This window comes from Parasteatoda tepidariorum, chromosome 11, assembly GCF_982258835.1.
Source record: "Parasteatoda tepidariorum strain Cologne lab strain chromosome 11, Ptep-v5.0, whole genome shotgun sequence".
Taxonomy (NCBI): Eukaryota; Metazoa; Arthropoda; class Arachnida; order Araneae; family Theridiidae; genus Parasteatoda; species Parasteatoda tepidariorum.
Genome location: NC_141765.1, coordinates 77,677,804 through 77,779,846, shown reverse-complemented (window position 1 = coordinate 77,779,846; position 102,043 = coordinate 77,677,804). Strand labels below are relative to the sequence as shown.

General features: G+C 30.0%; 2 protein-coding genes across 2 annotated transcripts in view; both read right to left on the bottom strand.

Moving 5' to 3' along the window:
• Positions 1-13,680: 13,680 nt before the first annotated feature.
• On the bottom strand, positions 13,681-74,627 carry LOC107452016 (E3 ubiquitin-protein ligase RNF217). The gene is made up of 4 exons (XM_016068292.4): positions 73,782-74,627; positions 61,386-61,551; positions 27,827-28,028; positions 13,681-14,127 (listed from the first exon to the last, which is right to left on the bottom strand). Exons 1-4 carry the CDS (start codon positions 74,393-74,395, stop codon positions 13,943-13,945), a joined length of 1,167 nt encoding a protein of 388 aa, XP_015923778.1. The 5' UTR covers positions 74,396-74,627; the 3' UTR covers positions 13,681-13,942.
• An 8,235-nt stretch (positions 74,628-82,862) lies between these two features.
• LOC107452026 (teneurin-a-like) overlaps positions 82,863-102,043 on the bottom strand; it is a 301,547-nt gene continuing 282,366 nt past the window's right edge. Inside the window, exons 24-30 of the mRNA XM_087155352.1 lie at positions 101,882-102,039; positions 100,352-100,611; positions 94,668-95,449; positions 92,825-93,093; positions 92,452-92,754; positions 87,290-88,889; positions 82,863-84,696 (exon numbers count right to left, since the gene is read on the bottom strand). Coding sequence (XP_087011478.1) covers positions 83,834-84,696; positions 87,290-88,889; positions 92,452-92,754; positions 92,825-93,093; positions 94,668-95,449; positions 100,352-100,611; positions 101,882-102,039 — 4,235 coding nt within the window. The 3' untranslated portion in view covers positions 82,863-83,833. The remainder of the gene's footprint in view (positions 84,697-87,289; positions 88,890-92,451; positions 92,755-92,824; positions 93,094-94,667; positions 95,450-100,351; positions 100,612-101,881; positions 102,040-102,043) is intronic.

Below are 102,043 nucleotides of genomic sequence, written 5' to 3'. Positions count from 1 at the left end.
CCCATATCCCGAATTGTCGATTTCCTGGACACTTTACAAATCTTCATCACTTTATCTTCTCTTTGAAAAAAGAAGAGGTCTTTTGACACGTTTTCTCCTTTTCTAGTGATTTATGCATTGAAACCATATGCCACCAAAAAGGGGAGGAGAGGATCTACCAAGACTATTAGTGAGGCTTCTCCACTGGAATGCAGGAAGAGAGGGAGATTTGTTTTCAAAAGCGCGCAACTAAGTCCCCTCCGCCTTCTTTCCTACGCTGCTGGCTAGTAAAAGAGGTATTCCTGGAACATTTTTATGAGGGTGTTAGGGAAAGAAGAAATACTGTGGAAAAGGGTGTGAGTGACTAATCCCCTCACTGTCTAGCGGCAGCTAAACATTATCAATGAGTCCATACACTCTCAAGAAATCCAGGGCAAGCAAAGGGTCCGTCGCAAAAGTCTCCTTAGAAATTTGAAAACAAGCCAGAATGTGCTCCGGGGACGCACTTTCCACTTTGCACAAACCGGGAAAACCCTGTTGCCATTGCAAAAAGAGCCACTCCTCAAGTGGCCGCTGGCAAATCTGGACAGCGCCGTCTGGTCGGCTTTATCGCAGGAAAGGCCAATACCAATCATGGGATGGAGGGACCCTCCAAGATTTTAAGTCATTGTTTTTCCTGATGGAGTATAGCTCGTCAAAGGTCAATGAGGCAACTGAATACAATGGCTCAACCGAGCCCTGCTTCGCCAAGTCGTCAGTGACCTCATTTCTGTAAATCCCCACATGCGAGGAAATCCATTGGAGGTGCACTTCGTGAACCACAGCAATCTAAGTAATTTCAAAATAGCGATGCTAGTGTGGTCACCAACATTTAACCAGTCCTTCAAGTGCTGCAATGAACTCTTGCTATCAGACAAAATTCATACCGCTCTATAATTAGTTTAATTCAAAATGGCCTCAATAGCCAACAATTCGCTTCGAAACACCGAGCAATTGTCCGGGTTTCTAATTTTAATTTTTTTGACTTCGCTATTAGGAGTCTTAATATATACTCCACTCCCGGATTGATGTTCTTCATTTTTGCTCCCATCTGTGTAAATTTGGATATCTACTTCAGGGATTTCATTGATTATCTCAAGTGCCAACTGCCTCATAAGATCCGGGACTGTACTTGCTTTATTCACAGCCTGTTGTAGTTTGGTGTGGAAGAATACTCCCCTTAACCTTTTCCAAGGGGCTGTGACAGCAGTTGTCACATCTGATGTTGGGTTCCTTTGGTGGGCATGTGACACTTTCAGAGTAAGAATAAGGCAAGGAATCTAAGAGAGGATCAAGTTACAGGGGGATGTGTTTCATTGTTTTAATATCACCTTTTTAAGCAAAGGGGAGGGAAGTTTCTTTACATTTCCCACCTACCTTCAAACATCTACGTTTTCTTACTTTTTTAGTTAGTTTTAATGTTGCTATTTTTTTGTACAAATTCTTTTGTTCAAGTTGTTAACTATTTTTTGAACAAATTCATTTATCACAAATTTAATTTAACGAATATTTTCAATTGTATATAAAAAATATGGAATAATAAAAATCGAAAAGCGATCTTTTAAGTGAATTAAATCAAATTAAAATAAAATATCAAAGCAGTATATTTTACATAAACTGAAATAAAGTTTTTTCTTTTTTTAGTCCTGTTTTAAATGCGTGCTATAAATAGAGTTATTGGAATTTTAAAATTTTGATTACATTTGCTACATTTAAAAAAATGTTCTTACATAATTTTAAATAAATATCTACATTTCCGATGAAAAATATATACATTTACTTCGCAAGAATATTTATTCATACTTTAGGATACATAAATATTTTAAGTATCACATTTATAAATATATAATTTATAATACTAAATATATTTTCTATGTTTTAGAAATTGAAATCATAAACGCTATTTTTAATTATCTTTACAAAACCGTTTCTTTTTTTATATGAAAATTTTCATTTTTCTTTCTCTGATTCTACACGCAGTTCATTTTTTAGTTATAGTTTCTATAAATTCGTTTAATATCTCAGTTTTGAATCTTTTTATAAGATTGAAGGTAAATGTTTGAACAATAAAATTCTATAAATCTATTATGTGAGTAAGAAGTCATTTGTGAATGACTATATTTAAAAAAAAAGTGAAGAAGAAAAAAATTATATATGCTACGCAGTTTCAATAAAATGCTTACTTTTCATGAAATTTGCTGCAAAATAAAAGAAATGAACCCGATTGCTACATGCAAATCATTTGCAACTGAAGTACATTAACAGAAATATTCATGAGTTTTCGCGTTTTAGGAACTATTTTAAAAAAGACATAAGGGAAGTTGAAGAAAAATATTTGAAATTTAGAGCGCAGATCAGATTTAAAATAAGAGTTCATTGTAAGAAGATGCTAAGAAACGTGTACTCGTATAAATTTAGAGTTCGGTTAACGCATAAAATATTTTCTGCTATATTCTATCATATACTATTTAGAAAATAAATTTAAAAATTCTATATGATTACTTTTAAATAATTAACATAGTTATTATAGTTAATAATTTCTTAAGAAATCTTAAAAATTTATAAAATAAAAGGAATTTATTTGATAACCTAGTTTTCAATAGAAATTATCTTGCTTTCTTAGGATCTTTTAAATTACCCGGGAGTTAGGGCGGAATTATCTTCATTTACCTCGCTTTTTAATTCTATAATTATTATCAATAATAATAAAAATAATAAATCAGTATGCTCCTTTTTAAGTGAGACCTGTCTACAAAAATATTACATTTCAACTATTTATGTTCTTTCCCAATATTTATAATCTTTCGATAAGATGTTAAATTTTCAGCAATGTTACAAATATTTATAAAGTAAAATATTTATAATGCATAATATAGATATTTATAATTATCTAAATTAAGACCACGAAATAAAAATTCTTTTCTCATATAAAAATTGATTCAAAGAAAAATCGATTTTTCTCGTGAACAAAAGGGTTTTTCCGCATTATGACCCAATTTCCCTGCATAATAACTCTCAGGAATAACTGATTTCACACTTGAAGCATAGTAATCCACAAAATGCAAGAGATGACGATCTATCCGTTATTTATGTGAAAATGGATATAAACAGATCTTTCCCCTTTGGTCTTGGAAATTTCCGAAATTTTTTAACTCAATAAAAGAGTGTTTATGATCACTACACCTCATTAGCTTTTTTATTTTTTGCGAAAACATAAATAATCCAATCGTTTTAATATGGTATCAAAGAGCTTATAAAAATAGATATAACTTTAATAACTGATATAAATTTTGCCAGCGAAATCAAATTGAGATTTTCAAAAGCTGAATTACCTGTTGAAACAATATCCCCAAAGAACAAAGAATTTTTCTTTTTTAACTATTCTGCAAATGCGTAATAATATTTTTGCATTTTAAAAAGTAAAAAGTTGAAATGTTTCATGATATTACATTGAAAGAATTAATGTAAACTAGTGAGTACAATGACATTCCACAATTACAATAATTTTAAAATTAATATATGATGAAAAATGTGTGATAGAACGAAAAAAACATTTTAAATAACCTTTGATAGAAATCAAATGTGAGCAGGATAAAAAATTTAATGAAATTACTCACATGATAGAGATTTTAATTTTTCAAATAGTTTAGAATGGATATTTACATTGCAATATATATATATATATACACAAAGGCATATTTTTTTATAGCTAGTGAAATAAATAGTTTTTCGGAACTATGGTTAGGATTATGTGTTGTTTATAGAATTTAAAAAAGTAAAATGAGGAAATTGTGACACACCACACTAATTCTGAATGTTTGTAAAACACTATAAATAGTCAACATGTGACATTCGGAATGTAGTTTTTTACACTGAATCGTATAAAACCACCAAAGAAGTTTTCCCGCTCTTTTTCAGTTAAAAAAAAGAAATTGGGAATTCTCCACCAGTGGTATTTCTATTATCCCGAACTGCGGTGGTGTAAAAGATAGCAAATGGTGTTTAGAATAACAGAGGGAGAATAAAACTCTCGGGGATGCTTAACACTCATCACTTGTCTTGTCTAGTTTAAGGGATTAGCGGTTCCCTTTCTTGAATTCATCCCCCAGTCTCAGAAAGAGCCCCTCAGAGGATCTAGATTTCTTATTTTTGAGCCCACGTGAAAAGGTTAATCCATCCGATGGATCAATATAATATTTCAGGGAGTGGCGTTCGACTTCCCGGCTTAATAAATTCAACTCCGTGGCCAGGCTCATTGGACTGTTTTTCTTTAATCTTTTGTTACTTTTCCACCCTCCTAGATAATCCGAGGAGCGATTATGAGAGCCATAACTTATGAGTTTGTTAAAATATTTCTGTAAGCCAGCCTCTGTTCCACCTCTGTATCTCAAAAGCTGTAAGTCTGCCTCATACAAAACGATTTCATTAGGGCAACTGTTTCTCAAACCAGTGATTATGCGAGCTGCGCTCAACTGAACTCTTTTTAGTTTCTGTAAGTTGGTATTTGAAGCGCAAAAATATACAAGTAATCCATATTCTAAAATAGGTCTAATAAGGGAAATGTACGTACATCTAAGCGTTTCATCATTAGCGTCCCAATCTCTTACTGAGATGAATTTGAGCATATTTAGTCTTCTCCTGCCGTTATAGATTAAGTTCTCAATTGCTTATTGCAGTTGAATTCGGGGTCCAATATAAACCCTAAGTATTTAGGGTATTTTACGCCATTTATATTTTGTCCATCGAACCTAACTCCAGGTTCATAATTATATAGTTTTTTGTTAGTTGTGAGGAAAGTGGCATAAGACTTATTGACATTAAAGTTCAGTTTATGCTGAACAGCAAACTCACTCAGTTCATCCATAGTCACATTCACTTCTGACTCAATCGCGTCCACTTGGACCCCTGATTTCCATAAAACTATGTCAGCCGCGAAATTCCAGCCTTACACCTCCTGGTGAGTAACTCCTCAATGCCCATCAGATAAATAGCAAAGAGAAAAGGGCTCAACACTGAACCCCGAGGTACTCCCTGGCTTAAGTAAAATTTGTCAGAGATAGTATTATTATATTTGACCCTGATGCCTCTTTGCCTCAGGAAATCATAGATCCAAACCAAGGCCCTGCCTTTGATCTTGCCTTGTTCATGCAGTTTGATAATTAACTTGTGTTTCCACACTCTGTCAAATGCCTTTGACAGATCAAGGAAGACTGCAACAGAGTGATTTGTAGGCCAGTTGTTTTGTGCATCCCTGATCTTCTGGCCCTTGTAGAGAACCTGATCGGTAGTACAATATCCTCTCCTAAATTCGTACTGCGCCCCTTCCATTATGTCGTTCGAGTCAAGAAAGTATTTTAGTCTGGTCAGGATCATTCTTTCCATTATTTTACAAATAATACTCGTAAGGGATATAGCTCTCTGGGGAACAAGCCTCCTTACCAGGCTTTTTAATTGGAATTATAAAGGCACTTTTCCAATCTCTTGGAAGCCTCCCGTTCCTCCAAGATAGGTTAAAGATATCCAATAAACACTTCCTGCCCTCAGTTCCCCAGTGTTCAACCATCCTTCCATGTATCCCATCCGGGCCTGGAGATTTAGTCCAATCCATTTGGGAGAAGGCCTGTTCAAGTTCAAGTAACGAGAATTCTTTGGTGAAGATGATCTCCTTAGAGTCTGTGGTACGGCAACCGTGAACCACTGCTCTAGCTCTCCTCTCAGTGTGCCTATCCGCCTCTGAGAAATTCAGTGAGCTTATCTTTTGGTAGTGAGTCCCTAACGCGTTGGCTGCGTCTTTATCGTTGTGGGTCATATTTCCTGCAGGGTCAATGATAGAATTTGTTCTTTCTGATTTAGTATCTTCTCTGTTTAAAGCCTTAGCTATTTTCCAGAGCTTGGAGTCAGGCGTTTTAGGATCTAAGTTCCCACATAATTCTTTCCATTTTTCCTTCGACTTAACGCATAAGCCTGTTTAATCTCTGCATTGACTTTATTTAATTGAATTCGCTGCTCATCTGCAAAAAATCCAGTGCTGTTCCTGGTTGTTTCCAGAGTCTTCCTCTTCTCCAGCAGTGGTCTAAGCGTTAGTGAATTGTGCTCATAGAATGGTACGTAACGCTTGACAAGTCCTCTGGGGATAGCCATATTGGCACTCCTAATGATAGTGTTTTTGAATGCCAGCCATTTTTTCTCAAGATTGTAACATTTCTTCTCTCTAGCAAATATGCTATCGCTGTGTAGTCTATAAACTTCCCAGTTTGCCTTCTTGAAGTTCCAAAATTTTGCTTACTTAACTGCAGATTTCTGCTTCCTATTAATCTCTATAAGTACAGGTCTGTGGTCACTGCCAATGTTGTTTAAAACTGTCCAATTACAAATAGGTTGTAAGTCAGGGCTGATAATCGAAACGTCTAAAGCCTCCGATGAATTGTAACTATGTGAGAAAAACGTGGGAGATCCATCATTCAAAACAATAAAACCTCCATCGTCGACAAAGTTTATCAACTCATTACCTCTTGTATTCTGCGTCTCACATCCCCACATGGGATGCTTAGCGTTGAATCCCCTAAGATGATGTTATTTTCGCCTGAAATATTCGTAAGGTAAGCATTAAATTGCTTGTTGTTCGGGGGGTGGTACACGTTGAAAATATTTAACGGGTGATCTCTCCATACAATTGAAATGCCCTGTATTTCTGTGTCCGAAATTTGATCCCTCTGTATATTGATGGCCTGATAATAGACATCGCTGATGAGCATTGCCAAGTTAGCGTCTCTTCTGTCAGTTCTGTACACACTGTATCCCCTTGCCTTAAGTAAGGTAGGTTCTTTTAACTTCGTTTCCTGTATGGCCACTATCTGGGCAGAATGTTTATCTGCACAATCCAATAATTGATCAAGCTTGACTCTAGAAGTTCTAGTCGATATTCCGTTGATGCTGTATTGCAAAATCTTTAAGATCTTGGAAACAATTGGAGACTGTGATATATTTTTTTCGAACTAGGCCCTCTGCCTAAACCTGGAGCGCGTCCCTGTTTAATCTGCGCGACGGACGATGCAGCATTAAGATTTCTATTTAAAGCAGAATTCAGGGTAGGGGGGGTTGTGCAGCTTCTTTTTAAGGAGCACCCAAAGGGTAGCAGTCTGACTTGGCTCCCATGCCTACTGACTTTAGCTGGGCAAATTGGTCTGGCCTTCACACCTAGGGTGGCCCTGCCAGGAGAAAATCTCCTAATGTACTTCACCCAGACCACCCAGTGTCACCCCCTCGCCACGCTGAGGCAGTCAGTAGGACGTGAGGGGGGTGGAAAAGGGTAAACAGGGTGAATGTTAACGTGAAGAGGGAGTCAAAATGGAAAATTTGAATAGGTCTAAAAGGATACACGTCCTTGAGAAACATTCGTTCTTCCCCTGACCATGTAATATGTAGGAATAGGGGGTAACATTCTTTCTTTAGCATTAACATAAAAAAGATTTCAAGACTCCCTTCTACTGAAATGTAAATTTGACTAACGGAAGTCCCTTTCTTCCAAACCACACAAACACAAGAAAAAATAAAGAGAACCCAATCAGCATGCTGCTCCTTTACGCTTAATTGATAGAATTTGTAATAGACGAATTTGTCCAAAAAATAAGAATTTCTCTTTCCCGCCCTCAACTTAAATGATCTCCTCTTTACACTTTTTTTCTCTATACAAATAAGGAGGAAATAAATTTTTCTACTCCACCTACCCACCTTAATGAATGACAGGCATTTCCGCTTCTTGCTTGAATCGTTCTAGTTCAAAATGGTTGAGAGAGCAATTAATATTTTCTTAAATGTCAATTTTTTTTAGTTTTCTATATTTTAAGCAATAATTATTTTTTCTAATATTCTGTTTTTTATTGATTAGATATCATTCTAATACTAAAACATTATTGTCCGAAAAATAATGTTTATTTATTTTTTGCTTCTTAAATTCAGATCATTTTAAGCTTTGTTTACCTTGGGGATCTATTATACGGAAAAATCTATTTTCCGGAAGTCCCACCGATTCCGGGTACGCGCTTTTCCACTGTATCTTTCTGCTAGATACTTTTAATAATAACAAATATACATGTTTCTAATTTAAAGAAACAGAAACATTGCGTTCACAAAAAAAAGAAAACAAATTATATACGATTTTATTTAATCCGGATAGGATTTTTTATTTGAATATGTCATATTTTTTAATTCTAATATTATGGCCATATTCTCGCATCTTGTGTGGGAAAAACATACTAATTATTTTTTTTTTTGCATTTTTTAAATCATCACATTTAAAAATCATGAAATCCGTAACAATAACTTCCAAAAAAAAAAAGATCGATGCCGAATACAGGTGAATCAGATTTTTCAAAAAAGGGATACTAATATCTATTTAATTTCCAGATTCGGTTTTTGTTACAAATAATATATTAAAAATATATTTTAAAAACTAAGTTTAAATCGATAGCAACTGCCAAAATAATGGAATCATTGCGTTTAAAAATAAATATTCAATTACGCGATTCAAATTTCCCATATTGTCAGAAATATAGTATATTTAAAAACCACGTGGAAATCAATGACTGCCAAAAATACAATCCAAACACTACAGGAATTTGCGATACAATCGGCATAAATTTAGCATCTCAAAAAGTTTTTTAAATGTGCTATTCGAATTTTTCCATTCTCCATATTGTCTATATATAAACTGAGAAATATTCAGAAAATTTTAAAATCAGTGTGGAATTCGCGGTTGCACTAGTGACAAAAAGTCTGAAGGAAAAAAAAAATGCCTAGCAGTCGAAAAAACAATAAAATCATTCTATTAAAAGTAAGTGATTAAATAAGTGATTTAAGTGTCCTGTGTAATAAAATTGTGTAAAAGTCACCAGGATTTTTTTCAAAAAAGGTGAAAATTCATAATAATTTCTTGAAGATCCAATGAAACACTGCAAGGATATCAGTTCACACCAAACACGTTAAAGAGGGATTTCTTGACTGTGCAATTTAAAATAATAATATAGGTATTTTTTTAAAAATCACGAGAAATCAATAACTGAGCAATCAAAAATGTCGAAATTTTAAAGAAATCAAGTAAAAATTCGTAGCAATAATTTCTGAATAAATGATCAAAGCACAACGCATATTTAAGACTGAATCGGCACGAGGTGTGAGTGACGAAGCTTAGACACAAATGAGTAAATGAAACTTTTCATGTGCATAATATATTAAAATTACTGGGGGGGGGGGGGGAAACGTTAAAATAATATAAAAAAATGCGGAAAAGAATTCTTAAAATTATTTATTTTATTTTTCATTATTCTCAAATGAGAATAAAAAAATCAGGAGCATCTCTTTCCTCTCCAATATGAGAGTAAGGGATCTTCTGAAAATAATTCTGGAGAAAAAAATCTTTTGAAACTTTCTAAAAAAAAAAAGAAAATTATGTGCTTCATTATTCTTTATTTTTCATTATTCTCACATTAGAATATAAAAATCAGGAGCATCTCTTTCCCCTCCAATATGGTAGTAAGATAATTATGGAGAAAAAAATTGTTTAAAAAATTTCTACCGAAATGAAAACGGAAATTATATATTTCCCAAAGGAAAAATCTTTGTGCAAGAACTCTAACGTTCTTCGACAATGTCTCTGCAATGATGGTAATTTTAATAGGCATAATATTCTATGTTATATTCATTGAATATCCTAAATAGGTTTTTATACTTTTTAATTTGCTAATAGAACGTTCTGTTCACCACTTGCTATAGATAGTGGGATTGTTAAGAAAATTCTTTAACTTATCAGTTAGGAAAAATATCTTTTAAGTTTTCTTATAAATGAACACAAAGAGATCAATGAAGAGATATTATTTTAATATTTCTTTCTTAAAATTTATTATTAAAAAGGGATATTTTCCACTTAATTAGATATATTTCACTCATGATATAACATATTTTATGCTCATTCATAAAGATATTTTACACTGAATATACGTTATATTACAAATTATTTTAAAAAATAAAAAATGGTCATTGACTGCTGTGACACAATTTCTTGGGTTTATTAACATTTTTATTCATTTATAAAGTCATTCTTTGATTCAACCATTCTCTAAATTGCTTTTCAATCTCTTGCCAATAAACAAATTAGCTGTTATTTATTGCTACGCATTCATGTATGTGTGGAAATACCATGTTAAGCAGATAGAGAGCGCTGTTGCTTTCAGATGTTTCTTGCTAGTTTAATTTAGACTTAGAATCAAAAATGAGATCAAAACCAATTTATTAATAGTTTTCGGAATATTTAATACCTTATTTGAATATATTAACTGCTTTGAAATGACAATTTTATTTACTAGCCTCAAACTAGAGTTAATAGTAGGCAGAAAATAAAAATCAGTTAATAGTCATAGTTATGCTTATCATACTGATACAGAAAGAAAGCAATGATCGCCAAAACATAGATAAAAGCGAGCCTAAGAGTGTATTTGGCGAAGATCCCTCTTACAGTGGGGGTTACCCTTTATTTTAGGAATCAGTTGAACTGCAGCCTTGATGATCGAAAGACGTTGGGCTACAGCCGGGGAGTGCATTTAGTTTCTCCCTCATTTTTATACTTATCTTCTAATTGTAATCAAGAGAAATTATTAATTAAAATAAATTTAAAGTTAACTAAGTGTTATCAATCTTTACTAATCTTTAACATAGATTTATTTAATACGTATTTTTCATCTTTCTTTGGGTGTTATGGGGAAGTTAGATTTACAACTTCTCTTGGTTCTTTTATCATTTTTCTCTTGTTGACATTCAACTAACGGATGCTGAACTTAATGCTCAAGGGTTGTGACGTATTGTTTCTGATGTTTCTTTTTATGTTGAATCAAATAAAACCTCCAAAAAGTCGATAGAACAAAAGTTATAAAAAATTTTATGGATAAAAGGTACTGTTTTGTACTTATGCACATGAATGCATTTGATATTACTGTAGAGATAAGCAGCATTTAGTTACTTTTTACTTTTAATCGAATAAGAGCGAATCCAAATTAATAATTTTGAAGTTATCAGAATTAAAATGATCTAATGCATAAATAGTACAGTTTTTGATTTAAACCTATTTACACATCTACATTTCTATCTAGGAAGCAAAACAGTACTCAATATTCAATACTTTAGGTGCTTATGCCAAAATTGTAAACATCAAAATTTATGCTTATTACATAGTTGCCAACTCTACTGGATTTTTCCAGTTTCTCTTGGTCTACTGGTTTAATAAAAATTCTCCTGGTTTTTGTACATTTTAGAAAACTCCCTAAAATTTAGTAATTTTCCTAAGAAATCCCTATTGAAATAGAATTTTTGCACAGATTATTGCTTGAATATTTAAATAAGTACTACTAATATATAAGGATGCACCCCTCATTTATAGAAATTAAATTAGAACTTTTTTTTTGTTCTGAAATGTTCAGTTTATTTTTATTCAGAACTTCCTTTTTAAATTAATTAAAAGAGATCTTAATTATTTCTTATGAATTATATGCCTATTCAAAATTACCAGTAAACATAATTCAAAACATTTCAAGCATATTTAATACCAATCATGACTGAAAAATATTGCAGTTTTTCTATTTTGATGTCCATAAAAATTCCCTATGTGTAAAATATTTAGCACATATTGCAACAGTTATCATAAAATTTATATTATTTTGCAAAATCTACTGGATTTTTGCCTACCCATGTTGACAGCTATGTTATTAAGAAAAAATTAAAGTACTTCTAAACTGTTCGGCCTATTGGTTTAAATTTTCATTCGATTCAGCGCTAAATAAAAGTTTTTTTTGTTGGAAAGTTAATATGTTCAAAATAAGGTAATAAATATTTCTGAAACTGTTTAGAATAAATTTGTTTTACTCTCATTTGATTTGGTTTTATCTCATTTTACTAATCATAAGAAATTGGCACGATTTATCTATAATTTTTTTATTTATTATTTTTGATCTATTAGTTGTAACGATTTGGATGAGGTCGATTCAGTGTAAAAAATACATCATAATGGTCTATATAGACCCTTTGCTACAACCCAATAAGTTCTTCAGTGAGACTTACTGTGGGAAGTATCTGACACCTCAGGAGAAGGTTTCACATACTCTGCCATGCAAATGATTTTTATATATTTGCCATCTTTGTATGGTAAACTACTTATTGCACAAAACTTTTCTCATTTTTTATTTTTATTTTATTAGTCTTTTGAAATTCTATTTTAGTGTTCATAGCATTTGCAATAGAAAGAAAATAGTTGTCAAGCCACTTTTTTCGGAATCAATCATGAAGCAATTACTTTTTTTTTAATTACACGGCATTTCTTATAAGTGGCTTGAATAACATTTTTAAAACAATTTACAGCTTTCCCTTAACTATTTCTAAATTCGATTACTCAGGCATGGGCATCAAATTGTAATGCCACATTATAAGATAGTTGAATCAGTAACCATAGGTCTGTGAATTGATTTTGTTTCTGCTATAATTAGGGCTTCCTTTCCAGCAAATTTTATACTTTAATAGTTTTTACCAAGAGATTTAAGGATCTTGATTGATGTTGAAAATTTTAGTTTCTTGTTAATTTAGGGTCAATTTTAAGGTCACGCCAAAAATATATCACATATATATTTTTTTTGGTACTACTCATTGGTATGTATTTGCAGAAATGTGATTGGTACTAGTAGATTTTGACGGTCTAGGAGTTCCTTTTGACATTTGATTTTCGATGCAGAGTATTTTTGTCAGATGAGTCGGTGTGAACATAATAGTAGAACAAACAGTGCGGTGATTCACTTATAAATCGTTTTCTCAAAGTTCAAAAGGACGTTAAATTTTTACCACTCAACCTTCGAGAAAAAACTTTTTTCAAACAAACAGCGTGTGTTTTATAGTTTTACGTAAAGAACATGTCAGGAAAGTTTTAAGAAAATAAAAGAAGTATCAAAACGAGTGAGATTTGCCCAGAATTCTTTTTTAAACTTTTACTTTTTTTGTTTGTTTGATTTAGACCACCGTGAAGCGGCTAGTAAAATGTTAATGAAATTAAATTGTGTTTGTAAATAAATTGTGGATGTATGACTTAAAACTAAAAAGAGTTGAACTTTCTACAGAAATCCTGACTTAACTTGCTCTAAAATTAGAACTCCCCTTTTTCTAGATTGCAGTTATTTCACTACAATGTTATGATGATTATAAATTTGTATTGGTAAAGTCTGTGAAAAACACCTGCTGTGTAGTTTTCTAACTGGCAAAAGTGATGGAAGATGGCCTCTTTTGAATTCTTGCCATCTGATGAGTAACAGGAAATAAATTATTATCAGAACAAATTTCTATATTAATATTCAGGTTGTCACTTGTAATCACATTAGCGTATCTTCCACAAAAGATGAGGATTGAACTGTACAAATTATATGTATTAGGATCTGAAAATTCAATGTTAATAAGAATATTTATCAAACTTCTGTTTGTTGAGAGAGTGTTGTTCCTTTCTTAGACCTACGAATCTCTCAGAAGCTTTTTTTTTATGTTTTGTTTCCTTAATCATAAAGGTATTTATTTTATTACATAGTGATAAACAATAAAATTATTACATTGCAATGTATGAGTCACAAAAATAGCTGATAATTTGAAATTATGCATTTAATTTATGAGATCACAAACAGTTGATAATTTTTTTTAAATTATACATATAATTTATGAGTCACATCAACAGCAGATAAATCTATTTGAAACTAATATTAGTGTTAGCATTATTAATTCTATTTATAATGCTAATACATTAGTTTATCAGTCACATCAACAGCAGATAATTCTATTTGTAATTATACATTTACTAAATGAGATCACACTATTTTTTTCACAAACATTTCAAGGAAAACTGTGGTTGTCATTTTGGAATATAGCAAGTTGGTGTAAAATCTAGCAAAATTTTGATAGTTTGTCGTCCTTTACAATGCCTGTATAGGCAAACTCCTCCATAAACCGGTAAAGCAAAAAGAGAGATACCCACTGCTAAAGCTCCAGCACAGAATGCTAATGTACCAAGGACTGGTGCGGCAATGACTTTTCCACCTAAATGAAAATTTTGCAAAAATATCATTAGATAATAAAATAAACATAGGGGAGAGTGGGGTAAGACCGGGTACTTTATTAGTTCTATTTTCTCGTGGGCAAACTATGTTTTATGCTTTGCTAGTCAAGAAGATACCATATTGGTGTGTTGTTTATTAATTATGTGTAGACAAGTTTGTTCTACTATATCTGATCTTTAATGTTCTTATGATTTTAAGCAAGACTTATTTCTTCGTTATAAAAATTACTTTTAGTCCAGTCCATTATATGTTTACTAAAGATTCATACTCTAAAAAACAATAAAGATTCCGTCCTATAGTAGCACTTCTGTTTCGTTCGGATAACCTCTGTTCTCGGTGTAAGGCAGAGAGATTTGACTTTTTCAAGAAATTTTTTTTTTTAAAGCAGCATATCAATAACTTTTCAGGAATATTGCACACTTCTAAACAATGAATATCGTGATTAAATCTGACTGTCCAACAGTTAAGCTTCAGCAAGCCTACAAATCATCCGGTATTACCCCTTTCCCCCTACATATAAATTAGAGTTGATTCGATAAAATACTTATTGTTTATTCTACAATTTCATGAAGAAATAAAACTTTTCACAAATGAATCCTTCAAAGGCAGGCTATCCAACATGAAGATTGTCATCAAACCTCCTCTGTCACAATGTAGGTTATTCTTAGTATGTCTCAATGTAGGCAGGTTATTCTTTCATATGAAAAGAATTTATCCTCCAATGTTTGTGAAAGTGGAGATTTGATGGTCTGAACTGGCATCATGATGGATGGTTAAGAAAAAGAAAGAGGAAAGGTGCGGTAAATGACGTGAGGTGACATAACTAGTCACCTATCACGTCAACAGTTTTATGGAAAGTGAAGATAATCGCGGGATGGATTGGCAAGTTAGATCTTCATTCTATTGAACATGCCCGTGACGCTCTAGAGAATGAAATTCCAAGGCCTCCACTAAAGTTAACATTCAAAAAATTTTGTTTTTGTAACTCCATAGCTTAAATATAGTAGTCTAAATAGTATTATCCGAAATTAATATTAGTATATATATATATATCTTAAAAAAATACCTAAATAATGTAGGTTTAATATTTAATGCAAGGTTCATTTTTGGCGAGGTTCGCAAAACGACTCGTTGTTTGAATTTGAGATTAAAAGAGAATTTTTTTTCTCTGTCCTTACCTGCTCCTTGAATCTGATTATGATCTATCTATCTATCCGTATATATACTATAGTCCATTAAAATTGCTACGCCAGGAAGGTGACACACCACGGACGTGAAATTTGCAGGACGGATAAAGCATGTTGTGATTTGCAAATGATTAGCTTATCAGCGCATTCATGCGACGCAGGCGGCAGTAGCGACACCTACAATGTGTATAAAAGAAGAGATTTGAGCGTCGTTCTTGGGTAAAAAAGTTTTTGTTATGCCTCGTGTAAGAAGGAGAAATGCCTACCAGCATGTGTCTAAGTTTGATATAGGTCGAATTGTGGCCTCCCGGGAATGCGGTTTATCATACCGAAGTATTGCTGCTCGCGTTGGTCGAGATCCCATGATTGTTAGCAGAATATGGAATCGATGGGTTCATGACAACATAATCAACAGCCGAGAAGACAGACATGTTATCACATGGTCTTAAGGGATCGTAAAGCTACATCACGAACCCTCGAACCGAGAGTCAACAAATGGGGTCATTTGCAAGACAACACGTGTCTGCACGAACAGTTCGATGACGTTTGCAGAAGCATGAACTGTCAGTACTGCGATCATTGCTTCGGCTACCCTTGACTCTGCATCACAGGCAGGAGCGCCTCCAATGGTGTGATCAACGGCGAACCTGGAGGCAGAATAGACATCATCTTTTCAGACAAATCCAGGTTTTGTATACAGCATCATAATGGCAGCATCCATGTTTGGCGACATCATGGCGAACGCCCATTGCCAGCCTGCATTCGACATCGTCATACTGGCCCATCACCTGGAGTAATGGTATGGGGCGCCATTGGATACACGTCTCAATCACCTCTTGTTCTCATTGCCGGTACTTTGAACAGCAGCCGTTACATTTCTGATGTGTTAGGGCCAGTTGCTCTGCCTTATCTTCGATGCCTCCATAACGCTACGTTTCAGCAGGATAATGCACGACCGCATGCTGCCCGCACTGTCCTGACCTTCCTTGACACAGAACATGTTCGCCTGTTGCCCTTTTCAGCACGTTCTTCTGATCTCTCACCAATTGAGAACGTATCGTCCATGGTTGCTAAACAACTGGCACGCCACCACTCGTCAGACACGACGGTCGATGAATTGTGGCATAATATTGAAGCTGCATTGAATGCTATTCTTCTATGCTATACACCTCTGCTTGACTTGATGCCCAGGAGAATGCTACCAGGGGAGGCAGCTATAATCCTGAAATATTAATCACTTGTTCTTCCAACTACAATATATGTGCTCAATAAATGTCATTCTGTTATTTGCATTCCTTCCTGGTGCAGCAATTTAAATGGCCAGTAAGTATATATATATATATATATATATATATATATATATATATATATATATATATATATATATATATATATATATATATATACCGAAGAGCCATTACATTATGACCACTCTCCATCTATAACAATAGGCTCGCCCAGGTTTTCATGGGTTCTCGCCAGGAACAATGTTTTCATGGGGCACATTAGGATCCATAATCCTCATAGAACAATCCCTGACGTCTGTAAGCTACTTGAACATAGTTGCAGACCAGGTTCTCCCATTCATGGTAACAGCTTTTCCTGCGGGGGATGGTGTTTACCAACAGGATAATGCACCATGTCATAAGGGTCGAATCGTCATGGATTGGTTCGAGGAACATTCCAGTGACTTTCAAGTCATGTCTTGGCCCCCAAATCCACCTGACCTTAATCCAATAGAGCATTTGTGGTCCTACTTGGAAAACCAAATTTGTGATGCCACGCTACCCCCTCGCAATGTGAGGGAATTGCAGGACCAGTTGATGAGCGCTTGGTACCAGATACCTCAGACTACCTCTCAGCACCTTGTGGAATCAATGCCACTGCGGGTGCTAGCAGTTTTGAGGGCTAAAGGTGGTCATAATGTAATGGCTCTTCGGTGTATATTGTTCTTTTACAAAAGCCGTAAAAGTCAAGATTCCTATCAAAAGATTATTCATGGGTGAAAATTCAAGGGAATATACTGATTAAGGAAATCTAAAAAATTCCCTATAGTAAGTCCCTATAGTAAGGCGTAATTTGTTAAAACGAATCAAGATGGTCAAATTTTCTTTTTTGGGTGACGATCGATTTTGTTGAAATTTTTCTTACAACTCATTCCCTTTCAGAGTCCCTGAATAAAAGACACGACAGACTAATTTTGCTTGGCTTTTTCATGATGTAACTGCTAGTAAAACTACGGCCTGAACCCCAAAACCCTGACTGAGAAAATTTCCTTTTTAAAGAATTTATCATAAAATGCTAAAAAAAACTAAAAATAAACCAACTTGTGTCTTGTCTGTGGAAATTATTTGTTTTATCTTCAAATAAGATTGCAGATTCTTATAGGCCGGCATACGGTAGTTTATATGTGGGGTAATTTATATGTGAAATAAACATTAAAATATATTGTATTTCACGCAATAAGAAAAAAGGACGAACGGGAAATATACAACACTTTTTACCACAGAATACTAAAAAAATATGAAGGAATAGATTATTGAACTTATAAATCACTCAAAATCCTTTTGATGTTATGAAAAGTCAGAAGATTCCTTTTATTTCACTCGCACAGGAAACAAATAGAAAAGTGGGAAATAGGTGTGTGAGTGTGAAACGGATCATCAAATCGATGAAAAAGACTGCTGTTCATGTCGAAAATATACAACATTAAAATTAATGTGAAGAAATAAATTTCAGTCAAGAGTTGATCGCATTTTAAGAACCATCGAGTAAGCACCTGGATAATGTTAACTGCTTAGAACCATTTGATATCAAAACTTTATTGAGGACTCTAAAAGCTGTAGTCCCGCAGTGGACTGATCGTTGAGACATGGTTCCCAGCAGATCACCGAAGTCAAGCATCACTGGTTGCTGTCCGTGTGCGTGACCACTTGGATCAGTCTGTAAAGGGATCCAAGGTGTGCGGTATTGGTCCTCTTTAAACTGTTCTACCGTAATATGTTCGGCTTCGCGTGCAGGTTGTCGGCTACTGAAGTGGGAGTGCCATCCCCTCTGCAGAGGATCAAAATTGTGATGGCATGTGTTCGGATCATCCTCGGGGATGTTTCCCAGACCGTCGCCAATAGCACATTGTGCAGCTCTAGTGCGACGTAAATGAACTACAACAACATCAACAACTAAAATCTGTATGCAAAATTATTTCTCACTGGTTACGTTTTCATTGAACTTTTGATTTGCTCATTCATTGCTAAACTTCACTTAAAATTTAAAACTTTTAAGAAAACTTTTATTATGTGAATAATTTTTTTACGATGTTATTCACTCGTGTTTGTGAAAATTGCAGCACCATGAAGAATTATGCAGATCAAATTAAACTTACATGAAATTTAAAGTGAGGTAAAGACATGCTAATGATTAGAATTACACAATTGTGCCAACTCTTTATCAGTCGCTTGTTCCATGTATATCAAGGACTATAAAGATAATCAGTTTATCGTCTTTTGTCTGCTGTAAACGCTTAATTAGTGGTTAACATCAGGGACCGATCAAGACTTACTCAGGCCCACCAAATTTTCTGGGCCCCTTACAAAATATTTTGAAATTTAATTGTTGGAGAGTAGTCCTAACAATAAAAAAGAATCTATTAAACTGCATGATTCAAGAGAAACATTCTAAGAAATTTTGAAAGTAGACAATTGAAGAATATTTTTCTGAGACAAAGTTAACGCATCTACCAAACGCATTAATCTATTACACATCGAGGCAAAATATAGAACAACAAAGCAATATTATGTCAAAATAAAAATAATTTGGTGACCACAAACAATTGAAATCAGTGTTTTTGCTAAAAGTCGCTGATTAGCTGAATTATTTTTTATTTAGTACTTAAACCAACACAAAGCTAGCCCACCTTTCATTAGATTTAACAATAAATTCAGCATGCATGCTAATATATTAAGCGTATTAATAATAATTTTTATTAAAAAATACATTTCAACACAGAAAAGGTATACAAAAAGAGCGAAAATTATATCCACTCATAGAAAATTAAAACACGTTTGAGTAATAATTTATTTATTTATAACACATCTTAAAAAATTACATTCATATTCAATGAAAAAGTTGTCAAAATATTGAATACATTTAAAATTCTTAATGAGCAGCCTCATCAGAAACAGGTGGTTCTAATTTATCAACAGTGAAATATTTTGATAAAATATTTCTCTCTCTTTTTTTTGGTTGGCTTCATTATTTAAAGCTTTTTCTTTCTTTTTGAGCAACCAGATTGATAATTAGGTTTCATTAGTCCAAAAATATATCAGGAAAATCAAATTTTTAATGTTGTGGAAGCGTGCAAATCGTTTAAGCCGTTCGTGCAAAAATTGCACCAATTAAAATTCAGTTGTAATTTCGAATTCGATTAATGTAATCGTAATCGTGTTTGCGTGAATTTGGCTGTATCACGATTTTTAAAAAAAAATTGAAATGAAATAAATGCATTTTTTGAGACAAACTGTTTTTTTTCAATATTTAAAAGAAACAGTAATAATGAGGACTAATTTTTGCGGCCCCTCAGGAAATTGTGGGCCCTAGGTGAAAATCAGGCCCTGGTTCGCCAAAAGCTGAGAGCGCCATATCAACAACTGACGGAGTTCATATGAAATGCGATAGGGTGGATTTTCGTATCGAGAAATCGTTTTTTGTGACATCAGCGATGCGTGTTTGGAAACAATTATTAAAGGAGAAACAAACAAGACGAAAACATGACAGTGGCACAACAGTTCGCTGTGATGGACCGATCATTAGACCGAAAGTTATTCCGGGTGATACCTTTTTTTATTTTATACGCTTTACATCTGTGCATTTATGACTGTTGATATGTACATTAACGACTTTTATTTTTTGTTTTGAATCTAAATTTAGTTCTGGCGTTCTAATATCATTGAATAATGAGTCATTTAAGCACTTCCTTATGAAATGAAACTAATATCAAAACTAATAAGATTTTATGGTTTTGTCTAAAATTGTTTTATCTATTGATAAAATATTTTATGATTTTCTAGATTTCTGAAGCAAGTAACACAAGAAAAATGAGTTAGTATCAATTACTTGCTGGGAATTTAAATTGTTACTTAGTATATTTAATTAAAATTCTTATACTTATTCACTTTAAATTACACATAATTGGGATGATTACACAGAATCGTGATGATTACACATAATTGTGATGATGAGTTTCAGACATACCATTCCTTCCCTCATTTCATCTTGAATTTATAATGTATTTAACTGAAAGTGTCATCATTTTATCGTTTAATATCGTTGCTGCATTATAGAGAATTTTTATTTTAAAAGTGATATACTCTGTTTTTTCTTATTTTATCAATACTTTGATGGCTCTGTATTGTTATTACCGCACCAATTTGCTCATCTGCTAGCATTTTATACTTTTTTCCAAAACCCTATGTAAGCTTCAGGGGATTTTGTTTTATTTTATAACCGTCGTTGAATAGCAAACCCAATTTTTTGGGTTTACGATTACTTATGTTCAACTCCGTAGCGTTGTAATTTTGAACCCAATCTAGAACACAAGGGAACTCCAGGATCAAGTATTGGGAGAAATTTGCCTGCGTCGAGGGCTTTTTGATGGAACTAACCCTCATTTGCGTTACATGGAAAGGAAAACCTCTCACCGCTAGCCTGATGGCATCTAGCCTTTGATACATTTACCACTGACGATATTTCGGTGCAAACCGGATTCTTATCGACCAGCCGCAAAGCAAAATTTTGATCGTTTTTATACATAAAATAGGTATTATTAACACAGCTTCCTGAATCTTGGGTAGTTCTTATCACAGAGCCTATTAACACAAAACCAGTAGTACCTAATTCCACCATTAAATAAGCATTGAATTTAATATTTTTTTCAGGTTTTTGAAAATAAACATTTTAAATTGAAATGTCTCGAAACAGTCTATGAAATGTCTAAATTGAAAGAATTAGAATTGATTATCATACTGTTTGTTAAAACATCATTTTTATGGTTCATCGAATTGAATTTTGGAATCAAAGTGTTCAGTCTATAAAATGTCTAAATTGATGGAATTAGAATTGATTATCATACTGTCTGTTAAAACACATGATTTTTACGGTTCATCGAATTGAATCTGAGAATCAAAATGTTCAGTAGGTGAATTTGATGAAAAACAAACAGCAAACAGTTTGTTAAAACCCTTTTTTTTTTACAGTAAATGGAGAAGGAAATTGTTTATTTAAATTCACACTTCATAATAAATCAGTGTATGAAACAATTTTAGTTTATCTCAATACTAAATTTAATATCTTAAAACCATTATGTTTGAAACTAAAAAAGTAAAATATTTTTGTTCGGTGTTTTCCTGTTAACCTGGGGGGGGGGGGAGGTAGGAAATTCACCTATTATTTTTTATTTTTCTGTGAACGTCTATTTTGCTCTGTGTTTAAAAAAATAAAGTGTATATAAAATAAAAATAATGTGTGTTCAAGAAAAGAAAGACGCCCGGTGGCTGATGCCGGTCAAGGTTGATCTCTTCAGTGGGTCGATAAAGTGAGTACCAAGCATGCTTGAGAGTTAAACACCGAGGGTTCCGCTTTGGACCCAACAAAAACATCTGCTCTTACACCTCAGAGTCTAAAGGTCAAGGAAACTTGGACGGGCATAGTAGGCCCTCTACGGGCTGTCGCGCCACTGAGTTTAGTTTTAAAAAAACAAAAATGAAGCTCAGCTAATACTTCTATTAAAAGTATCATGCTAAGTTAATAAGCGCATTATTATTCAATTAAAGTGGGTTTAATGATGTAGAAGGTGAAGTAAATTCTATAATATGATATAACCTGTAAACATATTTTCTGTTATCAAACACACTAAGCTAAACACTAAATACATGCAAATTTACGATCTACGTATCACTGATACTATGAAGTCAGTCATAAAAAAAAATTGCAGTAATAGATAAATTTGTAATGCAATAATTAAATTGATTAGGATCTTAAATAACTCTTTAATCTTATATTGAACATAATTTTACATATTTTTGTTTGATTTTATGATAAAATATTTCCTTGCAAATAAAAAGATTCGCTAATTTGATGCTTACTCCGCACATAAAATTGACTAAAAACTTAAAATGTTAAAAAATAAATAAAACATTGTTAACTGAAGAATATCAGCTTAATAAGAAAAATCTTTATTTCAATATGAAGAATTTTTATATATTATACCCCAATAGCGACGAAAAAAATTTATATAATAAAGAAACAAGGTTCTATTAATTTTTATAATACATTAATTATTATCTTTAAGATTTGAAATGAAAAGTCATTTTTAAAGATCAAGAGTTCGTTAAAATATGTCTTATATTGTAAAAATACTGACTGTACTTACTTGTAATACTTACTGACATAATTACTTATTGAATAAATTTTTTCAAAGGTAAGGTATGTATGTATGAATGTATGTAGCATAATAAACAAATACAAAAAACAATAAACACGAAGAAAATTAAGAAAAACTCTTCTTCTCTCTCTCAGTGGCGCGACAGCCCATAGAGGGCCTAGGTCCACTGTGCCCATCTCAGTTTTCTTGACCTTGGGCTCTGGGGTGCAGGTTAGGTGGTCAGCCGAACGCGAAACCCCCAGTGTTTAGTTCCCAAGCATGCTTGGTGCTCATTTATCGACCCACTGAAGGGATGAAAGGCTGAGTCAACTTTGCCCGGCCCAAAGATCGCACCCAGGATCTGTGGCACGGGAGCGCGAAGCGCTACCACATTAAGAAAAACAATAGGTTTTACTTACTGCGCATAAGCTGCAAGTAAATAGAACTCATAAAATAAGATCAAAATGTAGAGAAAATATGGAAAAAATTTCAGAACAATAAAAAGAGGTAGAAAAAATATTTTTTTAAAAAAATTGAGTGCTCCTCACACTAGTGTATTGATTATTTTGTTTTCGGTATATTGATACAATATTAGAATTAAAGATTTTGTTCTCTCCCTTAAAAATTATGATGTATATAAGCTTCAAGATCTTATTATTGACTTTTCTTTTATTAATTTACACTTCAAAATTCTTTGTTTCGATCTTGTAAAAGCCAAAATGAGTAAAATTTCACCAAATAAAAAGAAAATTCAGATAATTTATGTTTCGTTATTTACTTTCAAAATACTATTTTGGATAAGATCAAATTTCATAATACTTTTAAAAATTTTAAAACTTTATTTCCTTTAAAAGATTTAAAGATAATTAAAAGCTTTAAATAAAATAAATATCTTGGTAGAACAATATTTAATTATAATGATATAAGCAAAAATTTAGGGAGGATTAATATATCCGATTATGAATGTCACACTGAAGAGGTTCATCAACATATTATTACTGGTAATTCAAATATTATAGAAAATTAATTTCTATAAGAGGAGAGAGAGGAGAGAAGAATTTAATGATAAATTCATATTCACTAATCATTGATCTTAATCTTATTTTTGCATTTTTATGAAAAAAAATTATACACTTAATATTAAATTTGTTTCTAGATTTATTGATGATTTAATTATCTTTAATTTTCACGATTATACTATTTTATCAAATAATATTTACCTCGAGGAATTCTTCTTGCTTCGTAATCATGATGATAATATTAATTTAAATATATTGGATTTGGGTACAATAAAAGAAGAAAATATTTGCTCTGTTGCTTTATAAGATAAAAGAAATTGTTTTAATTTTAATATAAATAAACTAATTACTTGGAATTCCAATGTTTCTAGGAACATCTATATAAATACCACTTTTAATGAAATGAATAGAATTAAAAGAATTTGTAGTAGTATTTATTTATGCAAGAAAGAAATAGATAAACTGTTTCAAAATTTGATAAGAAAAAGACAATGAATACCCAACTAAAGTAACTAAATTCTATATAAAATTATTGAGTAAATTGTATATTATAGTAAATAAATTTGCTAAAAATTTCTTTGTTAATTAATATATTTTTTACCAAGTGCAAATCCGTGGTTAATTAAATGTGCAAAACACGTAATTCATGTTTCCTTCTCTTTTCAATTTAATTTTTTTTAAATAACTGCACTCTTATTTTCTCCAATTAAGTGGGTACCTTATAAACATCACACTAGTGCTGTATAATGGGCTACTGGCAACGAGCCGGGAATCATCCCTGAAGATGATCCGAAGATATGCCATAGCAATTTTGATTCTCTGCAGAGGGGATGGCTCCTTGACTCGATAGCTCGACAACCTGAGTGCGAAGTCGAGCACCTTACGGTAAAACAGTTTAACGAGGACCGATACAGCACATCCTCAAGCCTTTCGCAGGCTGATGTGCAGGCAAAGTGGTCAACACGTTCCAAAGTCTCCCCTGAACGATGCAATTGAAACTTTTTAACTACTTTTGAGACCCGGATAAAATTGCTTTCTTCATCAACTGTCCAAATTTATGGACGATAGCTCAAATGATTCTGGAGTTATAACGAAGACCATCACACAGAAACTCTTCATTTTAATAAAATTTTCATTTAAAAATTTTGAAAATATATTTAAGTTTTTTATCCTTAAAGTGAAGGCTAAGAAAGTTTAATTTTCTGCTTTTCAGCACGAAAAATTTGCAATGAATAAAATCTTTCGCGGGGCATGACATATACTGTGATGTATATATTGTGCAACTATTGAAAGCCCGAGCATAATTTTTCATTTCATAAACCCTTCCTGTAAAGAGATAAGGCTTTCGATTTAAATAAATAAATATATAAATGCGTTTTTTTTCTCGATTTACATGTGTATTTTTTATAATTATTAATACATTTTGTTAACATTTATTAACAGATTTCCCTAACATTTACTTCTTTAAGAAGAGATTACGAAATTATTCGTATAAGAGTTATGCTACAGTTAAATTTCCATGCATAGCCATGATTGAAAAATAATAAAAAATCAAATATAATCCAAATATTCACAAAATATATTTTCAATAAAACAGTAGTATAATTGTAAATTAGCGAATAAATAAATAAAGATGATAGAGATAAAAAATAAGTTTAAACGACACGACATCAAAATAATGAAAACTTTTGACATTTAAAAAATTGAAAATTTTCCTAAAATTTTTTTTCAAAATGTTGATAAAAAATCACTATAATTAATAAAAATTTACATTGTACGTAAATTAAACTAAATAACTACAATCAGGAGAACTTAACATTAACATCATAAAATTACAATCGAAATAATGAGAAAACTGGTATAAGTTGAGTATCATAATTTAGAAAAATTAAAATGCGCATAAATGTAAACCAACGAAAAATTGAAACCAACATTAAAACCTTTGAGAACTTATATTTAAGAATCATTACGTAATATTTATAAGGAATTAATAATAATTAGAGCCCGGATCTTGATGACCTAAAAAATCTCAATTAATGCCCTTAAAAAGTGCAAAAAATGTCCTTAAAAAGTGCGAAAAATGCCCTTAAAAATGCTAAAATTGCGCTGAAAATGCCTTATGACATGACTAAAATAAAGTAAAAATATTGAACTAAAACAATGTTTTACTCATTAAAATTATTATAAGTAATTTCAAAAAATATAAAGCAATGCAATACTTGTTCATTAAAGTTTGAAAAATATGTTTTATATCCTAAAATAACAAAAAAAGGAAAATATATTGACTCCAAAACATTTTCATTTTGTAAAAAAACTTTAATGAATATAACAACTTCCATCTCATAATATTACTAAATATCAGAATTACGTTGGATTATTAAATTTTCTTTGATATTTTGAAATGTAAACGAGCGTTTCTTGTCTGAAAGTAAATTTTTATACCTGGAGAAGCTTCTTTCAACGTCTACTGATGTTATTGGTGCGTACTTGAAAAAGACGGTCTCACTTACTGACAATTATTCTTCAATTTGAAAAGATGTTGTTTCACCTGTTAATATCTTAGAGATTTTCTTCATTGTTTGGAAGCCAGTGTAATAATAAAAAATTATAACAAAATAATAAAAATTGGAAAAAATTAACAAAAAATTAAAAAAATGCTTTACAATGCAAAATACGCCGAAAAATTTAAAGAAAAATGCCCTATAAATCTAAAAAAATGCTCTAAAGGACAAAGAATGTCCAAAAATGCAAAAAATGCAAAAAATGCAAAAGTCATCAAAATCCGGGCCTTAATAATAATTAATAACTGAACATTAATAACATAACATAAATTTAATTAAATAAACACCATCAATATTAAGTGATAAATATAGAATTATTTTATTTCATTTTTTATAAATTGTCTGAAATTAAATAATTTAAACTTAAATCAAGAATAAGTTTTTGAAATTTTAAGATAATAACTTTCAAAAAAGCACGTGCTTTCTTCTACTAATCAGCATTATAATCAGCTTGTTATAAATAATTTGCAAATAAGAGGTGATGAAGGATAATCTTCTAGCACCCCTCTCCAAGCTTCATCTTAGTTCTTCACCCCTCCGATTTTCCTTCTCCGATTTTGACAGTTGAAGATTGATTAAGGATTACACCCACTGAAGAGGGAGAGAATTCGTGTGGCAAGGGAGTAGGAACAGGTAAAAGATGTATTAAATTTCCCGTTAACTTGGGAAATTTTAATCATCAAGATGTTATAAAAATACTTAAATAAAAATACCTTAATATGCCCAAAATTTTTAATTGGCTTGTGTAATGTAAAAAAATTGGTTCACAAGTTTCTGAGGTAACTTTGAAACATTAGCCCCTTGCCTGTGGAATATATTTGAGAAAAACGTACCAAAAATGGAATAAACAAAATTTCACTTTAATGTTGTTCATTATTGTCATGAAAATGTTAGAAATAGATAACTGTGTAAAAAACAAAATTTTAAACGAAATAACCACAATTCAATATTTTCACATAACAGGGAGAGATGAATGGATCACAGTAATTTTTGCTCAAATTATAGCAAAATAAATCAAATGACATAATTTTCAAGATAAATATAATAATCTAATACAACAAATATTATTATTTATATCAACTGTCATGAATTCCATGACCCACAGAGTCCTTTGAATTTTCGACAAATAGCGCGAAACGGCCGAACTTTTCGAAAGGAAAATTTAAAAATATGTGTCGCCATCTATTGAAAAAATAGTAAATTACATGTTATGCATTTTACGAACTAAATTCGGGCTTTATGGAATTGAAGCACCGATTTTTCTTTCGCTCGAACTCAGGTCGGGCATTCCGAAATTATCGCATTTGCATTACCCGAACTGAGTTCGGGTGTCACAAGTAATTGTAATTAATTGAATTTAAATTAAATTTAAACTCATTAGAGTATTTAAATATGATAAATTCATTTCTTACGAAAATTTCATTCTATTGATTTTAAATTTCGAATTAATACTGTTTCGACCAGAAAAATAAATAATATTCGAATTAAATCATACCAAATAAAGCCCCTCTTATCATTTTTCTCTGTAATGGTTGATCTGCCTTGAATCTGTATCGACAACCAAATATACTGAGCTTGCTATAATGATCACCAAAGAACTTCAAATACCGAAATCTTTCACCACATTTGTAACAGAAATCTGTTTTACAACGTGTACAATGCATGTGATCACAACCAGTCGTCCTTTGAATGTAAATCTGGAAAATAAAAATATTTATTTGAATTATTGCATAAATTCCTCTCATATGTTTCGTTAAAATTATTTCGAATGATAATGCTTTCAAGAAATTTTTTTTTTAACTTTTATTTTCTGACATTTTTGGAATCATTTAAAGAATCTTCGCAATATTACAGCTTTCACCGGGTAAATAACTACAGTCGGACCTTTATTTAACGAATTCGCTAAATCCCGATAACAAGTTAGTTATATGGAAAATTCGTAAAATAGAAAATCACCTTTTGAAACACTTAAGGCTACACAGTACCCTAAAATTCGCAAAAATATGCAAAAAAATATTTTTGCATTTTTGGGTGGCTAATGTGGTTGGGAAGCAAGTTGAAAAATTTTGCATCTGAGATCTAATTAGTTTTAGAGATATTAGGATTTTTCCGAGTTGTGTCAGACTCACAATTTGACAAGCGAGGGGGCGTGGTTAGTTTCGTTTTCTTTTAAATCTAATTTTAAAACTTTTTTTTTCAAAAAAAGACTTATTTTATTTCGATGATTATTAATTTTCACTTTCTCCAAAAGTTATCAAATTTCACTTTCACTTCTAGAAGCATTGTTGTTTATTTATGTTCGGTGTTTGATGGATGCGTTCTAAAGTTGTGTTTTTACTAAATTTTTATTTATAAAAAGTCTTTGTTAAGACTAATATTTTTTAATTTATAAATACATTCGTAACAGAATATTTGTTATTCTTGATTGACTGAATATTTATATAATTATGCTAGCTATTTCTTTAATCCTATTGCTTTGTTTGTTTAAACCAATGTTACGTGTATTTTAGCCGATACAGGTTACATATAAATTTTAAATGTGAAAAAATATAATACTATTAATATTCAAGTAAATTAGTGTTTTTGGACCAGCAATAAGTTTGTTTATAATATATTAAGAAAGTAGGACTGTACAAGCATTTTTAGTTTTGGTTTTATGGTTCTCATTACTTTAAATGTCATTTTCTCAGACTTTCTTTTTTGTTGATGCCACTGTTTTCGATTCCCTAAGGCTTTTTTCCCTTTAAAGATAAAGCCTTGAAATTTTTTGTAGAAACTTTTATGTATATACAGACCAAAAGTTAGTATGGACTTCAGTGTGAGATGTATACATTTTTTTTAATAAAAATTTGAAGTTGGAGTTTTTAGAATTTTCGGGTTTTCCACGTGTTTAGTAACGATAAAAATAATTAAGATTCAACTAAGTATCAGAGCATCAAATCCATACTAACTTTTGTTCCTAATAATCTAAGATATTTATATTATTTAAAATAACTGAAAAATTTTGAAAATTAAAAAAGTTATAAAAATTTAAAAAAATCTTAAATTTTTTAAAAAAATTTAAATTTTTTAAATTGTGGTTTGTCGATTTCCCTTTTCTTTTTGAAAATCAGTTTAATAATATAATACAAATAAAAATCTATTATTACTTTTAATATTACAGGCCTTAAAAAATTTTTTTAAAAAAGGGTACCGTGTAGCCTTAAACACCAGAAAACAGGTTTCAAATTCATACTCACTAGACATAATTAAAATAGCAACTGATACACCTTTATCTTGTAAACTAGTATCTACTATTTATTTTATAAATCTTAACCATAAAAGAACTCTGCATGGAAAGCAAGAATAGAGCAAAACATTATCCAGTGTTACACTATCATATTACATACATTTTCAACTAAAAAAGGCTAAATTTTATTTATAAAATTATAACTGCATTTAAAGTGAAAGTAATTTTAAACATACATTACCGCATGCGTTCTTAAGTTTAATTGCTACGGATAAAATTCGATAGTTTTGTCTGAGTTTTTCCTTTGAAATGCAAAGAAAAAGGCAAAGAATTTGCTGCTTTTTCTAAACGTTAAGTGGCCTTGAAAATAATTCAAAGTTATTTCCCCTATAAAATGCGTTAACAAGCTTGAAATGTTCTGAAATATTATGGGAAATAGGGAAAGTGGATTTCAAAGAAAAGTTCGTTAAATAGAAAATTCACTTCGTTTTTTGGAAGTTATTTTACGAAGAAAATTACAAAATGTTCTTGGTTCCTCGAAAAAAAAAATCGCAAAATAGAGAAATTTGTAAAATGGAAGTTCGTTAAATAGAAGTCCAACTCTATAACTTGTACTACTCATAGATTTATGTACTGGTTGCTAGTAAGCCATTACTCTGAACCGGTGAATTGAACCATTAATTATTAATCGAAATTGATACGGAAATTAATAGAATCGAAGAATATTCTGAAACAATAATCAAGCGTTAATCCCGCATCACCAGGTTTTTAAAAGAAAACAATAAAGAAAATAGTGAAGTGAAGTAATGCAGTTAAACTTCCAAAACGAAAGCATAAATAAATTTCAAGGTGAAACAACATTATTAATTGAATCTTAAAATCAATTTCAAATCACTATTCAAGATAAAGAAAAAGTTTGACTGAGATGCAAAAAAATACATATTTAAAGAGTTTACTTGGTGGAATCGCTTTAAATGGTTCGTTTTGACTTATAAAAAAAGTATCGAATTGTTAATTGGCAATTTTGGATGCGAAGATTTAACGTTCAATATTCATATTAATCGCTTATTGATTTTTCAAATTATTAAAGAAATTTGCTAAATTTATATAATAATTTAGAAGTAAAAATGAAATCTTTAGGTATGTGGGACGGCACTTATTGCCAAGATATAAAATATAGTAGTTTAAGAGCAGGTAAATACAAAATAATTCTATTTTGTAATGCGAGTGAGAAGGAGCATACATTAAAATGAAAGGCAGTGAGTTTTATTACCTGAAAGATAATACATTAACTATAATGTAATTATAACTTACGAACTGTAACTGTGATTAATTGATGTAATCATTGAGCCATTGGATACTGAGTTCATGGGTTTCACTTAATAAACATTTGAATTCATTTTAGAACATGATCGTACATTTATATAACAGTGCAATGTTTTGAAGCAGAGAAGTAAAATTTTTTGGATACCAGTGATGGAAGGTCTGAAACCCTCTTTGAATTTTGACCGCCAACTGGGAGATTCAAATATGCAACTTCACGTAATATAATATAAGAAATCCCTGCTAGATCAATTTTGTTTCTAGCAGAAAAAAAAATTTCTTGATATAAACCTTCTATTCTACTTCATCCCCCGCCTGATTGGAAATGATGTTATTGCTGAGGTTGTTTATATGACGATACCCATCCTTCTGAGCACTCCTGGAATAATGTCCTTCAAAGGAGTGTTTCCCACTGCAATTCTGCTACTCAAATCTAAATAATTCTTTATTCATTTTTTTTATTTTTTATAATCTATTCGAAGAATTGTACCCCATCATTATCTTTAATATCTCAATTGCAATTTAAATGTTTACATTTAATTTTTTCATAATTATTGAGGAAGCTTTATTTTGATTATTTTGTTATTTCGATTTCTCTTCTGATAATTCATTCTTTCTATTATTTTTATTTTCTTCCTTTTAAGTTCAACTGGTTATTTGGCGTGTTTTTTGGTAACCCTAAATTAATCATTTATTCTAATTACAGATGAAATGACATTTTAAATTATTTCAATGTTGCTATTCATCTTCATTATTTACTATGTTGTTATTTTACCTTTTTCTACATAATTGTTTCTATGAATTGTCTATGAATGGTGTTTTCAATATAAATGTAAACAATAACAATATCCTGCTCAATACTTGCTCTAGTTCTGTAACTGCTTACTACAGCTTATTCTACGAGGCGATATTTTCAAATGGATAATTTTGTTTTTAACAAAAGAAATAAATTATATAATTTTTAAGCTCAAATCTGTTATATTTCATAAGATATTAATGATAATAAGTAATTCTGGTGAATAAGAAGTGAAAATTTGTTTTATTTATTTAGAGATGTATTGTTAAAAAGGTGACATGGCTGTTAGATTTTGAATAACTCTCTTTTTTGGCAGTCCTGATTTGGCCTCTTTCCATTTGTTTATTATTGTTTGTTCTATATATATATATATATATATATATATATATATATATATATATATATATATATATATATATATATATATATATATATATATATATATATATATATATATATATATATAAAAATTATAGACATATGAAAAAAAGGGGGGGGAATAATAAGTAAAAAAATAACAAACAACAGTTTAAAAAAAAAGGATGAAATTTTATTTAAAAAAAACCGGAAAAAAAAGATATAATCCTTTCATCAGCCCACACGATTATATCCGCAAGCTTATTATACTTGCAGCTTAAGCGCAATTAATGAAACTTATAGTTTTTCTTAACTTTCTTCGTGTTTTCTTTCATTTATATATATATATATATAATATATATATATATATATATATATATATATATATATATATATATATATATATATATATATATATATATATATATATATATATATATGTTCAAAATGAAGAATAAAACAAAGAAAATAATAGACAAATGAAAAAAAAGAGGGGGGGGGGAGGAAATAATAAGTAAAAAAATAACAAACAACAGTTTAAATAAAAAAAAAAATTGTGAAATTTAATTTAAAAAACCGGAAAAAAAAGATATAATCTATTCTTCAGCCCACACGATTATATCCGCAAAACAGAGTGCTTTATGATATTGTATCAATAAAGCCAAAGCAAAATATATTAATACAATAGTGTGAGGAGCACTCAAAAATTTTTTTAGAAATAACAACAAATAAAATAGATCACAAAAAGTAAAAATAAGTAACATATAAAAACAGAAAATAAAATAAAATAATTTTTATTTTATTTTATTTTCTGTTTTTACATGTTACTTATTTTTACTTTTTGTGATCTATTTTATTTGTTGTTATTTCTAAAAAGATCACAAAAGATTCAACAAGGCTCATAATTTGATTTAATTAGAAATATTCTTCAAAGAAAACTAACGCTAAGTAGGAGACTTATAACCTTCCTTGTTGTTCAAGGGGTACATTCAATTAGACTTTTTAATAATGGCCAAGTTTTTATTCCAAACAATAGAAATGTGAAATCCAATAAACTTACATATTTTTGAATTAAAATTATACATTATTCTTTTTTTAGATATGTTTGTTTTTTAACTGTTTTACTTCCCTTTCCGTTACTAATTTTCCTAAAAAATAAAAAAATAAAAACAGTTGAGGAGTAGCCCATTTTTCTGGAAAATTAGTAATGCCAATGGAGATAGAGCAGTGTTTCCCAAACTTATGATTTTTGTGTACCCTTTTTAAATTTTTCGTAAAGCTCTGTGTACTACTAATAAAAAAATGAATGTATTTTTCACTGTAAAAAACTGCACCAAAGTAAAAAATCACTTCTGGCTGTTGACACCACTAATTTTTAACTGTTAACTCTGCAGAAAATAGTCAATAGTAAAATAGGTAATCGTAAATTTTCATGGCTAGCTTTGTTTTTAAATAAAATGTTATGAAATTTTAGTTTTTGCAAGATATTTCGCATAAGAACACGTACCCCCGTTAAACTGTTCCCGTACCCCTGGGGGTACGCGTACCACACTTTGGGAAACACTGAGATAGAGTGTTATACAAATTAAAAACTATTACCTTTTTTTCATTTAGAAAAAATTTTTCTGACCTCTAATTCAGTAAATTTAAAAGAAAAACCTTATTACAAAGTATTTAAGTAACCAATATTAATAAAAATTTCAGAGATAAAATTTATTTCCAAAATAAGACACCCTCTTATTACTATCATACCATTTCCGACATGCATCCCACAAGTATTTAAATCCTTACTAAATTGGTCTTTTTTTGTCCTAATGCCATCCTAAAGCGTTCTAAAGGTATCCTGAAACTGTCCTAGTTATGACATCATTAAGATATCTGCAGGTGGGACATTCTAACACGCAGATGACATCCGTAGGACATTTAGCGGTAAATATAGGACTTCCTCTGGAAGTCACAGGATCCTAAAGATGACAACTTTAGGATGTCATAACGAAGTCAATGTGCTCTATGGGTACTTTTGCTTGGAGCTTGGATTGTGTAAACGACCATCCAAGTTCTTGGATGATGATAGACAAGCTGGCATCAGATTATGTCAATTTGTTTCTGAATTCATGTATGTATGATATTATGATGATGAATGACGATGAACAATGCGCATGCGCAAGTTTTTGATATAACCAATCAATGACATTCAAGAACTTGGATAGCGTCAACAAATCATCCAATTTCTTGTAGAGAGAAATTCCTCCAAGTTCTCGGATTCAAGACTTGGATCGTGTAAGCAGGCTTTCTCTTCAATGATCTGGGGGTTCTACAGAGTCCTTTGTTCGAATTTTAGACGCAAATTTCTTCCAGTTGAAACTTTTTGGAGATTAATTTTTTAAAAAATTGTTAATGAGAAACCACAGAGAAGCACAACTTCAAAAGAGCTCAGCTTATAAAGAGGACCAAATTGTTAATCATTCTGCCACAAGAGTTTTAATCTTGATTCTCACAAAAAATATTTTCCCTCGAACTTAACTTTCTTGGTAAGTTAAGAGAATATTTATTTACCTTTTTTAAAATTCCAAATGCAATAATTCATGCATGTTTTAAAGATTAAACATTATGCTATCTATAAAAGCTAAATAGTTGAACTATTTGAGTTTTTTATAAATAAAGAAGTTCTCTTAAAACTTACTTAGGACAATATCACTCAATTTTTAAATTATTAGGATAGAGTTTTTTATAGATGGTCAAGGTCAAAGTCATGAGTTAAGAAGAAATTTAAAATTTCCGGATTCCCCTAATTTTTAATTTTCTTAATGTAATTAAAGTGACTATAATCTTTAAAATTATCGGGATTTAATTTGGTTATAGAATTAATGCTGAAAAAATATATTAACCTCAGAAATTTAAATATTAAGAACTAATATACACTAGTCTAATGTTTAAAGAGTTTGTGATAGTTAATCGTCATTGAAAATGTCAATTTACTTAATGTAATTAAAATAATTATAATCTTCAAAATTATCGAGATTTAATTTGCTTTCAGACTTAATGCTGAAAAAAATATCCACCTCAAAAATTTAAATATTTTCTAGAACACTACTCTAATGCTCTAGTCTAATGTTTAGAGAGTTTATGATAGTCCTCATTGAAAACGTCAAGTTGCAAGATGACCTTAGTTTTAAAATTTTCCTATAATTTTACATAGATTATCTGTTGGATGAAACGAAATTATTAATGTTCGCCTATCCATTTGACCAGCGGTGCGTTAAGGGTTAAAAGAAAAGCGTTTTTAAATTATTGTTGTACCAGTCACAGATAAAGGTCAAATGGATGAAAATTATTTGTTTTATTAATGAGAAAAGTGGTTTGTCACCTATTCAAAAGCTTAAAATATTTTAAAAAGACTTGTATTTTCCAGTATTAATCAAATTCTACTGATTTGAATAAAAATCTTGACAAGTTATTAACTATGTAATTAGACAACAAAAGTATACTTTATATAATAGTTGAGTCAATGCAGTGCACATTGAACCACTAGTTATTCCGAGAATGTAGTTCTGAAAGAAGACGTGATTAATATATTCTTAGTATATTTTTTGAAGTGAAAAATATAAATTTTTTACAAAGTGGATCAACAAAAACGTTAAGAAAGAAAATAATAAAATCTCGTCACCTAGGAATATACAGCAATAATAAAAATTTATATTTTGGAAAAAAAGTGCTCGCCGTCGTTAATGAAAATAAATCTATTTATTTAATTTTGACAATAATTTATTTAACGTTACTAAACCCAGCATCTTTTTCAGGAAAATTAAATTATTTTTTGGCTTTTAATTTCTAAAATATAAAAATTATGCTTCATTTAAAAAACACATAGCATAAAAAAATTCTGGAGTTTTGTTTTTTCTTTGATTTAAAAAAAAAAAAAAAAAAAAACTATTTTTTCTCTTTTTTTGAATTTTGCCAAAGAAACATTAAGTTCATCATTTGAACGAAATATAATTCTTAAAAAATGAATTTAAAAAACGAAAAATAATTTTTAATTTAATAGAGGTGTTCTCTGTATATGAATAAATTCTAAACAAAATTATAATGTTATCGAACTTGTTCGAGAAATTAATTTAGCTCTACAAATTCTGAAATTTTTTTTTATAAAGATTTGTTAGTTTTAAAATAACTCCTTTTTATATGCAAACATTTAAATGCAAACGTTTACATATCAAATTGAAGGTAATTTAATGTGGAATTTAATAACAAAAACAGAATTAATATATCTGTATTACAAAAAAAAAATTTATGATCATTTTAGTAGAACAAACACAAATCGTTTTGAATAAGGACGTGTTTTGTAATAAAAGCGTACTAGCCAATCACAAACACTGCTCTTAGGACCAATCAAATGTCTGTAACTATAGTTTAGGTTATTTGGATGGTAAAAGAGTTATTGTTGTGGAAATATTTTGCGGAATGATGCATACTAGTACAATTAAATAGAGTATTGTTGTTTCTGAATATTTAAAGTCCTTTTCTTTTAATTAAACTAATTTTAAACAATGTCATCAACAAGAAGAACTAATTGGACTTCTACAAAAAGAAGCCGAATTGTCATATTGAGAGAAAATGGCCTTTCTTATGCTGAAATTGCAAGACAAGTTGGTGGTTCAGTGACTTGTTCTGGTGTACGAAAGTTTTGTTTACGTTATGAAAAAACGGAATCAGTGGAAAATAAAGCCAAATCAGGCCGAAAAAAATGCACAAGTGCTACTGCCGATAGAAAAATTAAACGGCTATGCCTTCAAGATAGAAAAACTTCCTCAGATGCCATTAGATGTGAAATGAATGCAGCAGGTATTGCAGTAAGTTCAAGAACAATAAGAAGAGGGTTATCAGGATTTGGACTGTAAGCTAGAATTCCAAGGAAAAAACCATATTTAAATCAAAAGCAACACGAAAAACGAGTTAAGTGGGCAAAAGAACACATTAAACGGTCAGAAATTCAATGGAAGCAAGTAATCTGGAGCGATGAGAGTAAAATATCACTCTTTGGTAGTGATGGTATAAAATACGTGAGACGTACAGTAGGTGAAGCACTTCGTCCTGATTGCATTGAAGCAACTACAAAAAACCCAACAAATGTCATTAATTGGGGCATGTAGTATGTCTGCAGATGGTGCGGGCCGAATTCAAGTGATTGATGGCTTCCTGAATGCCAAAAAATACATCAAAACTGTCCTGAAACCAAAATTGATACCTTCCATCAGGGATCTCTTCCCCAACAACGCACCATTTATTTTTCAGCAGGATTCAGCTCCATGCCACACAGCGAAAGTATGCAAAGCATGTTTTCAAAATAAAGGCATAGATATATTACCATGGCCAGGAAACAGCTCTGATCTCTATCCAATTGAAAATTTGTGGCGACGTTTGAAAATTCTTGTATGAAAAAAACGCCATCCAATAAAAGACAACTTATTGAAGCTATAATTGATTCTTGGCACCATGTGATTACGAACAATGAACTCCAAACACTCCTTCACTCGATGAAAGACGCTGTGAAGCTGTCTTAAAAAATAAGGGTTATCCTACTAAGTATTGATTGTGTAAGTATCACTTTAAAAAAATGCAAATCTAAGATAGATCTTACTATTAGTTGCATAACATTTTTTGTAATGCAGATATTTTAATTCTGTTTTTGTTATTAAATTCTACACTAAATTACCTTCAATTTGATGTATAAACGTTTGTATTTTAGTGAAAATTAATATATTCTACAAGCACACAAATTTGAAAAACATGAAACTTTCAAAAAATGTCCACACTTTTGTCCACCACTGTACTTTCTCTGAATAAACACACAATTTTTTTTTACATATTTGGAATTCTTATCTTCAAAATCAAAATATAGGGGGTAGCCGCAATCTAGGAAATGTTTACCCCATAGTTTGTTCAGGAGAGCGACTCAAAGTTTGGACCCCTTAATGTTAATTTCTCTTTTTGCGTTTTCAGTCATATTTTAAAAACTAATGAAGCGATTAAAAAAAAAAAAAATGCACCCACTCATAAAACTCATTTATCCAAAGATAATTTCATGAAAAAAATAATTTTTAATAATTATTTATTATTTTTTATTATTTAATTAAAGTGAGGATGAAAGAATTTTGAATTATAAGGGTATGGATTTTTTTATACTATATTAATCTATATATTTTTCAATAGAAAAATCTAAAGTTTCAACTGTTTTTATTTATTATTAGAAGATGAGAAAAATTAAAATTAATTATTTAAAAAAAATTATTTGGCGACAATGAAGAAAAGATTAAATGGGGCGATTAATATTAAAATGTGATAAACTTACGAGGAACTTGACTTAGCGCGCGTAGCGTAAAATTTTATTCATATTTTTTTCACTAATAATCGTCAGCTAATCTTTTTATTTTTATTTTTTTAAAACTATAAAATACGATGCTTCTTTTTTAGTTGTCTAAAATTCTATTTGAAATTTAGTAAAGAAATTTGAATAAAACATTTTATTGAATAAAAAACATTTTATTCAAGAAATGTCGAGTTTTGTAAAAGCATGCTTCTGATAGAATATGATAATACATCAGATTGTGCTTTTTTAATGTTATTATTTTTTTTTCTCTCAATAACTGTTACAATTTCAATAATATACATACGTATGAATAGATTTGGAATAAAACATTTATCAATTTATTAATTTTTTTTAATGGTGGTCACTTGGGGATTGTCCCATTGGCCACAGAAATGCCAGAACTGCTTACTCTCTTCTCGTTTCCCAGTGGGCACCTGTGGCGAAGCCACGGCGGGGGAGTAGCGTCGCCCACGTCACACAACCACAAACCCGTTTATAGGGCGGGTCACATTCACACAAAGGAGAAAGGACATAGAACGCAGGGAGAGAAAGAAACATCCATGACCAGAGCAGTATTCGAACCCGCGGCCAATGGCTCCGGAGTCAGACACGCTAACCACTCGGCCACCTGATCGGCTTTATCAATTTCTTGAATATATATTTTATAAATATTAATAAAAATACGTAGTCAACATTTTTAAGCATCTCTCACAACATCGCAAATTTCTCAACATCTTATAGGGAAAACTAACCAGTGAAGGAACACTTAAGCTTAGCTTGCCTTTAAAAAAAATCATAAAAATTTCAAAATTTGTCATTTTAGCTAAATGATGGCGTCGACATATTTGTTATTAAATGCAAATTATGTAAAAAAAATTTAGATAACTTACATAATATTGTTCTAAATCTTTTGGTGATTTATATAATAAGTAGTAAGATAACCAAGTGAAAGAACAGTTCTAACCAGTGAATAAACACTAAATTTTCTAATGAATGAATACTTAATTTTGAGAATGTTTGATGCTTGTTAGGAATCCATTGGCCACACAAATGTCTTAAAACAAGATTTTTCTTGGAGTTACAACATATAACCGCAGTTAACGTGGAAAATGTTACTTTTTTTCAGTCATGGAATGGAAAGTAAAATACGCTTGAATACATAATTTAAAAAAAAAAAAATTTTTTTTCTCACAGTCTCCAAATTATCAATGTTTATCTTTGTGTAATCCGATGATGTTTTCATTATTATTATAATTCGATCAATTCTTTGTTTACTCTTTCCCCCATACTTTTTGAAGCTTTTTTTTAATCCTTTTAAGTATTTTTTTTCTCTTCGTCATACTTTTAGCTTTAACTTTTTTTTCAGCTCTTTCAATTTCTTTAAATTTTCGTTCTTTTTCTGAAGTTAATGTGAGAAAGTAATCTATTTCTTTTGATTTTACCTTCCTCTTTTTTCCAAATTTTTGGCCAATGTAAATGCATCTTCGAAATTTCTTTTGATTTTCCAGTACCATTTCTAGAATTCCTCACTAGATAATAACTGAGAAAAAGGAGTTTCGAAGTTTGAGTAAAATCCATCTCTCATTGACTTATATCTAGTGGGTCTTCAGCAGAACTTTTGTTATTGCAACTAACAATGCCTCAAGAGGACTTATCTCAAAATCAGTATTCAAGATACTTTCATTATCAATGTTAGTTGTCTCAGCTTCAGTGCCAAAATTTGATTAACCAAATGTCCTTTTTGAAATAAATTCCTCCATATTGAGAAAAGCACAGGCTATTGGATATTTGGGAGATTAAACTTTTCTGTCAACGTTCCTTTAAAAATTTGCAACATAACTTGTGAGATTTCCTTCTCAAGCTTCTGAAGAAATAGTGCATCGTTACTCTCGAAGCATGTGTTTTGTTGATAAGCTGTCTTGCTCTTTAACTCTTGGTGTCAGTTTTGCATGCATTTCTTAAGGTCAACGTTATCTGCATTGAATGGAAAAATATCGCATTTCATAAAAGCATTTTAATTTCATGAGTTGATGCCTCAAAATCTTATTTAAAAATGGATGTAAAATTTTCTTGACATATTGTTTTACAATTCTTTTGTTTTCAAGATCTAACGGGAGATTTCCATGAATTAGGTAGGAAACTAAACCAGAAAATTTGTTTTTATGAACGAAACTTGCTCAGTTTCAAATTGATATGAGATTTATACCTATCCAGAGAAAGCAAAATAGGGAATTTGATAGCATTTTTAATTAGTCATGGGTAGAAACATTTGCCATGTATTTGTAAAATGTTGCTGCGGTCATCGTTTCATTTCATGAATCGCTTTTTCCAATGAAATATATAGCAGGGACAGATTCTGTAATATCTCAAAGAATTCTTCAGTAAGGAAAAACTACCAATGGAGGTACTTTTTCTTTCCTAGTTACTTTAGAATATAAATCCTTATAATTTTTAGGGCCAAAGATTTTTCCCGTTTAAGGGCTGTATTCAACTCTTGTTTCGTTCGCATTGTAAATGCAATCACTTTCTAAAAGGATGCCAGGGATACTTCTCTCCTTAAAGATTCTTCTGAAGTTCTTAAAACCAGTATTTCGAATATTATTCTCTAAGGGAAGTTTTGCCTTTTGAAATTATCTTCGTATTGCACTGAGTTATCGGTGGATGTCGTCTTAAAAAAGCTTCACCCATTTTTCACCTGAATGATTGTCTTTAAATGGATTTTTCGTACCAGTTCCTGCCAGGGCATTAAAGACCGCAATAAGATAATAATTTAGCTAATTATTGGCACAAAAGGTCTGCAAAGAAATTTTCTATTCAAGCTTTTATTATTATATTTAGTTGTTATATTTAGTCAGTAAACATAGTTTATTAAGGTGTCTAAGGTATGATGTAATAACTAATCACTACATTTATAAAGATAAATAATAAATAATTATTATAATTCTTTAAATAAATTTAGTAATTAAATTTGCATTTTGAAATGAAATTGCTATAGGAACTATTCATACAACATTTAACTGAATTTTAGATGTCCTCTATATCGCAGAACTACTAATTATCCATGTAAAATCATATTTCACACATACAGTTCATTCACTGGGAAATCTATTCCCAGTGAAGGAACATGCCTGTTCCTTCACTGGTTAGAAGGTTTTTTTTTGTATTTTTAACATAATTTTGATGTATAATATGACTAAAATTACAAGAAAATTAAAAAAAAAATTATTTTCATTAACTGGAAGAAATCCCAGTAAAAGAACATTTGTTCTTTCCCTGGGTTTTCATTGTATGTTAATCCAGCTAATAAACACCCCCTAATCTCAGTACTTGCTAATGTTATGATGCTTAAAATAAATAAAACGTAACTTCAATAACCATATTTTGAATTCTCTTTTTCACAATGAGAAAAAAAGGCATTATTATATGCAATTAATTGTACTTTAAACGGATAACTACAAACACTGACCTTATAATTTTGTCAAAGAAACAGGCGTTGAATAGATACTAACAAATTCAAAACTTTTTCCAGAGAAGACTCTAAGACCAGGTAACTCAATGCATTGTTAGAAGATATCCTATTGTTAGGTAGTAAGCTACTGTTACCAATCAATCTAAATTAAAACATTTAAAATCTTATTTTTAAAAAATATCTATGAAATGTTCCTTCACTGGGGTGTGTTCTTTCACTGGTTGTTTTACCCTATATCGTCTTAATCTTAAAAGAAATTTCCGGAAGTGTTTCGCAGAACTATTTACCAACTATTTAATTAAATTTTAACATTTTTAAAAATCTTATTCTTTACCCGTTTACTTTTATTATTTCTTCATTAATATACTAATAAATTTTTTTAGTACTTTAATTTAGGTTTTTCTTTAAAGCAAAGTTCCTTTCTAAATTATAGTCAAGTTTTTTTAAAAGAATTATTGTCTGCTAGCTAAGAATAAAACCTTGTTAAGAAATTAAAAACATTCCACTGCTTAAAATTATTTAATGCAGAACATCTGATTATTTACTAAGCATACTATTTTTTTCGAAAAAAGAATATAAATTCGTGATTGTCTTTTTTTGTTTTTTTTTTTGTTTTTGTTTCTTGTGACTTCAACATAGATTATCTAAAATAGTCCTAACATCTTAGTTGTGAAATTAAATTTTTAATTATCTGACTACGTGTGATTCACTAATTATTTCATTATATCTTTTACTCTTTCTTTATGATACCAAGTAGATTTTTTTCCTGATAATATACTAAACTATTTTGTTTAATTTTTTACTTTAGCACGATTCCCAAGATATTATTGTAGTATAATTTGTTATCAGGAAAATGTCTTATTTTGTTAAGTAGGAAATACTAAGAATTGAAATTTGTAAAAAGATTCAGAAGGCGTGCCAATTTTAAAGTCATCTGATTTCAAAAAATGCTATAAAAAATACGCAATTTCCAAACATATTTTAATAAAAAAAAAACGGGGCAAAAAAGCTAACATATTTTTTACAGAAACTGTGAAAATCAATTTTTCCTATATTTCGTCAAAAGAGGATAAGAATAATATTGCTCCAAGTGAACCTACTCAATAATTTCGCTACTTCCAGAATGAAATCTGTTTGATCGAAACCTATTATTCCATGAAGTTAAAACGAGGAAAAAATGAACTTTTATTATTTATCTAAGCTTATTCCATTTATTTAATGATGGCGTTATGAAGGTTAAGGATATGCGATGGAAGCCCCGTTTACTATTATACTATAAATGCATTAAATCATGTAGCTTGAATAATTTATTTTAAGCAAATTATTTAATAATTTTAAGTAAGTAAGGGTGTACAAATAAACTCGATCGAAATACTCCGAACTTATACCCTAAAATATGTGTAGAATAAACTTTGGAATCGATATATCAAAAATATCTTTTCAAGCAACTGCGAGTAGGACGGAAACGCTAACTTGTTGGAAATAGTTGTCCTTGTAACTATTTAATTTCGATTCCTGATGCTAGGGGACATTCCATTTTCACATTCGACTTTGGAAATTTCAATTGTAAACGGAATTTTTTTATGTCCTTAAATTAAAATGTTAAGGCTTGCAGCAAAAAAAAAAAAAAAAAAAAAAAAAAAATACTGCACTGCATTTTTACAAAGTAGTGAATTATTATTTTTTTCAATCTAAGAACCTGTGCCTATAACTTATGTGAAACTTATTTTAATATCGAGTGAAATAATTTAATATGTTGTGTAACTAAATGTATAATCCCAAGAAGCAGAATCGAAAATATTAAAACTTCATTGATTTAAAAAAATAATAGATAATAAAAATAGACATGTTTTGAGCGTCCAATAATAAAAGTCACAAGTCATTCAAGCTTGACAAGTCTTGAGAATGGGCGCTTATATTTGAACGCTCGAAACATGTCGACTTTTACTTCCCTCTTCATATGTTTTGAAGCCAGTTGAGTTTTATCGTCAATCATACTGTTTTACATTTGGGTCTTGATCATTATTTTGATAAGGTTTTTACACTCGTTAAAGTAAACATATGCATTTTAATATTTTAACAGGATTCACGTGGTCTTTAAAAACGTAAGAGCATCAATATTGCAAAAGTTATATTTAACTTAAAAACTTAAATTTTGAGGCCAGATATTTTGAGTTAATGAAATTAAATATTTTATCTTTTTAGTTTTTGTGCCCCCATTTCAGTATCTTAAGGATCTTACGAGCTCTGTTTGAAAAGAGAGTATAAGATATATATAAGAAAACAAAAATAATCATAGTAGCAGTATTTGGTGGTAAATGTAACTTATCGTAATTAAAGAATATGTTGTGCGACATTTTATGGTGAATTTGCGAACGTAAGTTTCAGAATGTATCGAAACATGAGGATGCTATTTGCTAATCATCTTTATCCAAAGAAAACCATGTAACCTAAATATCTAGCAGAATGAAGCGATTTTTTAAACAATGAATCTTACAATATGCAACATATTATTTCAATATCTTATTCTTGAACATGACATATTTCAATGTTTTTAAAATGCCACTAAACATTCAGCAATTCCTTGAATTATAGAAAGAAGAAATATCGTAAATTATAGAAAACCTTGTGACTGCGCATTAGAATTACTATACAATCTACATTTTATTTTTCAAGAACTTTTTTCTTCTTCAAACTTTCTTGCCTAGAAGACTCGATTAAAGCTGCAAAAATAATTATTCCTAAAATTTTGTATATAGCTGTAATAAGTTATGTTAATTTGATTTTAGTATGAAATCCTCGAATAAATATAGCAAAAACAACATAATCTAAATAATATCAGATAAAAAGTTCATGTACTTAAATTCCAAAAATTTAGAAAATCATAAATAATTTATAAATCGATTCAAATTTTCTTTTCAAAGGAGATTAAAAGAAATTTTTTTTTTTGCTTTTTGGACAGAAATCAGCTTAAAAATTGCCTATTGCCTAGAAACTTCGAGATATTTCCTATTTGCAATTAATTAAACCACTCCGAGCAATCACAGAACATTATTTCATTTTTTTACAGTCAGATCTTGGATGCCTAACAACCTAGTAAAACTGAGCATTCCTCTTTTGAATTACTCAATGGGTTATCTAAAAATATTCATTTGCGGTGGCGACTATTTTTGGCGGTTGTCTGGACTATCGCTAAATATATAAACCTTTATTGCGACCCAATTTACAACCCAATTTTTTTAAAATTTTGTCTACCCTCTCTAATTCAAGTGTCTAGATTCCGAATATGTAAAAAAAAAAAAATATGTTTATTCAGAGAAAGTACGTTTTTGCGTTTAATGTCGTAACTAAATTAATAGTTAGCATTAATTAATTAGCATATTTGACGTCACCACCTGGAACCATTAAGATTGACACTTAGTTCGTGAAAATCTGATCATTAGAACGAAAGCTATTTAGGGTGATATCTCTTTTTTTTTTTTGCTGACTGTACATATACACAATATGTTCATGTTCAATGTTTCCAAATATGCATAATACATTTGTGTACGTATGTTGGGCGTATTTATATTTTACATGTATTCATGCATACATTCGACATGCATAACGTATGTACAGTCCGCAAAAAAAAAAAAGATATCACCCTGAATAACTTTCGTTCTAATGATCGGATTTTCACGAACTAAGTGTCAATCTTAATGGTTCTTGGGGGTGACCTCAAATATGCTAATTAATTAGTGCTAACTATTAATTAAGTTACGAAATCAGACACAAAAACGTACTTTCTCTGAATAAACATATATTTTTTCTTACATATTTGGATTCTTAACCTTCAAAATATAGGGGGTAGCCGCAATCTGGGAAATATGGTCCCCATAGTTTGGTCAGGAGAGCGATCCAAAGTTCGTACCCCTTAATGTTAATTTCACTTTTTACGTTTTTAGTCATATTTTAAAAACTAATAAAGCAATTCGAAGAAAATTTCACCCAGTCATAAAACTCATTTACCCAAAGATAATTTCACGAAAAATATAATTTTTAATAATTGTTAATTATTTTTTATTATTTAATTAAATTAAGGATGAAAAATTTTTGAATTATAAGGTATGAATTTTTTTATACCATATTAATCTACATATTTTTCAATTGAAAAATCTAAAGTTTCAACTGTTTTTACTTATTAGAAGCTGAGAAAAATTAAAATTAATTATTTTTAAAAAAATAATTTGGCGACAATGAAGAAATGATTAAATGAGGCGATTAATATTAAAATGTGATAAACTTGCGAGGAACTTGACTTCGCGCGCTTAACATAAAATTTCATTCATAATTTTTTCGCTAATAATCGTTTGCTTATCTTTTCATTTTTATTTTTTAAGCTATAAAATACGATGTTTCTTTCTTAGTCGTCTAAAAATCTATTTGCAATTTAGTAAAGAAATTTGAAAAAACATTTTATTGAATAAAATACATTTTATTCAGAGAATGTGGAGTTTTATAAAAGCATGCTTCTGATAGAATATGATTATACAACAGATTGTGCTTCTTTAATGTGATTATTTTTTATTTTTTAGTTTTTTTTTTCTCAATAACTGATAAAATTTCAATAATAAACATACGAATGAATAAATTTGGAATAAAATATTCATCAATTTCTCGAATATATATTTTATAAATATTAATAAAAATACGTAGTCAGCATTTTTAAGCATCTCTCACAACATCGCAAATTTCTCAAAATCTTATAGGGTAAACTAACCAGTGATGGAATACTTAAGCTTAGCTTGTCTTTAAAAAAAAATCATAAAAATTTCAAAATTTGTAATTTTAGCTAAATGACGTATTTGTTATTAAATGCATGTCGACATATTTGTTATTAAATGCAAATTATGTAAAAAAAATTTAGATAACTTACATAATATTGTTTTAAGCTTTAGGTGGTTTAAATAATAAGTAGTAAGATAACCAAGAGAAGGAACAGTTCTTAAATTGAATAAACACTAAATTTTCCAGTGAATGAACACGTAATTTTGAGAATGTTTGATGCTCGTTAGGAATCCTTAGGCCACACAGATATCTGTCGCCCTGTAGATGCCTGAATTGACGGATGTTAACACAGGCGGGCATTAGGAAAAAAAAATCTTTTAAGTTTTCGTGCCCCCATTTCAGTATCTTAAGGGCCTTACGAGCTCTGTTTAAAAAGAGAGTATCATATCATATATATATATATATATATATATATATATATATATATATATATATATATATATATATATATATATATATATATATATATATATATATATATATATATATATATATATATATATATATATATATATATATATATACAGTCAATTCGCTATAACTCGAAGTACGATAACTCGAATATTACTATAACTCGATTTTTTTATGAGGTCCCGACCCGTTTATCTTCAATTTCATGTTAATTATTCTCGATTACTCGAATTTTACTCCCTTTAACTCGATTTTTTTTTTGGATCTTTTAAAGCAAGAAAAAAAAAACTTACGAGCTGATATCTTGCCCCTTCCTTTGCAACACACACACACACACACAATGTCATTCGCACTCTTCATGGAGAAGCTAAAGCTGTCCCTCTTGAAGTTTGTGAACAGTGGTTAAATTAAACGTTACCAAATTTACTTCAAGGATACAGTTAGAATGATGTTTTCAATATTGATGAAATCGGTTTATTTTTCAAATGTCTTCCAAATAAGACTATGATGTTTAAGGATGAAAACTGCTCAGGGGGTAAAATGAGCAAGGAACGTTTGACTGTCCTAGTTGCAGGAAATGCGTCTGGGACAGAAAAATTGCCCTTACATGTTATCGGAAAATACCGAAATCACCGATGTTTCAAGAATGTAAAAACGTATCCCTTGGATTACAAGTCTAACAAAAAGTTTTGAATGACATCAGTTTTATTTGAAGGCTATGTAAGAAAATTGGATCGGAAATTCTTCGCTAAAAAAAGAAAAGTGATACTCTTTATGGATAAATGTACAGCGCATAGTGATCTACCTAATTTGAAAGCAGTAAATTTGCAGTTTCTCCCGCCAAACAAAACAGCAAAGTTGCAGCCGATGGACCAGGGTATCATAAAGTGCCTCTAACAGTCTTATCGTAAATGACTTGTCAGAAAAATGATCGTAAATATTGTAAGCATTTAGAAAGTTTGTAATTAATAAGCATTAATTAAATAATCCGACAATATTTTGAAAGTCCAAAACCGAAACTAACGGTAAGTCGAACTTCCGATATGTCGAAGTTTTTCGTCAGTCCTATCAGATTCGAGTTATCGCGAATTCACTGTATATATATATATATATATATATATATATATATATATATATATATATATATATATATATATATATATATATATATATATATATATATATATATATATATATATATATATATATATATATATATAAGAAAACAAAAATAATCATAGTAGCAGTATTTGGTGGTAAATGTAACTTATCGTAATTGAAGAATATGTTGTGCGACATTTTATGGTGAATTTGCGAACGTAAGTTTCAGAATGTATCGAAACATGTGGATGCTATTTGCTAATCATCTTTATCCAAAGAAAACCATGTAACGTAAATATCTAGCAAAATGAAGCAGTTTTTTAAACAATGAATCATACAATATGCAACATATTATTTCAATATCTTATTCTTAAACATAAAATATTTCAATGTTCTTAAAATGTCACTAAACATTCAGCAATTCATTGAGTTATAGAAAAAAGAAATATCGTAAATTATAGAAAACCTTGTGAATGTGCATTAGAATTACTATACAATCTAGATTTTATTTTTCAAGCACTTCTTTTTTCTTCAAACTTTCATGCCTAGAAGACTCGATTAAAGCTGTAAAAATCATTATCCCTAAAATTTTGTATATAGCTAATTTTGTATATAGCTAATTTTGTATATAGTTAAAATTTTGTATAAGTTATGTTAATTTGATTTTAGTATGAAATCCTCGAATAAACATAGCAAAAATAGCATAATCTAAATAATATCTGATAAAAAGTTCATGTATTTAAATTCTAAAAACTTATAAATCGATTCAAATTTTCTTTTCAAAGGAGAATAAAATAATTTTTTTTTTTTTTTGTTTTGCTTTTTGGACATAAATGAACTTAAAAATTTTTTATTGCCTAGAAACTTCGAGATGTTTTCTATTAACTATTAATTAAACCTCTCAGAGCAATCACAAAACATTATTTCAATTTTTTTACAGTCAGAAATTGGTTGCCTAGCAACCTAGTAAAATTAAGCGTTTCTCTTTTGAATCAGTCAATGGGTTATCTTAAAATATTTATTTGCGCAGGCGACTTTTTTGGCGGTTTTCTGGACTATCGCCAAATATATAAACCTTTATTGCAACCCTATTTACGACCCATTTGTATTAAAATTTTGTCTACCCCCCCTAATTTAAGTGTCTAGATTCCAAATATGTAAAAAAAAATATATGTTTATTCAGAGAAAGTACGTTTTTGTGTCTGATTTCGTAACTTAATTAATAGTTAGCACTAATTAGTTAGCATATTTGAGGTCACCCCCAGGAACCATTAAGATTGACACTTAGTTCGTGAAAATCGGATCATTAGAACGAAAGTTATTCAGGGTGATATCTTTTTTTTTGCGGACTGTACATATACACATTTGAGATGCATATATAGTACAGATGTATATACATATAGTGTACAGATTTATATTCATATAATATACATATGATGAAATGAACATATAATGTTTATATAACGTACATATGTGTGTACATATACAGTACATATGTGTGTACATATACAGTACATATGTGCATAAATATATTGGAAATAATTCTTTCGCACAAATTTTACATGTGTACATGCATGATATCCCAATCTATGCATATGGTGCAATGTATGTATGTCCAATGAATGTATCCACACATGCACAATGCACGTATGTTCCATGTAAGCATATCCATATGTGTTATATATGCATGTAAAATGCATGAATGCATGTACATACGTTGTACATACGTACATACATTACACGTATACATATGTATATTACATTTATGTCTAAATATGTGTACAATGCAATAAATAAAATGCATGTAAGTTAACTTATAATGACTCAAGCAAGTTAAATGACAAAATCAAATGATATTTAAATTTAGTTTTCAGCTTTAGTTGTTCTATATCCTTTTAAAATTCTTTGAGTAAAAAATTATCTTCAGGTATTTTCATGAAATGTTTGACAATACTGATTTATTTTTCTTATAACATAATGCATGGTTCATAGAAATTTTTTAGATGGCAAAAAAATTGTAAATTTTATGTGTGGAAATAATATTTAGAAATTTAAAATAAGATTATCGTTTGCTTCCTAAAAAATATGAGGTATAGTTTTATATGCCTTAGAATAAATTTTAAAACAAACTTTAATAACTTTACTTATATAAATTTTTTTGATCTATGCACAATGTATGTGTATATTGTAATTACATATATTTAAATGTACGCATGTATTTATACATTACTTGTAATTTTGTACATGTATACGCTGTATGTACATACGCACATTGTGCAAATAACTATTTTTTTGTACATTCATACAGTACATGCGCATAAGTATTAACAAAGTATGCAGTTATACAAGTACAGACGTACGTTGTACAGAAGTACATACGTACGTTGTACATAAGTACATACTTTGCGTGTACACATATCGATGTACATATAAATGTACATGCATACATGCATGCATTTTATTTACGCAACTATGTGCATATATTGTACCTTTAAACAACATTCTTACATATTGTACGTAAATACGTACAATTTTATATATATACATACATTGTATATACGTCCTATTATCGTAAATTTATACTATGTATGTACTACATAAAAGCATGCAAACGTATAAACATTACTTTCATATACGCTCATACATATATTGTCTATGTACACAAAGATACAAAACATTGCATTTTCGTACAAACTAACATACATGCGTACATGTATCATAAATGCATAATTATATGTACTAAGCATATACGTATTGTATTAAGCATATTACAATATAATTATGTATATTGTACGTACAAACAACGTTTGTGCATGCATTGTATATATAGGAATCACAAATTGCACGTTCATGAGTGCGTACATTCTATGTACATAAAAATATGTAAACTCATACATACTTACATAATGAATTTGCATATAGAGCACAATCGTACTAACTTGTAATCGTGATTACAAGTAATCACAATTATATGTAATCAAATTACATGTAATCATGATTACATGTAATCATATATTTTGATTACTTGTAAACATAATTACCCGTAATCGTTTTTGTTGTGATTACTTGTAATCGCAATTACTTGTAATCATGATTACAGCTGTAATAAACATATTTTGAAAGTTGTAATCACGATTACAAGTAATTGATTACTGTAATCGACTGTGAAATTATGATTACAGCTGTAATCAAACTTTGCAATCATGATTACAAGTAATTGATTACTGTAATTGAAAAATGTAATCGATTACATTTTCGCTCTACTCTGATGTAATCAAAAATTTTGATTACTTGTAATCGTGATTTTAAGTAATTGATTACATAGCTGTAATTATCTGTAATCAATTACAGTTGTAATCGATTACTGTAATCGACGGCCAACTTTGAGCGCTACCACTCAGCCACCGGGCGTCATCTAAGTTCACAGTAATAGTTTTTTTTTTCAATCGTGATGGCTTGTGCTCAGTACGCAAGTAAAAAAGTAAAACTTGTATAACTTTTGATCGAACGATTGGATTTTCATGTACTAGAAGTCAATTTTAATGGCTTAAGGACCTAGCAAATTTTAATAAGTTAGTGCAGGCGATATTATACTAGAGAAGTCACCTTTGTTCCCCCTGATTCGCATGCTTGACCCCCAGGGTGAGTCTGGAAAATTTGTTTTCATTAGTTTAGGTAGGGGAGCAGTGGAAAGTTTCATTTTTAATTTTCGCGTATTTGCCTTATTTCGAGAACTTTCTAAGTGAGTCGAAAAATTTTGGACTCAATTATAAAATTCGTTTATCCAAAGAAACATCTAAAAAAATTTTTTTTCAGTAATTATTTTTTATAATTTTTTAAATAATAGTCAAAATAGCTTTGATTTTTCATTCAAACAGGTTTTTCTTTATCAATTTAGACTATGTAATTTTAAATAAAAAAATACAAAACTTTCACGAAATCAATTGAATATTTCTTGAGAAATATAATTTAAAAAATATGACTTTTAGAACTCAGAAACTATTCAACTTATTTTACTCAAATTTTGTTATTTAAAATTTCATGGTACATTACATGGTAAATAATTGCCCCTAATAATACAAAATTTTTCAATCCTCTTTGGATAAATAAATTTTATAATACTGCGCTAAAAGTTTTCGATTCACTTTCCAGATACGCAGGAAGTGAAAGCCACATTAAAGGGTCCAAACTTTCTGTCCTGCCGAAACTATTAGTAACATATTTTCTAAATTTCGTCTTTTCCCACCATATTTTGATGACCAAAAATTCGTTAAAGAAAGTGTTTCTATAATTTGATTAAGAATTAATTCTTAAATTTGTAATCACCCATCGGAATCAATAATATGGGTTAAAGAAGATCACTCAGAACAAAATTTATTTGAGATGATATATTTTTTTGATTTGCGCAATTTACCCAAATCTTATCGACATCTTGAAGAAAAAAGAATTTTTTTGCATCGTATTAAAATACGTACGTAATATTAGAGTCAAAAAATTGCCACTACACCTTAGATCATCAGGCGGAATCAAAGCATATCTCGGTAACTAGCCCTTCACGTGATGCGTGACGTCAGAGAGTTTACACTAATTACGGTCTCCGGACGGCTTTCGGTATTTTCCTCATTTCTGAATTGTTTCTACCGGCAACTTTCAAATGAGTGGTACTGAAATGCGATTTATTTATTTATATTACACATTTTATTTATTCAAGAATACAGAGATTTTTATAAAACTAAAAAATATAAGCGATCTAACAGTAATAATGTTGAATTTAAGGGTATTCAAAATGGCCTTTGATTCGAGGGGACAAAATGGGGTAAATTTTTTCAGTATGGCTTAATTTTTCCAGTTTTATGCTGAATTCACAAAGGCGAGTTAAAAAAAGATGATACAAAGTATTGCAAAAACAATTTCTGGAGAAAAAAACATGTACTCTGTTTTAGAAGAATGCTGTTCAAAATTATAACCAAACATTTAAAAAATTTTTATCAATTTTCTGCAGTTAAAATTTTGTAAACTGAAAATCGACTGTTTTATGATTAAATTACTTTTTAAGATATCAGTTAATGAAAATAATGATTTAAAATTTTGTAAAAGGCTGGCAAATAGTTTAAAGGAAATAAAATAATGGTAGAATAAAAGGAAAAAAAATCATAGGATGACTTATCATTAATTACACAAGTTCGAAAATTAATTCATAGGAACATTAGAAAGATGCTCTGCTTATCGATTATTCGTAAACCATATTCCATTTAACTCTATTCTATTCAGAAGTAATAATTTCGTAAATCAAGAACTATCATAAACATCTTTATGATAGTGTTACTATTTTAATTTGAAATATAAATAAATTTTCTTTAATGAATACAAATAAGAATTTATAATTTTGAGAAAAGTGTTCTTTTAGTACGTACATTAAAATTTAGTAATTTAAGAAATCGGATGAGAAAAATGGAGGTCAAGAGAATATTTTTATAGTAACTGTAAAAAAAGAAAATTTCACATTCGAAAAATTGTGCATTAAAATGCGATGTTTTTTTTTAATCTGAGCATTAAATTGTTGCTAAAATGGAAATGTTATAAAAGTATTAAGAAATAAAATATGTTTATTCAAACAACAAATAATTAAAAGGGCTTAAAAAAAAAGAAAAAGTTAACGAAACCTTATTCCATGTATATATTATACTGTGGAATAATACGTTTGAAAAATTATTAAATTATAGTTAAATCTTAAAATAAGTATAATATAAAAATAAACGGAATATAAATAATGAACAGAGAGAGCATATATAGGGGAATGGGGTTAGGGTGAACACTGGGTTAAATTGGACAGCTTGAATATTTTTTATTTATTTACTGTTTAAATCTTCTCCGTGAATATCGTAGTTTTTGAAAGATAGTTTTTAAGGTGCAAAAATATTTTCTCATTTATTTTTTTTTTTTTTGAGAAATCGGTGATAATATGTAAGAAATGATAATGTTTTTTTTCATTTTTTTCTTTTTTAAAACCTATTTTGATATTTACTTGTACTCTGAATAGTTTTAACATATTTTAATTCAAATTGATACAACAACGATCTTTTTTTTCACCTCTCTTATTTTTACAGTACTATGAAAAAAATTATGCTCTTAATATTATATTTGCTTTTAGATTTATTGATGACTTAATTATCTTTAATTTTCAAGATTTTACAATTTCGTTAAATAATATTTACCCCGAGGAATTAATCTTGCATCGTAATAATGATTATAATACTGATTTTAATTTCGGATTTTGGTATTGAAAGAGAAGAAAATATCTGGATTGTTGATTTATACGATTAAAGAAAGAGTTTTAATTTTAATATAAATAAATTAATAACTTGGAATTCTATGGTTTCTAAAAACATCTATTTAAATATCATTTTTAATCAAATGAATAGAATTAAAAGAGTATGTAGTAATGGCTATTTATCCATAAAACAAATTGACATACTCTTTCAAAATTTGATGAAAAAACAGTGGATACTCAACTAAAGCAATTAAATTCTAGATAAAATCATTGAATTTATTGTATGTCATTATTAATACATTTACTAAAAACGTCTTAGTTAAATTATATTTTTACCCCGAGCAAATCCAATTCAGGCAAATCCCTGGCTAAAAACCTGTGTAAAACAGGCAAATCATGTTTCTTTTTTTCCAAATAAATGTTAATTTTAAAAAATCATTAAAATTTTATAATTAAACATCAACCATATTAATTTTATATTTTAAATTATCCATTATAACATTATTACCTTGCGCACATCTATTTTCGGGTCAAACCTTGGTAACAAACAAATCAAACGCGCTTCAGTACAGCTAAAAAATTTGGTCCTCCTGGTGAACTCATTTGAAGTACAAGTTTCTGATTAACAATTTTCAAGAAAATGAACCTCCAGAAACTTTCCACAGGAAGAAATTTGCGTCTTAAATTTGGACAAAGGATCTTGAGTAGACCCCCAGTTCATGGGGGAATCGGAAGCTCCGAAAGAGGACACTTTTCCGGAAGCAATAAAAATAAGATCAAGTGACATTTGAATTAAAAGTATTTTCCCATCCGTCAGATCACCTCGGCGGAAAATGTTTTTCTTGTAACTGTTTCCATTAAAGCTCTCTTAAAGTAAAAACTTTTTTTAACCAAGGTTTTATCAGAACATTTCCTTTCCTATAGAAACAAAATTGGTCAAGCAGTTCGGGTGGTTCTTAGTTTCAAGGAACTTCCAGGTGGTTAGACTGTGACCTCTTTGCATGCCCATTATGGTCAGATGTAGGAAAAGAAGCGTGTTTTTCTTAGAGAAAGGTAAACGATGTGAAAAGGGTGAACAATAAAAAAATTATTTTAGAAAAAAGTAACGAAAAAACAAGTAAAAATACTAAATTTAAAAAGTAATGAAGTACAAGTACGTACTTTCTGCTTTTACTTTCGCTATAGTAACTAGAGTAAAAGTATTGCTATGTATGATGAGGAGTCACTCTATGGCCAGAAGACCATGATCTTTGGCCAAAAGTCAAAAATTAAATTTTCAACTAAAATACGTGTAGGCAGTTTTAATATAGCCCAAATTAAGTATTCATAATCATTCCAAACATTATAATTTACTTTTTGGACCGACGAGAGTACAATGTAATGAAAAATATCTTTAAAATTTTTTTTTAAATGTAACTTTTAAATTTCTATTTCAGAAATATATAAAGGAATTTCACCTTACTGTTACATTTTTATTAGAGTAATTAGTCTGAAATTACAGTACAATTTTTCAATTTGTTGGATTAGTTAATACCCTTGACAAACTTATAGTTTATATCTTATCATTTGACATTTTACAATGTTTAAATGACTTTCGAAACTTAGTTCCAAAAAGTTCCACGAGGTAATTAGCTAAACTTTTTTTGCTATCTTCTTTGATGTTTCTTCTTCCAAAAAAACCTGCCCCATTTTACCCGTATTGCAAAGGTGGACTAAATATACCGAAAAACAAAAACGCGTTATTTTGTAATTAATTCGCGTTATTTTGTAATATTACTTCGGAAATATAATTTGCTTTTCATTTTTAATATAAAATTACGAAAATTATTATATTTTCATGGCTATATTTAATTATTTAAACGTACTATATTCTTTTTTTTATTTTTGCTCGCATTTTGTTTTTTTGTGTGAGTTTTTTTAGTGTATTTCAAAATTTAAACTATGAATTCAGTTTACCTTCACATAAAGAACCCTTCAAAACTTGATTTTACTAAATTTAATGATATAATTTACTGTAATTTATTGGTATTACTAATATAAAGAGTACTACTAGATATCAATTGTATATATTTTGTGGATATTTGCGAGATATTTTTACTGGATATTAGAGAGATATCTTGCTCCTTTAAAAATTTATTTTTACTTAATTTAATTATCTAATAATAAAGAGCAAATTTAAGCTTTACGTCCCGTAATTTTATAAATAAAATTACGAGAAACATTATATAATGTACAGTATACCAAACTCATAATATTAGATAATTTAATTTTGCAAAACAAATTTATGACATTTAATTTTTTTGATAACAATTTTTATCTAAAAATTTACATTTTCACAAATAATTCATAATTTATAATAAAAAAAAAGAAGAGTGAAAAATAAAAAGTGCTGTTGTTAAAAATTCTTCATATTGCAACGAAGATTTTTTTTATTAAGCTGATTTTCTTCAGTTAGCAATGTTTTTTGTCAATTTTGAAAATGAACTGAGAACGAAATAAATATTAATCTGACGAATATTGAATTGAGTGAAGAGGGCGGTTGCAAGTTTGGATCTTTTCGTCAATTTCACTTTTGCATTATTTCGTCAAAATTTTTGATGGTTTTCCATTGATGGACCAACATAATCTTGATACTAATCATCAATAATTCCATCATGAACCCTTATATTTTTTGATAGTAACCAACATATGTATGTAACTATCAGCTCAATGTAGGAATTTGGACTGATTTTTGATGGGCAAACATAAAAAACAAACACATTGTTCTGATGGTATATTCCTGCTTAACCAACAAGAATTATTATTAAACCATTATGGAAATGCATTGTTGTACCATTATGAACCATCACAAATTTCCATCATTGTATCTTAAAAAATCAACTGTTAGAGCGATCATGAAAAGCCATCATCCCAATGTAGGAATTCGGACTGATTTATGATGGTCCAACATTAAAAAAAAATTGTTTTAATGGTATATTCCGGGGAACCAACAAAAATTCCCATCAAACCATCATGGAAATGTTTAGTTGGAAACATCATGGATTGATGGTCTATGAAAATCAAACTTCTCCTGATTGCTAACCATCATAGTATTAATGTAGTAGCGGTTAATTTTCCATCATGAAATGATGGAAGTTTGTTATCATATAAAAAACCATGAGAGCATAATGGAAAATTTTGAAAGATGGTGACCATCAATGGATGATGGACCATCACGAATTGTACTAAAACCAACATAAACCTTCAAAATGTTTAGATGGGACCACCAAGAATTTTGATTTTAGTCTGGAACACTTTAAGGAAATCAAAAAGTTTTTGCAAATAATTATGAAACTTATTTGTCCAAAGATTTAATGCGGAAATATAATTTTATAAAAGTAATTATTAGCTTTTGTAATTTATTTAATAATTGTCGGCAAAAAGTTTTAAATGAAAAAATACAAAGTTAGAGCAAAAAAAAAAAAAAAAAAAAAAAAAAAAAAAAACGAAAACTTTTATATCTTACAATTTAAATTTTTTTTACCATTAAATATAATGAAAAACAATAATAATTAAATACTTTTTTTACTCGGAATTTTATTTAGATAAACATTTTTTATGCTTGCGTGCAAAAATGTTTCGATTTGCACTGACAAAATGCTCCGTGTGAGCATTAAGGGGTTTTCAACCGCTTAACCCAATGCTAACGATGAAGCCGTCCACTTATTGTACCAGCCGTAAGTAAAAGGTTAACTAAAAAGCTAAATCATTGGGACTCTAGCTAGGATGGTTAAAAATGCTTATTTATCTTCAGAGAGTCAATTAATAGTTGTTACCAATTAACATACCTATTTTTTATTTTTTTGGTTTACATTAATGGAGAAAAAACGTTTTAAAGTTAATAGCATTAAAACTAATTTTAGAAAATATTATTATAGGTCAAATATTAGTAATACTTGTCAATAGTATAGTTTTATTACATAGCTGAAACTACGGGAGAGAATTTTACATTATTATTTATCAAAAATATTTGTTGTGGTGTAAAAAACATTTTGATTCGCTATTTTTAATTTTAAATTTAAGAGAAAATAGATGATTGTAATTAAAAGGAATCGAGTATAAAAATGCCATATTGTCATTCTTCTTGATTTTGGTCACTAATGACAGAATTCTGATGAAACAACTGAAAGAAAAAAAAATGTTTCAGTTTTTATACTCATGTCCTAAATTCACGGAGAACAGATTATTGTCGACATACTGACCCAAATGAAGTGAAAACATAATAAAATATGTCAAAAACGAAGATGCAAAATTTCATTAGCATCACAATTCATAAGTGATGTAGAAAAACCATACTCACAATATATTTTATTTTATAACCGTCGTTGAACAGCCGACCCAATTTCATGGGTTTACGACTACTTACGTTCAACTCCGTAGCCTTGTAATTTTGAACCAATCCAGAAGACAAGGAAACTCCTGGATCAGTACCCCCAGAGGTATTGATTTGTTGTGGGAACATGGAGGACTTCGAGACTCGACAGATTTAACGTGCATCAGTCACCATTTACTACACGGGGAGTCTTCGGCTGGCGAGGATCGAACCCACGACCTCTTGGATATGGACCCAGCGCCCTACGATCCCTCCTTGACTGATGCAGAAAAACCATACTCGCCATATAGGAATGACCCTCTACTGATGAAGAAAAACCATACTCGCAAATACAGGAATGACCCCTCTATTGATGTAGAAAAGCCATACTCGCAATATAGTAATGACCTCTCCTGCTATAAAATTCGCACAACGGATTCTTATAGGATGACACATATTTTGAAACTCAAAAGTCTTGGGAAAATATATATCTAGTTTTATATTATTCTGATTCACTCCTTTCACTTTATGGACAAATACAGCATTTATAGAATTGAACTGAGGAGCCTCTGAAAACCTTTCATACAGCATTAAGTATCAGGAAAGTTCTTTCCTGACACTCAGAGAAACAAGAAACATTAAGTTCTTTACTGATAAGTCTCTCAAAATCACTATGCATGTAGAGGTGAGTCTGGACTTAGACCTGCTCTTAGTACGAAAAACAGAGGATCAATAAAAAAAAATATAGGATTTTTATGCTGTTTTGTATGCCCAAGTCAAAATACTTGATGATTTTCCATTGATGGAACAACTTAATCTTGATGGTAACCATCAATAATTCCATCATGAGCCATTATATTTTTGAGGTAACCAACATAAGAAACCATCACCCCAATGTAGGAATTTGAACAGATCTATGATGGTCCTACATAAGAATAGCAATTTGTTTTGATAGTTTGTTCATGTTGAACCATCAATAATTCCCTCATGAGCCATTATATTTTTGAGGTAACCATTATAAGAAACAATCACCCCAATGTAGGAATTTGAACTGATCTATGATGGTCCTACATAAGAATAGCAATTTGTTTTGATAGTTTGTTCATGTTGAACCATCAATAATTCCATCATGAGCCATTATATTTTTGAGGTAACCATTATAAGAAACCTCACCCCAATGTAGGAATTTGAACTGATCTATGATGGTCCTACATAAGAATAGCAATTTGTTTTGATAGTTTGTTCATGTTGAACCATCAGAAATTTCCATCATAGTTTCTTAGGAATCAAACGTTGGAACGATCATGAACAACCACCATCCCAGTGTAGGAATTCGGACTGATTTATCATGGTCCAACATAAAAACAAAACAAATTGTTTTGATGGTATATTCCTGAGAACCAACAAGAATTCCCATTAAACCATCATGGAAATATATAGTTAGAACCATCACGGATCATCAGTGATTGTTGGTCCATGAGAATCAAACTTCTTTTGATGGTTAACCATCATAGTATTAAAGTAACATTTTCCATCATGCAATAATGGAAGTTTGTTGGCATATCAAAAACCATGAACGCATAATGGAAAATGTTGGATGAAGGTGACCATCATAAATCGCAATGAAACCATCAAAATGTTTTGATGGGATCATCAAGAATTTTGACTTTGGTGACTTAAAAGTAAATTTAGCAGCACAATTATTGTCTGGTCAAAAAAGCATCTCCACAGTTTTCTTAGATAATCAATGTTCCACCTTCTTTCCAGTGGTAGCAAAATGTCTTGGTAAATAAATGCGTTTCAAAATGTCCACCATTATATAAGAATAATTTAAAACATGATCCAGTTATCAAATGATTTTAAAGTGTTGGAAAAATCGTTTCTTTTTCAATACTTTATAAATCAGCGGCATCCATGGATAGTATCTGACTTTTTATTTGTTGGAACATCATTTGTAAATACTTATTTGCAAAATAATCATTTACTAATCATTTTACAAAAGCCTCCGGTTTATCCTTACATAAATTTTGTCAGGCAAGGAAATCTTTGAATTTATTCCGGAAAAAGTAATTTAAGAAATATATGTTGAACTTCGAAAATGCTTGCAGAAAATACTGATTCACCCAAAATAAATTTGGTAATAATTCATAAGTTCTGCTTTTATTTTAATACCATGAACATGTGCAGAGTATTATGGACTCAAGAAAATTATTTATGAAGAAAAGCTATTATTAATTTATTAAGAAAAACTATTTCGTATTATGGGATTTCAACATTGATTTAAAGTTCTCTAACTTTTATAGCAGTCGCATTTTAAATCACCTTTGAAAATAAGAAACTTATGAAATTCTTTCTGAAAATGAAATTCACACACTTTAGACGTTTCTCCGAATTTTATAATCGCTTGACTTGTTAAATTTTTCTTTCTTTCTTTCTCTTTTATTTTTCAATTTTAAAAGAATAAAGTTTTTTTTTGTAAATATTTTTAAAACAATAAATACAAAATAAGAAATTTGTAATATGAAGTTGAATCATTATTTCAGACAACTTACCTTGCATTTAGGACATTTTTGAGCGTTTAATTGGCCATGATTTCGTTCCTTGGCCCATGATCTGAGAAGTCTATCACCTTTTTGGAACTGCTTGCACGTTAATACATCATGCCATGGTGCATGACAGTTGAAGCACCATTCCAGATGACAGGAAGGGCAGGTAATGCTAGAAAAAAAAAATTATTTTTTAAATTCACATAAAAGGTCGCAAAATCGCGAAGTTTTTTTTTCTTGAACTGGTTTCTTCCGTAACTCTTTCTGACCAAACGAATAATTGTTTCCCAACTCAAGTAGAAATTGGTAGTTTTATTTCTTAGCAAGGATTCTGAAAATAAACAATAATGCTAGTCACTGCGGAACATAATGTAATATAAATACAGTCGGACCTCTATTTAACGAAGTCGCTATATAACGATAATAAGTTCGGTATATGAAAAATTCGTTGAATTGAAAATCAGTCATTGAAATGCTTAAACAACACAAAACAGGTTTTAAATTCATAAACATTAGACATATTTAAAATAGAAATTGATACATCTTTATCTCGTAATAAACCAGTAACTATTACTTATTTTATTAATCTTAGCCGTAAAAGAAATCTGCATGGAAAGCAAGAATCGAACAAAACATTATCAAGTGTTATACTCTTGGGCGGATCGTGAATTTGTGGGGCCCTGGGCGGAAGCCACTCAAGGGCCCTAATAGCCATTTTGTCAAGAAACTGCTTTCTATAGTGATGTAGATAAGTATATAGAAAAAAATAGGACAATAAAATAATTTTATTTATTTTTTATTTATTTATTTTTTATTTATTTATTTTTATTTGTGTATACAAACAGCCACTGTACAACATTATTCTCCCACCTTCCTCTTCACCATTACAATAAATTGTTTTAGAATACACAAATGTATATCAATAACTTTTCAAACAAAGACAGAAAGGCTATAAAAAGTTATCTGTTAGTAAACATTAGTTATTCAATTTCATGAGCAAAAGTTTAATGAATTTCTTTAAACCCCTTCCTCCTCACCATTTCAATAATTTGTATTAGAATACTCAATTGTATATCAATAACTATTCAAACAAAGACAGAAAAGTTATTAAAAGTTATCTGTTGGTAAACATTAGTTATTCTTTTTCTATGAGCAAATAATTAATGAATTTTTCTTCACCATTTCAATAATTTGTTTTAGAATACTCAATTGAATATCAATAACTTTTCAAACAAAGACAGAAAGGCCATAAAAAGTTTTCTGTTAGTAAGCATTACTTATTCTTTTTATGAGAAAAAGTTTAATGAATTTCTCTTCACCATTTCAATAATTTGTTTTAGATTACACAATTGTATATCAATAACTTTTCAAACAAAGTCAGAAAGGCTATAAAAAGTTTTCTGCTAGTAAATATTAGTTATTCTTTTTATGAGCAAAAGATTAATGAATTTCTTTACACCCCTTCCTCGTCACTATTTTAATAATTTGTTTTAGAATACACGATTGTATATCAAAAACTTTTCAAACAAAGACAGAAAGGTTATATAAAGTTATTTGTTGGCAACATTAGTTATTCCTCTTTATGAACAAAAGTTAAATGAATTTTTTTAAACCCCTTTCTCTTCACCCTTTCAATAATTTGTTTTAGAATACTCAATTGTATATCAATAACTTTTCAAACAAAGACAGAAAAGCTATGGAAAGTTATATGATAAAGATTAGTTATTCTATTTCTGCAAGCAAAAGTTTAATGCAATTCTTTAAACCCCTTCCTCTTCACCATTTCCATAATTTGTTTTAGAATACTCAATAGTATATCAATAACTATTCAAACAAAGACAGAAAGGTTATAAAAAGTTATCTGAAGGCAACATTAGTTATTCTTTTTTACGAGCAAAAGTTTAATGAATTTCTCTTCGCCATTTCAATAATTTGTCTTAGAATACTCAATTGTGTATCAATAACTTTTCAAACAGGGACAGAAAGGCTATAAAATATTATCTGTTAGTAAACATCAGTTATTCTTTTTTATGAGAAAAAGTTTAATGAATTTAGTTAAACCCCTTCTTCTTCACCATGTCAATAATTTGTTTTAGAATACTCAATTGTATATCAATAACTTTTCAAACAAACACAGAATAGCTACAAAAAGTTATCTGCTAGTAAAGATCAGTTATTCTTTTTTAGGAACAAAAGTTTAATGGATTCTATTAAACACCTTCCTCTTCACCTTTTGAATAATTTGTTTCAGAATACTCAATTGTATATCAACAACTTTTCAAACAAAGACAGTAGAGCTATAAAGTTATATGTTAGTAAAGATTAGTTATTCTATTTTTATGAACAAAAGTTTAAAGAATTTCTTTAAACCCCTTCCTCTTCACCCTTTCAATAATTTGTTTTAGAATACTCAATTGTATATCAATAACTATTCAAACAAAGACAGATAAGCTATAAAAAGTCATCTGTTAGAAAAGATTAGTTATTCTTTTTTATGAGCAAAAGTTTAATGAATTTCTTTAAACCCCTTCCTCTTCTCCCTTTCAATAATTTGTTTTAGAATGCTCAATTGTCTATCATTAACTTTTCAAACAAAGACAGATAACCTATAAAAAGTTATCTGTTAGTAAAGATTAATTATTATTTTTCATGAGCAAAAGTTTAATGAATTTCTCTTCACCATTTCAATAATTTGTTTTAGAATAGTCAATTGTATATCAATAACTTTTCAAACAAGGACAGAAAGGCTATAAAATATTATCTGTTAGTAAACATCAGTTATTCTTTTTTATGAGCAAAAGTTTAATGAATTTAGTTAAACCCCTTCTTCTTCACCATGTCAATAATTTGTTTTAGAATTCTAAATTGTATGTCAATAACTATTCAAACAAAGGCAGAAAGGTTATATAAAGTTATTTGTTGGCAACATTAGTTATTCCTTCTCTATGAGCAAAATTTTAATGCATTTCTTTAAACCCCTTCCTCTTCACCATTTCCATAATTTGTTTTAGAATACTCAATAGTATATCAATAACTATTCAAACAAAGACAGAAAGGTTATAAAAAGTTATCTGATGGCAACATTAGTTGTTTACGAACAAAAGTTAAATGAATTTCTATAAACCCCATCCTCTTAACCATGTTAGTAATTTGTTTTAGAATACTCAATTGTATATCAATAACTTTTCAAACAAGGACAGAAAGGCTATAAAATATTATCTGTTAGTAAACATCAGTTATTCTTTTTTATGAGCAAAAGTTTAATGAATTTAGTTAAACCCCTTCTTCTTCACCATGTCAATAATTTGTTTTAGAATACTCAATTGTATATCAATAACTTTTCAAACAAGGACAGAAAGGCTATAAAATATTATCTGTTAGAAAACATCAGTTATTCTTTTTTATGAGCAAAAGTTTAATGAATTTAGTTAAACCCCTTCTTCTTCACCATGTCAATAATTTGTTTTAGAATACTCAATAGTATATCAATAACTATTCAAACAAAGACAGAAAGGTTATAAAAAGTTATTTGATGGCAACATTAGTTATTCTTTTTTACGAGCAAAAGTTTAATGAATTTCTCTTCACCATTTCAATAATTTGTCATAGAATACTCAATTGTAAATCAATAACTTTTCAAACAGGGACAGAAAGGCTATGAAATATTATCTGTTAGTAAACATCAGTTATTCTTTTTTATGAGAAAAAGTTTAATGAATTTAGTTAAACCCCTTCTTCTTCACCATGTCAATAATTTGCTTTAGAATACTCAATTGTATATCAATAACTTTTCAAACAAAGACAGAATAGCTACAAAAAGTTATCTGTTAGTAAAGATTAGTTATTCTTTTTTAGGAACAAAAGTTTAATGGATTCTATTAAACACCTTCCTCTTCACCTTTTGAATAATTTGTTTCAGAATATTCAATTGTATATCAACAACTTTTCAAACAAAGACAGTAGAGCTATAAAGTTATATGTTAGTAAAGATTAGTTATTCTATTTTTATGAACAAAAGTTTAATAAATTTCTTTAAACCCCTTCCTCTTCACCCTTTCAATAATTTGCTTTAGAATACTCAATTGTATATCAATAACTATTCAAACAAAGACAGATAAGCTATAAAAAGTTATCTGTTAGTAAAGATTAGTTATTCTTTTTCATGAGCAAAAGTTTAATGAATTTCTCTTCACCGTTTCAATAATTTGTTTTAGAATACTCAATTGTATATCAATAACTTTTCAAACAAGGACAGAAAGGCTATAAAATATTATCTGTTAGTAAACATCAGTTATTCTTTTTTATGAGCAAAAGTTTAATGAATTTAGTTAAACTCTTTCGTCTTCACAATGTCAATAATTTGTTTTTGAATTCTAAATTGTATGTCAATAACTATTCAAACAAAGACAGAAAGGTTATATAAAGCTATTTGTTGGAAACATTAGTTATTCCCTTTTATGAGGAAAAGTTAAATGAATTTCTTTAAACCCCTTCCTCCTCTCCCTTTCAATAATTTGTTTTAAAATACTCAATTGTATATCAATAACTTTTCAAACAAAGACAGTAAAGCTCAAAAATGTTATCTGTTGGTAAAGATTATTTATTCTTTTTTATGAGCAAAAGTTTAATGAATTTCCTTCTACCCCTTTCTCTTCGCCCTTTCAATAATTTGTTTTAGAATACTCAATTTTATATCAATTTTATATCAATTTTAAACAAAGACTGAAAAGCTGTAAAAATTTATCTGTTAGTAAAGATTAGTTATTCTTTCTTATGAGCAAAAGTTTAAAGAATTTCATTAATCCCTTTCCTCTTCACCTTTTCAATAATTTGTTTTAGAATACACAATTGTATATCAATACGTTTTCAAACAAAGACAGAAAAGCTATCAAAAGTTTTCTGTTAGTAAAGATTTGTTATTCTTTTTTACGAGCAAAAGTTTAATGAATTTCTTTAATCCCCTTCCTCTTCTGCCTTTCAATAATTTGTTTTAGAATACTCAATTTTATATCAATAACTTTTCGAATAAAGACAGAAAAGCTGTTAAAAGTTATCCGTTAGTAAACATTAGTTATTCTTTTTTATGAGTTTAATGACAAGAATCATATGGAGTAAAAATTTGAACAACTTATTATTTTCTCTCGTTTTTTTTTAATTCGAAGTTATGATCAATATTTAATTAACATTAAATGTATATTGATCAGTTGATTCCTTTTTATGATAGTAAATGTTTTGTTTGTTTTAATTGTGTTTTCAATAATATAATATAAAAATGTTTTTCTTTAATGTTAGTTTCATTTATCTTAAATATAGCATTGAAAATATTAAGGTGCATTTAAAATTACTCAATTTGTGTACTTGCAATAATTGAAGGATAATTTTAGATTGGTGTGCTTTTATAAGGTATGTTTTAATTTGAATAAATCGCTTTCACTTAAAAAATATTTAATAAATGTAGTAATTTAGTTATAAGTTTTCAGTAATATATTTTAAGTATAATAATTTCAAGTATTAATTTAACTTGTTTTTTTTTAAATTTGTAAACTTGTGCTATGCCTAAATCTAGATTTGTTTTTCTTATAATTCCATCTTTTTAATGAACTGTTCACAGACTTTTAATCTCATTCATATTACAGTCAGGAAAAAGCTTTTCTCTCTTTAGATGAACTTTCTTGTGAAGCCTTGTTTACTTTTTGTTATAATTTTATAAGCCTCACAATAGCATTATTAATATGCCCCGTGGTAGAATCCTTTCTGCAAGATACTTTCAACAATAATAAAGATATAACTTGCAAATTAATCTCATTCATATTACAGTCAGGAAAAAGCTTCTCTCTCCTTAGATGAACTTTCTTGTGAAGCCTTGTTTACTTTTTGTTATAATTTTATAAGCCTCACAATAGCATTATTAGTATGCCCCGTGGTAGAATCCTTTCTGCAAGATACTTTCAACAATAACAAAGATATAATTTAAGGTTATTTTTTTGAATTCAATATGCAATATTTTTTTGATTCACGCTTTTTGTTGGGGGATTTCCTTTATTGCATTTTGCAAATCATCATCACATTAAACATATAAAATATCATGAAATCTGTGGCAGTAATTACCGAAACACAGATCGAAATTACGCGACACTTACTCAAAAGCATGTTTCGTTCCATTGATTATTGTAATGAATAATATCGTATGAAAAATATCGAGAATTATGTGGAAATCAAAAGCAATAACTGCCAAAAAAATCGATAGAATCATTGCCTTAAAAAGCGCAATTCGAATTGACGACAGAAATATATCGGGATATCTTAAAGCCACGTGAAAATCAATAACTACTGAAACTACAATCAAACTTGATTTACGATATCGTCATAAATTGAGCGATTCAAAAATGATTATTTATTTGCGCGATTCAAATTTCTACTGAAAAGCAAACCAAATTTTTTTACTTCCCAAAAGAAAAATCTTTATGCAAGAACTGTACAGTTCTGCGTCGCCATGATTCTGCCACGGGGTTAATATGAAAAGAGCTTTAAAAAACCCTCCAGTGTCCGTTAATAAGGAAAAAGAAAACAATTCATGAGTAATATTTCAGTAAATACACCACGTTTGCAAGGTGTTATATTTTCTTCTGACAATTTTTGAAAACTTGGCATTTTCTTAAAATTTTGTACTTAATGTAAAATATTATAATTTTTAGAGCTGTTGCAAGGAGTGGAAATATTGCTCAAAAATTCTGAAAAAAAATATTTTATGCTATACACAACGTTTGAGTGGTAATTTGTTTTTGTATAACACTTTTTGAAAATTAAAAAAAAATTTTCCTGAAAAATTTAAAATTTTTATTGGGAATGAAGATGATGCATAAAAAATGCGAAAAAATTCACGTAAGCATATAAAACTTTTGGGAGGTTTTTTAATTACTTTCGCTAATTCCTGCACAAAACTCTGGTTAAATCACTTGTGAAAAGTCCTTACTATAAAATGACTGAATGTAACCTCCGGTAATATTATGCTAAATAATTTTTTTTAATGTAATCGTCGTTGAACTGCCGACTCAATTTTTGGGCTCATAATGTTCAACTCCATAGCCTTGTAATTTTGAACCTAATCCAGAAGACAAGGGAACTTCTGGATAGAGTATTGGAAGGAATTTGCCTTCGTGGAGGACATTTTGATGGAATTAACCCGTATTTGCGTTTCATGGAGAAGAAGACCACGTCCCACTGTTAGTCTGAAGGTAAAGGGATTCCTTTACCTTCATTTAATACTTGGATAATGCTCAAAGGAGTTGAGTATAAGTTGCTTACAATTAAGTTTTTTTTTTTCCAACTTTGATTGAGAACGATGTTCTCGATACATGGTAACCGAGTGTCTTGCGTTTGTAATATATAATATAACCGTTGTTGAACAGCCGACCCAATTTTCGGGTTGATGATTACTAATGTTCAACTACGTAGCCTTCCTCCCACGGTTAACCTGACGGCAAAGGGACTCCAACCCATGATACCACTGAGGATATTTTACGTCAGTACTGTCGTCGGTGCAAGCCGGATGCGGTTTTGTATCGACCAGCCATCAGTGGGATTCGAGCCCGGTTCACCTCATTGGAATGCGAACGCTCTATCCCCTCAGCAAACGCGGTTCATGTTAAGTAATAGTGAATTTTACCTTGTAAACTTTTATTGGTTGCTTTCGTTTATTTAACAATTCAAAGTAGCCCAAATGCAAAGGGCACAACAGTCACTAAGCTAAATATTAGTTTTAAGCACTCTGGCTAGTTAGAAAATAATTACTTTAATTTATTGATAAAATGGCGATAAATTTTTCTTGGCTAAAAACAATTGAAACTGGGAAAATAGCTTCAATAGAGAGATTAATATTTTGATAGCATGAAAGTGAATTAATTAATAAGAATGGTTTTTAAAAGAATGAGTTTCAGAAGGAAAACATTCAAATGAGTTAAGATTGGATTAAATAATTAGCTCACTTTCATTTCTTTAAGTTATGAAAAACAGGGATTTTAAAAATAATTGTGACAGGAGTAGTTAAGTCTTCCCGATACTCTAGTACTCACACTGTTCTAAAATTATGTCTGTCCATCCAATTAACATTTTTGATGATTTTGTAACCATTTACAAATAGTATGCTTATAAAACCATGAATTACTGTTTTTTAACCATTTACAACTAGCATTTTGCAAAATATATTTAACTAGACCAGGGCTGTCCAACTGGCGGCCCGCCAACTTCTTTTTCAGTCTGATCGGCCTCAGTTCTCCCATTAAAATGTAAGCAAATTGTTTTATAATCCTTCTGTTCCATTGTTTAATAATTAATAATTCAACTATTAATTGTTATTGTATAAGAGCTAAGAGGGTATTGTTTAACTTTTTCAAACTGCGGCCTGCCAGGTGATCAGTGACCGGAATTCTGGCCCGTGGGCTCTTTGCAGTTGGACAGCCCTGAACTAGACAATAGGAGCTTTTCGAGTGCTCTTCTTCGTGTGTTGAAGAGTGGAGGAAATATTGTGGTGTCAATAATGGGACCATGGTCATGATTAGCCCGGTCGGCTATGATAAGTACGCAGCTGCATAGAACTAAGTGGCTTCATTCTGGTTGTTTAACCCTATTAATTGAAAACAGTCTATAAACTGTTTTTCTCACACTTAGCAGCTTGATTACTATTTTATTTTTGATTATTTGACGCTTTTGATTGAATATGGTAAAATAATCATTAAATAAATTGTTATTCAAATTTATTTTTCGAGAAATTTCTAAGAGTGCATTAGTATGTATAAATTCAGGGAATAATTCTTCATAAATTCTTTTTGGTATTGATTTCTTGCTTTTTTTTTATAACGAAAGTTTTCTAATGTTAATACTGTAAAATATTTATGAATAAACTTTTGAATGAGCTCGTAAAAAAATCTGAGTAACTGATGTAGAAGAAATATTTTTAACATATAGAGAAAATACAAGCATTGCTTTTCAATGAGGAAATAATAATAGAGTTATTGGCTGAATAGTTCTTGAGGAATTTGATTTTTAAATACACAACTTTCTAAAATGAGATAACTTATAATCTTATTGACTCAATTCGATCAAAATTTGTATTTTGGTCCTTAAAAGGACATCTTTTAAAATTATGTAAAATTTGTTTGCCTTACAATTTGAAAAACTTTCACTATTATTTAATTACAGTTGAGTTTCGATTTGCTTAAAAAGATAAGAAAGAGATAAAATGCAAAAAAACATAATTAACGATTCCAAACTTTTGATCGTTCTCCTGTCCCGGGGCATCGATTTTCCAGATTGCAGGTGCTTCTATATTTTGGAGAGCATTATATTTTTGGGAGGGGACCGAATGAAATTCTTAATTTGACGGAATAGGCATGTAATTCATTAGTTTCAAGAAAAAAAAGTATTTCGTTGCTAATTTTTTTCACTCTACGCTATTTTTCATCAATATATTACTGATTTACAATTTTATGCATAATTATTCCAGTAAATGAGCCGTTATTGGTCAGTAAGTAAGGTATTGAACTGTTTTATTTTTTATTATATTTTATAACAGCCGACCCAATTTTTGGGATTACGACTACTTATGTTCAACTCCGTAACCTTGTAATTTTGAACCCAATCCAGAAGACAAAGGAACTTCTAGATCAAGTGTTAGGTGCCTTCGTGGAGGACTTTTTGATGGAGCTAACCCCGTTACATGGAGACAACGAGATCCTCCCACGGTTAGTCTGACGGCAAGGGGACTTCCGTCTACCACTAAGGATATTTCACGTCAGTACTGTGGTCGGTGCAAGCCGGGTGTGGAATTTAAATCGACCAGCCATCGCCGGGATTCGTACCCGGTACACCTCATTAGGGGGCAAACGCTCTATCCCCTCAGCCATCACGGCGCTCATGTTAAGTAATAAATACTATACCCCTGACCCATAACTGCTGGGTTTTGAACTGTTGTGAAGAACTGGGATTCAATTCCCAGCAAGACAAAGCATTAGATCAATGAGTACCAACTTAACAAGGAATGAAAACGCAATTCTGACAACATTGCAGGTCATAGGTCGCGAAATTGAGAAGTCTTTGAAGTCACAGAATAGGTCGCGAATTGAGAAGTCACAGAATAGGCTGTTGCTGGAATGCTTTACTTTTATTCTAGTCAATAAGTGAAAGAAATAATTAACCATTTTATAAGTAAATAAATTAAAATAAAAATAAAAATTTTCATGAATCGAATAACAAACAATTTGTCGTCGCATACGGAAGTAAGAAAGGACAGCACGATAAGCAAATGATGATATACTCGTTATTATTTTATATAAATATTTACCCTTAATTAAAATGCTCCAAATTATTATTTATGTAAATGGAAGAGGATAATTTTTGCTTTTGTATAACATTTCGAAGCAAAATTTGCTGAATTGCGAAAAGGGAGGACACAGTGACCTCCCCGTCACTCAGGGTATTCACTTTTTTCGCAATGTACAACGAAAAAGCCACACAAAAACTGCAACAAATGCAAATTTATAATTTCTAAGCTTAGTAAAAAAAGAGGGGGGGGGGCAAAATAACTAGGGCCCTCATTGGACCAATATTCACGAATCTTTGCTCAATAAGGGCTCCAAAAGCCACTAATTTCCAACATTTGGACCTGGATACAGTTGTCCGATTTATCCGATATTTTACAGCCACTTTACAACCAATATCGGTCGTATATAGAGTTTTCATTATTCAGCCAATATAGGCTTTATATTGACCGTATATAGGCAGATATTTGCCCTATATAGAAGCATTATTAAAAACATGTTCATACAGATCACATATTGGGGCCAAGAAAAAATTGTTGTTAGGGAAATGAATGTCTGGGGGGCATCATTTTGCGAATATTTTAAACAGAAAAATATTTTAAAATATGTTAGTTTCATGAAACAGGAATTTTTCCGATTCGTATTGAATTTTTAAAAAAGTATTTTAAATATCCCAGAAAAATTTAAAAAATGAATTAAAATTGAAGAAAATTTAAATATAATAAGTCTTACTACAAAAATTAAATCGATCTGTCAAAACTTTTGATGTTTTATCCAATTTATTCCGTTAGAAGGGAATTCAAGTGACCTTAAAATAAATATTATATTTAAAATCTGTTTATGTGACATTTATTTTATTCATTCCATTGAATAAAAAGTCCTATTTTTAATTTTATTTATTGTATTGTAGGTGACTTAATGCGTGCTTTTTTATTTGACATTAAGAATAAGACCTAATCATAGAATTCAGGAAGTACGTTCTTTGTGTTGTGCATTAAACATTACGCCAAAAATTACTAAATAAATGCACTACACAGATTGAGTAAATTCCGTCAATTGATTAAAAAGAACATAAATTATTCTAAAGTTTTCAAACATTCAAAAACAATTGCTTCTTATTAACATTCATACGAATAATTGAGCAAATGGAACAAATAAAAAAGCGTCTAGATGAAGAATAAGCTTAAATAGGATAGGATAATATTCTAAACAAATAGCGGATAAGTTATATTACTGTGTGGTTCGAAAAAGCAATTTAGTGTTTTGATGCTTGTTTAAAAAAATAACTAACAAAACATTATTTTGACAAGAAATAGATTGAAGGAAGAACTTATTTATCCACTCTTAAAGTAGTTTTTGAAGTATTTTCTTACGTTTTTAGGAAACATTTTTGAAACAAATTCACGCATTCTTACGCATAAAATATAGGAGTATTCAAAAAATGCAACCTTTGCAATTCTGATTTTTCTAGCAAATGTATTGTTTAAGGTAACCTGATGAAAAAAGTTATTATAATGATAATTTTATTTAAATAGAAAGGTATTAAAGTAGCGAGTGCATAAATATAAATAGAATTAATCTGCTATTATTTAAGTATTTTCTTATGTTTTTACGAAACATTTTTGAAACAAACTTACGCATTCTTACACATAAAATATAGGAGTATTCAAAGAATTGCTGATTTTTCCAACAAATGTATTGTTTAAGGTGACCTGATGATAAAAGTTATTATAATTATGATTTTATTTAAATAGAAATGTATTAAAGTAATGAGAGCATAAATATAAATAGAATTAATCTGCTATTATGTAAGTATTTTCTTATGTTTTTACGAAACATTTTTGAAACAAACTTACGCATTCTTACACATAAAATATAGGAGTATTCAAAGAATTACTGATTTTTCCATTGCTTAAGGTGACCTGATGATAAAAGTTATTATAATGATAATTTTATTTAAATAGAGAAGTATTAAAGTGTGCATAAATATAAATAGAATTTTATAAATATTTAAATAAAATTATACTTTCTCAATAAAATAATGTATTCAGAATATTTAAAATCACAGGAACCAAAAAGTACTTACTTAGGAAAATGATTATCCTTTTTGTGTTTTTTTGTAAGGTGACTGCATCGAGGGCACGTTTTTGTGCTCAAGTCCTGATTAGCTAGCACTAGTAATTTGTTAAATTTATCTTTGTCCACTTTATTTAACCGAACTGAAATTTCATCTCTGTGAACAAAAACATTACACTCTGTGTTACAACATTCAATTTTGACGAGACCATTATTAATCTTGAAAGAAAGATAAATTTGTAAACAATTGGAACAGACAGGAAAATAACAGCATGATCGTCGATATAACCACTGTGAATCAAAACAAATACCACATTCATAAAATTCTCCAACTTCTTTAGGATGATTTTCCATAAGTCTTTCCAAAACCATACGCATTTCGGACAATTCTCTGACTATCATGTCATCGGGGGACATTACCCTATAACGAGGAACTTCTTTTTCAACAAACTCTTCAGGATCAGATTGAGGATGATATCTTCCAAGTTGAGGTGGTTCAGAACCAGCTGAAACCACGAAACAGTCTAATAAAAAATGAATATGATCCATTGAACCATCAAGCCACATGTCCTTAAAACGTCTCACAGAGTCTTTCATATAAATATTGTCTTGTTTCAAAGCCATATTGTAAAGAAAATCATTAAAATGAAATCATAATCTATTTAATACGATCCATATTAAAGAGCGAGATATTCATGAACGATCGATAAATTAATCATTATTTCCACACAGAACACTGAAAAAAAAAAAAAAAAACACTTCCTGTTGTCATTCATTACGATTCCCTTTTTCGAGCCTGCTTTTTAAGTTGCATAGCTCGTTTGCTTCCTACTTCCTACTATTCACAATTCCGTACAGGTTTCGCTCCAAGGGTTATTCTCCTTCGCCAAGGACTTTCGAAAATGTCGCCAAGACGCCGTTTTTTTAATTAACAATTCAGTAATATTTTAATAAAAATTGGTTTAATTTGACGCTTGATGTACAAAGGTTTATTTTAATGTACAAGGGTTTTATTTCTTGCAAATTTATTTAATGGGTGAATTAGTAAAAAGCTGGCATTATTTATTTTTTAATAGCAAAGCACCTATATAACTTTTGATCTAATGATATTAGATTTTCATTTAGCAACATGTAATCTTATTCTTAAATGTGGTAATTAATAAGAGGAAAAGGAAATTAGACAAACAGATTTTCAGTGTTTAAATAAATAAAAAAAAACTTTTTTTTCGCCTAATTTTGTTTATAAAAGTATGGAAGTAACTACAGCCCCTGGCCAAATTCTTAGACGCACTATAAAATTCAAAGTAAAACCTTAATTAACAGGTGATAATAGACAGTTTTATTGTTTTTACGAGGGTGAATCAGATTTTGCACTTGTTCACGTTCGTGTATCAATTGGTAAGCATTGCAATGCAATACGTTAAAAATAAATACAAATAGGAAGTATATAAAAAATCTCATGATTAAAACCCCATTACGTTCAAGTTGAAATATAAAAGTATTGCTTATATACTCGTGCAAAACATGTAATAATTAAAAAACTACAGTACGTCTAATAATTTGGTCTAATTATTATAATATACTAGTAAAATACCTGATATAATAAATATTCTATATTTATATAATATATCGTCAAATTTATATTATATATCGTCTAATTTAACCAATTTCTACACGAACGTAAACTAGTTCAAACCGGTATCGGTTGCGTAAAAACAATAAAGCTGTATTATATCACCTGATAATTAAGATTTTATGTAGAATTTTATAGTGCGCCTAATAATTTGGCCAGGAATCTTCAGTTCAAATAACTTATTCAAGAGAGAAAATTAGTTTTTTTTTCCAGTAATGCAATATCTCCGAAACTGAGCAATTATTTTGAAAAATGAAATTTTCAAGTTAATTAAAAAAAAAATGTTTATCTAATGATAAATACTTACAAAAATGACTTTTTCCATCTTTTTGTTACCATAAATTAATTTAATAATTAATTTGAATTGGATTACACACACAAAAAGTTATTTATTTTTATCATTTTATTTAAATTTAATAATAATAGAAAAAAAACATTTTGATTTATTATACACAAGCATTTAAAATGATTACATATAAATTTTTGCTCTTAATTTCTAAATTTTCTTAAATCCTAACTTGGAATCGGTCCAATAGTTTCTAGGCAATAAACTCAAAAATTGCTTTGCAATTCTATGCAGGAAGTAATTTTTTTTTACTTTTCATTTTTTTTATTTAAATTTAATAATTCTCGAAAAATGGTTGAATTTACTATTATATACAGATTTTTGAATTCATTTTGATGACATATAATCCCAAATTTAAACTGACTTCGGTACAATAGTTTCTAAGAGAGTAAAAAAAGTCGTACTTTTTTATTTATAACAAATTTCGTTTAAATGCTGAATTCCAGCATTTAAAGTTACGTAGTGAGAAATTATGGAAATATTTGCACGTTTTTTACTAAAAAAAAAGGAAATACTTTATCACTATAAATTTAAATAAAATTCTTTTGGTACTGCCTTCTACTGATATTTGGATCTAGTGAAAATACGAAAATAGGGTAACTCTATTTTATGCAGCCCGCAAATGAATACTGATTTTCGGTGCAACGTGGCTCAGAATTTTTAACAATGTATTAGAGAAATGTAATTCTTTATTCTTGAATTTTTCTAATTGAAAAGCTCGATGTTAAAACTCAAAAGGATTTCGTGGCACACCTTTTGGGAAAGTTGCTTCACAATAGCAACGATGCATAGTAAGACTGCAGTTACATTGGGTTCGATTGAAACAAACATCATAAAAAAATGGTGGTAAAAGGGAGTTTATAAAAACAAATATTTATTCATACTTGTTTGCTTCAGAAAACACCAGTGTTGACCTTATATACTGATGATTTTTCACAATGATCAACTTTCAATGCGTCCAACTTCTGATACATGACTTTACTTTATCACGCTGGACAGCCCCAGATATTAATTATATTAAGCATTTAGTGGATGAAGTTGGATAGAACCTAATCTCCCTCTATTGCAGAGTGTTATGAACGAGCCACCAATCACCTAATAACGTCTCATAAAGGTCTATGTAAGGAGAAGTTTGTTAGGTTTTGCAAAATTATGCTAAATTTTGTGCTGGAAAATGCGCCAAGATATTGAATTTGTCCTAATAGAGTTGCACTTGGTGTATATTAGAAGAAAATAACTGTAACATAAAAGGATAATGATATAATTCCATTTCTTTCTGTTGTCGGTGCATTCTTATTGAACAAAAAATCCAAAAAGTATCCATAATTAATTCGCAAAGAAGTTGTAGTATACTTAGTTATAATCAACATAAAATTAAGAATCTGTAAATGATTTATTTATCTCTTATTTAATCTCATCTGTTTCGGTAAGATATATGTAATAGACTGTAGCTATCAACTTTTTCGAGATGATCGACTTTCTTTTGCCGCTTCCCCCCCCCCCTCCCAGACCTTTTAAAGATAACATTTTTAGATATTAACCAATAAAAGAATATTCAAAAGAAATTAGATTTTTCATCGATTTATCATTAATTGATCTGGTGTATATGCATGAATTAAAAATAAAACAACGAAGCTGAACTTCTGTTGAAATGAAAGCTAAAAAGAATTACCATAAATATGTAAAATGGATTTACAAAAGAAACATATCTCTATATTAATGAATTTAGTAACTTTTGCTTTTATTTGAAAAGCGTTATGAGAAATACTTTTTCGTAATATATATATATATATATATATATATATATATATATATATGAAACCCTGAAGTGTTTATATTTGAACACAAGACTAATAAATACTAAACTATCTTTCTTTTTTTTTTTTTTTAAAAAAAAGAAGAAAAAAAAAGCCCGTTTTCAAAATTAATATTCCAACAAAATATTACTTGGTATTAAATTTATGATAAATTTGATTTATTATACTTGAAATGTGCACGAAAATTAATTTTGATCAAGTTTAGAAGAGAAGATATGTAAGGAGTATTATCCAATGGACTAATTTTAATAGGAATTTTCTCGTTAATTCAGAATTAGTTCATAAAAAATGCTAATTTTCCATGAAGTTATTACTTTCTGCATAATAAAAAGTTGGTTCAAGGTATAACCATAATAATGAGCGGAAATAAAAATGTTCCTAACTATATCAAATGAAGCCTCTTATAGCGCGACAAGATTGTTATGTGCAATTCTAAAATTTGAGCGTAAAATGAGGATATTTGAAAGATTGAAGTGAGCACTTTTAAACAGCGGACATTATGAATTGCGTTAAGAAAAGATGCTTGGAGATGATGACACTCTTCCCTTAGGGTCCAAAATTAGGTTACCGGCTGTTATAGTATGAAATGAGCACAGTCAGGCCGGTCAGGCTCCCAGTTCTTCCCAGCAGTGATGGGTCAGAGCTTGGCGAACAAGGGTCCTTCCAATGAGGTCAATGGCTTGTCGATACTGGCTTGCCCCGACCACAGTGCTGAAGTAAAATATCTTCAGTTGAAGGTAGATCATGCGTCTCCTTGTCATCATGCTAACCGTGTGTGGTTTTTGTGGTTTTCCTCTCCATGTAACGCAATTGAGGGTCAGTTCCATCAAAAAGTAATCCAGGAAGATGCATAGCTCCCAATACTTGATCCAGAAGTTCCCTTGTCTTCTAGATTGGGTTCAAAATTACAAAACTACGGAGTTGAGCATTAGTAGTTGTATACTCAAAAATTCTGTCGGCTGTGCAACGACGGTTATAAAATACCCTTGCTGTCATATTTGTATTTATGGTGATATTTATTACATGATATCATATTTGTATTTATGTTGATATCTATTAGATATTATATTTGTATTTATGCTGATATTTATTACAGGATATCATATTTGCATTTATGTTGATATTTATTACATATCATATTTGTATTTATGTTGATATTCATTACAGGATATCATGTTATACATGATATCATATTTTTTTAAAAAACTACATTTTAGAGATGTTAATATTTGGTATTTGTTTTTAGATGTGAAGTGAAAAGTATGAAAGTGAAGAGACTATATAACAACAGCTTAATTTTTTATTTCAGGTTGGTATTACACACATCAACAATACTCTGCATAAAAACTTTCATGCAATAATAACTCACCCATAAAAGCAATACAGTTTATTTATTTACAGTATTCAATTGTTCGTGGTATTATTTCTTGCAGTGCGAATAAATAAAAACTTTCTGTTTGACAAGTTAATACTGAATAAGTTATTTCTAAAAACAACACATCTTTAATAACAACTAATTTAAATATAACAAAAAGGATGAGTGAGGAAAATGTGTAGCATAACAAACATTTTCGTTCAGAACAAAATACTTTCTAAATAATAATTTAGTCATGAGAGGCTGTTAACAAAAAAGGTTTACAAGTAACTTATGTTCACCTAGCACGCACAATCACAAAAATATAGAATAAAAAGAAGATAAATTGTTTGCTGCGCTCATGTTTTTTTACTATAAGTTGAATAATAAAAAAACACAAATCTTTAAAAAAAAACATGGTGTAATGTTTGACGATAAGAAAAAAGTAGTTACAAATTTTCATAATTTAGTTGTCAATATAGAATGATAGAAATGAATATACAATATAAATTTATTTGGCAAGTCAGTTATTTCATGAATGAAAGAGTTATATTTAGAATAAAAATGTATGTTGAAATTAATATGTAAGTGAAGAAAAAAAACAATATTGAAAACTAACAAATTACAGTAGAGGAAAACATGAGTAATAAACAGTGTATCTCCTCCCACAATCAAACCTGTTTATAACATTTGCCTTGTGATTAGTTAGATTTTAACAGCCTTTTTTTTCCTAGCATAAATATGATATTGTCTTTAATAAACATCTTACGAAACAAAGACGAAAAAATGTTTTTAAAAGCACAATAATGAAGCTCTTTCGATAGATTGCCAAGCATTTGTGTTTCACTTTATATGCATTTTTCGAATATTTATAGAATGATCTCTTGAATTGTTTCACCAAAAAATATGCTGCTTCTATAATTGTTTTGGATGTGCGTTATGAATAAGTCTTTATGATTTCAGAACAATTTATTTTAAGAAAACAATATTTTTCTAAATAATCAACGAATTTTTATTTATGTTTTAAACTTATTACGTGAAGGCCTTATTGCCTGAAGGTTTAGGCTTAATACGTGAAAGCTTTATTGCCAAAAGGCTTATTGCGTGATAATTATTTCAATATTGAAATTAATAAGGATCGAAGTACTTTTGGATTTAGGATACGAAACTAATTGATAATAAATAAAAGGAATAATTCTCTGGAATTCTAAAATAAATCTTTTTGGGATCAACCAATCAGCTGATTCCTTTCAAATTTTAGATTATTTAGTCAGCCCTAGTTCATAAAACTCGTAAAAATGTTTCATAGTTCATAAAATTAAAGAATAAAACATAAAATTAAAGAATTATTGTAGCAAAATGCTTTTGATTTAGCCAGATAGTGCCTTCATCTGTGTATCACAAAAAAGTATATTTATTCTCAGAATTTAAATAACATCTACAAAAAACTTCTTCCAATAGAAAATCACCTTGTTCTCAAATGAAAAATTTTGATGTTTCTTTTGTAATCTATAAAAAAAGTGTCATAATGACTGTCGAAAGCTGCAGTTATTTGGAAATGAATTTTTAAGTGTGTTTTGATATTTCTAAATGTCTTTTATTTAAGAAGATCAATATCAGACAGAAAAGGTATTCGCTCAATTGAATAAAATCAATATCTGGTTGATAGTTTAAAAGTATATAAAATATACTGTGTTAAACTCTCCTACATTCTTTTTTGAAATATTTACAAATCTGACACGGTTATCGAGACACATTTTTTTGCACTTTTTTTATTTAGTTCACTAAAAAGAAAATTAAATTGATAAGATAATGGTTTCAAGGAAATAAGGGTTTTATGTATAAAATTTATACCCGTCAACGCACAAAACCCTTTCTATTCTACTGATTTTAAATTTATTTTACTGCATTAAAAAATACATAAGAAACATTGCCTCAATATAGCAATAATGGATATCTTAACAGGTTTAGATGCAAACTTGTATTTCTAATATTTAAAAACGTCTTTACTTTTTAAAATTATTATATGCACTCACACCTCTATTTAACGAAGTCGCAAAATCATGATATTAAGTTCGTTATATTGAAAATTCATTAAATAGAAAATCATCTTTTGAAGTACTTAAACAACGCAAAACATGCTTTAAATTCATTATTAAAATAGCAATTGATACACCTTTATCTTGTAAACTAGTATCTATTATTTATTTTATAAATCTTAACCATAAAAGAAATCTGCATGAAAAGCAAGAATAGAGCAAAAAAATTATCCAGTGTTACACTATCATGCTACATACGTTCTTAAATTTAATTGCTACAGAAAAAATCCGTTAACTTTTTTTGAGTTTGAAATGCAAACAAAAAGGGATTTTACTGTTTTCTCAAAAATTTAAGTGGATACGAAAATCAATTCAAGGTCATTTCCCCCATAAAATGCGTTAACAGGTTTGAAATGTTCTGACATATTTTGGGAAAAGTGGATCTCAAAGAAAAGTTAGTTAAATAGAAAATTTCCTTAGCTATTTGGAGGTTATTTTACGAAGAAATTTCCAAAATTTTCTTGATTATTCAAAAAAAAAATCGCAAAATAGAGAAATTCGTTAAATAGAAGTCCGACTGTATTACTTTGTCTCAATCGATTCTGCACAAAAAAAGTCTTCAATTGCAGCACCAGAAGTGTTAATAGGCATAATTATAAAATGTTCTTATGCAAAATATCTAACCTTAATAGCTTTTAAACTCTTTGAATGTAACAACATTCAATTCAGCACAAAAAAGATTTTACTCAGAATATGTAAAATAGGTATATTTAAGCCATGAATATGTTGCTGAAAAAATATAGATACCCTATTTGAAATCAACTCACCAATTACATTGCAAACAATTGTTTTATAAATGGTGTGCCATATTAACATAAAGATCGCATGTTTGAATATAAAAATTTGTCCCGATATTTACCCATTTTCAGCCAAAGGTGCGCAAGAGCACCATTTCAATTAATATTTTTTTATTAACACTGTGACGTATATTTTTCACTCATTTTATTTTTATGCTATTGTCAAAGGTTCTTAAGACACATAAAAGTAAATCAATTGGAGTAAACACGTTCTGCTGAGAAATTTTTAAACTATTAAAGTTTTTTTAAAACTCAAAACTGTTATTTACGAATGAAATTTTTTGAAAATGCATAAGTATTCCTTTTGAGATTTATCATTATGTTTTTATGATGAATTAAAGTTGCAATTCAGCAAATTTTAAAAAAGAAGCAAATTTCATGAAAAAAACAAGCGTTCAACTAAATGGTTCGTTCATTGTTTTGGTGAATGGTGCCTACACGCACCATTTTATTTCTTAAACAAAATAGAATTTTTTATACACGAAGTTTTTTTGTGTCTTAATGAATGTAATGTAAGCATATTTCTATGAAAATAATACCTCATTTTATAAAATGTACCTAAAATGGACGAAAAACTTATTTAAAAAAATAAACTTTTGTTATCCAGTATCATAGAAGCGCGTTGCAGCACTCCATGAAAATGATCTCGTATTTTTGACATCTTACATTGAGGTCGGGCTACACTTGGGAACCATTCGCTACGCTGAGGTCATCCACGCTATAGATTACTTGCTTTTCTACCCAACGACATTACATTACAACCTCCATTCCCATGACATAGGCTATTTATCTTTTTTGAAATAAGTCATTGTAGGTTGCTATGTTTTATGGGGAAACTTTATTCAAGAGGATTTCAAGGGGATTCATTATTATTAATTTTATATCGCGGATTATTTTATGGAGCAAAAGTTTTATTGCTATTTTTTTATTAGAATAAAGGCTAATGTAAAATGCGCAGTTTTGTTTTTAAAATCATTCAAGAGGATTTCATGGGGATTCATTATTATTATTTTTTATATCGTGGATGATTTTACGGATGTAATGAACAAAAATATAAGTTTTATTGCTATTTTTTATTAGAAGACAGGCTAAGGTAAAATGAGTAATTTTGTTTTTAAACTCATTCAAGAGGATTTCATGGGGATTCATTATTATTATTTTTATATCGTGGATGATTTTACGGATGTAATGACCAAAAAAATAAGTTTTATTGCTATTTTTTTATTAGAAGACAGGCTAATGTAAAATGCGCAATTTTGTTCTTAAAATCATTAAAGAAGATTTCATGGGGATTCATTATTATTATTTTTATATCGTGGATGATTTTACGGATGTAATGAATAAAAATATGAGTTTTATTGCTATTTTTTATTAGAAGACAGGCTGATGTAAAATGAGTGAATTTGTTTTTAAAATTTTTCTTTTAAAAACCTCGAGTGATTAAATTTGTACTGAAAAAGGTGAACACGTCTGAACGTTAGAAACATAACTGAAATTTCGTTTGGATTGTTTTTAGAAATTTGGAAACAATATGAAAATTAGAAAGCGTCTTGGTCTTAGCATTTCTTCAAATTCATTGCTTAGTTAAATTTTTAATTCAAAGCATTTTAATGAAGAAGGAAATAAAAGAGGTAATGAAATACACATTTTCCTCTTCAACCTTTGTTTTTACAAGCTCAGTCTCAAATACAAAATGTTTAGCCTTTGCATCACAAGCTCTTTTGCTGTTTCTTTCCTAATACTCTTAGTGTAAAACATACTTTATTTCAGGCATAACTATTTTACTCAGCTTGATAGAAAAAATTCTTGCGCCTATTATATAGTATTACTGTATTGATTGTCCATAAGAATTTCTCATCTTCTGTTTTGTTGATTTCAAGCTGGTTGTAGAAAATAATTATTCTCATGAACGAGTTATCCAAATAACACATCAATACTTTTGGACATTAGTTAACAAGAGACTGATGAGGGGTAAAAATTTGAACAACACCCGATGGAAGGTCATTCGAAATGCGGTCACCTCTGTTTTTGATTCGATTTATGAAATACTATATTCGCTGGATCGTCTGCCAACTCTGGATAGAGTTCTACATCATGATAATAATCACCTCTATAACCTGGTACTGAACTAGTTGTCAGAATATGTTCTTTTTCTTTTTCAGACCACTTTTGAGAACCTCTTTGACTAGTTAAAATAATTTGGCGTTCTTGAGCCCACCTCTGGCCAACTGCGTGTTTTTTAGCGTGTCTTAATAATCTTTGTCTCTCTTTGTGGGGAGTAGTTCCATATCGAATATTAAGTATAGCGTGCTCGGAATGTACTCGGACATCTACATGATTATCAGTTTTAATATCTTCAGGTTTGGGCTCATGAACTGTTGTATTAATTGCTGTACCAAGTCTTTGTAATTGGTTCAAATCATCCGCAACTCGCCATGTTCTGTCTTTCACGAAATAAAATACGTCTTGACCATGCATAACAAGATGAAGATCCAATAAGAAAGAGTTATTAAAAACGGATGTAAAAACATCTTTTGAAATGTTGTCAGCTTCATTCGATGTTCTCACTAAAGCTCGGTCACCGATTCGAGAAACTGTAATACCAGCTCCAAACGGAACACTCATAGTGCTAATTTTCGGTAAAACCGTTTCAAAAAGCTGTTCCCGCTTTACTTTCGGCCTTGCAACACTTGTTAGAGCGGCAAAACTTTCTAGTTTTTGCTGTATAGCGCAAGCAAATCCAGATACTAATGGAACGGATGGCATGTCTAAGAAAAGTGGAGTTGATTCTCTATCAAGTAGTCGATTAAAAAGTGAATGAGCCGCTAAATCTAAGCTCTCGATGTCTATGCCTTGACTTTTGATCCAAGAATGTAAATCTAAAACAAAAATTATAAATTTAATAGTTATACAGTCAAATTATTAGCCGCATTATAAGATTCTATGATACTATACAGCTTTATTGTTTTTACGCTACTGAAATCAGTTTGTATTTGTCAACGTTCGTGTATCAATTGGTTAACATTATAATGCAATACGTTAAAAATAAATAAAAATAGGAAGTATATAAAAAATCTCCCGAATGAAAGTCTATTACATTTATGTTCAAACATAAAAGTATTGCATATATACTCGTGCAAAACATGTAATAATTAAAAAACTACAGTGCGTCTAATAATTTTGTCTTTATTATTATAATATACTAATATAATACCTGACATAATAAACATTCTATATTCATATAATATATAGTCCAATTTATCCAATCGTCGAATTTACGTTATATATCGCCTAATTTAACCAATTGATATACGAGCGTAAACAAGGGTAAACCGGTTTTAGTCGCGTCAAAACAATAAAGCTGTAAAGTATGACCTGATCATTAAGATTTTACATAGAATCTTATAGTGCGTCTAATAATTTTCTTGTTATTAGTGGGGGACTGTATAAGGGATGTGGTGGAAAAGGGACTGTATATTTGGGGGACCGGAAAGTAATGTCATTTCGGCGCATTAAATATTCGTTAATCTTAAAAACCAATTCATTTTCTTCGATCCATTTCGATTCATTTCCGATCGCGCATTGAAAGATTGTTGCTAACGAGGTGTGAATACATTATTGACTAAAAATAAAATCTTGATAACAAATATCAAATGCACTGAAACGACATTACTTTCCGGTCCCCCTATTTTTTACTTTTAAATAAACCAATGAAATATTCATCTATGAAACACTCTTAAATTAAAAGTTTTTTACATTCATAAAAATTGTTGGACGGAATGGTGCAAATTAAATAATTCTACAATTCATTACTGTATTATAAACTAAAAAAAGTAAAGATATTGTTTCCTCTAAAGTCTTAACTAAAAAGAAACTAAAAAAAGAAACAGAAAAACAATTGATAAGTCGAAACATAACAAATGCAATTAAAAATAAATAAGTAAAATGAATTAAAATGTAAATATTGATTAAAAAAATTGGTGTTTCGAATTTTTTCTTTTCTTTTGTTATTATGGCGATAACAAATAATTAGAATATAATGAACTGAAATAACTGAAACTGAAAATTATGAATGAATATTAAACTAACATATGAATACTTAATATTGTGAAAGAATATTAAAATAAAATAAACGAAGGCTATGCTGCAAACATTAAGAATAAAATTTTGAAAGCGATGTTAATAAATCTTGTTTTATTGATATTTTCAAATTAATGATCCGAGGTATATATTTTAAACACATTGCGAATGAGCAAAGCTGTGCCACGTGACAACTGACAGTTCACACCTTTAGTGGTGGTTTAGTTAAAACTAATTGAAAATTGAAAATCAACTTTTAAATATTTTTTAATTGCATTCTGCATAGAATGAAATTCATTTTCTTGTAATAAAAAATGTCTCTGTTACTAAAAAAAAACACTGTTTTCGCCATGTTGTTAGACTAGATCATGCGAAATTAGAGGGAAACTTCCATAGAGTAATTCTAGCATCTTTAAATATGTTAGAATTACTCTATGGAAGTTTCAAAGTCTTGTTAATGTGATCAAAAGAAAAAAAAGAAACTAGGCTTCAGTTTATTTATTTACTTTTATCAATTATAGTTCGTTCACCAGGAGTTGGCGTTTGGCTCCGCCTTCATCACGTAGTGTCCGACGATACTATTTCGCTATTTTTGGGAAAAGGATGTGAACAATCCTGAACAAAGCTGCTATTTGGCCATCGTATGGCAAAAATATTTATTTCGTAATCTTTATGTGCATTTTTTTAACATGAAATATTTCATAAATTTGATGATATTTCTCTCTTTTGAGTAAATAGTTTAACCTTTTAGAGAAATTTTGCTTGAAAAACAGCAGTTTTTAAATTCAAAATGTATTTAATTAGCTAGAGTAATGAAAGGTATAAATAGCAGATTATAAAGCGAAGTAAGTGATTGAAAAAGAATCCACTGTTTGGAGCCCATTAAGGGTTGTCTCAATTTTAATCACGAATATATGAACACTGAAGTAAACTCTGCGTTGAGGAGGTGGAGCCAAGTGCCAACTCCCGGTGAACGAACTATACCAGTAGGATCATGATTTACGATTAATGCGCTCAACATTTTTGCTAGTACTTTTATTTACGTCGCACTAGAGCTGCACAATGGGCTATTGGTGAAGGTCTGGGAAACATCCCTGAGGATGATCCGAAGATATGCCATCACAATTTTGATCCTCTGCAGAGGGGGTGGCACCACCGCTTCGGTAGCCCGACGACCTGCACGCAAAGTCGAGCACTTTATGGTAGAACAGTTTAACGAGGACCAATACCGCACACTCTCGATCCCTACGCAGACTGATCCAAGTGGTCACCCTCCCGCACACTGACCGCAGCCAGTGATGCTTGATTTCGGTGATTTGCTGGTAACCGTGTCTTAATGATCAGTCCACTGCGGAATCTTTGAGAACTGTTTAATAAAAGTACTAAACTTACCTAATTTATTTTTAATTCTTTTGTCAATGTTGATTGGATCATTCTTGTGGAACCTATACAGATGCAAATGTTGAGGAGTCGTAACGTGATGAAGTATCTGATCCCATCTAGGCGTTAACCATTGGCCTGCTAAGGAGTCATAGATCATTTCTCCAAAATGCAACATTCCTGTTGAAGGATCAAGTATACCTCCTTGAAAATCAATTGGTAAATAAAAGTGTGGATTTGAATCAAATAAAACATGTCCATAAGGTCCTCTGTGTACTTCTTTCACACCTTCTCCTTTTTTGTCAAAAATTAATAATGGACTACCATTATGATCCGTTGCAACGTAGTAGCTCTCTCTGTTTACAACTAAAAATGCTAAGAAACCTCGATCATCATAAAGTAAGGAAGTTGTTTTACCATCATTATTGTTATAGATATGAGTGACTAGATCTGGGTTGGATAAATCAGCGTAAAAGAATTGAGTTACATTTCCGTAATTATCTTTTCTTACGGAAATCATACCACGAGTATTATAAAAATATTCAACGTCATATCTTCCATTTCTAGAAGCTTTTGTAAGTTGTCCTTTGGTATTGTAAGTAAAACTTTCTTCTCCTCTTTGGATCACAAAACCACGGCCATCCACAACATATGGAGTATCACCGAAACTAACGATACGATCTCCAACATCGTGCAATATATCGATTCTATTCCCCATATACTGCATAGTTATTAAATTACTATTTTGATCATATGTAAATTTCCAGTGGTCTCTTCCAACCATTTCAACTAATTGCCCATCAGCGTCATACGAAAAGTTCTGAAGACGAATTTTTGATTTACCTAAATGAGTCATGTACATTCGTGACTGTGTCACAAAATTGCGATTGTCATAGTGAATATTCATTCGAAATACTTCTTTATCAACAATAATTAAAGATACTTGTCGTAATCTATGCAAAGCATCAAATTGTCGACTGTAAGATGCTGTTCCATCAGATAAAACGGTTTCATTCGAACTTTTTTCAAAGAGTCTAAAAACGCCTAGTTGTTCTCTTCTTCCAGTTTTTTGATTGTAAACATATTCTACTGTAGCTAATTGAAGACTACCAATGCGAAACATAATACTTTTGATTCGAAAAAAATTATCGTACTGATAATGTACAATAGCGTTTGTCATGTGAAATTTGCTAATATAATGTATTTTACAACTAGTTAGCATGGCACCCTCGTAAGTATAATCAGTTCGAATATCTAAATCTAAAGTACTTGAGGACTCTGATGATACAAAACCAGCTTCACTATAATTTTTTTCAACTTTTCCCCCTCCATAAACTATAGCACTCAATAATGTTTGATTATTATATCTGTAAAGAACTCTGCCTTGATCACCGGGAAATATTTTCATTATAGCTTGTTTTAAATCATTAAAATGTACAACATATGGACCACTATTTCCTGGAGGGATATAGAAGAATTTATAAAATCCTATGGATATCAGAGTTAAAAAAGTATGTCGAGTTTTCTTTGGAGTTGTAACATATTGTAGACCTCCATTTTGATCATAATGAGATGTGAAGATTCGACCACTAGCAAGCACTACTTTACTGGGCTAAAAATAAACATACATTATTTCATCAATATTTCGACATTGAAAAAACTATCATGTTTTTCAAAATCAAATTTCATATAAACTTTTAGGCTCCCAAAATCTCTCGAAAATCCATTTTCTAATTTTGACCATTTTATATTAATTAAATGATATGAAAAAAGCATAATAATTATAAAAATCATAAGAATTTGTAAAACATTTGACAATATTAGTGTAATTTATAACAAAAACTTGTTATTCTGAGTGTGTCTCAAAACAAAAATTTTGCATCGAACTGGAAATAGTTCCATGTGCTATAATTTTCATGACTATTCCATGAAACTTTTTTGACAATCTCTAGATCAATAAAAAAACTTTTTAATATAAGTTGCCACAACACATTTTATAGTCATTTCAATGTTCCAAAACGTTTATAGAGGGGCGTTTTTTTAAAATTTCTTTTATTTATTTATTAACTTATTTTTATTGCCGAAACTTGATTTTTCTACTCTGCATGGAAATTAGTAGAAAAATTTGTAAATGTTTTCATTACCATTTGAAGAAAAAAAGAAGCTTATTTTTTGAAAAAATTTAAATTTTTCATGTTATAGCATGAATCAAATTATTATCTCTCTCTAACAATCCCTGCAAGATACAGCAATGTAAAATTATTGCTTAAGAAAAACGAGTCCACTGTAACCTTAAAGGGTGTAGTAAAATCCAATAACTGAGAATCCACTCACATTAATACCATTTGTGGATCGGTGTACTTCGGATATCATTACTGGAATTTGTTGCCGCATTTATAATCTACAGAAACGAAAACTCCCCCTTATAAAATGTTTTTAGTTGTGTATCAAAGATATTTTAATTGTTAAATATCAGTCAATTGTTTTAAGTAATTTTATTATTTTTTCGCATCTATTCTATTACGCTTAGTTCGAATTCATCGTAATGTTCTCTATGTGTTATATGCATGCTTAATTTTTAAACTAATTTTATTTTAAGGAACTCCTAAAATAACTACCAACTTCTATACACGAAAAGTAGTGTAAAGGAACTCCAAGAACTGTCTTTGTTATTTGATTACACGAAGAATCTTCTCTGATGGTGTTAAGATACGCTAAAACAATGAACACGACAAAGCTGGATATATTTAATGACATATGTTGCACAAATTTGTCGATCAGAGGATCACCTTAAGAAACTAAGCATTGATGGGATCTAAGTATTAAGTCATCAGGTAAGCCATGGATAATTTAAGGAACCCCATTATACTTAATCAATTAATAATTTTAAGTAAATTGGCCTTTTTTTGACGATAAAGAATTAATTCCTATGCAAATTCGAAGAGCTTCCTCAGATGGTAATTTGTTCTGATACTTTATTCCGGAGATGTACCAGAGTACATAAATTGCTTTCATAGTTAACAGGTAAAACAAAAATTAATCCCTGGTAGTTTTTTATTTAATGTATTATTATTTTTTTAGTTCTAATTTTTTAGCTATTGCTTTTCTCTCACTTCGAATCTCTTCATATCTGTTTATTATAATTACAGTAAAATAATTGGGGGGAAATCTGTAATTTTTAAACTTATAGAAGAATTTCAAATTGGGCTAAACTTCTGTGGTAGACAGTAACTGTTAATTATTACATTTCTGTACTAGAAACTACTTTTTACTAGAAATGTTTTTTTTAAAAATATTTTGACAATAAGTTTTTCTAAAAATTCCTATTTTAAACTCATGCAAGACCAATGGTATAAAATTCAAGTTCCAATACATGTATATACTTTTATAAAAAATTTTGACGTGTTTTTGAAATCGAGAAATGAAACAAATGAATAGAAAACATTTCAATAATAAATACATTTTTATTCATAAATGAAATAATTAATCTAATTAAATTAAGAAACGCTCCAATTATTAGATGATTCCTTGCTAATTCTTTCAACGACAAATTATGTTACCAAAATATACACTTAAAATTTCTTAGATAAAACAATAAACTTTTTTATGATTCGTAATGATGAGACACGGTTTTAGTTTTAGGACAACAAAAATTAGTATTAGTGAAGAATCAAAATAATAAAAGTAGTTTTGCATTGAGTATATTTTTCTAAACTAATTTCGCTTTTTATTGAACTAATTAATCTCAAGGATACATTCAGAATACTTTGAAAAAAAAAAAGGTTTGATAAATATATTTCATTAGGTTAAGGAAATGTCTGATATTTAAGCGCTTTTTTCAAAAGCTGATTATTTGATATTTTCCATTTGTTTCAGTGCATTTTGCTCATGCATTTGTCTTAATGAGATCTTCAAAATCAGTAAATTCTTCTTTTCTATACTAATTATCCCCTAAAAACTAATCTCAATGTTTCTAAACTAATTTCGTTTTTTATTGAACTAATTAATCTCAAGGATACAGTCAGAAAACTTTGAAAAAAAAATTAGTTTAATAAATATATTTCATTAGGTTAAGGAATTGTCTGATATTTAAGTGCTTTTTTCAAAAGCTGATTATTTGATATTTTTCATTTGTTTCAGTACATTTTGCTCATGCATCTGTCTTAATGAGATCTTTAAAATCGATAAATTCTTCTTTTCTATACTAATTATCCCCTAAAAACTTATCTTAATGTTTCGAAAAATGAAATTCGGTCGGTGAAAGATCCGGTGAATAAGCTGGGTGCTGCACCGGATTTTTCGCCGATTGCAATCACATTAAAGGTAATTCAAAAATGGCTCTCGATGAAATCAGGTTAGTAATAATTAGCTGACGTCATTGATTCGGCTTATTTTGATTGGTATATTCACGCGTTATCCACTTATTCATGCTTTCAGCTTCAGAATGGTGTGGCAATATTGTTTAGTCACCTTTCATTTTGATTGCAAGAATTCTTGTCATAACAGATAAATTCATTTTTGCCAATGCTTTTAGAGCAATTTTATAGACGTCTTCCTCGCTGTTCTTTTTGTAGGGAAAAATCAAAACATTGTTTCATTGTTAACTGTATTAGCCCCCAAACTGACTGGTTTGGCAGCCATGTTTACACTCATGTAAAAATTTATGCGAATATCGGTTGAATTCATATCCTTACAAAATTCGAAATAAACAACAAAAATAAACACTTTTGAGAAAATCTTCTTTGTTGAAATATGACACGTGCATTGAACATTACGACTATAGACGAAGTCAAAATCAAAAGCATATTGAAAAATCAGGCGACAAACCTTCATATGTAAAAATTTAAAAAATCCGCCATTTCGTATGCACCAATTTAATACCTTAACAAACAACTTGTAATCTGTTTGCACAATCATAATAAATAGATTATTTGCTCGAATAACTGAGAAATTGCTCAGTTTTAATAAGAAACTACAATATCTAATTAGTATTAATTAATGATCATAATTAACCGTAAAATCCTATATTACTGGAATGGTTAGTTATTAAACTTATTTTTTACAATTATGATAAAAAAATATTTGTAAACTAAAGGTTATGCGAAAAGAACAACCAGTGTTTTAATATAGAGTTGTTTATAAATATTTGGTAATGACAAAAATATTTCAATTACCATAGTTTTTCCACTGTAACTAAACCTCATAGTCGTGCTATCTGGATATTTAATTTCAGCCAAATGACTCATTCTATCATAACCAAAACTCTCCGATAGAGCTCCCTGCTGCCAGCCTGACAGTCGGCCGAGGCGATCATACATGACATTGAGAGGAAGACGACTTTCTGTCGGAAGCCACTGAATAGGACGAGTAAAGCTGTCGTACTGGATGACTAGGAAAGGTCTTCTAGAACTATTATAAAGGATTTCTCTCGCAGCTACCCAATCATATTCCATCGTTAAGTACTGAATTTCATTTGCCTAAGAATAAGTAGAAAAATCTTAGTTTCTATCTTTCATTATCTAAAATTAAAAATATAATACTATTTACCATTAGCACTCTCTCAACAGCTGATATGCTTCTTTCAACTCTTGCTCTTTTATTGTATTTGACATCATATCTCCATTCGAGAACGTTAGCAGGTTCGAGTCCAACATACGTAGTTTGTCGAACTGGAAGAGGAAACATACCAGCTTGTACTGGTAACATTTCTTGAAGGACATGGTGTGAAGCCGGTTCCCAAACTAGACCAACATGCCAAGGAGTTTCTATTTCAATAGCACCATCTTGATGTAGAGTTGCTTGGATAGGAACACCATCTGAATTGAATAAACTTTATTAAATGCATCGAACCAAAATAGAATTATTAAGTAGAACAAAATATTATTGCATTACGAAGGCAAATAAAGAAGGCTATTTGGCTTTCTCTCGGAAACAAACATCTATTGTAGTGTAGTATATCTATCACTGCAAAAATATAATTTTAAATCACTAGTATATTAGATATGTTAACTAGATTATATGCAAAGATACCCCACCAAGCTGTTGTTTCTTAGTCTCGATTACGTACAACGAATACATTCGCCTGCTAAAGGAAACACAGGAGCAACCACGAGCTGCATTAACATCCCCGCACTTTTGACTGCTGAACGTGAGAGCTGCATTAAGTTCACGGTAGTGGTCGCTCCTGTGATGATATTAGCAGTCGAGTATATAAAGGCCGACGTTGTGTGAGATCGAGACTGAGTAGCAACAGCATGAGGGGTTGGGTAATGTTGCAGTCACAAGTAGCAAGTCAACTGCTCAATGTAGACCATCCATCGAAGTAGGCGTGTTCAAATCGAAGTGAACGTTTCCCATCACATCCGGGTCTCACATGTGGGAAAAGAGCAATGTCAACCATCACCTATGAAAAGGTACCCCAACATAGAATCGAGTTAACAAGTCTTGTATACACGTGAATTGTATTTCTGTAGTGGTAGACACACTATATCTAGATACAATTTACCTCCATTTCATGGTAACACGCACTAATTCTTATAGCTTTGTTGAAGTCCTACTTGTCATTTCAAGAACTTCTCTCGCTTCCTTTTATTCGAAGATATTTTTGTATAATTTAGACTACGAAAAGGGGAGAGTTAAAAGTGATTATGTGACTTAGTCAAATTGCATGTCACGAAATAGAAGAGAACTTATTGGATAGTATGAAATAGGGCAAATATTCATTACAAAAATAAGATAAATTTTTGGTAAAAGAAATGTCAAAATCAGAAGAATGATGAAGTGACCGCCATGAAGCAAGAGTTAAACTAGGGTTGACTGCAATTGCAAAGAACACCAAAACTAAAAAAAATATAAACCGAATTTCTGAAATACAAAATTATTTAAACTGATTTAATTGAATTGGAGAAATGTTTATGCATTTCTCTAACATAATTTAAACTTTTAATAGAACTTAAATTAGCAACATACATTGATGTAAGAAATTAAGAGAATTTGCAGACATGGTCGATTATCTCAAGAACTACTGGACCGATTTTAATGAAATTTGATGCGTACATACAATACACAACAGATAACCGTTCAATAATTGCAATACACACGCATGATCGTGCGTAACACTCGTTGGAGGTATAAAATTGCCTAGAAACAATTCAGGCCAATTGCCAGAGGAAATGATAAACCGCCTTATTTCAAGCATGAAATCACGCTGTAAGGTCTCTGTAATAGGGACCGATTGTTTGTTCTGATATTGCTGTTTCTTACCTTCCGACTCCAACAATTTTTGAATGGTTATCTATCTTGTATTGTATCAATGCATTAAAATGGGTTCAGTAGTTCTAGAGCAGCAGTGTAATTAGTTAGGCTATCTAGTTTAGTGTCTAATACTTACATTGAGTGGTAATGACAGTTGTACCCTTTACTTTAACAATTAATTGACTTGTATTTTCTTCATAATGTGAGAAGACTGACGCTCCATCTGGACTTAGATCAAAAGATAATTTGGTTACTTGTCCACTCGGTTTAATAACATCAGTTAATCTCCCATTTTCATCATAAACATAGAAAAAAGAACGACCAGCAGCATCTGAACGACTTGTAAGAAGTCCTATAGTATCATACATAAATTTGATTTCTAAACTATCGGGATCAACAATTTTTTCTAATAAGCCTTGTTTTGTGACTTGGACACGGCATTTAGTTCCTCTCGCAGTTTCGATTGTATGCAAGCTGTTTCCTGAATCTCGTAAGAAGGATACTTTATTCCCTGAAGCATCAGTTACAGCGTTTAATTTTCCAAAACTAGTATTGACGTTATAAAGAAAGGTATAGACAGTTTTTCCCGTTAAAATACTGCGTGTTACCGAATGTTGACCATATTTGTTAAAGACATAAATTTCATGATGCTCAGGAGATGCAATTTGAAATTCAAACTGTTCATCTGGCTGTGGTAAATAAGGAACTGCAGATAAGATTCTTAAACTGCCTTGATCTGCTATGTGAACGACACCATCACTTGTTACAGTTAAAGATGAAATAGTAAATAATTTAGTGTCCATAGCTAGGAATCCTTCATCTTCAACAGCACAACTACAATTTTGCCATTCACATAAGCAATTCTCTTCCTTGCCAGCAAAATGTAATAACTCTCCATCTGAACTTAATTTCCGTACCCTAAAATATTAGAGTAAATCAATTTAAATAATATTGTTTAAATCATACACAATCCCTGGCCACTATAAGATTATATGTAAAATCTTAATTATCATGTCATACTACACAGCTTTATAGTTTTTACGTTGTTTGCACTTGTTTACTTTCGTGTATCAATTGATTAACATTGTAATGCAATACTTTGAAATTAAATACAAATAGAAAGTTTATAAAAGATCTCCGGAATAAAAATCCATTACATGTTTGTTTAAATATAAAAGTATTTCATATAAACCCTCCCCTGTAAAACCTTGTAAAACACGTAATTATTAAAAAAAATTACAGTGAGTCGAATAATTTGGTCTAATTATTATAATATACTAATATGATACCTTATATAGAAAATATTCTATATTTATATAATATATCGTCTAATTTATCCAATCGTCGAATTTATACTATATATCGTCTAATTTAACCAATTGATACACGAACTTAAACTAGTGCAAACCGGTTTCAGCCGCTTAAAACCTATAAAGCTGTATATCACCTGATAATTAAGATTTTACATAGAATCTTATAGTGAGTCTAATAATTTGGCCAGTGACTGTATATACATCATTTTTTTATTTAGGGATCACATAAAAACTGTTGAATAAAATAAGTACTCCTTGTTTTCCCAAGTATATTTGTCTTCGTTCAACAAGTTTTGATCGATTCAAAATTTTGTTAATTGTAGCCTTTTAAAAATTATTTCAAAAGGGTAGAATTAACAAAATTTTGAATGTTTTATAATTTATTGGACTAAGTAATATCTTCTAATTTTAAGGGAAAAATAATTTGAAACCGTTAAGGTAGCGATTTATTTGCACGTCCTTGAAGTAGAGTGATTTTCTCTCAGATTTCGTATGTTACAAATGATGATGTAAAAAATAATAATAATTGCTTTTCCAGACATAAGCTCAGAAAAGTGCGTCAAATTGTAACTGAAAAAAGAATGAATGTTAGCTATTTTGAGGAGAGAAAAAAACGGCGTATTTTGCTAGTGCTTTAAGCCTAGAAAATTTCTTAAGGCTTAATCCAATTCCATAAGCTTCTTTCATATTTGTTTTAGTTTCTCTACGTTTTCATAATTTTCTTTCATACAAGGGGAACGAAAACCGATACAAATTTCACCTAACTCCAGAACCTGTAGAAGGATATTATATTAAGAAATTTGTTACTACTAACATGCATTAAGCCTTGTTACTATAACAAGGCTTAATGCATGATAGTGGTAACAAATTTCTTAATAAAAAATTAAAATGTGATAAATTTAATTTATTAAATTTGCGATTTGCTTATCAATCTTTATTTTAGATCGAGATTCAGACAAAAAGTAAAAGTTTATTGACATTAAGCAGACCAACAGATTTAAAAAGAACGCCGTCCTCTGGCGGTATTAAGAAGAAAAAAGACTTCGTAACAATCCTTCCCACGGAATGACTACCAATTTTTACACATGATACTTGCTCACCAAATTATCTCAGATCTATAACGCAATAGCAAGTTTGTTACTGAAAATCAAGTCTGTTATCTTGTAAAAAAAATATTTTAATTTTTAAGTATTTGACCTAAATTACGAATTAGTAAACAAATGAGAGATATAAAACCTATTTATGATATTATAAAATATATACTATAAAGAATTTTTAACATATTTTTATGGTACAGTTAAACTAATAATAAACTAGTAAAGTCAACGGATTAGTTGACTTTAATTTTAATAAAACATTTTTTCCTAGTGCAGAAGTATGATTTAAATGAAAACTTTAAAATGATCGTATTTGAAAGCTAGTTTACTTGATTAAAAAAAATAAAAATATTTCATTTAAAAATTCCAATTAAGAAACCTTTCCTTAATTTCATTAACCGCTTACCTTACCAATTTTTTTGAAGAAAAAAAATGCAAATAATCAACATATTTTTTCATTTCATTAATAAATACAATGAATTAAAACAAAACATAATACACAAGTTCTAAGCTGAAATTTAAATTTTTTTATGTGCAAAAAATATTTAATTTTCCATCAGTTTACTATCCCAAATTATCTCGGGTAAATGAAAAAAGTTAAATATGAGTCGTTGTATATGTTCACATCTTCATAATCTGAAAAATCATCTGCATTACTTTCACTCTCGAGAGCCATTTTTTAACTCCTTTTTCTATGTAAATTCATCAACCATTGTATATACAATTGCACAAAACACGTCTGCAGTCTCACAAACAGCAAAACTTCCAAACAAAAATTGGCAAACTTCTAATCACAACAGGTTATCATTATTTTTTGCCTTATTGCTTCTGGCCGAGCAAAAACGTATTGATGAATTTTGCTATGCCCGAGTTTACTCGGGATAATAAATATTTGCTATCTATACATACCCGAAATAACTCGGGATAATCAGGGAAGGGATCTGTAATAATACCCTCAATGGACAAAATATAAATTCAATCTCAACTATAATACACACCAAAAATCAATCACCAACAATGATCAATTTTTGAAGCTATTTCATTTTCAAAAATTTGCCCAAAAACATTCCAAAGGAATTCTAGTCTATTTATAGAACTCTCTTATTATCAATAGAAAGAAATTCCCAAAAGAACTCGACGCTTTTTAAATGACTTTTTTTCTTTCTATATAGTAAAACCTCATTACAACAATATTTTGGGGACCAAATAAATATAGTGTTGTAAATCGAGAGCCAACATGTTTTTGGGACACGGTAAGAGTTTTTAATTTTACATGTTTTAACTAAACTGCTGTTTGTAGAAAATGCAACACCATGAAAGAATCATCAGAATCAAATGAAATTTAATGCAGAAACGACTTGTACTGATGCAAATAAATGATGAAATTTTCAAAACAAAAGAAACAAATTAAGCGTCCGAAATCAGTATTTGGTGCAGCCACCACGCGCTGCAATAAGTGCTGCTATACGACGTGGCATGGAGTCAAACAGATGTTGAATATCTGCTTGAGGAAGAGAATTCCATATCGCTTGTATGCGCAACCAAAGTTCGTCTTTGGAAACTGCAGGACGCGGATCACGAGTGAGACGCCGACCAACCATATCCCACACGTGCTCAATAGGCGACATATCCGGCGAATAAGCAGGCCAAGGAAGAAGTTGCATGCGTTGTGCTGAACAGAAGTCTCTAACAGTCCGCGCAACATGTGGGCGTGCATTATCCTGCTGAAAGATAGCTCCAGGGATGCCTTGAAGGAAAGGAACGACTTCGGGCTGTAGCACTTCACGGACGTATCTGTTGCTATTGAGATTACCCTCAATTCGTATCAAATTGGATCGTCCATGATACGAAATCGCACCCCAGACCATAACTCCGGGTGTTCGACCACTATGTCGTTCAATAATACACTCAGGAAGGCAGCGTTGACCGGCATAACGTCTAACACGAACACGGCCATCATGGGTCCACAAATTGAAGCGTGATTCATCTTAAAAGACAACTTGGTGCCAATCAGCTCGCCAGTCTCTGTGCTCAAGAGCCCACTGCCGACGCAGCCGTCGATGATCCGCCGTGAGGGGAATCCTGTATAATGGCACCCTTGCACGCAATCCACGGAGCAGCAGACGACGACGAATTGACGAAGCCGACAATTGTACACCTGTAGCAGTAGACCAATGTGCTGCCAGCTGCCTGGAGGAAGCTGTGCGATCATTCACCCCCATGCGGAGCAGGTGTCGATCATCGCGCTCTGACGTCACCTTCTGTCGTCCAGTGCCTGTTTTTCGAGTTGTTCGGTGCTCGTCGGTCCACTGCTTCCAAACTCGCATCACTGTGGAACTGTTCCGCTGCATACGAGCTGCTATTGCGCGATAGGAAAATCCTCCTTCTCGAAGGCCGATTATCCTCCCTCGTTCAAACTCCGTAAGTTGCTTGAATTTCTTATTCTTCCGTCGTGGAGGCATACTCAGGTCTCACTAAACGTTTGCCACTAACAAATAATCATAGACTATTTTCAACGTCCCGCTACAGCACTTTATTTATACGCTTTCAACATCAATTCAGAGGGCGCTGCGCGCGCCACGCACGCGCGATGGCTCTGAAACTTTATTAATTTGCATAATATCCTATAATTGACATTTGCTGCGAATTTCATTTGATTCTGATGATTCCTTCATGGTGTTGCATTTTCTACAAACAGCAGTTTATAATTGATTTATATATTATGCTAAAAATTAATTTGCAGATTATGGTTAAATATTAAAGACAATTTAAATAAACTGAGAAAATAAGGCATTTTTATTGAAATGATCTCATATTTTAGTCTGTTTATTCCTTTTTCTGACTGTCAAGTCAACCAACGAAGTATGCAAAGCACGAAAATAATTTTGGTACGTGAATGGTGCTCCACCCACCCTTTCTTTCAGGTGTTAATGTGACTTTTAACATCAAGGAAATGAATCTGGGACTTCTTACGAGATAAGGCAGCCAATTCTAAGAATGGAAACTCTCGGGATGGTCACCGGTGAGTTTTTTCTTGTCACAAAAGATGGAAAAAACAGATTATAAAATAATATTTTTTACATTATTTGAAAACCAATAAAAAAATGGAGAAAATAAGGTTGAAATTTGGAAAAAAGTCGTTTTACAGGGGTTTATTGTTTCAGAGAATATGACAATATTGAGAGGACATTAATTCATATGCAAGTTCGTCGGGACCACGAAACATTGTCGCAATAAAGGGAGTTATTGTTGTATTGGATATCGTAGTAGCGAGAGTTCACTGTCTTATGAACATTGAAAGTGCATTTGTTAATACAACAGAGCACACGATTTACTATAAGTCGAAAATTTGGGATATTTTCATAATTCTATATTTTGCACTAATTCCTACAAAGCAATAAAGAAATTACCTGTTGACATTATTGGCGTTGACCTCTGCAATATACAACTCTCCAGCTGGGCCAAAAGTGAAACTCACTAAAGATCCTAAAGCAGATTCACCCGTCATCCGTGATTTGTGTAAGTTATTAGTTTTGCAATACGCAGGTTGACCAGCTACGGCCATAATGCGTTTATCGTGAGTTAACTTAAGTACCATATGATCATCTATAAAATATAGTGCACCATCTAAGGGATTGATTGCTAATTCTGTTGGCCATCGAAGTTTTACCTAAAAAATAAATAATGAATGTAGTCATGTAATTAACAGTTTGTAAGTCATAGAAATTTTGTGGAATGAAACAATTTATTAATTTGACATTATAAAATTGTTGTTTAAAAATTATTCATAACATTAAATCCTCCGTAAACTTTAAAAGACATGGAAAAAATTATAAAGTAATTTTAATTAATTTAACTTTTTTGATATGATAAATTTTCACTGCGAGTTTTTTTTTAATGCAAATGTATATTTTAGTAATTTTAGATATTATTATTAAATTAATTTTCATAAAATTCAACAAAAAATAATTAAAACTAAAGTTACAATTATTGCAAATCCTATGCAAAATACTGTATCGAATGTGAGCTCTAACATTTATATTTAAAAACTTTTAACATCAATACTATATTTTAAAATGTTTATGAATTTTTTTCTTCATAATTTTCAATTCAGATATTATTGAAGACGTATTTTTGGTCATAGATGGCGCCACTGAAAACAAGAAACGCACCCTCTGCCTTAAATTTACCAAGCAGACTAGTTGGCATTTGTCAAGTGGCTTAGAAACAACGACAAAACTCATAAATATCCTCAGTATACTATCTTAAAATTGTTTTGAGTTCTAGTAATGAAGGTGAATATGCAATTTGTAATTATGAATACAATGTGTGATTTATAATTTAAGACATTACATATTTGATTGCGGTATTTTAAGAATTCTTTACATAATTATTAAATGAAATTCGATTGTACTACTTTATGTAAGAAATTGAAAGAAGCCGTAGTTCTAATTTTATATGAAAGTCAGTAAACTTATTTTGATTTCCAATTTTTGCATTTTAATTTTCACTTTCTTAAAAGAAATTTATGAAATGATTTGGGAGTTAAATTTTTCTTATATCTAAACTAGATTGCAATTATAAATTTTTTAAAATTTTAATTTAATGCTCGTTATTTCTTTTTTGAAGAGAATTTCTTCCATTTTCGCACTTGGTTTTGAAAACCTATTTTTTACGGGCTTTTTATTAGTTTTTTTTGCATTTCAAGAAACTTCTTATTAATTAATTAACTTAATCATCAATATATACTACGTATTGTATCTGTATTATAAAGCTGAAACATATTAATTAGAGAAGGAAGCTTACAACTATTTTAAATATATAAAAATCTTTTTGAACAAACCGAGATTCATTTATTGCTAATTTTGTGCAGGGATACAAAAAATTCATTTGATCGAATGATATTCTTAACGTTGGTTGATGAAAAACAAATGGTTTACCTCTTCGATTTTCAGAGTTCCTGAACATGGTATAGGTTTCCATTGTTTTTTATGATGATGGTCTCCAATAAGAGTGTGTATGATTCCTTGATTATTAACGATTCGAATATTAGCTCCATCAGCAAAATATAACGTATTATCCACAGCTACTGCCATACCTAG

Coding starts and splice junctions, on each gene's coding strand:
- LOC107452016 (XM_016068292.4), bottom strand. CDS start 74,395: ATGGCTTTGAAACAAGACAATATTTATATGAAAGACTCTGTGAGACGT. Junction 61,552..73,781: donor AAGGATAATCATTTTCCTAA/GTAAGTACTTTT, acceptor TTTTTTTTCTAG/CATTACCTGCCCTTCCTGTC. Junction 14,128..27,826: donor GATAAGAGGGGCTTTATTTG/GTATGATTTAAT, acceptor ATTTTCATTTAG/GTGGAAAAGTCATTGCCGCA.